Source organism: Lygodium microphyllum, chromosome 1, assembly GCF_053477565.2.
Source record: "Lygodium microphyllum isolate KBCC chromosome 1, Lygodium_microphyllum_v1.1.10, whole genome shotgun sequence".
Lineage (NCBI taxonomy): Eukaryota > Viridiplantae > Streptophyta > Polypodiopsida > Schizaeales > Lygodiaceae > Lygodium > Lygodium microphyllum.
Window position 1 is genome coordinate 129,036,261 of NC_141135.1, and position 144,179 is coordinate 129,180,439.

Below are 144,179 nucleotides of genomic sequence, written 5' to 3' on the forward strand. Positions count from 1 at the left end.
CTGTGGTTTGGGTTGATAGACTCGCTCAGTCTTCATTGGTTTGTGTGTTTGTGTTTCTATGGCCTTTGAATCTAGAGGCTTTTGCGGCCTTAGCCTTTGGATGTGTCATGTGGCCTTGTGTGGTCAAGCTTGAGGGCAGCATTCGATTAGTGCCTTTGGTGTTTTTGGCCTTAGGAATCCATATCTAGGCATTACCCTTGTAATATCCTTGCGCTTGCAATAGGGTCTTGGGGACCCATCCTGGCTTGACTATACGTCAATGTCTATAGTTGCGTCTTGGCCTCCTAGGGCACGAGGTGGGGTTCTTAGCCTTGCAGGGGGGTGTCTACCCCTAGGTGGTGGTTGTTGCCATTTAGGAATCCATGGAAGCTTTGGCTCATGGGCCTTAGCTTTGACTTTAGTGATTTGTTGGTCTTGAGGCTTGGTGGGTTGTGACAAAGCACTACCCCCCTCCTTAGACTGGGCAGCAAGCTTCTCTACTAGTGGCTTTGCAAACTTGGAAGGAGCCATGCAACCCTTGCTGAAAGCTATAACTATGCAGACATTGCACATGGCTAGGTGGATACGCTACGGCTCGTAGTGGAAATTACAACAAGCTTGCTTCTTAAAGGTTTGTCTCCTAACAACAACTCCGTGCCTACATCTTTAGTGTTGGCCCAAACTCTGAAAGGTCCTAACCCCCTAAACTTCATTTTATATTTATGTCCATTGAATGAGTACAGTAGTACTAAGTTGCCCTGTTCAAAATCTTGATGCTTGACATGCTTGTCAAACCTATTTTTGCATCTTGTCTTCTCACATATTAGCGCATGGGTGGCTAGAAGCAGAGTTCTTTCAAGCTCAAGCAAGCGTTTTGTCCATACTTCCTTCCCATCCCATCTCTCTTGAAGGGTTATTCTTAGGCTAGGAACAAACTCCAAGGGTAGAATTTCCTCAGTTCCATAGGTCAACCCATAGTTGTTTTATAAGCCGTGCAATAGGCCCACAAGGCTGCCATCAACTTGTTATCACAGTCACTACATGAAGTAGAGACTACCTTGGTCAAGATGTTCACTAAGATTTTATTTTTGGATTGAACTTGGTTGTTTGCCTGAGGGTAATAAGGCAAAGATTTCCAATGGATGATTAGGAAGGTGGATAGGAGATGAGCTATCACTTCATTGATGAAGTGTGTGCCTTGGTCACTAGCAAGTTCAATGGGGCAGCTAAATCGTGAGATTACTTGCTCCCATAAGAACTTGACAGTGGTCCTAGCGTCGTCTTTTCTCGTAGCTCATGCTTCTACCCAATTCTTTAGATAATCAAGGCAACAATGATGTAATTAGCTTGTGAATACTGTGCCGCAAGACTAATGGGTTCGATGAAGTCAATCCCCCATTTCTCAAAGGGTTGTCATGCAATGATTGGGGTTAGCTCCATGTGATCCATGAATAGGGACCTTAGTCCATTGGCACTCATCACATTGCTTTACAAACCGTGCTATATCTTGGAAAAGAGTGGGCCACCATAGCTAGGATTGTAGCACTTTGCAGGTTGTCATGTCTCCATTGAAGTGTCCTCTTGTGATTCCGCCATGTGCCTCTATGAGTACGTCATGCATTTGATGCTCACACATGCATCTACGGAGAAACCCATCTTGCCCCAACCTATAGAGTTGTTCTTCTATCACAACTAATAGGGTAGGATCTTTAGGATGAGTTGCCTAAGTTGGACCTTTTCTATTGGTCGTTTAGATAGTCCGTGCTCAAGCACTTGGACTATGTCATCTTCCCAATACGGTATCATGTTGGCTTTAAACAAATCCTTTTCACTGGATAAGTTGAATAGATGTGCTTCTGGCAGTTCCTCTACAATGCCTTGTCCAGCAGCTTCTCTTATGGAGATGCGAGACATATGGTCAGGCATGTAGTGTTGCTTCCCTTTACATACCACCACAGTGAAGTCAAATCCTAAAAGCAGAAGTAGCCATTGGGCAATGTGTCCTATAGCACAAGGTTTATTAACAAGATATAGCAAGGCTTGATGGTTAACAAAGAAGGTAAAAGGCATAGCCAAAAGATAATGCCAAAATTTCTTTATAGCAAATACCATGGCCAAACCCTCTCTCTCTATTGTTGATTAATTCATTTCGGTCTCAGTGAGTTGTCTGCAGCAAAGCTCACTAGGTAATCTAGATTGTGTTCACCAGGCTTGCACAACATAGCTTCTACAATGAATTTTGAAGCACCAATGTGCACATGGAATGTGAGTGTCCAATTTGGGGCTCGTAGAATTGATGCAATGGTCATATCCTTTTTCAGTTCCTCATATGCACGTTGGCATTCCTCGATCCATTCGAATATAATCAACAGCTTATATGGAGGTCTAACAATCAATACGTAGTTTAGCACAAACTATCGATAATACCCTATATGGCCTAAGAAGTACTAAATGCCTTTGTAATCACTTTGGGATGGAAGATCGACAATGACTCTGACCTTCAAGAAGTCTGTGGAAATGTCGTTCTCCAACACTACGTGCCCTAGGATGCATTCGTGCTTTACCCAAAATTGGCACTTCAAGGGGTTCAACGAAAGACGATGTAGTTAATACCGTTCAAAGACCACTCAAAGTTTTTCTAAGTGTTCCCTCCAAGTAGAGTGAACACACAAGTCATCTACGAAGACCTCTAACTCCTTCCTAAGCATGTCTTTGAATATAGTGCACATAAGTCGTTGGAAGGTAGTTGGTGCATTAGTCAACCCAAAAGGCATAACTATGTAGTTAAAGACACCCCACTCAGTGGCAAATGCGATCTTATGCCTATGATTAGGATGCACTTACACATAATTGTATCCAAATAAGCTATTCAAAAAGTTGTAGGCCTCTTTTCCAACCACTCTCTCGAGCATGTGCTCAATGTATGGCAATAGATAGTTATATCTCTTTGTAGCAACATTTACCTTCTTATAATTGACGGACACTCTAATCTTTCCATTCTTCTTCAATGCGATAACTATGGAAAAAACCCAATCAATGTGCTCAATTTCATAGATGAATCATGTTGTCATTAGCTTGTCAATTTCTTCCTTGATGGCACGGGCGTGCCTTGGACTCATGGGATGCGTTGATCGATGTTGCGTCAGGTGTCATGGGTATGTTGTGAGTCACTACACTCGAGTCTACCCCTCTCAGCTTTTCTAAGGACCAAGAAAATACATCTATATACTCTCATAAGAGAGCAATGAGACTTGCTTCCTCTTCCTCAGTAAAGTCATCGGCTATAAAGACAGGTCGGGTTGTCTCCCCTTCCCTGGTGGCTAAATTAACCTCCTTGACCTTGGCGAGCCCTTCGATTGGTTCACTTGCTTGCCCTTGTCATTTGGCTTCCAGCAAGATCACTACCCTATCTCCTTTTTTGAATTTCATGAATCGCTTTGGTAGGTCTTATATTCTTTTATGCTCTTGTGCCTATCAACTTCCATCGTTCCTCCCTTAGCCGTCGGTGCCTTAGGTGGATGGGTAGGTCCCCCTTGGTGCAACTAAACTTGAAAGGTCAAGGAATCTCATGATCACTATCTGAGCTAACTTCCAACTCAAAATCAAACTCTTTGTCTTCACTAGAAGAGGGAGTCTCTCTTGGTAGTCATAGCTCAGAAGGTGAGTCCATTCTCAACAATGGTGCGTCACCTAATTGTTGGGCTAGGTCTACCTGCTCATAGTCAATTGCGCATATGTGCTCCAACTAGATTCAATCACAATCCATGTGCATGACTCCTCTCTCTATTCTAAAGGCATTCTGCTTGCGTGGTCTGGAGTCAACTCATATATTTTTTATTACACATCCCCCAGTGTCATATTCTATAGTGTCTATTTTCCCTTCCCTCTCATCACTAAAGGAACACAAGTCTTTATATTCATTATCAAAGCTATCTTTTTCCAACTGCTCATCATCCCCCAAGACTTGATACATCTGTTCTTGTTGGTCGGGAACTAAGGCCCAATCTTGCATCAAATTTAAATCATGCACCTTGGACCATCGCCACTTAGGCTCATCCAAGAGATCTTGCAGTGGCTTGAGATTCGTTGTTGGATTGCCAACCAACTTGTCAATTAGATATCCTAGGATCTCAAGGAGTTCTCATCTATTGTTTGGGACTGGGAATGTGACAAGGTTGGGTCTTCCACATAGGCTTCCAACCACAATGCAAACTGGTACTCACGGTGTGTCCTTGGGCTTGCCAATCGACTTGATGGCTTGTTCATACTCCTCATTGTCAGAGAACGGCAAGTTGATGGTAGCAAAAACATGCATCTAGTCTTGCTCGTCCTCATGACACGTGATATACTTTGTTAAGGGCCCATAGGATTTCCTTAATTTGGCCACCATCACCCTTCAACATGGTGGAGATGGCATCTAGGTCAACCGGCATGGACTTCCAAGTGTCCATCTCTACCCTTACAACCTCAGTTTGATTACCTAGAAAGATGAGACCATTGCCCTAGACTTCTATGACCCTTGCATTGTGTATCTAGGGTTGGCCTAGCAAGATGTCGTAGTAGACTCCCTTCATGACTATAAAGTCAACCAAGAATTGGACTCCTGCGATCTTCACTGGCCAATTCTTTAACACGCCGAATGGTTTCACCTTCATTTGGTTAGCCAGTGTAAAGTTGAACCTAGCAGTCTCAACTAGTGGGTTACCCCAAGTTTGGAGTATTGCATCGCTTAGCGCGCGCGTGCGCACACACACACACACACACACACACACACACACACACACACACACACACACACACACACACACACACACACACACACACACACACACACACACACACACACACACACACACACACACACACACACACACACACACACACACACACACATGCACGCACGCACGCACACACACACATGCACACACTTGAGACCTAAAATGGCCCTCAATATAGCGGTTCTCTCATTCTCTAAGCTCACTATCAGACCTCACACGACCAACCCCCATTGTTTTGCAGAGCCATAAGCGACCACACACACACACACACACATTTGAAACCTAAAATGGCCCTCAATATAGCGGTTCTCTCATTCTCTAAGCTCACTATTAGACCTCACACGACCAACCCCCATTGTTCTGCAGCCATAAGCGACCACTCTTGACACTAAAACACTACATTTGTAGTCCACTACCTACTGATTACCTCTCCCGAACTCCAAGTTGGAGTGCCTAATATAAATGTGTCTAGTACACCACACATACTAACATAGGCTCCTCCCTGGATGAGTGTCGTGACCTCTAATATACAATTATACTACAGTAGTTAGGGATTTGACATGCTAGCCCTCATCTTGTTTCAAAAATCATTGCACTTAATCCACTCTTCCTCACATCAGTCTATCAATTGGCTCATCATGAGCACCACTGGACGATGCATAGTGCCCATGATATCTGCTCTTAGCCTGCTTGTACCTGGATGGCTTGGATGTATCTCACACACTAGATCAAGGAAAGACAATTGTGTGTGCAAAAGAATGATTGAATGCTTGATGTACCTAGATGGCTTGGATGTACCTCACACACTCAATCAAGGAAATACAATTGTATGTGTAAAAGACAATTGCAATGTGATGACGTGTGCAAAAGAATGCTTGAATGCATGATGTGAATGAATTGTGCTCAAGCATCTTTAAAGTGGCACACAAAGTGCATGTGCATCAAATAATATTTTCATTTTTCAATGAGTTTTATATATACATTGAGGTGTTGTTCCACAAATCCAAAGGTATTGGGTCTTCCTAACTCATACTACCTTTATGCATAAAAACAGCACAAGAACAACTTACTCATGATATGCATAAGAAATCAATAGTTTTTGCAAGATTTATCAATTTGGTAACTCATTAATTTATTTAGATTACGACAAATGGCACTGGAAGGATCTCCTTGGAAATGTGTAAAGCGCCAAAACAAAAAAAAAAAGGTGTGTTTCGATTATGTACTTGAAATTGAGACTTTTGATTCAAAAGGAGATGAATAAGAAGGTTTAACACCCTTTTGAACCATCCTTGTGCTACCAAAATGCCTCCTTTGAGTATAAAAGCCTTACTCTTTGTGAATTTTGAAGTTGTATATGGAATGTTTTTGTAGATTCTAAAACTTTATGGTACTCTTAGTATTCCCCTAATTATTAGTATTTTGAATTTTAAGTATTTTTTAATTTTTTATACTTTCACCTATTTATCCATAGAAAATCATGAAAATAGTTAAAAATTTTAAAGCGCCAAAAAGTAAACTTTAACCTTCATTTTTCTCCCTCTAAAATATTTTTTCATTTCATTGTAATTTGTTGTGAAATTTAACACACATATGGAGAGCGCTTCCACACCATAAACACGTATGTTGCCTCATGTGACTTTGTGGAAACCACTGTTGATGCTCTTGTAAGTTGCTATCATTCTTGAAAACCTTCCACATTCTTTAACAATGCATCGCGATTGTTCTTTATCACATTCCATTTATCTCTCACTCTCACTCTCACGCTCCCCTTCCCCCTCTCTCATGAGAATAAACATTTTGTAGGTAGAGAAGGAGAGAGAAATAATAAACGTCTACAAGGAGAGAGAAGCACTAAAATTTCAACATTTTCATTTCTTTGAATTAGTGCATACAAGTGGTATCATTGCATAGCCTATCATGTGGAGGTTCTATTTTAGCCATCACATGTATCAAATAGTAAGTGCACTAAATGCATGGATTGAAAGAAGTCAAGAAACATGGTGCCCTATTTTTTGCTCCTGTTTTCATATTCTACAAGATTAAAATTTAAAATATGCATACCTTTTCCCTATTTGATCCATGTCCCGTTGGTTAGCAGCCCTTCAATCTTGGCCAATTTTTAGGCCTGCTTGACTGCCCACATTGCTTTCCACAAAAATTAAGGTCAATTGACACAAAAATGCATCTTTGCCTTGCAACAATTGTTTATAAGCCTACACACACGCGCACGCGCGCGCGCGCACACACACACACACACAGAATTGACAATGCATACATAACTACCCTACTTTTTGACAACATCAAACCATCAATCTTTCAAACCCCACAATAACAACATCATATAGGATGCGACAAGGTGTAATCAAGCTTGGGATGGATTTGATTGTAGGTGTTTGCAAATGGAGGGGCATCTACACTACACACTTGTAAGAAATATTACAAAAACTCATTATTAATAGCCCAAAAAATAAACTCATCATCAACCATCCCAAAAATAAGGCTCTATACCACATCCATTATGCTACATAATGGATGAAAACACAAATATTCTCTCAACAAAATGACACCTTCATGTGCACCACTGTATCAACTTGTCCACTCCATAAATGACACCACTAAACCATTCTCACATGTGAAGAAACGTTTAAAGGCATCAACCCTCCAAGCAAGTGAAGATACTCATGGTTACATAGCATAACCCCCCCCCCCCCCCCCCCCCCCAAACCTTCTGGAACTCTCTCTCTTTTGAATGCAAGGTTGAAATTTATGCAAAGGCATGTGTGTATATACATGAGAACCAAATAATTAAAGTGAAATTCATGAAGAATTGAGTACTAGACACAGAAATGCAAAGTTTACAAAGATAATAATCCAAGAATTTGTATCAATTAAAAAAGTAATAAGAAATCCTTAAAAATAAGTGTAACTACCATGCAATAGTGATCAAATCCTACTCTCTATAAGATAGCTTTTTGTTTGCCGCAAGAAGCAACTATAAAATTGGGGGGGAAAGTTGATCAAAATGAGGCCTTGTCCATTGAGGAGATCATTCCCCCGAGGTAGCAAAATTAGTTGTAGCATCCCATCCTAGAACTCAAACTAGAACTTGAGTAGACATAGCAAAGCAGCACAACATTCTTTTGCACACATTGTCACAATTGTCTTTCCTTAACTGAGTGTGTGAGAAACATCCAAGCCATCTATATACGAGGGTCATAAAAGGAAGAGTGGAATAAGTACAATGAATGCGAAACCAAATGAGGGCTAGTGGGTCTCGGTGTAGTACAATGGTATATTAGAGGCCACTGCACTCAACTAGAAAGGAGCTTATATTACATATGTGTGGTGTAATAGACACCTTTATATTGGGCATTCCAGCTTTGGAGTTCAAGATAGGTAATTAGGTAGTGGACTAGAAACACATTGTTCTAGTGTCAAGAGTAAACTTCTAGCTTGTCGTTGTTTGCTCATGGCCACAAGGCTGTGGGGGTTGGTTGTGTGAAGTCCAATAGTGAGCTTAGAGACTGAGAGAGCCATTGTTATACCCGTTTTAGGTCCCAACAAGTGGTGCATTTGTCAAGAGTCCTTTAGGATTCCCAATAAGGGTCTAATTCTTAGTTCTACAGTGTATGCATATTCATTCAAAAGTGGAGAGGGAATTTCTTAGGAAATAATAAGAAAGAAGGCTGGAAATATCTTGTATCTCATGAGAGGAGCATTGTTAAGCAAGCAGTGATCGAGAACAAGCCTCACTCACTACCCGATATAATGAGACGTTAAGGAGTGCCGATCAAGGCGTTGAATTTGTTGACGTACAATAATTGACAATACACTCTGGGTAGAGCATCGAGCACAAACATCAAAACTGTTGCAAATAAATCTCATACCTTGCCAATGGTTAATAACAAGTAGAAATCTTGTGTCTTCGAGCTGGAAAATCCAACCTGATAAGTCACCTTCGCTTGCGTGTGACCCTCCACTCCCCTCACACAAGATACTAATTTGCATTCAAGGAGGAAGCCATGGCCTAGTCTTCCCACTTCTCCTTATATAGAATCTCCTCTCATAACACATGTTGTGCTTTTGAAACTAAAGCTTTTAGCTTTAAACGTTGCATGCTTTGCAAAAAGCTTAAAAACTTAATATCGTTTGAAATTGAATAGCCTTTAAGGCTTAAGCATAAAGCTTTTGTTTAAAGCTTTTTCGTTCTTTTACCATTTAATGCGTACGTTCATGGAACGGTATGGGAAATAATGATGTCTCCCAAATTTAGTGAAATTCAATCATTAGCATTTCAATTAGTCTGCACTATAATGTGATTGGAAAGGTAATTGATACGAACAAGGCCTTTATTATATTCAATTGCTCATTTAGCTTTCGCGAATATGCTTCTCTTAGAGTCTTCTCCTCCGTTACGTAATCAACGTTTCCTCTCGATCGGCGCATGAACTTCCACTCGTAAGAGACTCAAGGCATCATGCATGTGAATAGGCCAAAGGTGAGGTACTCGTGCTAGTGGGCAAAGTCACGATTTGAGAAGCTCTCTATTTCATATCAAAGTGCATAGTGTCGATGATGAATTACATGATGACCTCTCTTGTAGAAGAGAGCCTCATCAGCCTTTGCACTATCAATTACATGATGACCTCTCTTGTAGAAGAGAGCCTCATGATGACCTCTCTCGTAGAAGAGAGCCTCATCAGCCTTTGCACTATCAATTACATGATGACCTCTCTTGTAGAAGAGAGCCTCATCAGCCTTTGCACTATCTTTTGGTTTCTCAATTGAACCCTTGACTCAAGAATCCTCTTGGAACTGGTAGATTCTCTACCACAAGCAACCTGAATTGAAAGTCCTTCCGTATCCTCATATAGTCATACATGAAATCTATGGTTTCTCAATCACAAAATCTCTCTTCTCTTTCCTTTCCATGAAGTAATTGCCTTGAATATGCCGATTTTGAGCTCCTTTGGTACCACTCCATTTATACGATATATGACAAACTCTGATATGCTTTCATGACCTTTGTCCTCTATGAATGGATTGACAAGTCTTATTGTTGTAGTGTCCAATCATCAGTTTTAAAAATGCCAAATATTCTAACATATACTTCTTTTATCAAAAGCAACCGCCCACAAATGATCCATATGCGATGGCATTGACTTGTTCAATGATAGTCATATTTGTCATATCAATCTTGCAATTTGAATGTCTCTTGAGAATTTTTGAAATGTTCTTTTGCTTGTACCATAGTTGAATAACACATAGACCAAAATCTTCCAACTGAAGTCATCCAAAAACCCCATAACTTCACTAAAGAACATATGACCTTCCTTTGATCCTTGAGCCTTCAAAAATGTTTTCTTTGGTTCGCACATACATTCTTTGATGCAATGCAATGTATCCTATTCAAAAAACATGCTTCAAGAATATACTCAAATGCTCAGTCATATATGTGTTGAGAAGAAATGCAAATTGAATCAATGCTATGCAATCATACAAGCAATGCTCCACTTGTTAACCCCAGCTCGAGATGGAAGAAAAAGAAGTAAAATACGGATGCAATAAAAGAAGCAGAATGGAAAACAAGCAAATATGCAAGGACGGCCTCTAAAATCAAGTTAAAGGCAAAAGCACATTTTTAAGTGACAGGTGCCCCAAAATTATTGTAAAAGAGCGCCAAGCTCCCTTTTCTGCAAATTGTAAAAGGGTAGATGGGCATAGGCTAAAGAAATAGGCCAAGTAGAAGGGACTGGAAAAGAGGGCCTTACCACAATGACAGTCATGTAAAAAAGGGGATGACCGCCCATGGGATTTTAAGGCATGTATATAAAGTTCAAAAAGTGAAAGAGAGCTCATTCTTTGGTGTGTGGCAACAAGAGACTCTTCTTCTCTTCTCATTGCTTGCTTGTGTGTGCTTGAGAGAGGAAGTCTGAGAGTGTGAGGGAGTGAGTGTGTGAGGGTGAGGGATTGAGGAGGTGAAGCTCTCCACCATCTTCTCTCTTTTCTTCTCTTCTGTTCTCTTCTCTTGTCTCCCGCACGACTATGGAGGATGGAGCATGGAAGTGGAGGCTTGAGGATGCTTGAGCTTGCATCAAGAATCACGGAGCTACCGATGTGCTTGAGGGAGGAGGCAACTCATTCGGGCATTGAGGTAAGCTCACTACACCCTGGTAGGATCGAAGGCGCGTCAGCTAGGTGAGAGATAGCCATAGGTGCTCGCTTGAAACACTTGAATGAATAAGCAGTCCATGGGCCTTGCCGGTTGAGTGTGAGCTCCCTCTACATTTTGCTTCCGTTGTTAGGACCAACATATTCAAGCTTGAGCACTTGCATGCCTCAAATCGAGCATTGAAGTAAGGGTTTCATCCCCGAACCGGAGCTTGAGATAGGTAGGAAGTTTTGGGTTTTTTAATATTGACAATAAGTAAGTATTTTGGTTATTTTGGGAGTTTGATGATTAGAATAGTAGGATAAATCATTTCAGTACTTTACTTTTGATTCTTGTTGCATTTAGAGTAGGTTAGGAGTAAGAAGTTGGATTGGAAAAGCGTAGGGTTTGTTGCTGTAAAATAGGCCCAAACGGGGAAAAATCAAGAAAAACAAGGAAAAAAGAGTGCTCAAGGGGATTAAGGTCGATAAGTGAGTGATTAAGAGTGGCAAGTCCTTTGCTAGGAAGGGGTTTAATAGCCATGGAAAAGGATAAAGATGATGGCCATATTTCTTATGTGCCACATTTTTGTGTGTGTGAGCATGGTTTCTTGGTGAGAACAAGGGTGTTTCTTGCAGGTTTTTGAGGGCACGGGCAATGTAGATGCCACCATGAGGCCTACTTTCTTGGTAGATTTGGTGCTATCCATTGGGCTCTTCATTTTTTGGCGATTTTTCCAAGGGGCTACTCATGGATGCTCTCAAGCTTTGCAAGAAGAAAATGAGAAAAATGTATTGCAACCTCAAGAACTTGAAGAGAAGATTAAAAGCTACCACAAATGCCAAGCCTCTCTCAATTTATGCGACTATCAACATTTTTGATAGAAAGAGATGCAACCATACAGTGGTCAAGAAAGCTTATTTGTGTGAGCCTATGAAGTACAAAGAGAAAAATGCCTCTCATGATGAAGAGTATACAAATGCACCAAGATGAGCACTATTGGGAAATAAGTAGAGAGAAAGGTTGTTGTGTGGAGAGAGATGAGAAGTTGAAGGCTTGATGTGGCAATGATAGCAACTACCCTGATTTGCGATAAGCAAGAGGAGGAGGACATGCGAGCATGGATTAGAAACTTTGACTCTCACAAAGCTTCAGAAAGAACTCAGAAAAGATAATCTCTCTCTCATTAGAGATCACAAATCTAGAGAAAGCAAAATCACAGATTTGGAGCAATGTGTGATTGATGTTTAGATGCTCAAATTTGGACAGGTCATAGATGTGGAGGTTTTGGATACCATGAATACCAAGAAGGAAAGGGAAGAACCGAGATTGCAGTTGAAGGCTCTGGAAACTGAAAATGCTATAGAAATTTCTAAGTGGAATAAAAAAAATGACTCTATTTATGTAATTGCAAGAGCCATGAAAGAAAATGCGGCTTGCTTGAGCGTGATTGCGGATATCAAAGAAAGTCTTCTTACCCTTGACTAAGCGATAAAACAAAAGGCAAGCAGTCCTTACCGAGACCTTCTTTGGGAGAAAAATAAGGCAGAGATTGAGCACCTTCACCTTTGTAAAGTGGTGGCAGCTCAAAAGCAACAGATTGATAACTTGAAAGATGATCATGCAGCAATAAAGGAGAGGTGAAAAGTATTTCTATGATAGAGTCCCTTCAAGAACAAGCCATCGAACCTCCCACTCTGTGCCTCTCCTCCTATCTTCTTCCTCTCATTCCCCATATCCCGCACAGACGACAATAGCCACAACTTTCTCATCTCTCTCTCATCCCCTACAAATGCCAAGCCTCTCTTAATTTATGGGACTGTCAACATTTTTGTTAGAAAGAGATGCAACCATATGGTGGTCAAGAAAGCTTATTTGTGTTAGCCTATGAAGTACAAAGAGAAAAATGCTTCTCTCATGATGAAGACTATACAAATGCACCAAAACGAGCACTCTTGGGACATAAGTGAAGAGAAAGGTTGCTGTGTGGAGAGAGATAAGAAGTTAAAGGCTTGATGTGGAAATGATAGTAACTACCCTAATTTGCGATAAGCAAGAGGAGGAGGACATGCGTGCTTGGATCAGAAACTTTGGTTCTCACAAAGCTTCAAAAAGAACTAAGAAAAGATAATCTCTCTCTCATTAGAGATCGCAAATCTAGAGAAAGCAAAATCGCAAATTTGGAGCAATGTGTGATCCATGTTCAAATGCTCAAATTTCGACAGGTCATAGATCTGGAGGTTCTGGATACCATGAATACCAAGAAGGAAGGGGAAGAACTGAGATTGCAGTTGAAGGCTTTGGAAATTGAAAATGCTATATAATTTTCTAAGTGGAATAAAAAATTTATGACTCTATTTATGCAATTGTAAGAGCCATGAAAGAAAATGCGGCTTGCTTGAACGTGATTGCAGATATCAAAGAAAGTCTTCTTGCCCTTGACTAGGCGATGAAACAAAAGGCAAGCAGTCCTTACCGAGACCTTCTTCAGGAGAAAAATAAGGCAGAGATTGAGCACCTTCACCTTTGTAAAGTGGTGGCAGCTCAAAAGCATCAGATTTATAACTTGAAAGATGACCTTGCAGCAATAAAGGAGGAGAGGCAAAAAGTATTTCCATGATAGATTCCCTTCAGGAACAAGCCATTGAACCTCCCACTCCGTGCCTCTCCTCCTATCTTCTTCCTCTCATTCCCCATATCCCGCACAGATGACAATATCCACAACTTTCTCATCTCTCTCTCATCCCCTACAATGGACAACCAAAATCTCTTTAAAGTCTGTTCACATGTTCTTCTCAACTAAGAGCCTTACTCCCTCACACAAGCATCATATAGCTATTAGAATAGTTGTTTTCCTTTTATAAATAAAACCACTCTCCTTTCCTTTTGTACCAAAAACACACAATTTCATCTATCGGGTGGAGCTCTTCAAGTTTGATCTTCTGCGAGGGTATACTACAAGATCGATTTTTTTCGAGGAAATTAATCCATGGTCTTTCCTGTGGATTAGTGGACAATGTGCTTCAAGTTGGTGGTTCACATTTCCTTCTTTGCTAAAGATTGTGGGCAATGTTTGTGTTCTTTTGGATGGTGTTTTGCCTTGTGCTGTTGTGAAGTCAAAGTGAAAGATTTTTTGAAATGTTGGTGTGAAGAAAAACTTCAAAATGAGATTTGAAGTTGAATATGGAAGTGTTAAGAAGTATGGTTGTCTTTGGACTGGGTACTGGCTGAGGTGGTCCAAAGCAAAGTGAAGTGAAGTGAAGAGTTGTAGTTTCTTCATCAACATAAGGTGCTTATTCCAAGGAAAATGTGTCTTTTCAAAGTGTTTGCAAGGATGCTCACAAGATTGGAAGAGGAATGATAATCCCCAAAGTTGTGCAAATATAGGCACAAAAATGTGCTCAACATGGAAACATCTTTTGTGAAATGGCATTTTGCTTTTGTATTCTCTTGGAAAAAGTTCAAATATAAAGTAATATAACAATGTGTAGTCTAAAAGGCTCACATTAAAAAATGTAGAAAGGAAAAGAATGGTCAACACCTTTTGTCTCATGCTAAAATAAAGGGTCTTTAGACCTTAGCCAAGACGTATGCAAATTCAATTTTATATATCAAGAAAAGAAATGGAAGAGGCTTGTCGGGTGATTTGAGGAGGTGGGAGGTTGCGGTGGTTACACCCTCTCTCTTCCTTTATCTTCTCCTCTCACGCTTCCTTTCTCTCTCTCTCATTTTGGCACAACTCTTGCTCTCTTTCCTTTCTTGTGCTTTCTTGCTTTATTTCTTCCATGGAAAAAGGAGAGAGTGAGGATGAAGATGATGGCCATATTTCTTATGTGCCACATTTTTGTGTGTGTGAGCATGGTTTCTTGGTGAGAACAAGGGTGTTTCTGCAGCTTTTTGAGGGCACAGACATTGTAGATGCCACCATGAGGCCTGCTTTCATGGTAGATTTGGTGCTATCCATTGGGCTCTTCATTTTTTGGCGATTTTGCCAAGGGGCTACTCATGGATGCTCTCAAGCTTTGCAAGAAGAAAATGAGAAAAATGTATTCCAGCCTCAAGAACTTGAAGAGAAGATTAAAAGCTACCACAAATGCCAAGCCTCTCTTAATTTATGGGACTGTCAACATTTTTGTTAGAAAGAGATGCAACCATATGGTGGTCAAGAAAGCTTATTTGTGTTATCCTATGAAGTACAAAGAGAAAAATGCTTCTCTCATGATGAAGACTATACAAACGCACCAAAACGAGCACTCTTGGGACATAAGTGAAGAGAAAGGTTGCTGTGTGGAGAGAGATAAGAAGTTAAAGGCTTGATGTGGAAATGATAGTAACTACCCTAATTTGCGATAAGCAAGAGGAGGAGGACATGCGTGCTTGGATCAGAAACTTTGGTTCTCACAAAGCTTCAAAAAGAACTGAGAAAAGATAATCTCTCTCTCATTAGAGATCGCAAATCTAGAGAAAGCAAAATCGCAAATTTGGAGCAATGTGTGATCCATGTTCAAATGCTCAAATTTCGACAGGTCATAGATCTGGAGGTTCTAGATACCATGAATACCAAGAAGGAAGGGGAAGAACTGAGATTGCAATTGAAGGCTTTGGAAATTGAAAATGCTATATAATTTTCTAAGTGGAATAAAAAATTTATGACTCTATTTATGCAATTGTAAGAGCCATGAAAGAAAATGCGGCTTGCTTGCAGATATCAAAGAAAGTCTTCTTGCCCTTGACTAGGCGATGAAACAAAAGGCAAGCAGTCCTTACCGAGACCTTCTTCAGGAGAAAAATAAGGCAGAGATTGAGCACCTTCACCTTTGTAAAGTGGTGGCAGCTCAAAAGCAACAGATTTATAACTTGAAAGATGACCTTGCAGCAATAAAGGAGGAGAGGCAAAAAGTATTTCCATGATAGATTCCCTTCAGGAACAAGCCATTGAACCTCCCACTCCGTGCCTCTCCTCCTATCTTCTTCCTCTCATTCCCCATATCCCGCACAGACGACAATATCCACAACTTTCTCATCTCTCTCTCATCCCCTACAATGGACAACCAAAATCTCTTTAAAGTCTGTTCACATGTTCTTCTCAACTAAGAGCCTTACTCCCTCACACAAGCATCATATAGCTATTAGAATAGTTGTTTTCCTTTTATAAATAAAACCACTCTCCTTTCCTTTTGTACCAAAAACACACAATTTCATCTATCGGGTGGAGCTCTTCAAGTTTGATCTTCTGCGAGGGTATACTACAAGATCGATTTTTTTCGGGGAAATTAATCCATGGTCTTTCCTGTGGATTAGTGGACAATGTGCTTCAAGTTGGTTGTTCACATTTCCTTCTTTGCTAAAGATTGTGGGCAATGTTTGTGTTCTTTTGGATGGTGTTTTGCCTTGTGCTGTTGTGAAGTCAAAGTGAAAGATTTTTTGAAATGTTGGTGTGAAGAAAAACTTCAAAATGAGATTTGAAGTTGAATATGGAAGTGTTAAGAAGTATGGTTGTCTTTGGACTGGGTACTGGCTGAGGTGGTCCAAAGCAAAGTGAAGTGAAGTGAAGAGTTGTAGTTTCTTCATCAACATAAGGTGCTTATTCCAAGGAAAATGTGTCTTTTCAAGGTGTTTGCAAGGATGCTCACAAGATTGGAAGAGGAATGATAATCCCCAAAGTTGTGCAAATATAGGCACAAAAATGTGCTCAACATGGAAACATCTTTTGTGAAATGGCATTTTGCTTTTGTATTCTCTTGGAAAAAGTTCAAATATAAAGTAATATAACAATGTGTAGTCTAAAAGGCTCACATTAAAAAATGTAGAAAGGAAAAGAATGGTCAACACCTTTTGTCTCATGCTAAAATAAAGGGTCTTTAGACCTTAGCCAAGACGTATGCAAATTCAATTTTATATATCAAGAAAAGAAATGGAAGAGGCTTGTCGGGTGATTTGAGGAGGTGGGAGGTTGCGGTGGTTACACCCTCTCTCTTCCTTTATCTTCTCCTCTCACGCTTCCTTTCTCTCTCTCTCATTTTGGCACAACTCTTGCTCTCTTTCCTTTCTTGTGCTTTCTTGCTTTATTTCTTCCATGGAAAAAGGAGAGAGTGAGGATGAAGATGATGGCCATATTTCTTATGTGCCACATTTTTGTGTGTGTGAGCATGGTTTCTTGGTGAGAGCAAGGGTGTTTCTTGCAGGATTTTGAGGGCACGGACATTGTAGATGCCACCATGAGGCCTACTTTCTTGGTAGATTTGGTGTTGTCCATTGGGCTCTAGCCCTCCAAGACCAGAGAAAACACGAGTAAGGGAGGCTGCAAGTACTCTTGCAGACTAAGAATATTAGAAAAGAACCAGCGGAAAACTCTCTTCTTACACAGAAGTTGACTATGAACCATTGCACATAGAAGATCAAGACATATATTACATCCTCACTCTCCCTCACAAAATCAAACATGAAGTAGAAGAGAAGAAAGTGAGAGTTGTGTAGAAGCAAGAGAGAGAGAGAAAAGAATCGTGTTGGGAAAAGTAGTTGTAGGCATCAAATTGAAACCACCTTGAAAGTACCTTCTTCAGATGACCCTTCAAACCCTTTCTTTTCTTTATTATTAAAATGAAAAATACAAATTTTCTTTTATACTAAGGTTCATAGCCTTTTAGGGATAGGCCAAGACCATATTGATAATACATGTCCAACACACTTTGCAATTGTACCACATTTGGTAGAAAATAACATTTTCTAATGGAAAATTTTGCACTAAATTAAGGGTTCATCATTCTCCCACACTAGAGAGGTGAGCTCATGCGAACCAAGATTGGTGAAGACCTGCAACTCTTCATCACTTTGCTTCATCAAAAAGCAAGTCTCTTTGACTTTGAATTCTCCCACACTAATTCTTTAGACTTCACTAGAACATACGAAGGATTTCCCATCCGCCTTTAGTTCACAAGATAACAACTCTCATAACATGGTAAAAATGACTTTGCCAAAATGAAGCTTTCTGCAAGAAAGGCCCCATAAAAAGATTTTCAATGTAGCATACCCTCATTGATGATGTTGTCAATGACATGTCTATTGACCTTCCAGTGTACGCGGAGTTGTGTCAGGAGATTCACATGGGACCATAGGATATTTTATACTTGGAGCATCCACTTTCTCAATTCGTTGACTAATCCCTTATAAGGGTACATAAGATATGCATTTTAAGTGAGATCATTTTTTAGGATTTATATTATCGTGATTTGTATGATTTAAATTGATTATGCTAACATCATTTTTTGTTTGTGCATGTGACCTTTGTGGATACTTAGATCATCAAGATGAGTCGAGAGATGAGTGATGAGGAGTTGCAGGATATCTTCATGCGCATGTCTCCAGATCAGATGGTGAGATTCAGAGACATGGCAGACCAGGAGCTGTCTCGGATATCGTCATGCCACTCTATTAGATCTACTTCAGCACGATCAAATGCTTCAGCTTCGAGCAGACAAGGTCGATGCTCCAAACTTGGGCCAGAGGAAGGGAGTGCTTCAGGGTCAGGGGGATGTTGTAGAGATACAGAGACAGTGAGCCCGTGGTCGGCACGGGATACATGTGCTACTCCTCGCTCTCGTGGCAGTTCCAGAGAGCGTGGCTCAGGTGGTTGCTGTGGAGACACGGACACGATGTCTCCATCTCGTCGTTCTGTTGGAGTTGCGTCACCTCCAAGATTTGTCACACCTATGGGGACGTCTACTCCAATTACTCCAGCTTTTGCTTAGTCGTCCGTAGGTGGCACCCCTATGGGTGCTACACCTATAAATACTACCCTGGTCGGTTCACTAGATGTACAGGGGTCTCCTCGATATGCCCAGGAGCGTGGACGCAGGTGGGAGAGGACCCATCTTAGGCATACCCCAGAGAGGTATGCCTATCTTGTTGATGATAGGTCTGGAGCCATCATCATGAATGATGAGGGGAGGAGGGTGATGGCTCGCATGAGAGAGTTGTGCCAACAAGTTTTTCAGCATAACATCTTAGATCATTGGAAAAACATACCAGAGAAAAGCAAGGACTACATAGTAGCATCCTTGCATGAGGAGTTTCTGGTTCCAGCCACAACAGATAGGTTTTCTACGGGCTGGATGATGAAGTACATGCATGCATATATGGCACACAGACAATCAGACGCATGCAAGGCACTCAAGAGTGGGGCTGCAAAGCTCGAGTGGCTAGATGCAAACGATTGGCATTGACTGAGGGAGGAGGCTACAAATTCTCCAGGACATTGGAGTCAGCACCACGAGGTGGCGAGGGCACAACTAGAGGCCGAAGTGATCCATCATCTTGGAAGTGGTGGCCACAGGACATATCTAGAGGACTTTGTAAGTTTTTCTTTTGTTTTGCTTGCTTATTTTTTTGCAATATCCTTTGTACTAACAATCACGTTTCTAACAGTTAGTATTTTATTTTCTTTGCAGCACTCCATTACAAATCACGATCCGACCGGCCTTGAGACTCGATATGCAGAGAGGCACGGTCTCATTGCATTGATCAACCGATTGGATAGACGCAACGGCCCTGTAAGTCACTCATCTTTCTTGTCTATAGTTATCATGTTTAATTAGAATGCATTATTGTATGGTGGACTGATGTGTAGTTGTTTCTTTTTTTGCAGAGGCCATTCGATGCTCATTTGCAGCAAGATGAGCTTTCGAATGGCGAGGATGTATAGCTCGCCCTTGAATCCCTGGAGCTCACACACCCTTCTTTTTTGGTCGCCTAATCTGTGTACACATTTTCTATGTAGTAGTGATATCTTGCCATGATTGTACCAGTCGCTTTCATTATATGATCATGTATTTATTTCATGTATCAGTGTTATGATTTAAGTACACTTTGTCTTTATTTACACGAGCATTGTACACAGTGCAAAAACTATTTTTTATGGCCCAAATAAAGCACATATTGCCATCTGCCCTGCCACAAAATTTATTTTTTCCCTGTTATCATCGCTATTAGCATCACAAATTTACCTGCATGCATCGTTATTAGCATCGCAAAGCATCATTATTAGCATCGGTATCAATGCGACACTCATACCGACACAAATAGCGACGTTGATAACGATGGTAATACCGACTATTCTATGGTGTTGCCAATAACGACGCTTTTTGCGACGATGGGGGCAAATTTCTTTATTTACATTTTCGTCGCTTTTAACATCGGTATAAGGCGTATATCTTGTAGTGAGAACTTTATGCTGCATGTCCTAATGTGAAAGTGATGATTGGTGATATGCAAGAAGAGCAACACTTCTTTGTTCAGGATAATTTCTCATATGCAGTGATTTGGGACAGCCCTATATTACAAGAGTACGTATGGAAACAAAGGTGCTTGATGATGGTTTTGCTTATGCAAGAGTCAGAAGCAAGGATGGGAAGAAAGCAGTCCAATTTATTACTGTTTGTGTTAATCATTCTAGAAATCATGATACGCTTCGAGAGTCTCCTTTGGCTCCAAATGCAAGGGAATTCAAAGACCTGGATTTTCATTAAGCACTGCTGTAATGCAGGGCTACAGTAGTGTTGTTCAAAGGATGTACTCGCCTCTTGATGGAATGAAGCATGTATTTACTATTGGTTATTCTCAATTTACAACAAATAGTTCATGTTGGTTTAAGCCTATGGAAGCTATGAGCAAGGCTGAATGCATATCTATGAAACGAGCTACTAAGGAACTGAGAGCATTGGGACTATTAGCTGAAAATGAAGGCATTTCATGCATTTTTTATGGACTGAATATTAATGACACTATGGCTAAAATTTCAGCAACTATACATACAGAAAATTAGGCTAAAAACAGAGTGTTGTTAGTATGTTCTTTGGATATGTATGATGTTATAACATTGTTTGCTCTCAACAGGAAGGATTACAATGGGTTGAAGCACTTGTGGAGATAAAGTATAAGACACTTGACAAAAAGGTAAAACCAATTGCTTTGCGACTTCCACCAAAGAGTGAGGGTATGTATGAAAATGTGTCAAGGTAGCTAAGCTTACGGGATTCTAAAGATATAGGTCATTAGTTTACATATGAAGCATTACAAGAATTGAAAGTTGGTGCAGAAGGGTTTCTTTTGCATGTTGAGAGAGACTGTTTTATGAGGATGTTGGCTAGGCATGGAAAGACATTTGCATTTCAGCCAAGTAAAATAGGTTGTGTGGATCCAAATGTTGTCTCTCCTATGGTCATATTTAATGTGCCACATGTACCATGGAACTTGAGGCCTATTCCAGTGCCTAAAGCTTACTTGCCAAAGCTGATGGATTTGCTAAATGAAAAGATTCGCATGAAGATCTTGGAGCCTTCTTTAGCCCCGTACTCAAATCATTGGTTTACTATGCCCAAAAAGAATGGGGCTTTGAGATTTATTCAAGACATGCTACCGGTCAATAAAGTGACCATAAGAAATGTGGGTGCAGGTCCTGTGGTTGATGAATTTGTAGAGGCTTTTGTAGGTAGAGTGATCTATTCTTTGGGTGATCTTTACTCAAGGTATGATCGGTTTCAGCTTGCAACTGAAAGCAGGGATATCACAACCATGAAAGACTCCCTTGGGGTTAGTACGGATGTGTACTCTCCCACAGGGTGCAACAAACTCAGTGGCACACATGACAAATGCTATGAATAGGGTACTCATGGATTTTATACCACAATTGGCTATGCCCTTCTTGGATGATGTTCCAATCAAAGGGTGTGCAGTGGATGAAAAGAATGAAGAGATGGATGCTCATGGATGTAGACAGTTTGTTGCAAACCATATTGTGGATTGTGAGAGGATTTTGACGTGTCTAGAAAAGGTGCATTTAACTCTTTCTTGACAAAAGTCTATCTTTGGAGTTGAAGAGGTTTTGATTGTTAGGCATATGTGTGGGCCTTATGGGCGAAGACCATCACAAGCAAAAATAGATGGGATTGATAGAATGCAAGATGTATGCACGAATGTATCAGAGGTGCATAGATTCTTGGGTGCATGTGTGTTCTATTTGATATGAATTCCTCACTTTGCACATGTAGCCGATGCTCTTTATCAACTTCTAAGGAAAGGTCAAAATTTTCATTGGGAAAGGGAGCATCACAAAACAATGAAGAAATTGAAGCAACTCTTAAAATCTGCTCCTACATTGAGAAAGACTGACTATTCACATGGAAAGCCTATCATTATTACTGTTGATACAAGCCAAATCGGGATTGGATGGGCAATTGGGCAAGATGATGAGGAAGGGCAAAGATATGCAATTCGCTTTGGTGCTAAAGTATTGACTAAATGACAGAGAAGATATCCACAAGTAAAAAGAGAATTATGGGGAATTGTGATAGCCCGTAAATGTGATAAGGAGTATTTTATGGGTGCTCATGTAGTCATTGAGATCGATTGTTTGCCGGTATTGGGTATGATTACTAGTTGTGCTACCCCGGACATTGCTATGCTCCAGTGGATTACATACATTAAATCTTTGAACCCTGAATTTCAGCATATTGCAAGAAGAGATAACCTAGTGGCAGACATGTTATCTCGAGCACGCTATGAGAATGAAGATGGGATGATGGATGAGGGGGAAGAAGATGACTTTCTTGTGGCTGAAAATGATGTTGCAAGAGTGAATTTAGCAATGCAAGGTGTTGCTATAGTATTAATAGAAGCTTGAACAATAAAGCGAAGACACTTTAGATGTTTTGCATCTTGTGTAGAAGTGTTTTTGGAAGACAAATATGTGGGAGAGTGGTTGAGAATTGGTCAATACCTCAGTACATTAACAAAGAGAGATGAATGGTTAGATGAGGAGTTTAAGAAGATCAAGAGAAAAGCCTATGTGTTTTTCTTAAAAGATGGATACTTATGGAAACACGCTAAAAAGAAACAGGGTAATGCAATTGCGAGTTTTGGGTGACAGAACTTCACAAGTAAATGTTATGCAAGAATTTCATGAAAGCTTATGGGCTAGTCATAGAGGTGTTTGGGGTACTTTTGCAAAGATCAAGGAAAGATATTGGTGTCAGGGTATGTATAAGGATGTTGCTCACTTTGTGAAAACATGTATGACATGTCAAATATATTCATCTATGAGACATCGAGATGGATTGCAGCCCACATATCCATTGTCTCTTCATATCTTGTGCTTGTCTGTGAAGACTTGACTAATCAAGTGGAAGGGAAAGCTTTACATACTAAGACAACAAATGCTGTGTGTACTTTTCTCTTAGAAGAGATCTTTTGTCGGTATGGCTGTGTGGGCAAAATTACAGCAGATAGGGGTGAGTTGGATGCAAATGAAGCTCACGATTTCTTTGCACGGTTGGGGATAAAGCTTGCTTTAACTTCAGTCTATAACCCTGAAGGAAATGGCAAAAGTGAAAGAGGTCATCCACCTATTGTAAAGGCATTGTCAAAAACATGTGGAGAGAAGGTAAAAGAGTGGTCACAATTGCTCCCTTATGCTTTGTGGACTAACAGAACAACTCATAGTGCTGTTATAGGATATATGCCTACAAAATTGATGTATGGTCAAAAACCTATCATGCCAATAGAAGAGATAACAGTCACATGGAGTGTGCTACCTTGGGAGGAGGAGTTGAATCGAGAGGAGTTGTTGGCCTTTCTCACTAAACAGTTGGAAAGGAAGTCAGAAGACATAGAGGCAGTACTTGCAAAATTAAGGGCAGCAAGGATATAGAAACAGTTTGACAAAAGACATAGATTGAGACCAAGAACCATACAAGATGGGGATTGGGTATTGGTTTATGATAGCAGTTTAGACAACCAGCATAGTGTCATGCGTAAAGTTTCCAAAAGACGGTTTGGACCCTATGTGGTAAGACATGTATTTGACAATGCTACTTATGCATTAAATGAGCTGGATGGAACAGCCATAAAACTTAACGAATCAACTTCCGATAGCAAGGAGAAGAAGAAGGAGTGATCTGGGAGCCAATGGAGCCATCGGATTTGGGTTCCGAGCAGTAGAGAAGGAGCTATAATTTTGATGCACGTTTTGTTCTATGAAGAAGCTCCACGAGCGATTGGACACATGCAAGGCACTTAAGAGTGGGGCCTCAAATCCCGAGTGGCTTGACGCAGATGACTAGCGCTGACTCAAGGAGGAGGCTATAGATTCTCCAAGATGTTGGAGACAGTAGCGCAAGGTAGCGAGGGTACAACTAGAGGTAGGACTGGTCCATCATCTTGGGAGTGGCAGCTACAGGACTTATTTGGAGGACTTTGTAAGTTTTTTTTTAATTCTCGCTTATTTTATTGCAATATCACTTGTACTGACAATTGTGTTTCTAACAATTGTATTTTTTTTTCTTTGTAGCACTCCATTACAAACCGCGATCCCACCGGCCTAGAGACTCGATATGTAGAGAGATACGGTCTCACTGCGTTGATTGATAGATTGTATACACACGACGGCCCAGTAAGTCACTCATCTTTCTTGTCTGTAGTTGCTAATTTTAATTAAAATGCATTATTGTATGATGGACTGATATGTTGTTGTTTCTTTTTTTACAGAGTTCGTTCCATGCTCCTTTGCAACGGGATGAGCTTTCAGATGGCGAGGATCTATAGCTCGTGCTTGGATCCGTGGAGCACATATCCTCTTCTTATTTGGTCCTGTGATTTATGTACTCGTTTTCTATGTACTATGTTATTATCATTCTTTGTATCTTGCCATGATTCCATGAGTGCTTTCATTAAGCAATATTGTATTTTTTTTATGTATCAGTCTTGTGGATTCAAGTACACTTTGCCTTCATTTTGATGACCATTGTACACTTTAATGTAACCCTTTCATATGGCCCAAATACAGCACATAGTGCTACATATGGTAGGGCAGCTTGCTTCATGCCACATTTTTTTTTCTCTGTGACTATTGCCATTAGCGTCGCAAATTTACCTGCACGCGTCGCTATTATTGTCGCAGTTTGTGTCGCAAACATCGCTATTAGTGACACGATAGCAATAGTTCCATGGAATCGCTAATACCGACGTGTTTAGCAACAACGGGGGTAATTTTTTGGTGAACATTTTCATCACTTTGAATGTCAGTATGAGGCCTGTATCTTGTAGTGTATGCTTTCTATATTTTCAGCATCATTAATATTATCTTTAGGTCTTAGGTATGCGAATGACACATATAATGATAGATACAAATACACTAAGCATGTGTACATACACATAGACATACATACATACATACATACATACTCTCTCCCTCCCTCCCTCCCTCCCTCCCTCTTTCTCTCCAGCTTCCTTCATCAACTTAAGAGAGGGAAAGTGATGCTATGGGGGGATTTTAACAATGATAATACTAATAAAGCATAAAGAGACTCTTGAAAGAGCAGTATAGATTGCCAATAAGTTGAAGTTGATTTGGTAATAGCGCATATTCGCATAGCCTTGAATAAAAGCTTTGTTTTAGCATCCCTAGGCCAGATACAAAGCATGTTCCCTTTTTTGCAAATCAAAAATCTCCATTCTTGCAATACGTTCTTCATGTTTGGTTTTTTTTCTTTGTTAAATTAGTCATTTTTTGTGGCTATTGGGATATATGTTTTATACACAAGATTAAGATGTAACTTGCAATAAGTAGCTTTGATGATGTATAGTTGTTTGAGTGTTTCTAGCTTTGGCCTCCAGTTCTTTCACACGAGCAACTTGCAATTGTGAGTTAGTGCCATTCAAAGCCACTATGGTGAAGGTGTTGTTGAGTAATTGATGCTTCGTTAGAATCATCCTCTTTCTCATCTTCTAGCTCAATCATCTCACCTCCCATCCTCCGTAATGTAGGCCCATATAGCCTCACCTCACTCAAATGTGAATGAGGAGAGAGAAAGAAAAAGTTATTTAAAGTTGAGCCACATGTAGAAGTGTAATAGTGACACCATAACAAGTGAGATTAATAATAAGTAAATGAGAGATATAGTGGGGTTGCTAAGTGAGATTAATGATGGCATATGTAAGAGGATGAAGTATTCATTCTTTAGAATTTTCACATTTTATAAAAACTATTATTTCAAGGTTGGGACTAATATACAAATACCATGTAGGATCAATCCTAGCTTTGAGAGATTCATCAAATATATAGGAACTACATATTAAACTTATAGAAACATTACTACCAGCACTGCAAGATATAGGCCTCATACTGATATTTAAAGCGATGAAAATGTTCACCAAAAAAATTGCCCATGTCGTCTCTAAACACGTTAGTATTAGTGATGCCATAGAACCATCACTATTGGCATTGCTATTTGTGTCGCATTGCGACAAAAATTGCGATGATAATAGTGATGCATGCAAGTAAATTTGTGACATTAATAGCGACGGTATGTGCTGCATGGCAAAAGAAAAAGAATGATAATAACATAGTAAAGGAGGGTGGTATCTCTCAAAAAGGCTAGAGTAGACATCCCCACAGGTGTGATAAATCCCATAGGTGACGCAACTCTAGCAAAACGACGAGACGGAGACACTGTGTTGGTACCTCCACAACAACCATCTGAGCTGCCCTCTCTCGAACCTACACAAGAGTGAGGAGTAGCACCTATATCTCGAGTCAACCACGGGCTCACCGCATCCACGTATTCGCAGCATCCCCCAAAACCACTCCCTTCATCTAGCCCAATTCTGGAGTGTCCACCTCATCTACTAGAAATCGAAGTATCAAAGCATGCCGAAGTAGATCTAATGGAACAGCTTGACGGTGTCTGAGACAGCTCCTGGTCTGCCATATCTCTGAATCGAGCCATCTAATCTAGAGATATATGTGTGAAGATCTCGTGCAGCTCATTGTTGCTCATCCCTTGACCCATTATGCTGTCCAAATATCCACAAATGTCACATGCATAGACAAAAATTGATGTTAGCATGATCAATATAAAGATTCAAGCAAAGTACGGTAATAAAACTTTGAAAAAAAGGATATTACTCAAAATGCATATTCTAGAGTACCCTTATGAGTGATTCATCAATGAATTGAGTAGGTGGATGCTCGAAGTATGACGTAGCCTATGGTTCCATGTCAATCTCTTGACACAACTCCGCATACACTGGAAGGTCGATAGAAAGGTTACCACAAAAGGATGAGCCCACCTCGTTCTCACTTGTCCTCCTATTTTTCCATCATTGTTACCCGATTCTGCCTCCTCTGTATCGTCCAAGCTTTGGGTGGCCTCCACCCCTTGCAATATCGACCCCTCTATTTGCATACTATCCTCGGTCACACTCACATTGCTCCACCTATATTTTGCTTGCACACTTAGGAGTGCAAGCAACGTCTTCAAGTGAGATACTTGACACCCATCATATAATGGTATGGATGCTTCCTCTCTAAGCAGATCATATGTCTCAACATCCATGGGCATCAATGCATCAATCATTGCCTCCATCTCTTAGGCTCCAAGATTGTAGGAAAGTCTGAAATGCTACCTATCTCCCCTGGTATTGATGGTATAGACTGGGTAGTGCCTTCCAAGTGGTGGATTGGCTCAGGTACTCCATCCATCAAACGCCCACGAATTTTTCTAACTGGACCTAATAGGTGCACTCCTCCTTGGGATGAGACGTCACCTTCCTGTAATAAATTGTATTGCCACATCCAATGTTTTTGTATATGATATTCAATTAGTTTGCGAATACAATGCTTGATTGGTATACACTAAGCCTACCATTTGCTCAAAGTCTGAGATCGCTTGCTCAATGATTTTCGATTGAAACTCGCCAAAGCGTCGTACGTGTTCTATAGACAAGCGAGGCTTTCATTTGATTGCTAGCTTGCATTGAGAGCAAGGACACGGGACACGATGATTAAGATATGCCTCGCAATCTTGAACATCACGACTTTCATCGTTTTCTATTTTGTCTACGTTACGACAAACAATTTGTTTTTGTTCTCATTCTCTTTTTCTTTCTTAATTTGTTTGAGAAGGGATTTCTTCTCTTGTAACTCAACAAAATTAACATCAACTAAAGTCTTGGTTTTCTCCCCTCTCCCCTTTTCTTTGTACCTTTCTTTGCACTCTTCGTTTTATGTTGTCTCCCCTTTCTTTTTCTTTCTCTCTCTCTCTCTCTTTTTGTTGCCCCTCTTTGTTTCTCTCCACCCCCTATGTTTTCTCACTTATTCTCCTCTTTCCCTCTCTCCTTCTCTCTCTCTTTTCCCATTTATTTCTTGTCTTTCATGTTCATTCTCTCTCTCTTTCTTGTTCTCTCTTCCTTTTCCTTTCTTCTTCTCCCTCTCTCAGTTCTTATTTTTCTTTCTTTCTTTCTTTTTCTTTGTTGCCCCTCTCTTTGTTTTTCTCCATCCCCTTATGTTTTTCCATTCATTCTCCTCCCTCCCTCCCTCCCTCCCTCTCTCTCTCTCTCTCTCTCTCTCTCTCTCTCTCTCTCTCTCTCTCTCTCTCTCTCTCTCTCTCTCTCTCTCTCTCTCTCTCAATCCATTTCTTTGTTATCTTTCATGTTTATTCTCTCTCTTTCTCGCTCTCTTTTCCTTTTCCTTTATTCTTCTCCTTCTCTCATTTCCTCTCTCTCTCTCTCTCTCTCTCTCTCTCTCTCTCTCTCCATTTCTTTGTTATCTTTCATGTTTATTCTCTCTCTTTCTTGCTCTCTTTTCCTTTTCCTTTCTTCTTCTCCTTCTCTCATTTCCTCTCTCTCTCTCTCTCTCTCTCTCTCTCTCTCTGTGTTGCCTCTCTCTTTGTTTCTGTTGCCAGGCGGCACCTACACAAAGGGATGAGCGCCTTAAATGGTTCTCCTTTGTGTGTACGTTGGCGGGATGAGCGCCTTAAATGGTTCTCCACAAATGCAAGGCACGTTCCTAAGAATTGTCTTAGGCGGAAGGTCGATGGGGATACCTATCATTTTCAGGCGTCGATGCAACTATGAACGTGGGTGGTACCATTTTATCCACATGAGTATTAACGTCTTCGTGAATTAATTATTATATGGAATTCTAAATTAATTGATTTATGTGGCTAGCTGCAATTATTCAGTTGGTTATTATTCTAACATGATTTTTTGAATTTTTGGCAGCAGCTGATGTGTAGAGCAAGGAGAATTGGAAAGGCGCACCACACACAAGCATTCTAAAGATTAATTCCTCAAGAATTTATTTGGCAATTATTGGATTATTGTATTAGATGCACCGCTATTTCTTATCAAACGTGCGTATAGCCTCTATGCAAATATTTATTAGTAAAATAGATTTTTAGAATATATGTCAGAGGCAAACAGAGACCCTAGAACCTCAATGGGCCAATCTAGCCAACAATGACAAAAAGGCCACATTGCGAAAACACATACGTGTTACATTCGGACTGCATCTAGTCAAAGCGAAAATCAACAGATCAAGCTACAACAGTGAGGACTACTAGATATGACAGTCCTGATGATAGATGTGTAACGTGTCCACATGTTTGCTCGTAGGACACGTCTTAGCAGCCCATCCGAAAGAGGGTCTAGAAAGCTCCGCCCGGCACTCCCATGGAATGTTACGGGGTTTGCAATGATCTAGGTCTTTCTGAGTCTGCCACGTAGCGGAAGTATTCCGACCGTTGCCACTTAGGACCAACCTGAATCAGGGTTTTCCTAGTGGTCAAACTCCTAGAACCGCAGCTAGCGTCAAACTACTTTACGCAGAAACGTCAGGGTCGAAGTGAATTCATGTTGCACTTGGTTCAAGGAGAATGGGAAACGAGAGGGATGCAAAGCTCGACCTCTTTGCCCATAAGGCATAGTCCCATTCCATTTCCCTAAAACAGCATAAATTGGGATTCTAGTAACCTAAACTCTAGGTCAGCGTCCTTGCTGTTCATTTCCTTCGAGAAGAGCTCCTTGCTGTCCATTTTGTTTGAGAAAAATTCCCAGCCAACCGGGACCACCCATCCATAGGACCGACCCATGGCCACATCCATCGCACTTTCCTCAGGGTTGTTTTAGTTGTCTAATTACCTACCATGTTTAGTTGGACACGCATAAAACAGCTTCCTTAATTAGCCAGTTAGACACCGGTTCCTTCATGTAATCTTAGCAGTTGACATAGAAAAACAGTGTCAAACAAGTTCCTTTTCAACAAGTTATCTTATTATCTTTGGAGTACATCCATATAATCCAGCCCATAGGCTAATTCATAATCTGCCTGAAGGCGATTAATCCATAATCTGCCTGAAGGCTATCCAGCAATCCATAGGGATTACTAATCCAAGATTCCGCCCATAGACTAGTATGCGGGCCTCGAGATCCAAGCCCGAGTCACGTCGACCTCTTGTGCAGGGCCTCGAAGGCAAGGGATTTACAGCCAGATCCCCCCTAGCACCCAAGCGTCTTCCTGCTCCAAGTAGCGCCCAACAGAGAGACCTCTCGCGGCAGGTTTGGTCCACGTTCTCGGCGCGGGGCTAACAATCCCCTTGGTTAGGGTCACGCAGACAGTCGAGGGTAACTGATGCTGCCTCTCCCTTCAGGCCTTCAACCTGAAGCATTAATTATCTTTCCATCTTTAGTTCCTTGAGCAAACAATGCAAACGATGCTCCTAAACTGTTACAAGCACAATCAATCCAATGGTCGTTTATTTGACCAACTACTAAGGAGGAAATCCTTCTCTCCGAATGCATCCAGCATTCGATTCGGGATCAATTGCAACTTGGCAAGATCCCCAAGGGTTTGTTTATTCACCCTTTTGTCCTTGGGTTAGGGCCATACCCTGTTAACCCAACTTAACCAACACCTTAGATTTCATAAATTAATTTAACAGTAAATCCTGGCGACCATGTCGCTCTAACTTGATCGATCCTTTTCTTCCAAGCAAATACCTAACTTCCCTTAACTTGGCAAATCAGCCCAAGAAAGGTGATGTAGCAGGAGGTGACTACTCATCCTCTTTCAAGTTAGACTTGTGCTAGAACCTGCCAACCTCATTCCAAGGAATGGAAAATCTATCTTGTGATTAAACCACAAGGCCATGCGACGTTGCAACTTGTTGCACAAGTGTCGCACCTAATTCATGGGATCATTTCACCCATTGAACAATGTTTCCTAGTCAAGGAATTTTGTTTAGACAAGATATAGGGTTTAGGGTGTCTTCTTACCCAACCCAACCCTAATTGTACTAGTCCGACAACGTTCGACGCTAGGGTTTCCAAACTCAATCCGAGTTTAATATTAGGTCGATCGATCCTTAGGGTAGAAACCCTAGATCGTTGTTTGCATGGGAGTCCAATTGACCCAAACATTCCGTGAATGTGGGCAGGGTCTTTGGGTTTGAGGGCTTCGACTTGGCATCCAAGTATGATACTAGGCTGCATTTCTGACGTGCCAAGCCCTAGCTAGTACTTGAGGTGTTTATCGTATCGACTAGTTATGCCTATATGAAACCCTAACGGTTATAATATCACAAGTGATTTGGGTAAATTGACCTACTTGTCTTGTGACAAGGGCGATCCTTTCCTAGAGATGCTAAACTAGTTTGCAAGACATCACAATACATGTAAACATGCGATTCATTACTTCTACGCACCAAAAGGTTTGCAATAACCCTAACTTTTCTTGCTAAAGTCATTATGCATGATAATTTGGAGAGTAACTTACATAGGACCTACTAGGTTTTACATCAAGGAATTATGCCTACAATCTTTTGTCTAAGCCATTGAATTTCATGCTTTGATATGATATGCGATCATTTCTAATTGCAACTTTGATGAATGAAACTTATGCATGACGAATATGTAACATGCAACCCTTTTCTAGATACAACATCGTTAATGATGTTCATGCAAGACAATTATGTACCATGCAACCTTAATCCATTCCACAAGTGTCCTTGCATGCAACATGCAATGTCCATTGTTTCATTTTCGTGCCGTGTAACAATCATTAACAATTCTTTCCATGCAAGTCATAACAAGGAGGTTATTGACTAAATGCGAGATACGCTTGTTCTTTCACAACCAATCAAGGATGCACTTAACAATTTCAACTTCTAACTCTAAGCAATATGCGCTTAGGCTTGTTACCTTCGAAGTGCACGAAAAAGAAACATGCATCTAAGCTCCTAAGATAGACAAATAGTTTATGTTCGCAACTTTTGGAAATGCAAACAATCCAATTTTCATGACATGCACCAACCCTTGTCCATCGTTCAAAGAGATAATCTATCAAATGCACTTTTATCACTACCACATGAATTAACGATAAGCGTAAAATGCATTCTCCCTATGGAATTCAGCATGCTTAAAGCATTTCTTTATGTGGAAATAAATTCATGGAACCTGGGCTTGAGGGCTCGTGGAAATGTCCACATGTATGTTTGGGGAAGAACCTCCCGCGGGTACGCCTTGCGTCTTCTTGGGAGCCATCATTGATGACTTGAATTCTGCGAATTCCTCCTAGCTTTGGCAAAACAGCCTCCAAGCCCGCATGCTTTCTCTCTTGCACAAGAATTTCCCTTTTATAGGGTGTGGATATTAAGATCGGGAATTAGACGCGTGCACAAGGCTTAAGAGGATCTCCTTTAGAAGCTTCGAAGAAGCTTCTAGGAAGCTTCTGCTTCCCAAGACCACGTGGATAAAGGCCAATGATTGGGAAAGGAGATTTCGATGATGAAGGGGGGGGTAGTGATCGATGGCGATGGTGGCGGGAGTATGAGTAGCAGCCGGCGCTATAGGCGGGCTATGGCGCAGTAGGGCGGTGGATTTTGACGTGGTGGTAGTCACGGCAGCCTCTTTTTCTTCTCTCTGATCCTCCCCAGCACAGCAGCCTCCTCACTTCACCCCCTTCCTTTATCCACAGGGGGGGTTTCATATAGCCTAAGGGGGGGAGATGGTGGCCACCACGTGGCTGGTGCATGCCTCCCCCCTCATACACCACACTCCACCACTATGCCTCCTTCTCCCACTCCCTCTCCTCCAGCCATGCATCAATGGGGGAAGGGATAATTAGTAAAAAAAAAATTGCCCAAATTTTCATTACTATCCAATTGCCCCTTCAAAAAGGGTGTTCCCCCGCGATTTTGCGGTCTTAAACCTTGGCCTCAATTGCACAATGCAGATGGCCTCATTGTTGCGCGTGCGGGGTAAGGATTTAGTTGCCAATATTTAGTCGATGCTGGAGATGATTTTGCATAGTTTTTTCGCAGCGTGCGGTGATCAAAGCTCCTTAATATTTCGAGCATAAATATTACATTCTCTCCCCCTTGGAGGAATCGAGATGTCCTCATCTCGAGAAGAACTGGGGGTATTGTTGGTTAAGAGTACTTTCATCCATCCAAGTGGCATCTTCCTCAAGATAATCTTTCCACTGGATGAGACATTCTCTCAAGGTTCTGGATCTCAATTGTCTCTCCCTAACATCTAAGATCCTGTCAGGCCGTAGCTCAAGGACTCCTTGGCTAGGCATTACAACTTGTTGGTCATCAAGTATATGGCTAGGATTAGGTACATACTTCTTCAGTAGACTGATGTGGAATACATTATGAACCTTTAGGTTCTCAAGCAGTTGTAGTCTATAAGCGTTAGGCCCTAAGCACTTGAGAATCTTGTAGGGTCCACAATACCTTGGACTAAGCTTCTTGCATTCTCCTAAGGATAGGGAACTCTTCTTTGGGCGTACGCGAATGAAGACCATGTCTCCTTCGCGAAGGTTCTATCTTGACGTTTCATATCCGCATATGCCTTCTGCCTATCCTTGGCGGCTTGGATGTCCTGTCTTATTGACTTCATTTGGTTGTCCATATCTTCCAGCATCTGCCTTGAAGCTTCAACTCTTAGGGTTGGATTTGAGAATTTTAAAGGACTTCGACAGTCGTGCCCATACAATGCTTGAAAATGAGTCATCTGAATGCTTTGTTGATAAGAAGCATTGTAGGCAAACTCAACCAATGGCAAGTATTGAATCCACCTTTTTGGTTCATAGCAGCAATGTGCCCTTAGCATATCCTCAATGACTTGGTTGACTCACTCTGTTTGACCATCGATTTGGGGATGGTAAGCTGTACTAAAACAGAGTTGAGTCCCAATGGCTTCGAAGATAGCTCTCCAAAAGTGTGATGTGAAGAGAGAATCATGATCACTAATGATTCTTCTGGGTAAACCATGCAGTTTGAATATCTCCTTGATGAACAACCTTGCAATGTCTGTTTCATTTGGGGAATGTCAAGTGGTTGAAACTTTCCTGGCATTTTGACATGTTCGGCCTTAATACGTTGACAAGACAAACACTCAGTGACATATTTGAGAACGTCACCTTTAAGCCTCTCCCAATAGTAGCTCTTTCTGACTGCATTGAGGGTCTTGGCATAGCCAAGATGTCCTGAGAAAGGGGAGTCATGAGCTTCCCAAAGTATCTTCCGCCTAAGTGACTGGCTTGCCGGTATGCATAATCTCGTTCTATAGTAGACAAGTCCACTATTGATAGAGAATTCTTGGTACTTAGCCTGTAGCTTCGGGTCTTGATCCTTGATAGGGATCTCCCTTAGCATCTTCTGATAGGTTGGATCATGGCATGCCTCTTCTATGGCTAGCTCAAGTATCGGGTTGTTTGGCATGGATACCTTGGTGGCTAGAGATCTAGCTATTGATGGATCCTGCAAGATTAGAGAATTTAGGAATACCTTGCGACTAAGTGCATCGGCAACTACATTCTCCTTTCCAGGCCGGTATTTGATTTCAAAATCATACCCCTCCAGCACTTCAATCCATCGACGTTGCCTCATGTTGAGCTTATTTTGGGTAAAGATCCATTTGAGACTTTTATGATCCATCACTAGGGTAAACTTGTTACCCAGCAGGTAGTGTCTCCAAAGCTTTCGAGCATGGATGACAGCTAACAGCTCTAGATCATGGGTAGCATAATTATTCTCATGGCTCTTCAATTTCCTTGAAGAGTATGCTACAGGGTGACCTTCTTGCATAAGCACACATCCTAAGGCAAGTGTGCTAGCATCAGTTACTACTTCGAACTCCTTACTGAGGTCGGGAAATCTGAGGATAGGGGCTGATACCAAACTTTGCTTTAGTTTATCAAAGCTAGATTGTTCGGCAGTTAACCATGCAATCAATGTTTGCTTCTTCAGTAGATCCGTCAGAGGTGCTACGATCAAAGCATAGTTTTTGATAAAGACCCTGTACCATCCTGTCAATCCAAGATGAATCCCAGATATTCAATCTGACGTTTAAAGAATGCATACTTCCTCATCTTGGCATAAAGCTTGTGTGCCCTCATTGTCTCAAGGACAATCCGAAGCTGGGGTTCATGATCTTCTTCCTGTTTGGAGTAGACTAAGGTATCGTCGAAGAAGATGAGTATGAAGTCATCAAGATATGGCCTAAAGATATCCTACATTAACCTATTGAAGGTGGCAGGTGCATTTGTCAGCCCAAATGACATGACTAGGAACTCAAAGTGTCCATATCTTGTGTTGAAAGCCGTCTTTGGGATATCTTCTTCCTTGATCCTTATCTGATAGTATCCAAACCTGAGATCAATCTTGGAGAAGATCTTCGCACCTTGAAGATGGTCAAAAGTTCATCTATTCTTGGAATAGGGTACTTATTTTTAATGGTTGATTGATTCAACCCTCTGTAATCAATACACAGCCGAAGAGTTCCGTCTTTCTTTTTCTGGAACAGCACTGGAGCTCCCCATGGTGAGCTGCTAGGATGGATGTAGCCCTGATCTAACAGTTGCTTGAGTTGCTCCTTTAGCTCAATTGCTTCTGGGATGGACATTCTATATGGCCTCTTTGCAATTGGTGCAGCTCTTGGCACTAGCTTGATCTCATGATTAACTTCCCTTTGAGACGGAAGTTCTGTCAGCTCTTCAGAAAGTACATTTGCATAACCCTTTAGCCATGAAGGTTCTTCACTAGACTCTTGATTCTAATCTAGCTTATTGAGCTTAATCAAATAGACAAGAAGTCCCTTTCTAACTCCCTTTATTATCCAAGATGCTTTGGCCAATTGAATTTTCGGCTTCCCAGCCTCTCCTTGAGTTGTGACCAAAGCACTTTACTTCTTTATCAATATAGACAGTCAATACAATCATTGATTTTAAAAAAAGTCTTATTCCATTCAAATGGGCATAGCCCTTTCGAGTACAATCATTCTTGGGGAGATGGAACAAGCTGATACATTAATTCGAGGAGAATAAGATGTTGTTGCATTCAACTACAGGAACTGTGTAATAGTATGGATTGGGATCATGGATTTTCAGGAATGGATAAGTCATTGAAAGATTAGGGTATCTTTTCCTTTGATATCCGTTCTTCTCATGACATCCCAACACCTTGATCTTGTCAACAAGGATTATCCGAGTCACTTCCTCGTACACATACTTGTTCTGCTTAACCCTTCGACCTCCGACATGTATGGTCACGTTTGCATGAGCCTCAACAAAGATGAACAGCTTCACGATCTGTAAGTCCTCCATCCACTTGATTCTCTTCAAGTTGGTTCGAAGGTATGCAAGTCGGTGGGCAGCTATGTAATAGATCCCTGAAATACCCATCTACCTCTGTTCTGTGTATAGGGGTGATTGGTTATAGATGTGGTCTAAGATATTCATCCTATCGAGCCTTCGTCGATATTCCAAGGCATGCATCGCAGTCATAAACATGACCTGGAACACCAAGAATCTGTTCCATGCTTCATGACTCTGCAAGACAGCATTGATAAGTAAGAAAATGTTCTTAACAGCAACATTTGCTTTACTTCTTCTTATTAAGTTTTTTTGAAAGCATTAGTTCCTTGTTGGTTCACTCTGATACCAACTGTAACGTGTCCACTTGTTTGCTCGTAGGACACGTCTTAGCAACCCATCGGAAAGAGGGTCTAGAAAGCTCCGCTCGGCACTCCCATGGAATGTTACGGGTTTGCGATCTAGGTCTTTCTGAGTCTGCCACGTAGCGGAAGTATTCCGACCGCTCCCACTTAGGACCGACCTAAATCAGGGTTTTTCTGGTGGTCAAACTCCTAGAACGGCAACTAGCGTCGAGCCCCAGATGAACTACTTTACACAGAAACATCAGGGTTGAAGCGGATTCATGCTGCACTTGGTTCAAGGAGAATGGGAAATGCGAGGGATGCAAAGCTCGACCTCTCTAGCCATAATGCATAGTCCGATTGCATAAATCGGGATTCTAGTAACCTAAACTCTAGGCCAACGCCCTTGATGTCCATTTCCTTCGAGAAGAACTCCTTGTTGTCCATTTCATTTGAGAAAAGTTTTCGGCCAACCGGGACCACCCATCCATAGGACCGACCCATGGCCACATCCACCGCACTTTCCTCTTAGGGTTGTTTTAGTTGTCTAATTACCTACCACATTTAGTTGGACACACATAAAATAGCTTCCTTAATTAGCCAGTTAGACATCGGTTCCTTCACGTAATCTTAGCACTTGACATAGAAAAACAGTGTCAAACAAGTTTCTTTTCAACAGGTTATCTTATTATCTTCGGAATACATCCATATAATCAAGCCCGTAGGCTAATCCATAATCCGCCCGAAGGCAATCCATAATCCATCCGAAGGCTATCCAGCAATCCACAGGGATTACTAATCCAAGATTCTTCCTGTAGACTAGTATGCGGGCCTCGAGATCCAATCCTGAGTCCCGTCGGCCTCTTATGCAGGGCTCGAAAGGCAAGGGATTTACGGCCACAGCCCCCCCTGGCACCCAAGTGTCTCCTACTCCAAGTAGTACCCAACGAAGAGACCTCTCGCAGCGGGTTTGGTCCATGTTCCCGACGCGGCTAACAACCCCCTTGGCTAGGGTCAGGTAGACAATCGAGGGTAACTGATGCTGCCTCTCCCTTCAGGCCTTCAACCTGAAGCATTAATTATCTTTCCATCTTTAGTTCCTTGAGCAAACAATAAAAACGATGCTCCTAAACTGTTACAAGCACAATCAATCCAATAGTCGTTTATTTGACCAACTGCTAAGGAGGAAATCCTTCTCTCCGAATGCATCCAGCATTCGATTCGGGATCAATTGCGACTTGGCAAGATCCCCAAGGTTTGTTTGTTCACCCTTTTGTCCTTGGGTTAGGCCCATACCCTGTTAACCCAACTTAACCAACACCGTTTCATAAATTAAATTAATAGTAAATCCTGGCAACCATGTTGCTCTAACTTGATTGATCCTTTTCTTCCAAGCAAATACCTAACTTCCCTTAACTTGGCAAATCAGCCCCCAAGAAAGGTGATGTAGCAGGAGGATGACTACTCATCCTCTTGCAAATTAGACTTGCGCTAGAACCTGCCAACCTCATTCTAAGGAATGGCAAATCTATCTTGTGATTAAACCACAAGGCCCTGCAACGTTGCAACTTGTTGCACAAGTGTCGCACCTAATTCATGGGATCATTTCACCCATTGAACGGCGTTTCTTGGTCAAGGAATTTTGTTTAGACAAGATGCAGGGTTTAGGGTGTCTTCTTACCCAATCCAACCCTAATTGTACTAGTCCAACAATGTTCAGTCCTAGGGTTTCCAAACTCAATCCGAGTTTAACATTAGGCATGTCGATCCTTAGGGTAGAAACCCTAGATCGTTGTTTGCATGGGAGTCCAATTGACCCAAACATTCCGTGAATGTGGGCAGGACCTTTGGGTTTGAGGACTTCGACTTGGCATCCAAGTATGATACTAGGCTGCATTTCTGATGTGCCAAGACCTAGCTAGTACTTGAGGTGTTTATCATGTCGACTAGTTATGCCTATACGAAACCCTAACGGTTATAATATCACAAGTGATTTGGGTAAATATATAAGTAGTTCAATAACTAGTGAGCTACCTAGATAAATATGCCATATTAATTGGATAGGTGGGCTATAACTCATGTTTAGATATAAAGCATCACTATGGACTTATGCATGTACCAACTATGCTAGTGATGTAAATGTGAAAATGGGCATTTAGACATATGAAAGTCAGCTCATGTTAAGCTTGATATCTCAACACTTCCACACGCTCAACTCCATGACCTATTCTCCAAATGCAGGCATTTAAAGCATGGCATGAGAGAGCCAGAAAAGTTATGTACTAGCTGTCTATCAGTATTTCAGACTCTATGATTGTGCATATTCAGGATGCAAGTACGCCAAAGGAGGCATGGGATACTCTGTCAAAAATGTATAGCACAAATACGCAAGCCAGGAAAATGCAGCTCAAGCAAGAGTTGCACAATGTGCAAAGAGAAAATATGAGCATCAATGACTACCACATGAAGGTGAAGAAGATTGCAGATGCACTTGCTTCCATTGGGTCGCCAGTGGAAGATGATGATTTAGTTTCTATGACCTTGAATGGTCTAGTAAAGGATTATGCACAGTTCCAAACATCCATTTCCGTCCGTGAAAGATTTCTTGATTTTGAGGAGTTGATTGCTCTTCTAATTTATGAGGAGCAGAGAAATGGTGGTGCATCTTCTTCAGGAGAAACTTCAAAAGAAGCTGTCTTCTACTCAAATGTTGGAAGAGGTAGAGGCAGAGATAGAGGAGGCCGATCAGGAGGCCGTGGTAAAAATCAGAATATGCAGCAAACTCAAGAAAACCAGTCCTATGGAGAAGGATATGGTAACTCTAGAGGCAGGGGGAGCCAAAGAGGTCGTGGTGGATGGCAAAAAGGCCAAAATGCAAACAGTAATGTTGAATGCTACTACTATGGTAAAATGGGTCATATGGCTAAAGACTTCTATAAAAAGCAGAATGACATCATGAATGGAAAACTGCAACAAGGGAATTATGCATCTTCTAGTAGACAGGGTGATGACAGAAATGAGCATTTGTTTATGGTGCAGCACATGAATAATTCTGTGACAAGTGCAGAAGAAAGTAACGATGTATGGTATGTTGACTCAAGTGCATCAAACCACATGACAGGTCATGTAGAATGGATGGAGGATGCAAGGAAAATGGAAAAACCAGGATTTGTGGAGACTGGTGATGATATTGCACATCCTATTGTGCAGATTGGAAAAATTCCTTTGTCTATGCAGGATGGGAAAAAGAAATACCTGTCCGATGTATTTCATGTCCCGAATATCACCAAGAATTTGGTTTCTGTTGGTCAAATTGTTGAGCAGGGCTTGCAGGTCAGATTTAATCCTCACAGATGCTTTGTTGAGGATATGAAAAATAAAGGTCTCTTGATAGCAAAAGGAAAGAAGAAGGGCAGAATGTTTACATTGGATGCAGACATGCCTGAATTGAGTGCAGCAATGTTTGCACATGGGACTGGTGTAGTTGCAGATATTGATATCTAGCATAAACGCATTGGTCATGTTAATGTATAGGGACTTAAATCAATGCAGGCCCAAAATATTGTTGCAGGATTGCCTAAATTCAAGGTTGCAAAAATGCATAAGGTATGTGAAGCATGTCAGTTTGGAAAACAGGCAAGGAAACCATTTCCTAGACATGTTCAAGAGAGTAAGAAGCCATTGGAATTAATCCACTCTGATGTGTGGACTACTAAAGCTGCATCTCTTGGAGGCTGTCATTATTTTGTCACTTTTATTGATGACTATAGCAAAAAAGTTTGGGTGTATTTTATGAAAAAGAAAAGTGAAGTTTTTGGGTATTTCAAAACTCTTAAAGCTATGATTGAAAAAGAAACAGGCCTGTAAATAAAATGCCCAAGGTCAGATGGAGGGGGAGAGTACCTCTCAAATGAGTTTGCAAGGTTCCTGCAAGAGCATGGCATAAAGCAGCAATATTCATGCAGTCATACCCCACAACAAAATGGAATTACAAAAAGGAAAAACATGCATATTGGAGAGATATCTCGTGCCATGCTCAACGAAAAGGACTTGCCAGATTTTTACTGGGCTGAAGCAATTGCTACAGCAGTCTACATAATGAACATGACTCCCACTGCAGCAATACATGGCATGACTCCAGGGGAGAGATATACTGGTAGGAAACCAGATATTTCTCATTTGAAAATTTTTGGTTGCATTGCCTATGTTCATGTGCCAGATGAGTTGAGATCCAAGTTGGATCGAAAAGCTGAGAAGTGCATCTTTATTGGTTACTCTTTGTAGCAAAAAGGGTATAGATACTATAACCCTTCTACTCGTAAGTTTACAGTGAGCAGAGATGTTGTTTTTGATGAGACGAGTAGCTGGTATAAACCAGTAAATGTGATTGATAATGTAGATGCACAAAATGGTAATGCTACATAGAATTCACAGTAGCAGTCACAAGATATTAGTGGACCTGGAGCGTCCTCTAGCAATGGTTCACATTCTTCGCCATGGACAGGCAGATTGAGATCAGAAGAATCTTCTCAAAGCAATGCAGATAGTGGTATGCAGGTATCACGAAAAGGAAAAGAGAAGGTAGATCAGCCCATGTTTGATGTGAATGCAGGCCACTCTTATGTGGATGGTGAATCCAATGGCTCAGAACAGAGCATTGATGATGAGTTGGGTATTCCTTCTATTGTTACACCTGGAGTAAGGAAGACCAGGGATGTTTTGAGAGCACCTGGGAGTGAACCTACTTTGCGCAGGTCTACCAGAGTTAGGTATCCTGTGGATAGGCTGAAATATGATGGATTTACAGCCATTCACTATAAATATATGGTCAAAGTGATACAGAAACCAGAACCCACTTCTTTTGAGCAAGCCATGGGAAAAGAAAAATGGGAGAAAGCCATGGATGCCTTGGAAGCAAATGCTACATGGGAATTGGTACCTTTGCCTAAAGGTAAGAATGCAATTGGCTGTAAGTGGGTTTATAAGGTGAAGCACAATGCAGATGGTTCTGTGAATAGATACAAGGCAAGATTAGTAGTCAAGGGGTATGCACAAACATATGGCATTGATTATGAAGAAACATTCAGTCCGATTGCAAGGATGGCAACCGTAAGAGCAGTCATTGCTATGGCTGCATCAAAGGAATGGTCTTTACATCAGATGGATGTAAAGAATGCCTTCTTGCATGGTGATTTACAAGAAGAGGTCTATATGGAGCAGCCACCAGGTTATGTGCATGCTGTTCATCCTGAGTTTGTTTGCAGGTTGAAGAAAGCCTTGTATGGCTTGAAGCAAGCACCTAGAGCATGGTCTGACAAGATAGGACAGTATCTTGTCACTATTGGCTTTCAGATTTCCAAGGCAGATTTTTCACTTTATGTGAGAAAAACAGAGAAAGGTATTATGCTACTTGTCATTTATGTTGATGATTTGATTATGACAGGTGACAATGATGAAGATATCCTTCATGTGAAAATGCTATTGAAGCAAAAATTTGAGATGAAGGATTTGGGAGAGCTGCATTATTTCTTGGGCATTGAGGTGATTAGATCACCAAGTGGGATATGGCTCTTGCAGAGGCAATATGGATTGGATATGCTGCCCAAAAATGGGATGACAAGCTGTAAGCCTATTTCAGTTCCTTTGGAGGAGAATGTGAAGCTGAGCGCAGATGCAGGTGAGCTTCTAGAAGACCCTACTAGATACAGACGCATAGTAGGAAGTTTGATTTATATGACTATTACCAGGCCAGATTTGAGCTATGCTGTTGGATTGGCAAGTCAGTTTATGCAGGCTCCAAGGAAACCGCATTTGGATGCAGCTAGACGCATAGTTAGGTATGTGAAGTCCACATTGCAGTATGGACTATTTTATGAGACTGGGGTTCAGATACAGTTGCATGGATACACTGATGCTGATTGGGCTGGTAGTATTTCTGATAGACGATCCACCAGTGGATATGTGTTCTCTTTTGGGAGTGTTGCAGTCACTTGGAGCAACAAGAAACAGCCTACAATTGCCTTGTCAAGCACAGAGGCGGAGTACAAGGGTGCAGCAATGGCTGCATGTGAGGTAGCTTGGTTGCATAAGCTACTTTATGATATGCATCAACCTACAGATGGGCCAGTTGTCATTTATTGTGACAACATGAGTATTATACACTTGGCAAATAACCCAGTCTATCATGCTAGAACAAAGCACATTGAGGTGCATTATCACTATGTGCGGGAGAGGGTTTTACTAGGTCTTATTGATCTAGTTTATGTCAGCACAGAGGATCAGGTAGCTGACATATTCACGAAGGCATTGGGCGCAGAGAAGCTGCGCAAGTTCAGAGACCTGCTTGGTGTGCAGGAATTGGGATTGAGCTCGAGGGGGAGTGTTGAGATATCAAGCTCCACTCGTGATATGCCAGGGTGACCGTTGTGCATTTATGTCACCGACTTGTCAGTTTTGCAGATGCGGTTGGTACACCACCCATGAATAGTAGCTAGATGACAGCTATCCTTATCTACTCTAGTTCGTGGCTCAGTTAGTATGCCACCTTAGTTAGTTGAGTTTGGTTTGAGACCCATATATAGGGTTCTTCTATTTCTATGTACGAGAGTTCTTTTGGCTTACACAATTAAGAAGAGGAAAACTGTTTTCAGCCTCCACCTTTGTGTGTATTTCCCCCATTGTGCAAGTAAGAAAGCTACAAGTGAGACTCCTTCCTTCTCTCCCACAATCCTGACAAAATTTACATCTAATGCAACCATTTTCTCACCCATGGATTTCTCTCAATGCACATGACCAATACCTTCCTTAAAATAGGTTGGCTTGATTGATTTCACGACATTCTCTATATGTACACAATGACAAGCAACATAACCATCATATCTCAACCTCTACACAAGATACCTTGTTGTTAGTTGACCTGCACACATTTGGAGCATTGTATAGTCCCTTTATGTCAGGTTTGGCTCTCCTCACACCAAGCGTAGAAATAATCGGAATTAAAAACTCCTTATTCAAGACCAAGCCATCAGACTCACCATCTACATGTGATTGATGTATAGAAATGTCTAGCATACCAAGAAACTCAACCACTTCCTTTTTCCCCTTTCATGGCACATCTTTTTCACTTGTGGGAATGTTATGAAGGGAGGTGAGCCCTGAAGTGGAAGCATGAGTGGGAGCAAGAGCTATGGTGGAAGGAGTAGGAGCAAGAGAGAGAGAGAGAGACAATGTGGAAACTCCAATAGTCACAATGTGTGATTGGCCTTCCCTTTATTCAAATGTCATTGAAAGAATAAAGAATGACGTGACAGTGTTAGGCGCTTGCTGCATGGAGTGTGCAGGCATAGGTACTGTCAGTGTAGTAATATATGGGCGGGTAGGTAGAGGTGCCTTTACCCCCAACAACCTCCCACTTAAAGGCGAATTTGCCTTAGTGAGGAGTGAAAAGAAAAAAAGAAAAGATAGTACAACATGTACATAGATACAACAGGATGAGGAAAGATGTCATCTCATCCAACACCCATTAACCTCCTAAGGAAGGCAAAGCACTCTCTGTAAACAAGCTTTTCTAAGCAAGTCTGCAATATTCTGGTCATTTGAGATCTTGACAAGGTCAACAAACCTATCCTCAATGGCCTCATGAATGAAGTGATACCTCACCTCAGTGTGTTTTGTCTTCGCATGGAAGACCAGATTCTTGGCTAACTGGATAGCACTCATAGAATTTGAATGTAGTGTAGGGATAGCATTGACAATACCAAGGTCATCAACCAAACGATTCAACCAAGTGGCCTCCTTGCAAGCCTCATATGTGCTGCATCATACTCAGCCTCTATAGTAGAAAGGGCTTTGCATTTTTGCACCCTGGACATCCATGAAACATCACCTCTAGCAAAAGTGAACACATAGCCAGAAGTGGACTTTCCACTATCTACATGTCCTACATAGTCAGAGTCAATGTATCCCATGACTCTTGTATCTTGGCTACCATAATATATGCGCATATCAGTAGTGCCCTTCACGTACCTCATGATACCCTTCATGGCATTCCAATGCCTCTTGCCAGGTGTAGCCATATAACATGTCACAATGCCAACTGCAAATGCAATATTTGGATAGGTGGCTATCATGGCATACATAAGATTGCCCACTACGGATGCATAGGGAATCTTGGCCATCTCAGCCCTTTGCTCATCTATCTACAGGCAATCGGCCTGTGATACCTTCACATGAGAAGGCAATGGATAGCCAATAGGCTTCACATAATCCTGCATACAAAAGTGCTCAAGGACTTTATGGATATACTTCTTCTATAATATATAGAGTAGTCCCTGAGACATGTCATGCGTAATGTGCATACCAAGTATATGAGAGGCATGTCCTAGATGTTACATCTCAAAGATCTTCTTGAGCTGAGCCTTAAGAGCATCTAGCTCATCACGAGCTTTCCCTGCTAAAAGCATGTCATCCAAATAGAGTTCCAAAATCAGTAATGAACCATCACGGGCTTTCTTCGTGTTGTACAAGCGTGGATCCATAGCACTACGATTGTAGCCATGTGGCTATATGAATGCATCAAATTTGTGGTACCATTCCCTAGGTTCCTACTTCAAGCCATAAAGACTCTTCCTCAATTTGCATACTAGGTGTTCCCAGCTAGGCTCTGCAAAGCCCTTAGGCCGCTCCATGTATATCTCATCATGCAAGTCCCCATATAAGAAAGCTGTCTTGACATCCAACTGATACAAGTTGGGCAGCCAAAGCCAAGACTAAGTGTAGGGTGGTCATGTTAACCATAGGAGAGAATAACACTCATCAAAGTCAACACCATGCTTTCGCTTAAAACCCTTACAAATCTGGCATTGTGTCCAAGGGTACATTTCAACTTGTACACCCACTTGCAAGGCAAAGCCCTCTTGCCACTAGGCAAGAAAAAAAAATCCCATGTATGATTCTTATGCCAACGAGTCAATCTCAGACTGCATAGCCCTCTCCTAGGAGTGATTGTCACCCTTGCGCATAGCCTCATCATAGGTGAGAGGCTCTCCTGCATCTATAGCCAATACATAATTTATGGAGGGCTCATACCGGTCAGGAGGTCATCTATCTCTAGTAGAATGCCTCAATGCAAGCTGTGCTACCTATCCACCATCCTATCTAACATCCAAGCCATGAGGATCGGCTGATGGGTGCAAGTTGTGCGGGAGCAGGGGGCACTTCATGAAAGATAACTCTGTGTATCTCAACAACTTTCTTAGACTGCATATGCATTTTGTCCTCATGGAACACAACATCATGGCTATGGATCACTTTTCATGCATGTGGATCCCAAAGATGATATCCCATCTCATCAGCGTCTCCATAGCCAAGGAAAATGTATTTCACACTTTTAGGATCTAGCTTATTCCGTTTGTCCTTGGGCACATGGTGGAAGGCCTCACATCCAAAGACATGCAAATGAGCATATGAGGGAGGCTTTCTTGTCCATACCTCTTCCATAACCTGGAAATCAATACCACTACAAGGTGACCTGTTAATGAGATGCACAGCAATAGAGACTGCCTCAACCCAAAAATGCTGTGGTAAGCCTGCTTGCCTAAGCATACTGTGAACCCTCTCTTGGATAGTCCTGTTCATACGCTTAGCCATACCATTCTAGAGAGGGGTGTAAGGGGCGGTCAACTGATGCTTAATACCCCGCTCGTCACAAAACTTCTCAAAGGCACATGAGATATACTCAACCCTCTTATCGGTCCTTAGATATTTTAGCTTATGCCCAAAATAATTCTCGACAGGAGCAAGCCAACGCTGAAAGACGGCCAAGACATTAGATTTCTGTTTTACGGGATAGCCCAAACCTTACGTGAATAATCATCAATAAATGTGACAAAGTACTTTGCACCCCCTAATGACTGATAGGGCATGGGTCCACATACATTTGAATGCATAAGAGCCAAAGGCTCACCCATGTGTGGGATACAAGACTTTTTATGTGAATTTCTAGTTTGTTTGCTATATAAACAATGATCACACAACTCAAAATGTGAGTAATCAAAAGGTGAAATATACTGCAAAGCACTCAACATTTTCAATTCCTTAAGTGACATATGCCCAAGATGAGCATGCCAGAGAGATAAATGTGGGATACAACCCACTAACAAAACATGATCAATAGTACCAGATATAGCTAAGGGGTAGAGGCTACCAGACTTGGCACCTCTTGTAAGAACAAGCCAACCACGAGTTATCTTCCATGCAGAATCACCAAAGCATATATGATAACCTACATCATCAAGATGCCCAACAGACATAAGGATTTTAGTTAGTGCAGGTACATGGCGTACATTATGCAGAACAAAAGTGCTACCAGAGGGAAACTGTAGAGTGACATTACCAATGCCAACAATAGCAAGAGACCAATCATCACCGAAGCGCACAATACTAGATACATTGCGATAGGTATGAAACCACGCACAGTAGGGGGTCACATGAAAATATGCACCCAAATCCAAGAGCCAACGTTGTGCATGCATAGACTGAGCCTCTCAGTTAGTTGAGAGGCATCTCATGAAGAGGATGCTAAGATGTAGTCACTATTGGACTCCTTAGGCTACATGACATTTATCTCCTCAATCCTTACATTGGACTTTGCAGGCATAATGATATGATCATTGGATTTCTCATGCATTTTTTCTTTACCCTTTTCTTTGCACTTGTCATTGCACATCTTATGGCACTGCGGCCGTATGTGTCTTGATTTCCCACAATAATAGCATGTAAGATCAGAATTACGTCCACGGGACTTGTTGCATCCACGTGACTTAGACTAGGACTTCTGAGAGTCCTTCCCATGATGATCATTATCTTACTTGCCACTTCTGTCACCTCTAACGGATAAAGCATGTGAACTGTAGGAAGAATCATCATTTTTCTTGCTAATTTCTTTAGTCAAAAGAGCGCTCTCTACATCTTTAAATTTCAGCCCATCAAGTTTTTGGTATAGATAATAGTGCAAAATACATCCCAAGACTCAGGTAAAGTGCCAACAAGAAGAAACAAGGGATGCAAATTATCCTGAAACTCAATATCCTATTGAAGCAGATTCTTCATGATAGAATGAAACTGGCTAAAGTGAGTAGATAATGGGGTCCCCTCTTTGATGCGGAGATCCATCAACTATTTAAGTCAATACATCTGCAAAGTAGAGCTTTGCTCTACATAAAGTTATTGAATCTTTCCCCATAGATTCCATGCACTCTGATATTCCTCTTCAACAATATTATTGTGGACCTCTTTAGAGAGATAAAATGACAGTGGACTTGCATAGTGCATCTAAATCAGCCCAATCATCATCATCCATGTTATTCAATTTAATACCTTTGTTTCTTAGTGGCTTAATTTGCAATTTTTGCACCAAAACTTGCCATATTTGAGACTTCCAGCAGCCATAGTTGGTGCCATCCAACTTGGCAACGTTAAACAAAGCCATATCTTTGAGATGACCAGTCATAATGAGTCAAACAAAGGCATACCATGTAGAAAATAGCATGCTATAATTAGTAGTAAATATGCCAAAACAAGCTAAAATAAGAGAATTTGCTAAAATGACCAACTATCCACCAAATAGTACCAAAATACATCAAAATAACATGATTAAGCTTAGTGCATAAAAATAGCTTGTTTTGTAATAAGTCATAGCAGTGAGAAAAAGAGGCAAGCAATGAGCTAACAGTGATCCAAAGTCAAGTATAATCGCTAGGTCAAAATCTTGCATGAAGCAGACATGTAACAAACACTGTAGTAGTCAAGAACCATGAGCCAAACACCCAAATGTGTCAGAGCAATCGATGTCAGTCGAAGGATACAAGCCATGGCATAAAGAACTCAGAGAGTAAGCCAAGCTAGGTGTATGCCTAATTGATAGGACTTGACAAGGTTGGTGTATGCTTAAAGAGAAGACGGATCAAATTAGCCCAAAAGCATCCAATGCAAACAAGTATCTATCAAGAGCATAGACATGTAAGAGATCCCAATCTCATCTACTCAAGAAGCTCAATTGCATAACTCACAAGCTCTGCAATATCTAGAGATAGCATGAAGCTCCCATTGGCAGAAAGATCAATGTCAATAGAGCAACCAAGATCAAAGATATCATGTGAATACATGAGGCATAATGGATCCAAGACCGTATATCAACAGAGCATCTAGAGCAAGGAATCAATCAAGCATCACCTATAACATCCAGTACATCATGTAATAGTCAATGCCAAATCTCTGACAACCCAAATAAGTATCCAAGAGCTCCAAAGTATGCAAATGAAAGCCCAACTAAAGCTCCAAGTGGCAATCAAACACAAACAATGTAAGAAGCTTAGCACTCAAATCGAATCCAAAATTGAAGCTTAGCACTCAAATCGAATCCAAGAGTGGAAGGATCAATGCCAAGCATCAAAACTAAGTGTATAAGTGCTTGTAGAGCTGCCTAATGAAGAAGATATGCTGTAGGAGATGAAAAACATGAGTTGTGCTAAAAAAAGGGCTTGTTTCACACAACATGATGTTGCACCAACAAGGTGAGGCTATGGGGGGTTGCTCCAACTTGCTTGAGAAGGCTCAAAGAGTGCCCAAGAAGAATGCAACCGATAGGAAGCTCAAACGGAGTGGCTATGGCTGCCAACAAAGAGATGATTACTGTAGGTATTCGAATGGAAGCTAAGAGTGTATTGGAGCTCACAAAGAAGAAGGCTTTGATACTAGTTGAAGGGAGGTGAGCCCTGAAGTGGAAGCATGAGTGGGAGGAAGAGCTATGGTAGAAGGAGAGCAAGAGCAAGAGAGAGAGACACACACAATGTGGACACTCCAATAGTCACAATGTGTGACTGTGCTTGCATTGTTAGTGTAGTAATACACGGACAGATAGGCAAAGGAACCTTTACCCCCAATATGTTAGCTATAAGCAACCACCTCTCCATGGTCTCTCAATAAATCTACTAGAATAAGACTATCTTAGTCCACTCAATATCTGTGATTGTGGACCTGTATTTTGCAACTACCTTTTCGTTTACATTAGCTAGAATGACATATTTCTTAGAAACATTACTAACTACTCATCTCATCAAATACTACATCTCTACTTACCTGTAACATATATTCGCTTTGATCATAACACCTATAACCCTTTTGCTCAAGGAAATAGCCCAATGTACAACCACTTTTTAGCTTTCGAATCCAACTTCTTCATCAACTCATTAGGCACATGTAAACATGCAATGTATCCAAATTCTTTAATATGTAATAAATCTAGCTTTTTGTCAATAAACTTCTTCCTTGTCATCATATTATGTATTACAATAGTTATTATCTTGTTCACAATATACACAACTATAGAGATAATTTTAGCGATGCATGTCCTTTTTAGCCATTGATGCATGTGAAATTTTTGAAATGTGCATGTTCTTCACAACAACACTATTTTTATGTAGAATATACGTGCATGTAAGATATCTCCGAATTCCATGTTATTTCACAAAACTATTGAATTTATAGGAGAAGTACTCTCCCCCTCCATCCAACCTCATATACTTAATTTGCACACATGTTTTCTTAACTAGATTCTTAGAATCCTGAATGTGAGGGAACACCTTACTCCTCTCCTTCATGAAATACACACATATGTGCCTTGTATGGTCATCAAGCAAAGTTAAATAACACTCAATCCACTGATGCATTATTTGTAGGGCCCCACACATCAAAGTGTATAATATCAAGTATATACTTGCTTCCATGTTTATCATGCAAAAATGCATGCTTTGTTTGATCTCCAAATTAACATACTTCCCAAATTTTTTGCATGTCATCCAATCTAAACTTAGGTAACCCTATCACAACTTCTTGTGACTATATATTCTTCAAACACTATGCTTACATATGGCCAATATCTTTATGCAAAATTTTAATATCAACCACAACTTTTGTACCCTATGCAAACACAACAGCTTTAATCTCTCACATTAATCTTCAAGGTAAACATTCTATCCATATGCTTGCCTTTTGTAGTTTTCTTACATTTTACTTACAATCCTTGCTGAATCATTTGCCCAATAGAAACAAATTCTTTGTAACATTAGGCACATGCAACATATCACTTTGTCATTTTAGACAGCATTCTTATTAACTCCCCGTTGAATTGCTCGTTGAGACCATTACATTGAGGATAGTATGGTGAAGCAAATCTTTTTGTTATTTTCATTTTATCACAAAGATAGTCTATTAATTCTCCCTTAAAACCTAGTCCTCTATCTGACAAAATCTCTAAAGGTGTTCCAAATTTACAGCATATATCTTCATAGATAAATTTTCCCACATCTATGGCTCTGATGTTTTTTACAGCCTTAGCTTCTGCCCATCGAGAAAGATAATCAACTGCTCTCAAAATATATATTTTTCCTCGTGAAGTATGTGGTAATGGACCAATTGCATCAATTTTCCATTTTTCAAAAATGTCATATGCAAGAATTATTTTTGTTATTTCTGGTTTTAATATTCTCTTACTCGTTCTTTGACATTCATGACAGGATTTGCACCAATGATTAACATCTTTTTGAACACTTGGCCACATATATCCTTCAGTTAAAATATTTTGTAAAGTTATTTTGTAAGAATAATGTCCCCCACATGCCCCCTCATGATTTGTTTCTAGAATGTGATATATTTCTTCTTTCCAGGGCACTCTTTTTAAAATTAAATCCACTCCTTTAACATAAAGGACATCGTTCACCATTTTATATCTTCCAACTCTTCTTAAAAACCCATACTTTTTGTTTTTTTGAATACTGGTAGGTACTTTCCCTGTTAACAAAAATTCTTCTTCCAAGTCTAGAGCTTCTCTTCCCCTATAAAGAGGAAGATCTGCTTTCATTACAAATACTTGACAAATTGCTAATTGGGCTGCATTGTGAGCTTTCTGATTTTCTTCCTTGGAAATATGTTTCAAACTCCAGGCTTCAAATTGTTTTAAATCTCTTCGAATTCTCTTACACAACCTTTTCAATTTGGGATTTTTGATCTGCCAAACTCCGAGTATTTGCTTTACTAATAGTAAAGCATCACCTCTAATTCTCAACCTTCGAATTCCCATTCTTCGACAAAGCATAATGGCTACTTGTAAGGTTGCATACTCAGCTTCGTTGTTACTTGTTGCCTCAAGTTTAACTGTTTCTTTTTTTATTAATTTTCCTTGAGGATCATAAACTACTTCTTCTTTTTCTCCAAATTTTCCTTTTAGTAAAAAAGAGCTTCCTCTATAGGTTAAAAGGTCTGCTATTGTAGCCCTAGTTGAGTCCTTAACCTGGAATTTATATTGAAATTCTTCTAGTTCAACAATCCATTTCACAACTCTTCTTGATAAGTTTGAGTTATTCACCAACTGTGGTAATAGTGTATAGCTTGTTAAAATAGTAAAGGATTTTGGTAGTAAATATCTCCTAAACTTTCTACAAGCAAATATTACACTTAACATTACCAGTTCTATTTCTCTATATGTTTTTTCTATTTGCAACTTCACTCGACTTGCGAAATAGATAGGTCTCATATATCTAGAATTCCTTCCTTGTTGCATTAGAATTGCTCCAATAGCATCTTCCCCTACTGAAGGATTCACAAAAAATTCATTTTTCCAATCAAGTGCTTGAACTGATAATGCATGACTCACAGTTTCCTTCACCTGTTGAAACGCTTCTTCAGCCTCTTTAGTCCACTCTAAAGGATCCTTCTTGGCTACCTAAGGGATACAGTAATTGAGATGCCAAAGGAATGAATCTTGATAGATATCTTACCTTACGAATGAATGTCATAAGTTCTTTAGTATCTACAGGTGATACTAAGGTTACTAGGGCTTCTACTTTTTCAGGATCAGGTTCTATTCCATTTTCTGAAACTACATGACCAAGAAGTTTCACTTTTGGTTGGGCTATTTTGCATTTTTTTGGATTTAGCTGACAACCGTAACTATCCAATCTTTCAAATACTTTTCCAAGTTTTTCACAATGTTCTAATCTTGTACTATGAACACAAATATCATAGATGAAATCTCTAACAAACTTCCCTAGGTAAGGGGCTAACACTCTATTTATCCTCCATTGATACGAGGCTGGTCCATTACTAAGTCCAAAAGGTAAAACTCTATAGCAAAAACAACCCCATGGTATTATAAAAGTCGTTTTCTTTTGATCTTTAGGAGCGATGGGTAATTGAAAATATCCAGAATATCCATCACAAACACTATACCTTTCAAAACCTGCAGCTGAATCTAAGATTTCTTCTACGAATGGAAGTAGATAATGATCCATTTTTGTGACCGCATTTAGAGGCTTATAATTAACACAAATTTTCCATCCTCCCATTTTCTTTGATGCTATACCCATTCTGAATCTTCTACAAAATAAATAAATCCTACTTGCAACAATTTATCTACTTCTTCTTTCAAGACTGATATTTGTTTTGAAGTCAGGGGTTTTAACTTTTGACATACTGGCTTGGCATCTTCTTTCAATTCTATTTTTAGCCCTTCCCCTTTCATTCCTCTGATTTCTAAGTATGAAGTTGCAAAAAGGTTGCGATATTTATTTATGAGTGAATGATATTTTTTTATTTCTCCATCTGTCAAGTCTTGACTTAACATTTTTTCCAGAAACTCTCTTTTTTTTGTTGAAACTTGAGGTAGTTCCATTACTTTTTCTAATTCCTCTAGTTTCCCTTCTTCATCATCTTTAAAAAAACCCATCTTTTTTATTTCCTTTGGTTTTAACATTTATGATTTGGACCTTTTGTGAATGTTCTTCCTCTGAAGTTGATTCTTCATCCTTTAACAGGAACAAAAGTCCTTTTTCTTTAGAAGGAAGATTTAAATTAGGACTTTTTTTGTTTCTTGATAACCTTGAAACTATTGATGATTCTATTTGAGTTATTGACTTCACTCTATTTCCTAGGGATATTTCCTTCTTATTTTTATTAATTTTTTCAATTATTATAGATGCAAATTCAGGATCTGAATCGCTTTCTGAACTTCCCTCCTCAGTTTCATCTTCTTCTTCTGTACTATCACTTTCCTCTTCTTCTTCCTCGCTAGTATCCTCATTCACTAATTCCTTTCTCGAGGCCATATCAAACTTCCTTGCTACTCCTCTAAGGTCATAAATTGTTAGAGTTCCTTTTCCCCAATCTTGTATCGCTCCTGCTTTCCTAAGCCAGGGTCTACCCAGGATAAGCGGAAATGCTCCTAATCCTGCTGGCATAGCATGACAAGTAATTTTCATAGCAACTCCATAAACCTTGACTTCAAGATTTTGAATTATTCCAATGCATTTCACTTTAGCATCATTTGCAAGCCTAATTCAAAAACCGGATCCTACCACTATTGGAAGTCCAAACTGTTCTACACATGCTTGGGTAATCACACTGACTTGTGCTCCTCCATCTATGTATGCCTCTCCTATATTTTGATTTTTGTACCAAGCATCAACTACAGGACAAATATCCGGTAACTCCTCTACACTCAAAACTCTTACAGTACCTTTTTTCTTTCTCTCCCTTTTGGATTTACTAATCTCTTCCATTGTCCTCTCATCCTAGGGCACAAGTCCATCAAGTGAGCAAAAGATATATCAGCTTTCCTACCCATCATATCTTTCTTCAGATCATAGTCACTTTCTCCTTCTCCCAAAGGAATATTAGTAGCATGATAATGTTTTCTAGGCGCTCTCGATCTATTTTCTTCTTTCTTCTCTTTCTTCTCTCCTCTCTTTGTTTTTCTCCCTCTTTCCTCACTAGCCTTACTAGTTTCAGGTTCATCTCTCTCACCATCTCTTCTTCTTTTAATTGTAGGCATAACATCAATAGTTTTAGTTTCTTTTCTTTTATTTTCTAAAAGAATACAATTTATGGCACTTTTTCCTTTCTCCTCTTCATTTAACTTAGATTCTTGAGAAGTAGAATCATTTTTTATTTCTATCCCAAAATCATTCTGTCTGTTTGGCAAATTTTGAGGTAAAGGATACATATCCCCTCTTGCTCTAGGTAGATATGGATAGTTTGTACTTATATGACCTATCTCTCCACATGAATAACAAGTTACCATTGGTCTACAAAAATATCCTCTACCATTTTCTCCTCTTCCACCTCTCAAATTTTCTTGATTAGATTGTCCCATTAGTCCTCCATTGCCTCTTCCTAAGGATCGAACTCTCAAAGCTCCTAACCTCATGTTTTGCATTTGTCCAGATAATTGATCTTCAACTTCTGGTGCTAGTTGAGCATTTTGTCGTGCTAAAACTTAATAATTCTGTTCGTCCCTTTGCCAAGTTTGGTCTCTATTGTCAATAAGTGTTCTAAATGACTCTCTTTTTTTAATTTTCTCGAGAGCAAGCCTCACTCACAAGTCGATAACGAGATGTTAAGGAGTGCCGATTGGGTAATTGACTTTGTCGGATGCACAACACAACTTAAAAAAATTCAAATATTCGACAATACACCACGAACCACACACGAAACAAGATAACTCACAAAGCAAGTATCAAAATTTCTACAACAAACCAAGTGAACTATATTCTCATACCTTAACAGCCTTGAGCCGATTCTTGACACCACAAAGTATAACTTCTTCCACTTCGAAAATAGCATGTCCAATAGTATCCTCTCGCATGCGACCCTCCTCTCACATCTCTCACAAGATGACAAGAAGATTCTAAGGGAAGGGCCCCTATCTCTCTACTCTCCTCTCCTTTTATAGTTTTTTACATCTTCACTTACGTTGAATATGCTTTTGCTTTTCAAAGAGCTTTGAGCTTTCCATGCCTTAAGCTTTCACATCGTTTAAGCTTTCTATAAGCTTTTAAACCTTTAACATTCATTGCTGCCCTGCGTTTCGTAAATGCAACTACCTTGCCTCGTCCTTTGCAAAGCTTTGTTCTCTTCCCCTTCTTCTTCAACTCTGATGTTGTCTCTGTCTCGCTTTTCCATTCCTTCTCTGCTACACGGACTTCTTGTCTTTTGCGTTGTCCTCCTCGTCTGCTTCTTCGTTCTCGCGCTTCATTATCACCTTCACCCTCTACGTCGTATTGCAGTGCTTCGACTTTGTCGTCTTCAACTTCTCCCTCCCGTCTTCTTTCAGCTCCTTCGCCGTCGGCTTGGTGCGTTCAGCATTGCTTTCTTTTCCCCTTCCACTGCAGGTCGGTCCCTCCTCTTTCTTCCACTCGTCGATTTCTGTGTCTGTCTTCTTTCCGTTGTCACTTCCTTTGGCTTCGGCTTTGTCATAGCCTTCGAGTCTTCCTTTATCTTGACTCCTTCTCTCTGTCTTCTGCATTGCCATCTCCGCTTCCTTCCAATTCTTTGTCGTCGATGCTCCATCACCCAAGCTCATCAACTTTGCCTTCTTATTCTTCACCTTTGCTGCGCCCTCTGTCTCCTCAGCACATTGTCCTTCTCTCGTCGTTGTTGCTTCGGTCCATCTTCAGCATTGTTCTCCACTTTGGCTCTCTTCTTCGATTTCCTTCATCTTCAACTGCATCACCTGCATCTGACCCTTTACAGTAGTAGCTTCATCACTCCGTTTTCTTGTCCTTCATGCGCTTTATTCCATCTACATCATATTCGATGGTGAGGCTTCGGCTTCATTTTTTTATTTTGATCATGTCCTTTCGCTTCGTCATTCATCTTCTTCGATGTCCCTTAGCTTTATCACCTATTCGAGCCGCGAGAGAAAGGGGAGGAGCAATGAGTCATCCCTCTTAGCACCTTGTCCTTCATCATCTGCAGACCTCTTCTTTCCCTGTCCTAGCTTCTACGTCACTTCCTTCCTCCCCTTCATAATAAGCTCTTCTTTATAGCTGGGATCCATCACCTACAAAATCCACAAAGGTTCCATCTCCAAGAAACGCAAATGTCATAGCGACTGGCAAGTAGTGAATAGTCAGACGAAGAGGCTCCCGCATCTTAGGAGGATGGATAACCACTTCCTATGCATGTACACCTCCCAGACTGCAATCAAGCACATGAAAAGAAAGCAAAGTGGCCAATGCAGCCATGTTGGCCGCATCTATCAAATTGCCGCCATTATCGAGTATACAAATATCAATTCGTAAATACCAAACTGCTTTTCCTGCAAGCACACATAGTGACTCCATATCAACTGCCTAGCTTTCCCTCAAGACATGATCAATAATTCCTCCAAGCTCCATAGCACTTTCTCTAGCTCGTCCAGTTTCAAAAGCAGGATCAGCCATGGGTGAAAACTCTATGTACACACTAAGAATGCCCTCATTTGGATGGTCTGGGTAGGATTTCACCAATTGACCACTCACCACACACATAACATGAGCCTCCCTCAATTTGATGTGCAGGCTCCACACGTCGAAGGCTCGTCGCCCATCGATGCCAAAATTCTCATACAGATCAGAAACTATCTGTCTGGAAAAAAACTCCTAAAAGGCCGGGTAAAGAATGGATCGTCAAAAGAATCCTAATCAGAGATGAGAGTATTTCTGCTTCCAAATCCAAATCCTGTAAAAGGATCATGAGATCCTAGTTGCCGTCTGTTTCCATTCATATTCTGCATCTTCAAATCTAGAGGAATACCAAAAGAGGGCCGATAACCTGCAACCTGTCCATATTTTGACATGGTTCTTATTAACCATCTCCTGCTTGAATGTAGAATTCTCTCTTAGATCAGAGGTTCAAGCTTATGTTGACTTCTCTCCTGATTCTTCAATGTTTGGGTTTTTCCCATATGTACATGGTTTTTTATGCAATGTGCCCTAGCAACTAAATATGCTCTTTAAAATAGAACTTTGTGCCCAATCAAAACACGATTCGAAAAATTATGCAATGTCGGATCCATGATATGCACAAAATCAATCCATGCTACACACAAAATAATGTATGCATTGAAGAATTGTGCCTAGCCTATCTAGATGTGATCATGCATCATGCAAGATGCAAACAAAATTCCTTAATTAATTAAATCTTAATTCTCACCTCTCAACTCTCTTCAAAAAGATATGATATACTCTACTCCACCCATCCAAAATCTCACAATCACTCTAGAAAATTATGGTCCTCAAGATGTTGACCGAATATAAACAACCCTTCTCACAATTGATGGCGTCCTTCACGACCCTCCAACTCTCCAAACCACCTTACACTCTCAATTAGAGGTTCCTAACATTGTGATGAACATCCTAAATGGTGTGTGCAAGAAATGTGTGTGCTCAATGACATGTGCTCTCTCATGTACGCGTGCATCTAAGATTTACTGCATATAGTTGCAGCGGACCTCATGCCGTGCTAGTGCTCAATGATGGTGCAAATCGTGCATAATCCCAACCCATGGCATGGAAGTTTTTTATAAGAACAAGAGACGACCCCCGAGTGGAGTGCATCAACTAGTGCAACGTGAAGTGCTCGTGAACCCATTATCCCCGTGATGTGCAAAAGTCTTGACAAAAAAACATACCGAGCTCCTCAATGTTCAATAGCTATTAACAAACACAAGCTTCATCCTGTTCAAAAAAATACCAAGCTCGACCAAGGCTATCAAGTTTCACACTCAACAAATTAAACAAAATGACAGAAACAAATCCTATGCTAGTCAAACACAAGAAATCCAATTACAAAATAACAAAACAAACTGTCACGCAAACAACTAAGCTAGCAGAAATCAAACCTAACTACAATTTGACTAGGGCTTTTCAGTTTTCAGAAAAACACTTGACATATTTAGCCCTCCCCCTAGTCTGCAAACATTCATGTGCAGCAGTTACTTTCATAAGACGATGCCGCATCTATCATCCATTCAGTTTCCTCATTCTTTTGTTGAAATTGTCATTCTGAGCACTCCTCTATTTGTATTGTCATTAACCTTCATATGTACTTCTTTAATCTATATACATTTATCCTTTGCTTATGTGCCTTCCCATCCAAATTTTCTAACACATAAGTTCCATTTTTAAAAACTTCAGAAACCATGAATGGTCCTTCCCACTTTGTTTGGAATTTCTTTCGAAAAGTATGATCCAATTTACTATTGTATCTCAAAACTAAATCCCCTTTTTTTATATTTTTATTTTTTATATTTTTATTAATCTCTTGTAAAAAAAATTCTTGACTTTTCTCATATTGATCACACACTTCCTGTCTGTTTAATTGTGCTTCTTGTAATTGTATCAACCTTTTTGTGAAATATTTTTTTTCCTCTCCTTCAGTCAACTTTTCAAACATCCTTAAAGCTGGTATTTCTACCTCTATAGTAGTGAGGCTTCTTTTCCATAAACCAGTTTAAAGGGAGAATGGCCTGTACTTTCTTTTCTTGCTAATCGATAAGCCCACAAAGCACTTGGCAATTCAATATCCCATGTTTGGGAACGATCCTTTGTCATTTTAGACAGCATTCTTATTAACTCCCCGTTGAATCGCTCATTGAGACCATTACATTGAGGATAGTATGGTGAAGCAAATCTTTTTGTTATTTTCATTTTATCACAAAGATAGTCTATTGATTCTCCCTTAAAACCGGGTCCTCTATTTGACAAAATCTCTAAAGGTGTTCCAAATTTACAACATATATCTTCATAGATAAATTTTCCCACATCTATGGCTCTGATGTTTTTTACAGCCTTATCTTCTGCCCATCGAGAAAGATAATCAACTGCTCTCAAAATATATATTTTTCCTCGTGAAGTATGTGGTAATGGACCAATTGCATCAATTTCCCATTTTTCAAAAATGTCATATGCAGGAATTGTTTTTCTTGTTTCTGGTTTTAATATTCTCTTACTCATTCTTTAACATTCATGACAGAATTTGCACCAATGATTAACATCTTTTTGAACACTTGGTCACATATATCCTTCAGTTAAAATATTTTGTAAAGTTATTTTGTAAGAATAATGTCCCCCACATGCCCCCTCATGATTTGTTTCTAGAATGTGATATATTTCTTCTTTCCAGGGCACTCTTCTTAAAATTAAATCCACTCCTTTAGCATAAAGGACATCGTTCACCATTTTATATCTTCCAACTCTTCTTAAAAACCCATACTTTTTGTTTTTTTGAATACTGGTAGGTACTTTCCCTGTTAACAAAAATTCTTCTTCCAAGTCTAAAGCTTCTCTTCCCCTATAAAGAGGAAGATCTGCTTTCATTACAAATACTTGACAAATTGCTAATCGGGATGCATTGTGAGCTTTCTGATTTTCTTCCTTGGAAATATGTTTCAAACTCCAAGCTTCAAACTGTTTTAAATCTCTTCGAATTCTCTTACACAACCTTTTCAATTTGGGATTTTTGATCTGCCAAACTCCGAGTATTTGCTTTACTAATAGTAAAGCATCACCTCTAATTCTCAACCTTCGAATTCCCATTCTTCGACAAAGCATAATGGCTGCTTGTAAGGTTGCATACTCAGCTTCGTTGTTACTTGTTGCCTCAAGTTTAACTGTTTCTTTTTTTATTAATTTTCCTTGAGGATCATAAACTACTATTCCTCCTGAAGATGCTTGGTGTGCCTTACGATATGATCCATCAAAAATGAGTTTTCTATTTCTGGTTTTTCTTCTTCTTTTTCTCCAAATTTTCCTTTTAGTAAAAAAGAGCTTCCTCTATAGGTTAAAATGTCTGCTATTGTAGCCCTAGTTGAGTCCTCAACCTGGAATTTATATTGAAATTCTTCTAGTTCAACAATCCATTTCACAACTCTTCTTGATAAGTTTGAGTTATTCACCAACTGTGGTAATAGTGCATAGCTTGTTAAAATAGTAAAGGATTTTGGTAGTAAATATCTCCTAAACTTTCTACAAGCAAATATTACACTTAACATTACCAGTTCTATTTCTCTATATGTTTTTTCTATTTGCAACTTCACTCGACTTGCGAAATAGATAGGTCTCATATATCTAGAATTCCTTCCTTGTTGCATTAGAATTGCTCCAATAGCATCTTCCCCTACTGAAGGATTCACAAAAAATTCATTTTCCCAATCAGGTGCTTGAACTGGTGATGCATGACTCACAGTTTCCTTCACCTGTTGAAACGCTTCTTCAGCCTCTTTAGTCCACTCTAAAGGATCCTTCTTGGTTACCATCTATAAGGGATACAGTAATTGAGATGCCAAAGGAATGAATCTTGATAGATATCTTACCTTACGAATGAATGTCATAAGCTCTTTAGTATCTGCAAGTGATACTAAGGTTACTAGGGCTTCTACTTTTTCAGGATCAGGTTCTATTCCATTTTTTGAAACTACATGACCAAGAACTTTTACTTTTGGTTGGGCTATTTTGCATTTTTTTGGATTTAGCTGACAACCGTAACTATCCAATCTTTTAAATACTTCCACAAGTTTTTCACAATGTTCTAATCTTGTACTATGAACACTCTATTTATCCTCCCTTGATATGAGGCTGGTCCATTACTAAGTCCAAAAGGTAAAGTTCTATAGCAAAAACAACCCCATGGTGTTATAAAATTCCTTTTCTTTTGATCTTCAGGAGCAATGGGTAATTGAAAATATCCAGAATATCCATCACAAACACTATACCTTTCAAAACCTGCAACTGAATCTAAGATTTCTTCTACGAATGGAAGCAGATAATGATCCCTTTTTGTGATGGCATTTAGAGGCTTATAATTAACACAAATTCTCCAACCTCCCGTTTTCTTTGATGCTATAACTATTGTGCTTACCCATTCTAAATCTTCTACAAAATAAATAAATCGTGCTTGCAACAATTTATCTACTTCTTCTTTCAAGACTGATATTTGCTTTGAAGTCAGGGGTTTTAACTTTTGACATACTGGCTTGGCATCTTCTTTCAATTCTATTTTTAGCCCTTCCCCTTTCATTCCTCTGATTTCTAAGTATGAAGTTGCAAAAAGGTTGGGATATTTATTTATGAGTGAATGATATTGCTTTCTTTCTGCATCTGTCAAATCTGGACTTAACATTTTTTCCAGAAACTCTCTTTTTTTTGTTGAAACTTGAGGTAGTTCCATAACTTTTTCTAATTCCTCTAGTTTCCCTTCTTCATCATCTTTAAAAAACCCATCTTTTTTATTTCCTTTGGTTTTAACATTTATGATTTGGACCTTTTGTGAGTGTTCTTCTTCTGAAGTTGATTCTTCATCCTTTAACAAGAACAAAAGTCCTTTTTCTTTAGAAGAAAGATTTAAATTAGGACTTTTTTTGTTTCTTGATACCCTTGAAACTATTGATGATTCTATATGAGTTATTGACTTCACTCTATTTCCTAGGGATATTTCCTTCTTCTTTTTATTAATTTTTTCAATTATTATAGATGCAAATTCAGGATCTGAATCACTTTCTGAACTTCCCTCCTTAGTTTCATCTTCTTCTTCTGTACTATCACTTTCTTCTTCTTCTTCCTCGCTAGTATCCTCATTCACTTATTCCTTTCTCGAGGCCATATCAAACTTCTTTGCTACTCCTTTACCGTCATAAATTGTTAGAGTTCCTTTTTCCCAATCTTGTATCGCTCCTACTTTCCTAAGCCAGGGTCTACCCAGGATAAGCGGAAATGCTCCTAATCCTGCTGGCATAACATGACAAGTAATTTTCATAGCAACTCCATAAACCTTGACTTCAAGATTTTGAATTATTCCAATGCATTTCACTTTAGCATGATTTGCAAGCCTAATTCGAAAATTGGATCCTACCACTATTGGAAGTACAAACTGTTCTACACATGCTTGGGTAATCACACTGACTTGTGCTCCTCCATCTATGTATGCCTCTCCTATATTTTGATTTTTGTACCAAGCATCAACTAAGGACAAATATTCGGTAACTCCTCTACACTCAAAACTCTTACAATACCTTTTTTCTTTCTCTCCCTTTTGGATTTACTAATCTCTTCCATTGTCCTCTCATCCTAGCGCACAAGTCCATCAAGTGATCAAAAGATATATCAGCTTTCCTACCCATCATATCTTTCTTTAGATCATAGTCACTTTCTCCTTCTCTCAAAGGAATATCAGTAGCATGATAATGTTTTCTAGGCGCTCTCGATCTATTTTCTTCTTTCTTCTCTTTCTTCTCTCCTCTCTTTGTTTTTCTCCCTCTTTCCTCACCAGCCTTACTAGTTTCAGGTTCATCTCTCTCACCATCTCTTCTTCTTTTAATTGTAGGCATAACATCAATAGTTTTAGTTTCTTTTTTTTTTATTTTCTAAAAGAATACAATTTATGGCACTTTTTCCTTTCTCCTCTTCATTTAACTTAGATTCTTGAGAAGTAGAATCATTTTTTATTTCTATCCCAAAATCATTCTATTTGTTAGGCAAATTTTGAGGTAAAGGATACATATCCCCTCTTGCTCTAGGTGGATATGGATAGTTTGTACTTATATGACCTATCTCTCCACATGAATAACAAGTTACCATTGGTCTACGAAAATATCCTCTACCATTTCCTCCTCTTCCACCTCTCAAATTTTCTTGATTAGATTGTCCCATTAGTCGTCCATTGCCTCTTCCTAAGGATCGACCTCTCAAAGCTCCTAACCTCATATTTTGCATTTGTCCAGATAATTGATCTTCAACTTCTGGTGCTAGTTGGAAATTTTGTCTTGCTAAAACTTGATAATTCTGTTCTTCCCTTTGCCAAGTTTGGTCTCTATTGTTAATAGGTGTTCTAAATGACTCTCTTTTTTTAATTTTCTCGAGAGCAAGCCTCACTCACAAGCCGATAATGAGATGTTAAGGAGTGTCGATTGGGTAATTGACTTTGTCGGATGCACAACACAACTTAAAAAAATTCAAATATTCAACAATACACCATGAACCACACACGAAACAAGATAACTCGTAAAGAAAGTATCAAAATTTCTACAACAAACCAAGTGAACTATATTCTCATACCTTAACAGCCTTGATCCGATGCTTGACACCACAAAGTCTAACTTCTTCCACTTCGAAAATAGCATGTCCAATAGTATCCTCTCGCATGCGACCCTCCTCTCGCATCTCTCACAAGATGACAAGAAGATTCTAAGGGAAGGGCCCCTATCTCTCTACTCTCCTCTCCTTTTATAGTTTTTTACATCTTCACTTACGTTGAATATGCTTTTGCTTTTCAAAGAGCTTTGAGATTTCCATGCCTTAAGCTTTCACATCGTTTAAGCTTTCTATAAGCTTTTAAACCTTTAACATTCATTGCTGCCCTGCGTTTCGTAAACGCAACTACCTTGCCTTGTCCTTTGCAAAGCTTTGTTCTCTTCCCCTTCTCCTTCAACTCTGATGTTGTCTCTGTCTCGCTTTTCCATTCCTTCTCTGCTACACGGACTTCTTGTCTTTTGCGTTGTCCTCCTCCTCTGCTTCTTCGTTCTCGTGCTTCATTATCACCTTCACCCTTTGCGTCGTATTGCAGTGCTTCGACTTTGTCGTCTTCGACTTTGTCGCCTTCGACTTCTCCCTCCCGTCTTCTTTCAGCTCCTTCATCGTCGGCTTGGTGCGTTCAACATTGCTTTGTTTTCCCCTTCCACTACAGGTCGGTCCCTTCGACTTCGGCTCCTTCCTCTTTCTTCCACTTGTCGATTTCTGTGTCTTTGTCTTCTTTCCGTTGTCACTCCCTTTGGCTTTGGCTTTGTCATAGCCTTCGAGTCTTCCTTTATCTTGACTCCTTCTCTCTGTCTTCTGCATTGCCATCTCCGCTTCCTTCCAATTCTTTGTCGTCGATGCTTCATCACCCAAGCTCATCAACTTTGCCTTCTTATTCTCTAGCTTTGTTGCACCCTCTGTCTCCTCAGCACATTGTCCTTCTCTCGCCGTTGTTGCTTTGGTCCATCTTCAGCATCGTTGTCCATTTTGGCTCTCTTCTTCGATTTCCTTCATCTTCAACTGCGTCACCTGCATCCGGCCCTTTACAGTAGTAGCTTCATCACTCCATCTTCTTGTCCTTCATGCGCTTTGTTCCATCTCCATCATGTTCGCTGTTGAGGCTTCAGCTTCGTTTTTTTATTTTGATCCTGTCCTTTCGCTTTGTCATTCATCTTCTTCGACATCCCTTAGCTTTATCACCTATTCGAGCCGCGAGAGAAAGGGGAGAAGCAATGAGTCATCCCTCTTAACACCTTGTCCTTCATTGTTTGCAGAACTCTTCTTTCCCTGTCCCAGCTTCTACATCACTTCCTTTCTCCCCTTCATAATAAGCTCTTCTTTATAGCTGGGATCCATCACCTACAAAATCCACAAAGGTTCCATCTCCAAGAAACGCAAATGTCATAGCGACTGGCAAGTAGTGAACAGTCAGACGAAGAGGCTCCCGCATCTTTGGAGAATGGATAACCACTTCCTGTGCATCTACACCTCCCAGACTGCAATCAGGCACACGAAAAGAAAACAAAGCAGCCAATGCAGCCATGTTGGCCGCATCTATCAAATTTCCGCCATTATGGAGTATACAAATATCGATTCGTAAAGACCAAATTGCTTTTCCTGCAAGCACACATAGTGACTCCGTATCAACTGCCCAGCTTTCCCTCAAGACACGATCAATAATTCCTCCAAGCTCCACAACACTTTCTCTAGGTCGTCCAGTTTCAAAAGCAGGATCAGCCATGGGCGAAAACTCTGTGTACACACTAAGAATGCCCTCATTTGGACGATCTGGGTAGGGTTTCACCAATTGACCACTCACCACACACATAACACGAGTCTGACCGAGTTGCACCTCAACTGTACCATCCTCCCTCCATTTGATGTGCAGGCTCCGCAAGTCGAAGGTTGGTTGCTCATCGATGCCAAAATTCTCATACAGATCAGAAACTGTGTGTCTGGAAAAAAACTCCCAAAAAGATTGGATCATCAAAAGAATCATGATCAAAGATGAGAGTATTTCTGCTTCCAAATCCAAATCCTGTAAAGGATCATGAGATCCTAGCTGCCATCTGTTTCTGTTCATATTCTGCATCTTCAAATCTGGAGGAATACCAAAAGAGGGCCGATAACCTGCAACCTGTCCATATTTTGACATGGTTCTTATTAACCATCTCCTGCTTGAATTTAGAATTCTCTCTTAGATTAGAGGTTCAAGCTTATGTTGAGTTCTCTCCTGATTCTTCAAAATTTGGGTTTTTCCCATATGTACATGGTTTTTTATGCAATGTGCCCTAGCAACTAAATATGCTCTTTAAAATAGAACTTCATGCCCAATCAAAACATGATTCGAAAAATTATGCAATGTCGGATCCATGATATGCACAAAATCAATCCATGCTACACACAAAATAATGTATCCATTGAAGAATTGTGCCTAGCCTATCTAGATGTGATCGTGCATCATGCAAGATGCAAACAAAATTCCTTAATTAATTAAATCTTAATTCTCACCTCTCAACTCGCTTCAAAAAGATATGATATACTCTACTCCACCCATCCGAAATCTCACAACCACTCTAGAAATTTATGGTCCTCAAGATGTTGACCGAATATGAACAACCCTTCTCACAATTGATGGCGTCCTTCACGACCCTCCAACTCTCCCAACCACCTTACACTCTCAACCAGAGGTTCCTAACATTGTGATGAACATCCCAAATGGTGTGTGCAAGAAATGTGTGTGCTTAATGACAGGTGCTCTCTCATGTGTGCGTGCATCTAAGATTTACTGCATATAGTTGCAGCGAGCCTCATGCCGTGCTAGTGCTCAATGATGGTGCAAATCGTGCATAATCCCAACCCATGGCATGGAAGTTTTTTATAAGAACAAGAGACGACCCCCGAGTGGAGTGCATCAACTAGTGCAACGTGAAGTGCTCGTGAACCCATTATCCTCGTGATGTGCAAAAGTCTTGACAAAAAAACATACCGAGCTCCTCAATGTTCAATAGCTATTAACAAACACAAGCTTCATCCTGTTCAAAAAAATACCAAGCTCGACCAAGGCTATCAAGTTTCACACTCAACAAATTAAACAAAATGACAGAAACAAATCCTATGCTAGTCAAACACAAGAAATCCAATTACAAAATAACAAAACAAACTGTCACGCAAACAACTAAGCTAGCAGAAATCAAACCTAACTACAATTTGACTAGGGCTTTTCAGTTTTAGAAAAACACTTGACAATGCTATGCATTGTTGATTACCTCGGAGACTCCCATACTCGCAGCCTTACAGTCAACCCTACCTTGTGAATAGGCCACCGAAATTCTTTGGAAAGGGATCCCCATTGGCCCTCCCAGCACCTAATGACTCTAAGCCGGCCATCCCTAGGATGGAGATAAACCCTACAAGCATCCCTAGACCACCTAGACTATACGTAACCCATCCACCGAGTGATACTATCTATAACTCTCCAGAACAACTTAGAGCCAAATTCTTTGATCTACTGTCTTGAAACAGATTTGCATAGCCTGCAGTCCTAAATTTTTCCTACTCTATACACCAAACAAAACTTCTCTGTTCCAAGAAGCCCAAACTTGCAAATGGGAAGACACTTTCTTTGATTTTAGATTATCATTTCAGCATACCACCAGTAGATACATTTCAGCATATCTTGCATTGATGAAGAGTTATGGGAGCCTTGAACTTTATGAACTCTGCTTCATCATTTTCTTGGCTACAAATCCTTCCAAATTTCCACTAACTTGAGTTCGTGCATTCAACACTTGACAATAATACACATTCCCTACTACATACCCACTTTCAGATGTAGAGATCCTTTACTGCCATTCTTCTCTCCTCCTATACTGGAAGCCTCACACAAACAACTAATACATATCACTCTCAACACGATGAAGAACAACCCTTTGTTGTTTTTCACTCATATCCATATATTAAAATAGATCTACATACTCTGCCCCATGCAGCAGTAGAAGAAAACAATACAAAAGGAAGACTCTTATTACCATCATATGAAAACTGAGAACTCGAATCAACCCATTGACTTCAATAGCCTTGCCAACATGCTTCACGGCTCTGATAACTTCAATTTCAAGGCCTCTTTCTTCTAAAAACTTGTTCCTCTTCTTTTGAACTTCAGATTTCTCCCTTCTTCTTTAGACTACAAGATTCTTCTCTCCATCCCTCTCTCTCTCTCTCTCTCTCTCTCTCTCTCTCTCTCTCTCTCTCTCTCTCTCTCTCTCTCTCTCTCTCTCTCTCTCTCTCTCTCTCTCTCTCTCTCTCTCTCTCTCTCTCTCTCTCTGTGTGTGAGATATGCTGATTCTCTTGTTGTCAAATCCCTTCTCCCCTTCTCTTCTTTTAAAAAAAAATCCTTCACATTTTTCTTTTTTCCCTATTTTACTAAGCTGCCCCTGGCTTTCCCTTAGTTGCTAGATGGCAAACATGCCCCTTGCCACGTAAAATTCCACTTGGGGACTCAAAATCAGAAGCGATAACACATTTTCTTCTCTTCCTATATGAGGTTTCTGTCGCAAAACTAAAATATCACAACAACGTATCGAACATGCATGGTACCACTTGGGATTTCCATTTATCAACTCGTCTCCCGCTATGGATAGGTGTTAGAAAGACAAAAAAAAAGATATTTGTATGTGTTACCGCACTTGACTCCACGCAACATCATGTCCTCGGTCGGTCATTTTCACCCACCTTGATTAGCCACCCCCTAGTTTGGAGTAGAAAGTGTGAACAAACCTTTATTAAAAGCTTTGAAACATCTGACGAAGACAAATACCTTTTTTTGAAAATCAGCCTCATAGAACATTTCACATTATTCGTAGGAGAAGAATGAGTATCATGGCATGTAGCTTGGAAAAAGTAGTTATGGCAAGCCAATGGAGAAGAAGAGATGAATGTAATTTAAGCGGTACTCAACACAGTCTAAGTGGGGGGGGAGAGAGAGAGAGAGAGAGAGAGAGAGAGAGAGAGAGAGAGAGAGAGAGAGAGAGAGAGAGTTTTCAATGTGTATGTGTTAGGAATATAAGCTCAATATTATGAGATTTAAAAACCTTGATTTTTGGATGTGAATATATATGTGCCAATGGGAAGTAGAATCCAAGGTTTAACTCATACACCCACAATATTCAATCCCCACTTAAACCATTAGGCTACAACCCCATTGGTAGAAAACATTTACCTTTACAACGGACACTGGAAAAAGCCTAATCAAATCTATGCATTGGTAGGCACATTCACTAGGTTAAGTTTTCCTTATATTTTAACATTTACTTGAGATATCTCCCCACTATACGGTCCCATCAAGCATGCGATCACTAGATTTATGCATAGATGCATAATTAATCAACACTGAAGCACCTCCAATCCACACCCCATCTCTTATGCACACACATGAGACCAAAAATTTTGGGATATATATGGGCTGTGGATTGTGACCGATCAAAGGGTCATGTAAGTTGTAATCCACTTTGAACCCTCTCTAACTCAAAAGCTTAGGGTCATGGGAAGAAGGGACTCTGCTTTGTACCCCTTCCATAGACACTTACGATATATTTGATTTAGAAGGAAACCAAGCTCCTCACAGTGGATAAAGATTTTTGAGAAAGATTCAATAATGTCTTAAAAAGTCAAGGTTCTAGGACCAAATCACCTAGAACATAGGCTATTGTTGTGCTAAGGGTAATATGAGCCCCAGAAATTTTCCTTCTTGGAATGCTATTAGGGTACTTAAAATCTAGTGTGTTATGACGAGTCTTAGAATGTTACTAGGATTTGAATGTAAGTATAACTTCTATGCAAGTCTAGCATACATGTAAGTTTGTAGCGGTATGTAGGTATAACATGTGTGTAAGTACAATTAGGCCTATAGATCCTTGGTTTAATTGGCATATAGCCTTGATAATAATTCTCCTTATTTAGTTAATTAAGGGAGGATAATAATTGGCAAAGTTAATTATATCCTCCCTTGACTTTAAAGAAAGTTCACATCACAATCTTCAAAGGAAAACCTTTTGTTAAATACATTACATATCAAATGGATGAAGCACATGAGAGAGAGAGGTAGAGAGGGGGAGAGTGAGAGAACTCAGGAGCATGCTTAGCATTTAACATAGAGAAAGATAAAGAGAGATAATATTGGCCATTTAGTTTTTGGTGAAATGTTTTTTAAAAATAAATAGTGAGGCTTGGGAGCATCCTATGTGTGCCACTTAGGTTTGGATTTAGGTTCTTAAATCACTCAATTATAATGTGGTATAGATCATACGGCACTCATGTAGCTTTTTATGCTACACATGCATACAAAGCTATTCTACTCTATAATTAACTTTGCAAAGTGATCTAGCCACTTGTGTCTTCTGTTTTGTAGCTATGCCACATCAAGCAAGAAACATTGGAGTCATATGTACTTGTTAGCATTGAGCAAGAAGAAGGACCAAGCAATAAGTGGAAACATCATGTTTGTGAGCTATTAATTAGATTTTGTTTTTATTTATTAAGACAATATGCACTTTAGAGGAGGGGAAAAGGCATTGCCCTATCCTTATAAATCTGAAAGAGAATTGTGCCACCATTGTATGGCACTCATGTAGCTTTGCACATTGCACATTTGTATAATAATTTATTTTCCATTTTCTTTTGTAATTGATCTAAGTTTTGATACATATTGTTTGTAGCAACACCATGCATACTAAAACTAGTTTGTTTGCCGAACTGCACTTTGGTTGACATCATTATGAAGCTCACGAGGCTATGCCTCGTTCACTTCACATCTTGTTAACAAAGATTGCACACTTGCTTCCCTTTGTTCACAAAAAAAAAACCCAAATAATACACTTTGTGCTGCATGATAAATGATGCATTCTACTCATAATAATATGTTTTCTTAAGCTACTTGAAGTTATGACATAAATCCTTGGATACTAAAGGAAGGTTTTCTTTGAGTCAAATGATTCATATGTTTATATATTCATTTATGTAAAACCTTCACTCAATACATCATTTATTATCATTGTATTACCCCTCATTGTTCATCGTGCTTTGTGCAAAAAAGTAGCATTGTGCAGCTACAACATGTGTATTTCATTGTACTTCGAATTATCATCCAAGTTAGCATTGAATATAGTATTGCATTCTAAAATGGAAGGCTACTTGAGAGAGGAGAGATTGAAGACACAATTGAAGAGAGTTACTTATAGTTTTTAGACTATTTCCTTTTGCTCTAAAACATTGAATCTATAACACTTGTGCCACATAAGGATGCACTTTGCATGTGTATGCTACAATACCTTGTGTACATGCATGAGTGTGGTTTATATGTGTTTTGTATGTGTGTGCATGCACATGTGAGCACATATGTGCATACATTCACATGTGTGTCTGAATGTGTTTGGAGATGAGAAGTGCTCATGCATAGGTATGGTTATGGATTTTTTTATGTGTATCACATGCATACGCATTTCTGTGCATCATAAAAGAAGTGTCATGAAATGTATAATATGCATCATTTTGAAAAATATATAGTCAACTTTGATATAATTTTGATTGTGTGTGATACATTAAACACAATTGCATATCTTAAAGTTAAATCATACTCCTAAATAATATTTCAAAGAACAATCTATAATCAATGGAATGTTATGAATACATAGCATAAAAAATGTATTGCTCATGTGCGAGTGTTCTTGGGTGTGCATCTTAAATGATGGTGGAGAGAGAGAGAGAGAGAGAGAGAGAGAGAGAGAGAGAGAGAGAGAGAGAGAGAGAGAGAGAGAGAGAGAGAGAGAGAGAGAGAGAGAGAGAGATGGTGTAATTATAACAGTGATGAAGAGAGAGAGAGATATATATATACATATATAATTTGATGCAACTATAGCTTGTGGGGAAAGAGAGTACTTTGTGTATATTTTTGCATTTTTTTCAAATTTCAAATATGCAAAGTTGGCATGCTATTCATAATCATATGAAAGCCATGTAGGAGATATCAAGTTCAGGAGATCTCTCCATGCAATGTGTGCTTATATGAGTTCAATTTATGTGTGTCTCTTTGCTCTTTGTATCAAGACACTTATACAACTCAAAGCACCAAATTTGGAGGTGAGCATACAGAAGGCCAAGATGTTGGTATACAAAGGCCACCCATATCGACATATGAAGGTCATACTTAGGTTGAAGGGGCTTTGGTAGTGTATTTTGTGGTGGATGTTTAGGTACTCATATTGTAACATTATTTAAGATCCTTGCTTAGTGGTTTTTTTTTTGGCGAGGGGGGGGGGGGGGGGGGCACTACTTAAGATCTTCCTAAGTTGATTATAGAACATGTGTGTGTGTGTGTGTGGTATAAGAGCTTGTCGGTGTGCCGGTGTAGGTGTACTAGCAATTGAGGCCACCAAGGGCCTAGTCAACGCATGCCATGGAGATGAACGGGGTATTGAGGCTTGGGAACTTGGCCACAATAGTGAGGTTTGACATAGAGCCCGAGGTTTGGAGGTGTTGTTGGCCTTGGAGATGAAGTGAAGTCCCCACCTTACCCACCTACAACTTATGAAACATTAGTGGGTAGAGCATCTCTCTGTCTCTCTCCACCCACCTGCTATGATAGGGCCAATGTGAGCAATCGAATGGCCTCTCTCTTCCCCCCTCTCTATCTCTCTTCACTTCCCCCTTTGATAGGGCCAATGGCCTTCCTTCAAGTGTAGGCAAATGGGAAGCCTAAATGGGGGACATGCAAATGGTTAATAGGTGGCATAATAGTGGTCAAGTGCCCAATGGCATGGACAATCAAGTTGGCTAGAAGGCCTGGAGGTGTAGGCATGTAGGCAATGGTGGGAAAGAGGGTGGCACAGAGGGCACCAAGAGAACATGTAGCCTTAACAATGGGCACATGGATTAGAGAAGATTCCTTGCAGGTCTCGATCATGCCTCGTGCTTGGTGATGGCATGCTCCCTCTCCTTCACTTAGGCTTTGAGCATCTTGATGTGATGTTTCTCTACTCCATTCATATTTGGATCTATACACAAATCATGGCATTGGCAAATTCTTTGATGTTGTTTTAAGTCCATGGATTTAATGTAAATGAAAGCACCGTAAGTTGAAGAAAAGCTTATCAATCAAAGGTTTACTTCCTCCCCTTCAATCAAAACTTTGAAACTTTGAACTCCTCCACCTCATATGCTTAATAGAGAACAATGCTGCGGTCACCTCCATCCTCCTCCTCTTGTAGCATTTCACTATGTAACCCTCTAGCCTTTGAAAAAGAAGGTTTGATTTTGATCCAACCTTAGGACCCTTTTAGGGTCTCATACAATCTATAGATAGGTGAACCCGCAACGCAAGCAAGCTGTTGCGCTGCATGAGAGAGCACAAGCACTCTTTAAACGTAGAGAGAACCACCACTCATTGAATGAAAAATTTAATATAGTTTGTTTATAATAACATAAGAATAGATTTATTAGATATTACAGCTTTGGAGTGTGTTCTATATGTGCCACATAGGTTAGGTACATTGCTCAATTATATGTAGAATAGATTGAGCCAATAAATTTGCAAATATGATCTTATGTGGTTGATAAGTACCTATAGTTCTTTGGAATTTGTTTAGAGATTTAAGAATTATCATAAATAGTTCAAGTACCATTGCACCTAAACCTAGGTCTTCTCTAGTCATTTACAAAGTAAAACCAAATCTCAAAGTTTCAACACCTCCATCTTTCATGTACATGACAATCCATCCCCCCTAAAAAACTCTTGAATAGGTAAACCAAGCAAGTGTAGTTTTGTTAGCACTGACAATTAGGGAATATGCTAGTATAGTGGTGTGGTGACAAGGTGATTCTTTTTTGAAAAATTACTCCCAGTTAACTCTAGTTAAGTAGCTTACTTTTATCCTAAACAATGCCATGTTTAGTTAGCTAACTAAATAGAGGCCCTAATCAATTGGTATCCTTTTCTATAAAGAAGCTATTAATTAACTAGGCAGCCCATGCATTGTTATTGGGTTTTTTTCTATTGAATGCTAATAACAAAAGGTCAATGGTCCTATTCTCACATGTGTACTCTTGATATAGTTAATTTTAGGGTGAGTTCAGATTGCACGACTAAACAAAGCGGTTTTGCTCCTGTCTAAGTGCTTATCTCTTCCTGTTAAACAATAGCCAATCACTCACTGCAACTCTCGTTCTTGGCTATGTAGCCTCTTAGTGGCCTACATGGGAAGAAATGAGTGGGTATTACACAACAACTTAGTTCTTTAGCACAATTTCCTTGTTTGAAATGTAAATTTGTTGGTTATTGTTGTGGCATTTGAATCAACCCATATCTAGAGCCACTACGTAATATACAATGTGTGTGAAATATTTCTAATTGAACCATACATGAATCCTTCTCATTGTGTATTGAGGAAGTTGTTGACAGTAGGAAACACAAATTTTCTTCATGCCCTTGCAAAAATATAATTAAATCCATGTATTATTGAAAATGAAAGTTTCCTTCACATACCATTTGAAAAGGCTTTTCTAAACTTTTTAAATTAAAAAAATGCGATAAATAAATGATTGATCCGGGTTTATGTTGGCTTTTCTAAACTTGAGCTGGCTCTACAATGAAGTGAACTTGTCTTTTTTGGACCATACTATGTAATGTGATGAGCCCTTACCAAAGGCTACTCGTATCATTTCATAAGCCTAGGCTAACCATGCGAATGAGATAAATGACAACTGGTCCATCCCCGAGATTGAATTCAGCGAGAGCACAGGCATAAACCCTTGAGGTTGTAACTTGTTGGGTTTTCTAGGCTTGAGTCGGCTCTATGATGAAGCGAACGTGTCTTTTCCGGACCGTAATATGGAATGTGGTGAGCCCTACCAAAGGCTAACCATATCATTTCATGAGCCCAACTACCAACTAAAGGCTAACCATGCAAAAGGGTGTATGATGTCCGTTGTTTTGATAAAGGCATCCTGATTGATCTTCATCCATAGAAGAAATGCTTAGCAAGAGCCTCGTTTTTGCATCAGCCAGCAGAATCGGAGTCCGTATTACAAACTAACAATGGGCAGTCCAGCACTACCCGAGGACTAACAATTTATCAGCCATCATCAACCAGCAGCCATAGACAGAGGCGCAGAGCCATGGCAGGCCTCACCAGTTTCTGCCAGCTACCCACCAGGTCCGACTGCATACACAGATTTTGCGCGGCCCCTTCATCAACCCAGGCGCCTACCCCAAGGGGCATGTGGATAGTCTGCAGCAGATTGAAGAGCCCGGCAAAAGTCAGGTTACCTCCCCTCCTATCCGCAGAGGAGCTTCAATCCAAGTTCGGAGGCCCTTTCCTCGAGTTCAGGAGCATAGGGGACCTCACCGTGGCGGAAATGAAGCTCAATAGCGGCGGCGCGGCTCGCGTGCTGCTTGAACAGGCGCGTGTTACGTCCTTCAAGCACTGCATGTGGCATGGAGGAGTGGAGGAGCTGCTCTACACCGACGTCGTCACGCAGGATGGTGACAACGACCGGTTCCTGGTTACAGGAGGGATCTCACCTTTATTCTGCCATCAACAGCAGCCCCAAAGCTCTCTGTTTGCTCAGGGGAGTTGGCGCCTTGAGTCGGTGAATGTAGACCCTGACAATTACATCCAGGTCTTGTTTAGCAATGCAGGAGTCCTGTTATTGTAGAATAGACCACCTAATCACAAGAGTTCTTTTGTGGCACACCTTCATACTCGGGTCATGGCTTGATTGAGGACTCTGCTATTAACCTTGCAGCTGTGGATGAATGTTTCAGATGGCTCACATCTCTCACACAGTTCATGCATGGCTTTTTATATGTATGCGTGATTGTGAAGTGCTATGCCACAGGATGATCAACTTAGTACACTTTCGATTAGCAGAATGCTTATTCATTTGTGTCTTGTGCAGTGGTCACAGTATTTATTCAAGATAGGCGTCCCCTTTCTGGCCATCTGCAGCTTCTTAGACATAGATATATAGTAGTATACCACAGTTTTGGCCCCATTGTCTTTGTTTCTGCCAAAATTTCAAACGAGCATTCAATTCAACCATGTGAGGTTGCATCTGGCCTGAATAGCATAAGAATGGTGATGAGGCTGTCATAGAAAAGGGAAGATCGTAATAACCAAAGAGTTCGAGGAAGAATGAGACTAGCATGGCTGTGGGAATCCTCTCATTTGACAAATAGCTCAGTTTGCTAACAGTTAGAGAAGAAATTGTCTGTATTTTCGGCTATCTTTTTGCAAGTGAAGATGAATGAATGAATCTGCAGTATATTTTTGAGGTGAAACTACCAGTGTCATATGCTTCAACATGACAAAACAAAAAAAGGTTACCTATGTCTAATTGCCTATTTGGTGGTTTATACTGATGGTTGATACTGCTTGTGCAGGTTACTCTCGGATGCCCTGGTCAAAGTGCTGTCACTGAAGATGCTGGTCATTATCTACAAAGTGTTATCTCGATTTCAAAACAGGCATTGGCTTCTGCAATTGTTATCACAAACAGTGGACAGACACCAATCACCTTCACTGGCTCCATATCCACTCAATTAAGTGTCAGCAAGGTAGGAGCAATAAATGCATTTGGTCTTGATGGCTGCAGGTTTTATAGCCCAAGTGAGGCAGCAAGACCCATTCAAGTAGAAGACATCTCCTTGATAGGAAAGATGAACAGTTTTTTGTGGCCAAAGAATGGAAATCTGAAGGCTGAGAAACTCAATAGCATCCCTGATGATGGAAAAGTGATGAACTCAACAGAGGATCAAACAAATTGGTTCATCCAAAGAGGTCTTTTGACACCTTTCAAGACAATATTGCACCGGATTTATGCTAACCCTCCAAAGTCAACCCGGATATCTGATGAGGTTTATTCTCACACTCATTACATCTGCCTGAAAGCTGATTTCATAGTTTAGTTTCTATTGCGGTAAAGTATCAGGTTTGTTCTCACACTCAAGAGTTAAATCTTGCTGAAAAGCAGTTCTTCTGGTGGTGTGTGTGTCATATTGGGATCAGTAAAAGAATGGAGATGCTACTTTCAGGGGTTGGGGCTGTTACAATTTCTTTCTGAGATGATTTTCAATGGGTGAATTACTAAATGTGGTGGTGATTGAACTTGTTTAGGAAGACAGAAATGGCAATCTTAGGCTGCTGATTTTGTAATAGATGATTCAACCTCCTTAGTGCTTTGATTCTCTTGCAGCCAACCTTGTGCAGTGTGGTTGCAGTCTTCTCATGTATCACAGTAGCAAGTTAGAAAGGGTGCAACAGACGCTCTTACTAGGAGTAAGTAGAGCAATCAAACTCTTGCTTTAGAAAGGGGTGGATCATGTGCTTGAGTGTTACATCCTTGGACATCTGGGTGGGTATTAGTAGCATTGTTGGCCTGTAGGTAAATGCATCGTGATAGTGTGGATTGGTGTTATGGGACGCTAGTCCTTGCCTCATAGTCATGGCCTAGAGTGTTGCTAGTTCCTAGGCTCAACGGTGAGCTTGTTTGGCTCTATGGTTGGGAGGTGAGTTTGATGTCTAGTCTCTTCATGTTCGTGGATATAGCTTGTGTTGAGTCATGCGTGCAAGTTGGATCCTAGGTGGACGACAAGGTGAACTTATTGTTCTGATCAAGGAAGTCTCCTAGCCAAAGGACACTAGTCAATGTATTCCACTTGAACCCGAATTGGTTCTCGACCATAGGACCAAATGATCCTGTTGGACCATTTATTCGTAGTATTTGATCAATGGAAGAACTGCTTGGTAGATGAGGTTACTTGGGACTCGGTACGTTCATTGAAGAGTCATTTTTCCCACTTCATTCTTCAGGATATTGTTGAGGATAGCAATCATTCATAAGGGGGAAAATGTTACATCCTTGGACATCTAGAAGGGTGCTAGTAGCCTTGGTCACAATGATCATGAAGTGACTTAGTGTGAATGCACTAAGGACACTTCAAGATTTAGGGTAGTGGAGTTCTATTTATAGGATTCAAGGCCCTACTGTGCACATCATTGTGTGATCACCACTCTTGGACTTTTGACCCATAGGCCATCGTGTTTGTACATTGGAATGGTGTGATTTGGTGGTATGGGATGCTAATCCTTGGGATGTGGTTATCACTTGTAGTGTTGCTCAATCCCAAGCTCAAGGGTGAGCTTGTTTGGCTCTATGGATGGGAGTTGAGTTTGATGTCTAGTCCCTTTATATTCGTGGATAGACCTTGTGTCTTGTATGCAGGCTGGATCCTAGGAGGATGTTTTATTGGGGCTGAAAATGTTTGGGCTGATAGTGTATTTGTGGCTGATGCATGTTGTGGCATTTTCTAAGGTTTTTCAACCATTGGGCACTATGGATACCTGAGGCAAATTTTTTTTACAAGTTGATAAGCATAGCTCTGTGCTATGATATACACAGGGACTGTCAAGATTGTGGGAGAGAAGGAAGGAGTCTCACTTGCAGCTTTCTTGCTTGCACAATGGGGGAATACACACAAGGGTGGAGGTTGAAAACAGTTTTTCTCTTCTTAGTTGTGTAAGCCAAAAAGAACTCAAGTACAAAAGAAATAGAAGAACCCTATATATGGGTTTCAAACCAAACTCAACTAACTAAGGTGGCATACTAACTGAGCCACGAACTAGAGTAGATAAGGACAGCTGTCATCTAGCTATTATTCATGAGCGGTGTACCAACCGCATTTGCACAACTGACAAGTCGGTGACATAAATGCACAATGGTCACCCTGGCATATCACGAGTGGAGCTCGATATCTCAACACTCTCCCTCGAGCTCAATCCCAATTTCTGCACACCAAGTAGGTCTCTGAACTTGCGCAGCTTCTCTGCGCCCAATGCCTTCGTGAATATGTCAGCTACCTGATCCTCTGTGTTGACATAAACTAGATCAATAAGACCTAGTAAAACCCTCTCCCGCACATAGTGATAATGCACCTCAATGTGCTTTGTTCTAGCATGATAGACTGGGTTATTTGCCAAGTGTATACTACTCATGTTGTCACAATAAATGACAACTGGCCCATCTGTAGACTGATGCATATTATAAAGTAGCTTATGCAACCAAGCTACCTCACATGCAGCCATTGCTGTACCCCTGTACTTAGCCTCTGTGCTCGACAAGGCAATTGTAGGTTGTTTCTTGCTGCTCCAAGTGACTGCAGCACTCCCAAAAGAGAACACATATCCACTGGTAGATCGTCTATCAGAAATACTACCAGCCCAATCAGCATCAGTGTATCCATGCAACTGTATTTGAATCCCAGTCTCATAAAACAGTCCATACTGCAATGTGGACTTCACATACCTGAGTATGCGTCTAGCCGCATCCAAATGCGGTTTCCTTGGAGCCTGCATAAATTGACTTATCAATCCAACAACATAGCTCAAATTTGGCCTGGTAATAGTCATATAAATCAAACTTCCTACTATGTGTCTGTACATAGTAGGGTTTTCCAGAAGTTCACCTGCATTTACGCCAGCTTCACATTCTGCTCCAAAGGAACTGAAATAGGCTTACAGCCTGTCATTCCATATTTGGACAGCATGTCCAATCCATACTGCCTCTGCAAGAGCTGTATCCCACTTGGTGATCTAATCATCTCAATGCCGAAGAAATAATGCAGCTCTCCCAAATCCTTCATCTCAAACTTTTGCTTCAATAGCTTTTTCACATGAAGGATATCTTCATCACTGTCACCTGTCATAATCAAATCATCAACATAAATGACAAGTAGCATAATACCTTTCTCTGTTTTTCTCACATAAAGTGAGAAATCTGCCTTGGAAATCTGAAAACCAATAGTGACAAGATACTGTCCTATCTTGTCAGACCATGCTCTAGGTGCTTGCTTCAAGCCATACAATGCTTTCTTCAATCTGCAAACAAACTCAGGATGAACAGCATGCACATAACCTGGTGGCTGCTCCATATATACCTCTTCTTGCAAATCACCATGCAAGAATGCATTCTTTATATCCATCTGATGCAAAGACCATTCCTTTGATGCAGCCATAGTAATGACTGCTCTTACGGTTGCCATCCTTGCAACCGGACTGAATATTTCTTCATAATCAATGCCATATGTTTGTGCATATCCCTTGACTACTAATCTTGCCTTGTATCTATTCACAGAACCATCTGTATTGTGTTTCACCTTATAAAGCCACTTACAACCAATTGCATTCTTATCTTTAGGCAAAGGTACCAATTCCCATGTAGCATTTGCTTTCAAGGCATCCATTTCTTCATCCATGGCTTTCTCCCATTTTTCTTTTTCCATGGCTTGCTCAAAGGAAGTGGATTCTGGTTCCTATATCACTTTGACCATATATGCATAGTGAATGGTTGTAAATCCATCATATTTCAGCCTATCCACAGGATACCTAGCTCTGGTAGACCTGCGCAAAGTAGGTTCACTCCCAGATGCTCTCAAAACATCCCTGGTCTTCCTTACTCCAGGTGTAATAATAGAAGGAATACCCAACTCATCATCAATGCTCTGTTCTGAGTCACTGGATTCACTATCCACATAAGAGTGACCTGCATTCACATCAAACATGGGCTGATCTACCTTTTCTTTTCCTTTTCGTGATACCTGTATACCACTATTTGCACTGCCTTGAGAAGATTCTCCTGATCTCAATCTGCCTGTCCATGGCGAAGAATGTGAACCACTGCTAGAGGACGCTCTAGGTCCACTAATATCTTGTGACTGCTGCTGAGAATTCTATGCAACATTACCATTTTGTGCATCTACATTATCAATCACATTTACTGGTTTATATCAGCTACTCATCTCATAAAAAACATGTCTGCTCACTGTAAACTTACGAGTAGAAGGGTTATAGCATCTATATTCTTTTTGCTGCAGAGAATAACCAATAAGGATGCACTTCTCAGCTTTTGGATCCAACTTGGATCTCAACTCATCTGACACATGAACATAGGCAATGCAGCAAAAAATTTTCAAATGAGAAATATCTGGTTTCCTACCAGTATACCTCTCCTCTGGAGTCATGCCATGTATTGCTGCAGTGGGAGTCCTGTTCATTATGTAGACTGCTGTAGCAACTGCCTCAGCCCAATAAAAATCAGGCAAGTCTTTTTCGTTGAGCATGGCACGAGATACCTCTCCAATATGCCTGTTTTTTCTTTCTGCAATTCCATTTTGTTGTGGGGTACGACTACATGAATATTGCTGCTTTATGCCATGCTCTTGCAGGAACCTTGCAAACTCATTTGAGAGGTACTCTCCCCCTCCATCTGACCTTAGGCATTTTATTTGCAGGCCTGTTTCTTTTTCAACCATAGCTTTAAGAGTTTTAAAAGCTCAAAAACTTCACTTTTCTTTTTTATAAAATACACCCAAACTTTTCTGCTATAGTCATCAATAAAAGTGACAAAATAATGACAGCCTCCAAGAGATGCAGCTTTAGTAGTCCACACATCAGAGTTGATTAATTCCAATGGCTTCTTACTCTCTTGAATATTTCTAGGAAATGGTTTCCTTGCCTGTTTTCCAAACTGACAGGCTTCACATATCTTATGCATTTCTGCAACGTAGAATTTTGGAAATCCTGCAACAATATTTTGGGCATGTATTGATTTAAGTCGCTGTACATTAACATGACTAATGCGTTTATTCCAGATATCAATATCTGCAACTACACCGGTCCCATGTGCAAACATTGTTGCACTCAATTCAGGCATGTCTGCATCCAACGTAAACATTCTGCCCTTCTTATTTCCTTTTGCTATCAAGCGACCTTTATTTTTCATATCCTTAACAAAGCATCCATGAGGATTAAATCTGACCTGCAAGCCCTGCTCAACCATTTGACCAACAGAAACCAGATTCTTGGTGATATTCGGGACATGAAATACATCGGACATGTATTTCTTTTTCCCATCCTGCATAGACAAAGGAATTTTTCCAATCTGCAGAATAGGATGTGCAGTATCATCACCAGTCTCCACAAATCCTAGTTTTTCCATTTTCCTTGCATCCTCCATCCATTCTGCATGACCTGTCATGTGGTTTGATGCACCTGAGTCAACATACCATACATCGTTGCTTTCTTCTGCACTTGTCACAGAATTATTCATGTGTTGCACCATAAACAAATGCTCATTTTTGTCATCACCCTGTCTACTAGAAGATGCATAATTCCCTTGTTGCAATTTTCCATTCATGATGTCATTCTACTTTTTATAGCAGTCTTTAGCCATATGACCCATTTTACCAGAGTAGTAGCATTCAACATTACTGTTTGCATTTTGGCCTCTTTGCCATCCACCACGACCTCTTTGGCTCCCCTTGCCTCTAGAGTTATCACGTCCTCCTCCATAGGACTGGTTTTCTTGAGTTTGCTGCATATTCTGATTTCTACCACGGCCTCCAGATCGGCCTCCTCTACCTCTGCCTCTATCTCTTCCAGCATTTGAGTAGAAGACAACTTCTTTTGAAGTTCCTCCTGAAGAAGATGCACCACTATTTCTCTGCTCCTCAGAAATTAGAAGAGCAATCAACTCCTCAAAATCAGGAAATCTTTCACGGACGGAAATGGATGTTCGGAACTGTGCATAATCCTTTCCTAGACCATTCAAGGTCACAGAAACTAAATTATCATCTTCCACTGGCAACCCAATGGAAGCAAGTGCATCTGCAATCTTCTTCACCTTCATGTGGTAGTCATTGATGCTTATATTTTCTCTTTGCACATTATGCAACTCTTGCTTGAGCTGCATTTTCCTGGCTTGTGTATTTGTGCTATACATTTTTGACAAAGTATCCCATGCCTCCTTTGGCGTACTTGCATCTTGAATATGCGCAATCATAGAGTCTGAAATGCTGATAGACAGCCAGTACATAACTTTCTTGGCTCTCTCATGCCATGCTTTAAATGCCTGTATTTGCTATTGATTGGGAACATCAGGAAGAACTGGTTCTTCTTCATTTCCTGCAACAAATTCCCAATATCCTTTTCCCATAAGGAAATTCGTTATTCTAAACTTCCATGCTTGGAAGTTGTTCTTGTCAAGCTTTTCAGTGACAATCTGTGACAGAGAATCAGACGCCATTACAGAACACTGCAAAAAATTCTGTCACTGCAAAGAATATAGCTTCAGCCTCACAAGGGCAAATCTGCAAAACTGACGAAAGCGGTATTTCACCACACAGTCACTTCCTAGTGACGATTTTGCATCAACAGGCAACAAGGATGATTCTGTAACTCCCAATGTCTCTGCGCACAGGCATACGATGCAATTTCTACAGTAATTTTTCACCGACTGTAGAATAGTGGCCGCACAGCATAAAACAGGGCCTTTTCCTGAGTGCGTGCAGAAAACTTCCGCCTCCAAAACAAGCCCCGAAATGGCCTCAAATAAAAAAAACAGGGTCACTTAGGGCTAAAGCCCTATCCCGCAGCATATACTGCCCTCTTGCTTCACCGCGAAGGGCGTCTCAACCTGAGACAATGCACTCTTATACTTTCCGGCTGTGCTACCTGCAGAAACTTGCTCCCAAAACAGAAAAATTGAAGCAACACTGATCCTCTTACCAGAACACCCCGAACTTGGCTTGCTTTCTTGAGCTCCTTACCACGAACAAGGCTCTGATACCATGTCAAGATTGTGAGAGAGAAGGAAGGAGTCTCACTTGTAGCTTTCTTGCTTGCACAATGGGGGAATACACACAAGGGTGGAGGCTGAAAACAGTTTTCCTCTTCTTAGTTGTGTAAGCCAAAAAGAACTCAAGTACAAAAGAAATAGAAGAACCCTATATATGGGTTTCAAACCAAACTCAACTAACTAAGGTGGCATACTAACTGAGCCACGAACTAGAGTAGATAAGGATAGCTGTCATCTAGCTATTATTCATGAGCGGTGTACCAACCGCATCTGCAACTGACAAGTCGGTGACATAAATGCACAACGGTCACCCTGGCATATCACGAGTGGAGCTCAATATCTCAACAGGGACAACCTCAAATATTTGCGTCAATATAAAAGCATAGGTTTAGTTGGTGATTGTAGATGAAGAGACCTATTATGAAGAGCATATGTGGTCTTGTTGTGTGTTACAATGGCAAGTGAGTCAAAGTATGACTAGACACATTTGCAAAATGTTTTAGAACCAGTTTTTGCAAAAGATTAATTACTATTTTGAAGAGACACTAACATTGGTAGCTCCTCTTATGTTGACTACCTTCACACTAAGGGTCTTCGCCCAAGGTAGAAATGCATAAATTAGAGCATAGAGCTGTATGTTTGGGAAAAACTTGAGTATGTGACTCCATCTGTGTGTCACTCGCTTGACTTTTGCCTATACTAGTCTTAGGCTCCACACTTCTACACTTGTAGTTTGGAATTTTGGTGTGGAGACCTTGAACGTTGGTGTTGTTGTTCTTGGTATGGATGGGAGGCTACCACTGTTCCGTCTTCACTATAGTGACAGTTGTATCTTGTATGGGAAGGAAAGAAATTGTTAGGCTGGTCCGAGCAAGGTGTTAAAACTATCAGAATGACACAATGCAAAAGCGAAGAACGAGATCAATGAGTACAGAGAAAATAATCTATATGAGGTGCCAAAATGACCTCTTAACACCTTCTCTTAGATCATATGTGATCAGCAACGAGAAAGATAGGAAACAAGATGCATCTTGGATATTTCAGTAGTATACATGCCATTGGATACACCTCGGTTAATTGTACCATCAATCCAAATGTCAATGAAGTGATGTATCACCAATTTGCTAAAGAGAGGGAGACACTAAGTTTTTGTACAGTGGAGTTAGACAAGTTGCCAACAAGCTCACCTCATCACATATGTGGATTCATTTCTTGAAAATTAGCACGTCTAATGGTATCCTCATGTAAAGCATGCACAAAAAGCATAAAGCATAAACAAACATGAACTTGGATGTAACAGACCATCCAAGGGTTCTGAACATGAGCCCTCTCTACAATAGGAATTTACTTAAGATAGGGAGATGTTGACTAAGTTTTTGTACAGCAGAGTTAGGGTGAACTTATGTTGACCATAAGGTCTAGAGTTTGACCCCTACATTCCGTATTGTGATGTAGAAGAATAAAAGTTGAGAATTGACTTGGGTCAGTAGATTAGCATTTCACATGGGCTATGCATAAATATGAAAGAGAGACTCCCAAGTTTTTTCCACATGTTTACTTTCCTTACCCTATTTGGCCATGCACATTGCATTTGTTGTGTCCCCACATTGCCTTGCTCTCAGACCATATTAATGGGACACTCCAAATTATGTTATGTTAATGGGGCATCCGAATTATATATTGATGATAACTGTGAAGATGATAACCTCTGAAGGAATTTACATATAGAACCAATATAATTGAGATGAGTGGCAAAGACATCAAAGAGGAGGGAAGCAGACAAAGAGTTACAAGAAAGAGAGGGAAAATGATGAATAGAAATGAGCCTCTAGGTGCTGCATGCGCTAGGTTGAAACAACTTTGACCAACCTTGTAGCTAGTAAATTCAGCCTTCCTTGTAATTGAAACACATTAGTAGAGCATGATAGGATCAGCTTACAACCTTCACAATGGACATGTGGATGACAACTATATAAGCTTAGAACCTTGATACCATATCAATACCTTGGAAAGCAATGGGGCACACAATTATTGAGGAGATTTAAAAGGTGCACTCGCACAGCCTTGTGCAAGATAGAATAATGAGCATCGAAGGAACTTGCACTAGCTCATATGAAAAGCATGTACAAGAGGATGCCTTTATTGTTGGGTGTAAAGTCCCTTCGCTTTCGTGTAAAGTTATACGAGTGTGAACAGACGCTTATTTGTACCCTAACATAGAAATACATTCTTTATTCTTTGTGTACTGTCACAATTTGGTACACTCATCTTAGCATTCACTCTCTCTCACTCTAAACACTACTGCTCCACTTTTGATTTGCACTCCCATTGCATACTCTTCCCTTTAAATTGGTATCAAAGCTGCGCCTAAGGTGTGCGCACTTCCTGAAGGTTGTGCATGTCATATTCAACTTGTCTGCACGAAGAAACGTCAGCTTCAAGCTAGGTTGAGTGTTCACGACAGCTTCAAGTAAAACCAGCCTTCCTCCTCGGATAGGGTGGTAATAACCCGATTAAGCACTATTTAGAGCAATTAACATGAAATGCACACTTTACCATATAATCTTGGACATTGGACAACCTGTTGGCCCCAAAACTGGTGCCCCTTTTGGTATTTATTTAACTTAATTGAAGAAGAAGTTGATGTACAATGGAATTCTCCCAATCCCTTTAGGTATTCCAACTTTCCTTGCTGTCCAAAATGACTAGCAAGTCTTCAATCTAATTTGCCCCTTGATTCAGACAGTCAATTGGTCTTCACCTGCTTTGATGGAGATGGAAAATGCCCCAAATTCATTGCTTTTGCTAGTCCCTCTACTTGAATTTGACTAAAAACTGCTTTAGCCTTGCTGAATCCAAGTCTTGGAGCTTTCAATTTCTGGCACGCTTCTCGAGGTTGTTGCTAAACCCTAATTTTTATTGATGCAGATTAGGGTTTAGAGCAGAGAAATTTGAAATTTCTCAGTCTCTAGTGATCTTAATGTTGTAATCTTCGGAGCAAGGCTATCGAAAGGTTGGGAGATGAGAGAGAATGCTGAGAAGAGAGAAAATTCAAACTTTCTTTGCGAAGAACTGAAAAAAATCTGTCATTTACTGCTGTTGCCCTGTCTCAATAGCTTGTAGATGCAAAGAAACTAAAGAGAATCAATCATTTACTGTTGCTGTTGCCTTGTCTCAACAGCCTATAGATACTGTCACTTGCTTTTTATTGGTCTTCTCCTACCCTTGGCTACCTCAGAAGATCCTCCAATGGTTGTAAATCAGGGCAGCAGCATCTTCTCTCTCTCTTTTGTAGGTTGAATACACTAAAAATGCTTCTCTCCAGCCTCTAAGACGTTTTTCAATCTTGCATGGGCATTTTTGATAAGTGATAGCCTTTCCAAATGGTTTTTCCAGTATTATCCATAATTAAATATTAAATATTAAATTTTAAATATTAAAAATTAATCTAATATTTATTTTGGTGCCTTGAAAAATAATATGACATGCCAATAATTAAATTGGCTAGGCAACTTCCATTCTTGAGTGTATATGTGCCATCTTTGACCATCAGATTGGCATTAGGTACCATTAAACACCACTTCTCTAATGTCACCAACTGACACTTATGGCCAAATGAATGACCTAGGCCAACAATTAGCACCAAATATCACCAAGTACCTATGCGGCATAACTTATAACAACTTTTGTCTTTGACATCCCATGATTTCCTCGGGTCTCGAGCTTGTAAATTTACTCTAACCCTAGTTACACCTCACATGTGCAACATTTACTTAACTATGTGGTTAAAAATTAATCCATATGTTAAGTAAGGTTTCTAAAATACATGTCCTCATGACATCTGGCACATATGTGTGTTGGATAGGCATGTGGCATGTCAAAAATCCTAAATCTGTGCATCCATTTCGAACAGGAGAGGGTAGGTGACAGTTCCGAGGTTAATTACATATTGAAGAGGATGGGCTATCAAGGATGATAATATTGAACGGCCTGCCGATAGTTCGGAGGTTAATTTCATATTGAAGTGGAATGCCCTTTCGCAACACAATAAGGTGGGTTTACAGATGATAATTACATATTGAAGAGGACAGGTTATCAAGGATAGCATGATAGATTGTGGGGATGGTGGCTACGTGGATGGGGTTCATTTATATATGCAAGAATTGATCTATTGAGGTGATTAAGGCAAAATGTATGTGCATCATAGGTTTTATTTGTGTTGATGTTGTACTATGATGATCTTTATCATAGAGAAATTAGAGGCAAAGGTTAAAGACAAAGGCAGTGCATATGATGACATGGCAAATAGCATGACATTGATGTTCACATGGATGTTGAGGTTCATGTGTCGACGATGACCAATTATGATGCATTGATGCTGATGATGATGGTGAAGTACTGATGGGCCGATGGATGGAGCGCTAGTGTGGCTTTATGCTGCGATGACAGGGTGGATGATAGGTTGTTGTGGTAGATGGGGCAGGTAGGGATTATCATCATTGGCTGCTAGTGCCACTATGAAGGTTAGCAATTGGCTAGGTAATAGGGCATTGGGATGTAGGTGGTGTGTTGATGCTGATCAGTTGACGAGGCTGTCATTCGTGGACGACAGGATGGCTGTGTTGAATATTGGACTAGAGACTCTCAGCAAGTTCAACATCAGGATCGCCAAGCGGTAGGCCAAGCCTTGCGGACTGACCTTTATCCTCTCTTCCTCGACCCTCAAAACTGCACGCGCACGCGCGCACACACACACACACACACACACACACACACACACACACACACACAGAGAATGTGAGAAAGAATGGACACCAAGAGAAAATGTAACTGAATTGCCCCTTGATTGAACATTATACATATGTTAATATAGGGATAATGCACCCTTTCACACCACAATAAGGTGGGTTTACATTGTGGAATATGGAATGCCCTTTTAGCCCTTAACACATCTATACATGCCCCGGTTCATGTGTGGAAGCACAATTAAGATTTTTTAAAAATTTCGTGCTGAAATTTGGGGCTTTTCCTAGATTGATGTTGTTCATGCATAACATGATACATTGGCTCTGAAAAATTTGGGGCTTTTCATGTATCCATGAAATTTTGTTTAGCTGAGCTGAATTTATTGACATTGGTGCACATTTGGACCTCAGAAATTGGGGCTTTTACAAAATTTTGTGAAATCTTGCTAAATTTTCTTGTTTTATGCTCTTGAGAACATGTATTGATGCAATTGGGGCAGATTGGTTTGTATAATTTTGGGGCTTTTGTTGAAATTTGTAAATTTTGGCAAAATTGATGTGTGGAATGCATTTAGGGAACATTGCTGAAGGAATCTGGTTGATGTAAGCAGTGTAATTTGAGCCTTTTATCTCCCGCTTGTGAGATTTTGGAGAAATTGCAAAGAATTCTTGGGTATTTTTTGTGTATTAAAAGTCAATTTGGACACATATGTATGTAGTATACATGTTAGGCAGCTCCTATTGAGTTGATGTATTGCTGAATATTCATGGTATAGCAGTTTTAGAGATCTTTTGCAGATCTAGGATTATTGCATATGTAATTTTTGGTGACATTGCTGAAGTGGGAGTCACTTGGCAGTGATGTATGCATTTAATGTATGCTGCAATTTTAGTTATATTGCCGAAAAAAGCTTTAAGAGTCGGATATTGGTGGCCGTCCATTTTCCAAGATGCATTCGAGTATGTTAAGAGATGCGACACTTGTCAATGACATGACAGTAGGGAGAATAGGAAGTAACCACTTACTCCAATTATGGCTATACTTCCATTTGAGAAGTGATGCATAGATTTTGTGGGTCCTATTACCCTATCGTCTTCTACACAAAATAGATATATCATAGTGGCGACTGACTAGAGAGGGGTTCACACGCACTCTCTTTTGTAAGGCATATAATATACTTGGTATTTGGGCACTGTTTGTAATATAGTGACACTAAATCTTGTTCTTATTTCCTAGAATTTTGGGCTGAAATTAGCCGAATATTCAGCCTGTTATATGCTGTCATAAATTAGAGCATTGGTACTTCGCATTTTGCTGACAGATGGCTACTAATGCTTTTAGCAGCAATGACACTAAATCCCTCCTTGAAATCAAGAGGTTTGATGGCACTGGCTTTGATCTATGGAAGGACAGGATGCAAGGCATTTTGTTTCTCAAAGACTATGATGACGCTCTCTTGGAAACTAAGCTTGTAGCTATGGCAGATGAGGATTGGGCCAGACTCAACAAGAAGGCCATTGCATACATTAAAATGGTTGTATCTGATGATGTACTTATAGACATTAAGCATCTTGATACAGCTTACGCTATATGGAAAAAGTTAATGGATACTTATGAAAATACAACTTGAGTAAATCAAGTGCATCTCATGTGCAAGCTTGTGAACATGGAGTTGGATGAGTCTAAGCCAACACCTGAGCATTTGAGTACTTTCATAGGGATTTTGTTGTAGGACTTTGGTTTGCAGCCCTTCAATGATAAGTTTAAAGCTGTTTTCTTGCTGATGGCTTTACTTGATAGTTGGGAGGCTTTGGTTGTTTCACTTAGTGACAACACTGCTTTAACCTTTGATGGTGTTAGAGGCTCTATCCTAAATGAGGAGATTAGAAGAAAGTTCAATGTAGAAAGCAATGGCCCAGCCTATCATCTTAGAGGTAGGTCAGAGAAGAGGGATAATGCAGCAAATAAAGGTAAAAGTAGAAGTAAAAGCAAGGACAAACAGCAGGACGTTACTTGCTATCAATGTGGACGTAAAGGGCATAAAAAGCATGAGTGCCGGTATTACAAGAAAGAGCAAGAAAGAAAGAAACAACAGGAAAAGAAAAAGAAGGACGACAAGAAAGATGATGACAGCTCTCTCTAAAAAAAAGTTGCACAGGCAAATGTTGTATCTAGTGTGGTCATTGAAGAGCTCTCTGACACTGGAGAGATACTTGTTGCAGCCTCATGTAATGTAGACACTATGGCAGCAATAGGAGATATGCACATTACCAAAAAAGAAGTAATTGATACCTTACTTTTAGCTCATGATGGGCTGTCCCAATCATGGATAGTGGACAATGGTGCCTTTTTTCATGTTACTCCCTCCTTGGAGTTATTTTTTGAATACACTACAAGTTGCCTAGGGAAGGTTTACTCGGGCAATAACTATGCATGTGAGATAGAGGGTGTAGGTACCATTCTCTTGGTTCTTGAAAACAGCCAAGAGCTGATTTTACAAGATGTCTGGTGTGTACTTGGCATAAAGAAAAGTCTACTGTCGGTTAGGCAGCTTGATACAAGAGGGTATTTTACTATCTTTCGTGGTGGATCTTGGAAGGTTCATAAGGGCTCTATGCTGATTGTTAAAGGCAGCAAAAAGGGGACTTTGTATTATTTGCATTGTAAAGCATTACCTGACAAGTTCTTGGTTGTGGCTGAAGTTCATTCACAGATGGAACTTTGGCACAAAAGACTTGGCCATATGAGCCAAAAGGGTCTTTAGATTCTCTCCGCTTTAGGGAGACTTGATGTAAAAGGCTCTAATCTCGAATTTTGTAATGATTGCATATATGAAAGACACGTGAAGTCTCCTTATTACTCTGGTGTCGTTAAGAAGTCCAATGCTCTTGATTTAGGACACTCTGATGTGTATAGTATGCCTGTTATTTCATATGGGGGTGCACGATACTTTGTCACTTTTATTGATGATTTCAATAGGAAGTCATGGGTGTATGTGCTAAAGAGCAAAAAGGAAGTGTTGGATAGCTTTAAAAGGTTTCATGCTTTTGTTCCCACACAGAAAGGACTTAAGTTAAAAGCTATAAGAATGGATAATGGGATTGAGTATGTTTCTAATGAGTTCAAAAAGTTTTGTGAAATGCATGGCATTAAAAGGGAGTCGCCAACTCCTCATAATCTTACATCAAATGACGTGGCTAAACGATATAAATGCACACTTTGTGAGAGAGTAAGATGCATGTTGTCCATAGCTAATGTCCCATAGCAGTTTTGGGGAGAGGCCCTTAAAATTGCAGTTCATGTATGCAATTGCTCTCCAAATCGTGCATTGGAAAATGGCATTCCCAAAGAGGTTTGGTTTGGCAAACTTGCTTCATATGACCATTTGCATGTCTTTGGTTGTGATGTCTTTGTGCATGTACTTGTAGAACAGAGGACCAAACTAGACATGAAATCCATTAAAGGCATCTTCATGGGATATGTAGATGAGGGAGAGATGGGTTATAGAGTTTGGCTTCCTCAGGGTAAGAAGATTGTATGCAGCCGATATGTAGTATTTAATGAGGCAAAGTTGTTGAAACATGCTACATAAGGTGACCTTGACAAAAAGGTCAAAATTTAGCATGAACAACCAGCCATTCAACAACCATTAGCTGAATATTCTGTTCCTTTTGATGTTGAAAATGAGCAGCAACCCATTGTGCTATAGCCAGAAGATAATGGATAGCAAATAGATGCACATGATGGAATAGAACAGCAAGAAAAACATGCTGAAAATAGGTTACAGCAGCATGAAAATGCTGAATATCAGCAACATGGTGATAATGTGCATGTACTTGAGGATGTAGGCCCATTGCCCGACAATATAGATCATTGGGTATGAAGGTCTACACGTGTTAGAGGGCAGCCACAGAGGTTTCAGCCATTTTTGGATTGCATTTTGTTGATTGATGAGGGTGAGCCTCTGACATTTAGAGAGGCATAGTCATGTGAAAATAAGATAAAGTGCAAGCTTGCTATGTAGGAAGAGATGAAGTCTCTGTATGCAAATATCACTTGGGAGCTTGTATCTTTGCCCAAGGATCGGAAAGCTATCCCTAATAAATGGGTTTACAAAGTAAAATGTAATGATGGGAAGCCCAAGTACAAGGCACAGTTGATTGCTAAGGGCTATACACAGAAGGAAGGCATAGACTTTCAGGAGGTCTTCTCACTAGTGATGAAGATGACAATGCTTCGTGTTTTGTTTGCCCTCATTGCACCCTTGGATTTAGAGTTGGATCAAATGGATGTGAAGACTGTTTTTTTTCATGGTGATTTGGATGAAGAGCTGTACATGAAATAGTCATTCCAAGGAAAGAGCATTTAGTTTGTAAGCTGAAATGTAGCTTATATGGGTTGAAACAAGTCCCTAGACAATGGTACAAATTTGGTACCTTCATGCTCAACCATGAATTGAAACGCAGTCATGCAGATCATTGCTTATACACTAAAAAGACTGATGATGGAAGTCTTGGTCCTATATGTGGATGACATGTTGATTGTAGGAAAGCGTAAAAGTACTTTGAATGCTCTTAAAAGGTAGCTAAGTTCAACCTTCTCTATGAAAGATTCGGGGGCAACTAAACACATTTTGGGCGTGCGCATTAAAAGAGATAGAGGGCAGCACTTGTTGTTTCTCTCACAAGACAAGTATAATAGCAAAGTACTTGACATGTTTCATATGGCTAATGCTAAGTTTCTTGGTGTGCCTTTACTGCCACATACAAAGCTTAGCAAAGCTGATTGCCCAAAAGATGATGCAGTTGCTAGTGCTATGAAGGGCATACCTTATGCATTAGCTTGTGGATCTTTGATGTATGCTATGGTTGCAACTCGCCCTGACATTGCTCATGCAGTGGGTGTTGTTAGTAGATTCATGTCTAACCTTGGTAAGCCACATCGGGAAGTAATGAAATGTATCTTCATATACTTAAAAGGTACACAAGAGAAGTGTATATGCTATGAAAAGGGTATACTAAAGTTGCAAGGGTTCTGTGATTCGGACATGGCAGGAGATCTTGACACTAGGAAATCGATTAGTGGGTATGTCATTACTTTGGCTAGTGGGACAGTAGGCTATCTCTTAGTGTCCAAGGTTATAGAAAATTGTGGCACTGAGTACTACAGAGTGAATATATTTCAGCCATAGAAGCTTTTAAGGAAGCTATTTGGCTTGGCCGTCTGGTCAAGGATTTTGGTCTTTCTTTACGTACTTCAATGCTTGGTTGTGATAGCTGTAGTGCAGTATGTTTGGCTTGTTGGGAATAAAGGCTCACCATGCCTTTTAGGGTGTTCGGGTGTGCATGCACCCTTACACTTGTACTTTATATATATTATCAAAACCTAAAGTGGTACATCCTTAGGTCGTGCTCTCACTCTTTCGGCTCACTCTCTCTACTGTGAACTTTGTACTAATCCTGATCTGCACTCTTATCTCAATCCTTGCATATCTGCCATCAAACGGGTATTAGAGCCGGCAAGAGATAGCTCAGGTGTGCGCGACGCGTCTGAAGACAATGAACAAGCGTGAGCAGGTCGGGCAGGTCGACGTGTCCAAGTAGGCTCAACTGGTGAGCAGCACACAAGCTACAACGACCAAGTGTTGTGATAGTTGGCAGGCAACAGAGCCGACAGGACTGGGCACAGTCAGCAAACGATGGAGGAGCTGTGGTAGGTCAATGCTTTTGAGACAGGAAGAGCGGCAGTTAGGTGGACAGGCGTAAGGTGAACAGGACGGCGGCACAGTTGGTCAACGCCATCACGGCATTGATTTGACAGGCAATCTTCGTCATTTTTAAAAAATTTCTTATAATTTTTTTCTTCTTCCACTCCAAGGTGTTCGGGTGCACAAGCACAATGTGCAATCTTGGTCTAAAAATTTGGGGCTTTTCTCGGATTTGGAGACTATGATACAAAACAGGACAATCTGACCGAGAAATTGCAAAATCAGTGCACATTTGCCTAAGAAATTTTGGGGCTTTTCACATTTTAGTGAAATTTTTTCAATTTTACTAAAATTTGTGTATACTGGACTCAAGAAAATTGGGGGTTTTGCAGAATTTCATCAATTTGTGCAAGAATTGCTTAGTATATGCACTTGGGTACATGTATTGATGCAATTTGGACGAATTTCCTTTTGAAAATTTTGGGCTTTTGACCAAAATTGTCAAATCTATGCCCGTGAATGCTTTTGGAGTAGAAATTTGCAATTTTGGGGACTTCACATGTAATTGGTACCTTGGCCTCTAAATGTGGCCGTAATTGCTTGTGGAGTGCAGTAGCAAACACTCTCTAATTTTGAAAATCAATTTGCAGATCTGAAATTTCTGCAATTTTTTTATTTTCACTGCTGGTTGGTACTTGTAGTGTACCATGGTCACTTGTGTGATATTTGGGGTTGCATTTGGTGATTTTAAGTTAATTTAGTGCTGCAAATTATGGCTGGAAACAGTGACAGTAGCAACCTTTTGCACATCAAGAAGCTCGAGGGTGCACATAATTTTGCAATATGGCAAAAACAGTGCTATGATGTCTTGGTGCAGAAGAAACAGGTGAAGCCCATCAAAGCGAAGGGAATAAAACTAGTAGATATGGAACAAGAAGAGTGGGATGATTTGGATGAAGATTGCACGCCCTACCATTGAGCTATCTGTGTTAGACAACTTGCTCTTTAACATTAAGAAGTTGAATTCAACATATGCAATGTGGCAAAGACTTGAAGAATTGTATGCTCAGAAAAGTGCAGCTAGCAAGGTTTATTAGCTGAAAAAGTTGATGGACTTTCGCATGAAGGAAGGTACATCCATGTTTGTACATTTGAACGAGTTCAACTCAATTTTCAGTCAGCTAATTGCTTTTCAAAGTTACTTTCTTGCTATGCACTTTGCTTGAAAGTTGGGACAGCCTTGAGTAACTCAAATGCTCAATTGTTATATTCTGATATGGAGAGTTCTTTGTTGATAGAACTCAAGAAGCAAAATAATTCAGCAAACAAGTCTTCTAATGCATTGCACACTAGGGGCAAATTTCAGCAAAAGGGCAGTTCTAAAAATAGAGCACGTAGCAAGTCTCGTGGCAAAAATGTGGAGCGTCATCATTGTGGCAAGAAAGGACACCACAAACAGGATTGTTTTCAATTGAAAAAAGAGAAATGCAAAAGCAAAAACACTGAAGACAACAAGACTGAGAAAAAGGATAGCCAACTTGCAAAGAAGAGCAGTGTGAAGATAGAAGAGATAATGCAGTCACTCATGAGAATGACAGTGATGAGGATGTACTTTTTGCTTCTTTGAGTGCACATGCATTGATTGCAGATTTTGAGGATGACATGCATACTTGGATACTTGATTTAGGTGCATCTTTTCATGTTACACCACATCATGAGTGGTTTTTTGACTACAATGGTGGAGCATGTATTGTTGTCCACTTGGGGGGGATAACTATTATATAAAATTGCAGACATTGGCAATGTAAAATTGGAATTTCAGGATGGCTCGATATTTATGTTGCATAATGTGAGGCATGTATCTCAACTTAAGAAGAGCTTGATAAGCATAGGGCAGCTAGATAATGAAGGCTATCACACCACCTTTGGGGATAGCAAATGGAAAATTTATAAGGGCTCTCACATTGTTGCCAAGGGCTCCAAAAGTGATACTTTACATGTATCTAGCGTGTGTGACTATGTAGTCACCATAACTGAGCAGCCAAGTGTTTCTTTGTGGCATAGCCGGTTGGGACACATGAGTCAAACTTGAATGAAAGTGTTTTCTTGCTTGGGTTATTTACCGTCTTTGAGATATGCTGATTTTGAACAGTGTGATCATTGTATTTATGGTAAGTATGCTCAAACGTCACATAAAAAATCTCTTTCTCTAAAGTCTTTACCCTTAGAGTTGGTACGTTTAGATGTATGTTAGATGCTAGGGTTATCTCTAGGGGAAAAGAAGTATTTCATTACTTTTGTTGATGATGCCACACGCAAAGTATTGGTTTATCTAATCCATCGTAAAGGCGAGGCCTTGGATAAATTTTAAAAATTCTTGGCACTTGTTGAAAATGAGAGCATCAAGACATTAAAGTGTCTTCACTGAGTCTCTCAAGAAGCGTGGTTGGGCAAGCCACCTTTGTATGCTCACTTAAGAGTGTTTGGCTACGAGGCATTTGTGCACATTCGTAGAATGCAAGAAACTTGAGCTTAAGTCTTGTAAATGTATTTTCCTAGGATATTGTGATGAAGGTGAAATGGGGTATCGATTATGGGATCTTGAGAAACGAAAAGTAGTATGCAGCAATAATGTTATCTTCTGGGAAGATTGCATGCATAAACAACCTAAAAAGACAAAGGAGGTCAGAAGGGTTGTATTCTAGGAGGATGTACCGATAGGACAGCAAAGGATGCCTGCTAGACAGCAGCAAATACCTGCTGTAAATGCCCTTGAAAATGCAGGGGATAATATTGAAAATGATTAACAAGATATTGCCCATGATGTACCATAAATTTAGCAAGAACAGATGCCTTTGGAACAACCAGAACTAGCTGTACAGCATGCTGAACCTGCAGAAGAGCAAGCTGTTAATGCAGATTTGCAGGTTGAACAACAGCAAATCTTGACCATTGGATTTGTAGATCGACTAGAGTGCAAGACAGTCAGATAGGTTTGTTTCTGTTGTCAATTATGTGGTTGATTATGTCATATTGACAGATTGGGGTGAACCGTCATGCTTCTAGGAAGCAATGGATAGAAAAGACAGCAAGAAATGGCATAAGGCTATGCTGTTAGAGATAGAATCTCTCATGAAAAATGGCACTTGGGATTTCGTGCATTTGCCTAAAGGGTAGAAAGTGCTACCATGCAAATGGGTTTACAAAATGAAAGTCACTTCTGGTTCTTTGCCAAAGTACAAGGCATGATTGGTTGCTAAAGGGTACAAGCAAGAACATGGAATTGAGTTTGATGAAATCTTTTCTCTTGTAGTCAAAATGACTCTTTGCGAACCATTGGGCTTGGTTGTATTTTAAGATATGAAACTCATACGGATGGATGTCAAGACAGCCTTCTTACATGGTGATCTGTATGAGGAGATCTATATGAAGCAACTTGAGGGTTTTGTTGCAAGGGGGAAAGAGCACATGGTGTGTAAACTCAACAAGAGTTTGTATGGGCTGAAATAGGTACCACGTGAATGGTATCATAAATTTGATACATTTACGCCATCTCAGGGATTCCATCGCTCTCAAGTTGATCATTGCTTACACACTAAGAAGGTAGCAGATGGTAACCTTATTCTCTTAGTTTTGTATGTTGATGACATGTTGATTGTTGGTAGGGATGTTCATGCCTTGGACTCCTTGAAGCAAAGCTTACACAATAGCTTTGATATGAAGAATCTTGGTGAGGCTAATCACATACTTGGCATGCGTATACTTAGGGACAAATCGAAGGGTCTTCTCTATCTATCACAACAGGAGTATGTTACTAAGGTTTTGTAGTGTTTCAATATGCAGGGGGGGAAAGCCATTGGTGTACAATTGCCTCCATATGCAAAACTTAATGTAGATAACAACCCTACATTGAATGATGGAAAGGTTGAGATGGCCAATATTTGTTATGCTTCAGCTGTTGCTAGCTTGATGTATGCTATGGTTGCTACGTGTCTTGACATTGCATTTGTGGTGGGAGTGGTTAGTAGGTACATGGTGTATCTTGGTAAAAAGCATTGGGAAGCAGTGAAGGGTATCATGAGATACCGTAAGGGCACAAAGAATTTGTGTATCTACTTTGGGAAGCAAAAGTCATTCGTTGTTTGCTTCATGGATGTAGACTATGCTGGTCATCCTGATCGCAGGATGTCTATTTCAAGATATGTGTTCATGTTCATAGGAGAAGTAATCTCTTGGATATCTAGGCTGCAAAAGTGTGTTGTATTGTCTACTACAGAGGTAGAGTATGTAGTTGCCACATTGAGGTATACAAAAAGGCTTTATTGCTTTTATGTCTGGTGAGAGAGCTTGACATTATAGAGGTTTCTATCCTCCATTGTAATAGTCAGAGTGCTATCATGCTAGCACGGAATCTTGTCTTTCATGCAAAGACAAAGCACATATAGGTCAAGTATCATTTTATTAAGGATGTACTTGAAATCAAGAGCATTGAGCTTGTCAAGATACATACAGATGATAACCCTGTAGACCTTTTTACGAAGGGTTTTCCGGCAAAGCGATTTGCTCATTGCCACCAGATGATGGGGGTTGGATAGTATATGTGTATTTCAGCTTTGTACATACATAGACTTAGTTGATTATTTCCTCTATCTTCAAGCATATTGCCTTTAGGTTGGAGGTTATTGGGAATAAAGGTTTACCGTGCCTTTTATGGTATTCGGGTGTGCACGCGTCCTTACACTTGTACTTCATACATATTATCAAAACCTAAAGTGGTACATCTTATCATTATATCAAAAAAAACTTTGAGTGTCATGCTCTCACTCTTTCGGCTCACTCTTTGTACTCTGAACTCTGCACTAAACCTAATCTGCACTCTATCTCGATCCTTGCACATCTGCCATCATGGCTAAGAATGCTATGTTCCATGCATGTACCAAACACATAGATGTTTGGTACCACTTTATTCGATAGGTCTTGGATGATGGTCTTGTCACATTGACTAAGATCAAAACCCAAGATAACCTTGTAGATGTTCTCATTAAGAGTCTTGCAAAGGCTCAACATGAGCATTGTATCCGATTACTGGTGTCAGAGTGCAGCGATGCGGAAGCGTGGGACCAAGACTGAGAGAGAGAGTGAACACAGAGAGAAGAGAGAGAGAGAAAGAGACAGTGGAAGATGAAGATCTGTTGTATAAGGTATGCTGTATACAAAGATATGCAGATATGTACACGGGCGCAGTGCGTGTGACTGCGTGTCTCCACCTCGATAATGCCACCTGCTGTTCACCTCGAAGTACGCTGCAATCTGCACGATCTCCTGCTGGAATTTACAATCACAAGTGAGAAATAATGTGCTGGCTGCCGGCTATAAATAGCCTGGGAAAATGCGATAAAATATGACAAGTCGGCTGCATTAAATGCAGCCGACTGGTACAGATCTGCCCGACCTGCACCAGACTGCCACGTGCAGCTGACGTGGCACTGGTGACGTGGCTGCCTGCTCCGCACTGTCCAGCTGCCCCTGCTCTGCACTGTTCAGGTGATGACAATTGCTAACACCCCCTCTGAGAGCCTGGATGGGGCATAAGGCTGAGGGAGCTGGCATGTCTCCGAAGTAGAGCCTGGGGAAGCGCCTTTGTAAACAAATTTGCAAGATTGGCCTCCGTCTTGCAGTACTCCACAGCTATGGTCTCATCTAGAAGTTTCTCCCTGATGAAGTGATACTGGATCTCTATGTGCTTCGTCCGGGCATGGAAAACAGGATTCCGGGCCAAGGCAATGCAACTCTCATTGTCGCGTCGCAGAAAAGTAGGACAAGTTTGGGGGCAGCCAAGCTCCTCCAACAATCTCCGAAGCCACACAACCTCACATGTGGTGGAAGATGCGGCCCGATACTCCGCCTCAGTAGAAGAAATGGCTACCGTGGGCTGCTTCTTGCTACTCCATGAGATAACACTTGCACCCAAGGTAAAACAGTAGCCTGTAGTAGACCGCCTGTGGTCCACATCGCCAGCCCAATCTGAGTCACTCCAACCTGCAAGTACAAGATCTGAACCACCTGGGCCTGCGGGATAATGAATCCCTAAGTTAGAGGTCCCCCTCAAATACTGAAGGATCCTCTGAGCAGCCTACCAATGCACCTTCTGAGGTTCACTCATGAACCCCGCCAAGAGACCTACAGCAAAACAAAGATCAACACGAATGTTGAGGATCCAAATCAATGATCCAATCAACTGACGGTAGCGGGAAGCATCCGCCAAGGGAGAATCGGAATGGGAAGTGGCCTTCGAGTGCGGATCCATAGGAGTAGAAATGGTCTGATAATCCTCCATCACAAAAGAAACCAAGAGCTCCTGTACATATCTCTGTTGAGAGATGAAAATCCCCCTCTGAGATTGATAAATCTTATGGCCTAAGAAGAAGTGGAGTAGACCCAAGTCCGTCATCTCGAACGCCTGATGTAAAGCTGCCTTCGTCTCTTTGATCTTCTGTGCATGATCACCTGTGACAATCAAATTGTCAACATACAACAAAAAAAGCACAGCCTCAGAAGTGTGTACATAAAGCTGCAGATCGGCCTTGGAGCGCCGATATTCCAACTGTGACTGAAGGAACGAGTCAATCTTCTCGTTCCATGCACGCGGAGCCTGCTTTAGGCCATACAAGGCCTTTTTTAACCTGTAGACTTGCCCATCGGAAGATCCAAAGCCAGGAGGCTGCTCTACATAGATTTCCTCCTTCAAATCACCATTGAGGAAGGCCAACTTCACATCCAACTGGTAGACAGGCCATCTCCTATGGCTAGCCAAGGCAAGAATAGCTCGAATAGTCGCCATACGAGTGGGGGCAAAAGTATCATGACAGTCAATCCTTGGGCGTTGTGCAAAACCTTTAGCAACAAGGCGAGCCTTGTGCTTGTCCAAAGAACCATTGCTAAGGTACTTGGTCTTGAAGACCCATTTGACGCCAATCACCTTCTTATGAGAGGGGCGAGGCACGAGATACTAAGTGCCATTCCTCTCAATAGCCTCCAACTCGGCTTCCATAGCTTTCTTCCATGGTGCGGACTGTAAAGCCTCCTTCACGGAGGTGGGTTCTCGATCTTGCATAACACGGGTCATTAAACAATAGTTAGAGCAAACAAGCTCCGTAGAATGTGCATGGTGCCGCCGCTACCGCCGCGGACCATCCTGCGGTCCCCACTCCTCAGGGACCCCCTCGATCCTTGAATCTCGGAGTGTGTCACGGGCCCAATGAGGAGGAGGTTGGATCTCTCCTCGTCGCTCTCCATCAACTGAAGACTCTGGGATAGTGATCGCCATGTCTTCGGAGAAAATCGGCTTCCCCGCATTTTGAACCTGCATCTGAAGTTGTCTAAGCTTGTTGATGGCTCCCGCAACGAAGAAGACTTGTTCACGGACAAGGTCCGCATCTGCACCTCCAAAGAAACCCTCTTCATAAGGGTCATCCGGTTATACATCTGGTCAAGCTCCAGCCATATCTCCCGAGCCACCGTCAAGTGCTCGATGTGGGCTATCACGGATGTAGTACAAGACAGAAAAAGAAAAGAACGAATCCGGGCATTTAGTTTGTCCCAGTGAGACTGGGCCTTGGCCAACTCCGCACGAGCATCGGAAGAGAGTTTGGACTCATCTCTTGTCGAGGGCCGGTCGATCTCCTCCTGTACAAGCTCCCCCAAATCGTAAGACTCAAGGATGGCCAACATCATCATGCACCAGATGCGGTAATTGTCGCCATCGAGCTTTTGATCTGAGGGAAGAGCCGGTAAGACAGGCACCTTCCGATCCATGATCGTCTGGAACTCCAAGTCAATCTCTGTAGACATCTTCACCTGCAATGCCTGCACAAACGCAAAAGCAGCCCCCTCTGACTGTGAAAACGCAGCTTGCTAGGGCTCTTTCTTCTGCGTCCCGAACCTTCTTCAACCGCCGGAGGCGATGAAAAAGTAAAACCTGCATTTGAAAGCTGAAAAACACAGCCTTCCTCCTCTTCAAACAGCAGCAAACAGCAGCAGTTTTACCAACTGGACTCCTTTCCCGCGCGCCCACGCTCGCTTCAGCCTTGTTCTGATGCGCAGCCCTCCCGCTCGCCCTTGAATGCTGGAAACGCAGCCTTGTGTCGCGATGGAATCTCCTCTTCAGGCAGGTTCTTCACTCAGTCAATCCTTCTTCACTGCTCTGATACCATGTCATAGTGCAGCGATGCGGAAGTGTGGGACCAAGACAGAGAGAGAGAGAGAGAGAGAGAGAGAGAGAGAGAGAGAGAGTGAGGCAGGGGATGAGAGAGAGAGAGAGAGAGAGAGAGAGAGAGAGAAAGGACAGATAGATTGAAGGGCAGACCTGTGCAGCCCTAAACAGTACTGCTGTTCTCAGTTCTGGTCAGATCTGCGTGCATTACAGACTTGATCTTCAGTCCTCGGTCTGTTCTGGCTTTCAAATCCCTTGCAGTAAGATCGAAAAGCACACAGATGTGCAGGTTTCTGACACAACAGACAGAGATCTATGGTTCAGCTGATGTGCGACCTCAGCAGTGAGACAGGCACACAGATTGAGTTCAGCGAGAGAGAGAGAGAGAGAGAGAGAGAGAGAGAGAGAGAGATGGTGTGAGGACGCGATGGTAGCGAGCGATGTCGGTCGATGGCGCCCTGTTGTCTGCGTGCCCCATCGCGCCGTCTGACTGCCCGACGCCTGACTGCCCGTCGCGCCCCGTCGTCGTCTGACTGCCCGTCGCGTCCTGTCGTCTGCGCGCCCTGTCGCCTGAGCGGCCCGTTCTCTGCGCGCCCAGTCGCCTGACTGCCCCGATGCCTGCGCGCCCCCTCGTCCATGAGCCAGGGTGCCCCGTTGCCATGTCGCCCAGTCCTGTCCCTGCCCTCGCCTGACCTGCGCACCCTGACAGTGCGCACCGTTGACGCCTGGAGCTTGTCCGCCTGTCCCGTCCCTGTTTGCCTGTGCCTGTCGGACCCGGCTTGCCTGACGACCGCCCATCTGCGCTGCCTGTGCTCGTTTCCTCTGCGTCAGTGTGGCTGTGGCCCCGTCGACGCCTGCGAGATCTGCCCTCGCCAGTCAGCCACCGTGGTGGTTGCCCCAGACTTTTAACGCCTGCAACCTGTTCGTGTGACGTCCTGAGGGTCGTCCTCCACCGTCTGCAAACCCAGCTTACAGGGGTACCGATTTCCAACTCAGCCGATAGTGATCTGCATTGTGCGTCAGTCCTCCTTCGAGATCAACTCGTCATACACGATGGCTGGTTTGGATCTGGATTTCATAGACCAAACGGTGGCAGCGCTTGGCCCGGATTCTGATGCTGAGGAACCGGAGGATATGGTTCCGTGCCCTGAAGAGCTGCCCCCGGGTCCTGACATCCAGCCTACAGGTAAACGTACCAAGCATACCTCGGAAGAGATAGGTGTTATTCAGGATCGTTCCTATGCGCAGGTTGCTTCGGATTCTGTGGCCTCTCAAGAGGTGGACTGGGAGCATCTGCTGGAATTTGCCAACACTCTGCTTGGCGAATATGTTCAACATAATCAGGAAGCCTTCTCTGACTCTGCACCTGAAGATGTTCTCGAAGCTACCATCGACCCCAAAACTGTCCTACGCTCCTTTTTGGTGTTCTATGATCGAGCTGTAATACTCTTCTTCACTGGTCGAATCCCGTTGCTTTCCCGTATTCGCCAATGGCTGCAGAGTTTGCTACAAGGGGAATGTGTTGAAGAGATTTTTGTTGGGTCCCGAGGTTTTTTTGAGGTCCTCTTGAAAACGGAGACGTACCGTGCTGCTCTCCTGTCTAAACTGCCTTTGTTTTTTGATCGCCGGTTGGTTCATGTGGTTCCATGGCGCCCGATGGCCGATTTTTAGCGCCTCTTGCAATGTAAATGCCCTGTATGTGTAGAAGTGGAAAATTGTCCGGTTGTTTATTGGCCGCTATTGAAGGATGCTATGGCCGCTGTGGGCATGGTTCTGGTCCCTCCCAGTCTCAGGGATGTGAAGCGCAACCGCTTGTGCATGTTATGGGATACTGCAAGGAAACGCCCTGCTTGGTTACGCCTCAATTGCTTTGGCATGCATCCGTTACACTTTCGTTTGAAATGGGGCAATTTTGCAGGCCATTGCTTTTCCTGTGGACAGTTGGGGCACTTTATGGCCGAATGCCCAGAGCAGCAACACATTTCAGATGCGGGCCATGTTGCTTTGCCCATGGAAGATATGGTGTGTGATGCTCCGTCGCTGGATACTATCCACCCGCCCCAAGTTCTGGCCAAAGGTAAACAATAGGTTTCGGGTCTGGATTCCCGTGCCATTGATTGGGTTGAAGTCCGTGCAAAAAAAGGCAACAGGATTGTTGCTGGCATGGAACGTACTGTGCCTACTACCTCACAAGATTCCGTGCGTACATATATGCGCAGGAAGGAAATGTTGTCTCCCGAGCGCTCTGCTCCTGCTATGGTTTCCTCAGCCCCTCGTCCTCAGCCTGCCAAGAAAATGTATTCGGATCGTCTAAAGGATCCACCTGCAAAGCTGGCTTTTGATACCAGAGGCAACGTCATTACCCCGTGGGACCGTCGTTATCCCCGTTCCAACCCCAAGCAAGCAGATATGCCGTCTACTTCCAAATCTGGTCCTCAGAACTCTTTTGCGGTGTTGGCGGATTTCTTGGATGAGGGAGTCTTGGACATTCTCGTCGACAAAGTCAAATCGAGGCAAGCTGTACCTCGTACCTGATTGTGTTTTGCATACACATGAAAATAGCCACGTGGAATGTGCGAGGAATTTGTTCTCGACACAAGCAACATGCCATGTGGACTGCATTGTATGAGAATCAGTGGGATGTCGTGTGCGCTGTGGAGCACAAGAGTCACAGTGACGCCGGAAAAGTTGTGGATTGCCATGGCTTTCGTTTGTTCTATGCAGGAACACAGGCCATGCATTATTCGGGTGTGCTCATGATTGTACATGCCAAATATCAGCCTGTTCTTATTAAAAATGATGTTCATGGCCGCTTTTTGGTGGTTGAAATTTTACTCGAAGGGGAAATCTTATGGTTACTTGGCCTCTATGCTCCGAATGATTCGTTATCTCGCCGGGAGCTTTGGCAGACTTTGCAGACTTCCTTGTCACTTGGCAGACGGGGCTTCTTCATGGGGGATTTCAATATGTGTGTTGATTCTTCCCAGTCCACATCGGGGCACTCTGTAATGGATGCGCCGGAAAGTCGTAGGTGGCATGAGTTGGCTCTTGCTGTTCTTAAGCAAGATCTCTGGTCCTGGCTACACCCGTCTTCTACAGGCTTTACTTTCCATTCGGCCTAGTATGCAACAACATGGTCGCGGTTGGACCGTATATATATCATGCAGAATGATGATTTTCTGCTTGAGATGCTTGAAATAAAAGTGCTGCAGCAATATGCCTTGTCGGACCATTTTCCTCTGCAGTTCGAGTTGCTTGCACAACCCATTGCACCTTTCAAGCAATTTCTGGAGAGACTCTCTTTGCGTTTCAACTCGTCCTACTTGAAGCATGCAAATTTTCAGGAATATATGCAGCAATTGCTTGACAGATTCTTCTTGGACTTTTCCTCTCAGGGCACTGCGGCATTTGAAAGATTGCTCTCTAATGTGCAGCGGGTTGCTCGGTAGTATGGGATCTATCATGCCTCTCTTTGTCGGCGCCGTCGACAGGCCGCGGAGGGCCTGCTGGTTTTGGTTCGCTCCCTGCTGGTGGACACTCCGGATGATGCATTTTTGCTTGCACTGGCCATGCGGGTGGCCGATCTTATTAAAGACTTTCAGTTAAAATCGTATCAGCAGGCCAAATTGCAACATCTGACAGAGACTTTGCAAGATAGTGCATGTCAGACCCATAAGTTCTTTCGAGCTCTCCATGCCTCTTCTGCTCGAGAGAATATGACCAGACTCGAGGATGTAGAAGGCCACCTTATCCTGGATCCACAGACTATTGTGCATACGTGCAGGAATTATTTCCGTGACCTTCTCGGTTCCGCTTCTCCACCTTCAGCCCAAACTACTCAGGCCCGTTCGGTTTTTTATGACTTGGTCCGCAATCAGCTTCCGCAGGACATGCAAGCTACTATGGAGTCAGATATTGGTGAGGCAGAGGTTATGGACGTCTTGTTACACTTGCCCAAAGATAAAAGTCCGGGCTGGGATGGTCTTACCAATGAGTTCTTTGAAGCTTTCGCTACCTAACTGGCGAAACCATTACAGGCTTTGTTTCAGCAGGTGTGGGAAACGGGGATCATGCCTCCCTCATGGAAACAAGGAATTATTAAACTGCTTCCAAAAGTGCCTTCGCCATCTAAGTTGACACAGTGGCGCCCAATTTCTTTGATGGGTTCCATGTACAAAATCTTTTCCAAAGTAATGGCGAATCGGCTCCATAAGCATCTCCCTGCCCTTATGCACCCTCTCTAGTATGGTTTCATTAAGGGCCGAAATATTCTACACAATGTTTTGAATGCCCAATTGGCCATTGATTATGCCAGGCATTCTAATCAGGAGGTAGTACTGATTCAACTGGACCTGGAAAAGGCTTTTGACTATCTGGACTGGTCTTTCGTTGCTGAACTTATGTCTGCTATGGGCTTTGGTGCTCGGATGTCTCGTCTGATCTACACCATTAGTGCTGTGGCCTCTTCGCGAGTCATGCTGAACGGAGGTGTTACTGAGCCATTTGTCCTTGCCCGTTCTGTCAGATTGGGGTGCCCTTTGAGCCCTTTATTCTTTGCCCTTCCGACACATCCAGCTCTTTCCATGTTATCACATATGGCCGCCTCTTCTCAGTTGGCCAGACTGTCGCTTCCTACAGGACAGCACTTCATTAGCCAATCCCTGGCGGATGATACCTTTATGATTTTGCGTGCGGACAAGGATAACCTTTGAAAAGCATTGGATGTTTGGGGTCTCTTTGGTCAGGCGTCAGGCCTTCGTATCAATGCGCTCAAATCAGCCATTCTAAGCTGCACGGAGTCGGATTTGCAGTCCTTGGACTGGCAGGGTCTGGTTGTTCCTCGTGGCTCCATTGTCCGGCATCTTGGCTACCCTTTGGGTGTTGATGTTCCTCCAAAGCAGCTTCTGCAGTGGATTTCTCAGAAAATGGTGGCTAAGTTTATGTATTGGAAGTCTCAGGCCTGGCCCTTTCATGTTCGCCTCAAAGTAGCCCAGATAATTATGTTGCCCATGCTCACATATTTCTTGCCATTGTTGCCCTGGACTACTACGACTCTGAATGCTCTTACTCAGTCTATTCGCTTCATGCTATGGAAGGACTCGTTGGATGCAGGTATTTCCTGGATCTCGTGGTCGCATGTGTGTACCCCCAAACGCATGGGTGGCGGAGCTATTTTAGATGCCCCATCCGTGGGTCGCTATAGCCCGTTATTTCCTTGAGGGCCATGGGCTTCTGCATGGCAATACCCAAATCCGGAGTTCTTGGTGGCATATTCTTAATGCTGATTCGCGGTTCTCCAGTTCTTCTTCATCGCTGCTTACTCATTTGGTATGTTCCTGGAAACACGTCCTTCAAAAGGCTCAGTGGCATCCCACGGAGGATCGCTTGGCTACTAACTCTTTTCAATTGGAATTACTGGCAGTCTCGCGTTTACTTTCGTGGGAAGGTAAACATGAGCTTAGACCACAATTCAACCGGATGGCACGTTTGGGCTTGTCTTCGGTTGCGGATGCCACCCTTGCCAGTCGCAATGTGCTTATATCGTTTCGTACAGCTAGGCGGCTTTTCAGGATCCCTCGTGGATATAGGCCTTTATGGGAACAGCTTTTGACGATGCTCCAGAGCAGACAACCCTTTCCTGCTCTTGCTTCGGATCATCCCTGGCAGGATTGGGACCTACAAGGCCGGCTGAATTTGAGCAAAGCTCCTGCTAACTAAGTGTATCATCTTCTGATTAAAGATCATCAATGGCTAGTTACTAAAGCAAATACTTTATGGGGATTGCGTAAATCCCGGTCATGGTGGAGGGCAACTGTGATGGAGGGCTGGTTGAACAAGACACCCTTTACATATAAAGTCTTTCTTTGGCGAGTGATGATTGGGGGTCTTCCGCTTGCTTCGGCTCTTTCCAAGCGACGAATCACCAATGGCACCTGTTTCTTTTGCACCACTACTATGGAATCCGCCCGCCACCGATTTATTTCTTGCCCCGTCGCTAAGAAAGTCTGGTTATTTTTGTCAGCTGTTTGGCGAGGGGTGGTTGGTATCACCCTGCGCCCCTTTGATTGGGTTTTTGGCCAGCCCAAATACCCTACTCCCGCACAGCCACATATGAAGCTCATGTATCACTTTCTTCGATACTGGGGCTGTTGGCATAACTGGACTATTCGGAATGCTTTTCTGTTTGACTCCGCCTCTAATGTTCAGCGGCATATTGTGAGGCTTAAGGGCCTCTTGTATTGGCAGTTAGCTCTTCTCCATCGTTCTGATTTGCTCTCTACGGAGGACTTCCGTCCCTGGCATATGGCAATTTCCTCTGCATCCTTGCCATGAAATTGTAACTTGTAGTTCTTAGAACCTCTTCACATGATGGCTTGGATTGTCGTTATGTATCTTGTAATCAAGTAATCTTGTATTTTTTTCGTAATTAATACAATTACCTTTTACGAAAAAAAAAAGAGAGAGAGAGAGTGGAAGATGATCTGCTGTATAAGGTATGCTGTATACAAAGATATGTAGATATGTACACGGGCGCAGTGCGCGTGACTGCGTGTCTCCACCTTGATGATGCCACCTGCTGTTCACCTCGAAGTACGCTGCAATCTGCACGATCTCCTGCTGGAATCTGCAATCACAAGTGAGAAATAATGTGCTGGCTGCAGGCTATGAATAGCCTCGGAAAATGCGATAAAATATGACAGGTCGGCTGCATTAAATGTAGCCGACTGTTACAGATCTGTCGGACCTGCACCAGACTGCCACGTGGCAGCTGACGTGGCACTGGTGACGTGGCTGCCTGCTCCGCACTGTCCAGCTGCCCCTGCTCCGCACTGTCCAGGGGATGACAATCGCTAACAAGTGGGAGTTGGTTAGCTGAAAGGCACCACTTTGGGCCTTTACGTGGGAGGTTGTTGGATGTAAAGTCTCTTTGTCTCCATGTAAAGTTATATGGGTGTGAACACACCCTTATTTGTACCCTAACATATGAATGCGTTCTTCATTCTTTGTGTGCCGTCAAAATCTGGTACACTCATCTTGGCATTCACACTCTCTCACTCTAAACACTACTGCTCCACTTCTGACTCGCACTCCTATTGCGCACTCTTCCCTTCATTTATGTGGTAAATGCTGGACCATAACTCCATGGAACCCTTTATAGTGTCCACTGTCCAGTTGTCTCAAGGTTGAAATGGCATGGAGCAAAGGTTGTATCCCCACCAAAGGCTAGGATACTTCAATGTATGCGGATGCAGACTCTTAACTTCCTGGAGTGGAGATGCCCTAGAAGCTCTAGGTTCTTACATTCAAGTGGGTAAGTCTGATATCTAACTAGCATTTGATTCTTTTTTACGATAACTCAGCTATATGTGCTACTAATGCCAGAGAAGTCTGGTTCAAATGAAGTACCAACAGTTTGCTTGTGGGTGAGTGTAGATGTGTAAAGGGGTTAACGATATTTTCTATGATTTATTGAAGTTTGTAATGCCCAAATTTAAAGCAATGGGCACAATATTTTCTATGATTAATTGAAGTTTCTAATGTTCAAATGTGAAGCAACAAGTGTCTGATCGCCTTTATTATTGTCAGCAATCATGGTGTTAACTAATGCTCTTGGACTTAACATGCAGGGCTTAAGAAGGTCATTGTTGTTCTCCCATGAGGGGTTTCAGGAGATTGTATTGGATAACCCAGAATCTGATATGCAAGAAAGTGAAGGAGGTTCTTTCGTGTCTATTAGCGCTGGTTCACTTCTTTCTCCTATTATGCTCAAGCCTGGTGAATTTTGGAGAGGTGTTCAAATTTTGGTGCCTGACTCCTAGGAACTACTCACTTATGTCTGATGTGATCAAAGAAGTCTTACCCTACAAGTTGGGCTGCTGATGTGACTTCCCAAAGGTAGTATGTGCAGAACCTGCGACTTTATTTTCTGTCACTGGCAGTTTTGTACCTCTTTGCTTGCATGAAAGTAGTTTGCAGTCATGCAGAGCTTGAAAGTTTTTGTGTTTGGTTACAGTTTACCTTTGTCGTAATGAGAGCTGGGCATGGCGATTTGTTTTCACATGAAATGGAGGACTGTCTAAACAGCTCGACTTGCTGGAGTACCTGCTTGGGGAAACAGCTTGCGCCGCACCCCTAGCTCAGGCATAAATGTACATGCGAATGCAGAATTGAAGAAAGGATCTAGGGGTTTCATCTGGTTCATCTATGTTTGCAGTGATTTAACCAACTGTATGATAGCAGGCTAGGGCTTAGGGTCAGAACATATAGATGGCATTGGGGGGCGGGGGGACTATGAAAGAAGTGGTGAAGGGGGACCAATTGGAGTACGTGTTCTTAACACTCAGGGATCCTTGGTCCCTTAAGTTTGGAAATGCCTTGTGAGATTGTAACTGCATTTGTTACAGATATTAGCATGCACAAACAGAACTTTAATGTGAGACCATGCTAACAAATCTTGTGAAACATCTTGGAGATGAAGCAAAAAACCTTAATAACAATAATAAAAAAACACTCTAGAGTGACGCCCAACCAACATAATAAAGGTCCAACAACACCATACCCTTTGTGACTAAGGCTGACTAACATAACAAATCTCCAACAACTTAAAACTGTGGTAGGTAGCTATTTACTCCATGTGATGGATTCTTAGTTGGTATATCAAGGCTAGGGTGAAAAGTCACAAGGGCATTTTCCAAAAGTATTTTCCAATTGGGTCTATTGATTGGTACTTAGAACTCTATAGCTGCTCAATCACACTGATCTTTTATGGCTCTTATGAGATCTATAGTCATATGATCTCCACTTTATATATTGTTTACAAGGGGCTTAATAAATGTTTTATGATGTCCCGTTCATGTACTATCTATAAGGAGCTTTAGTTATAAGTTGATACTATTGTATTTAACTTAGCTTTGCTAACAAAATATGGGGCTTTATGTGGTGCTGAAAGGTACAGGAAAGATGGTAAAAACATCTCTACAAGTCTATGGAGTTATTATTTATTATCTTATACATCAATTATTATGTCACTTAAAAGTAGAATTATCTTTGACAAATGTAGCTTCTCTTTCTTAAGAAGTGTATGCACATGTGCATGCATGTCCACACATTTGCACACTTGCATACATGCATGTGTGCATGTCCACCCACCCTTTGGTCCCCAACCTCCCTTCTCTTTCTCATGGTTAAACTGAATAGAAGTTAGAGTTAGTAAAGTTATCATAGCCTTCTCCTAAAAAGCATAGATAAACCTGGGTTCAGTCCATTTATACTTCAAATGGTGAAATTTTCAAAGGATGGTTGTTAGTGCTATTAGTAGATGACCTACTATGATTAAATGGACTTATTAACAACTAAAATAATCTAGTTGGCTCAATGACATGATTAAATTGACTTACTGAGAATAATCTAGTTGGATTAGATTCCAAAAGGTGAAATTTGTAAAAGGGTAGTTGATAGTACCATAAGTTGCCAATCTACATTGATTAAATTGGCTTATTGAGTTATAGCTAGAGTTATCTAGTTGGCTCAACTACTTTGGGTTAAATGTTTCAAATATAGATTTCTTTAAAGCAAACATCAATTTTTGTTTCGGTTGTAGGATTAAGCTCCTCATAAAGTTATTAAGATAAATAAAAAGATTGGTGAATTATGACAACCTAAAACGTTTGTGATTTTTTTATTTGGACGTGTTGGAAAATTTGAGTTGACCTCATAAAAAATAGGATGTGTATGATAGCTAGACTCAAATCCTACCTACCTAGAAAGGCTAAGGGTAAGTGTCTAAAATGTAATAACATTTATTTTTATCAATAAAAGTTCTTACCTCTACTTACTGTTTAGAAAACTATATTCTATATTGAAATTTACTAAGTCTAGGTTTTGCTAGGGCTAATTAGCAACTATTGTTATTGTGGACAATGGTAACAAGTGTTTAGAGATGATAACACATGTAGTTCCACAAATGCAACCCAGGTAATGAGAGAAAATGGAACTTTCATTTGAGACCACACTAATAAACCTTGTGAAACATCTTAAAACATTGATACCATTAATAAAGAAACACTACATGAGTGTGACACCCAACCAATATAATAAGAATCTAACAACTCCATACTATTGGTGGCTAAGGGTGAACCAACATAACAAAGCTTCAACATCTTCATACCATGATAGGTAGCTATTCACTCTATGCAATGAACTCTTAGTAGTTATATTGAGGAGGCCAAGGTGAAATCGCAAGGGAATTTTTGCAAAATTTGTAATAGTATTTTCCACTTAGGTTTTGTTGAATGGTAGTAAAAACTCTATAGCTATTCAAGCACATTCAACTTTTATGGCTCATATGAGATTTATAGTCATATGATCTCTATTACATTTATTATTTACAAGGGGGTTCAAAAATATCATGTGGTGTTGAGTTCATTTATTGTTTATAAGGGGTTTCAACTATAAGTTGATACTATTGCATCTAACCTGGATTTTAATTGTATATGGGGCTTTGCTCCAAGTGATGCTTTAAGATAGAGGAAAGTTTGTTAAAACATCTGTAAAGTTATATATCGTAAATTATTTATGCTCTTACACATTTTATGCCACTTAGAAATAGAATAACTCTTCTCATTTGTAAAAGTGCCTCCTACTTCACAAATCTAATGAGAGCCCTTTGGCTTACATGCCTATTTGGAATTAAAAATTTGATGCAAGTTTCTCTCTTTGAAAAATGTAGCCTCTCTTTATTAGGAACAAGCGTGCATTGGTGCACGCACACACACACACACACACACACACAAACGTTCTATAATCAACTTAGGAAGATCTTAAGTAGTGCGCCCCCCTCCCCCCCCCCCCCCCCCCCCCCCCCAACCACCACCACCACTCCACCATCATTTAAGATGCACACCCAAGAACACTCGCACATGAGCAATACATTTTTTATGCTGTGTATTCATAACATTCCATTGATTATAGATTGTTCTTTGAAATATTATTTAGGAGTATGATTTAACTTAAAGATATGCAATTGTGTTTAATGTATCACACATAATCAAATTTATACCAAAGTTGACTAGATGTTTTTCAAAATGATGCATATTATACATTTCATGACACTCCTTTTATGATGCACACAAATGCGTATGCATGTGATACACATACATACATTGAAAAAATCCATAACCATACCTATGCGTGAGCACTTCTCATCTCCAAACACATTCAGACACACATGTGAATGTATGCACATATGTGCTCACATGTGCATGCACACACATACAAAACACATATAAACCACACTCATGCATGTGCACAATGTATTGTAGCATACACATGCAAAGTGCATCCTTATGTGGCACAAGTGTTATAGATTCAATGTTTTTGAGCAAAAGGAAATAGTCTAAAAACTATAAGTAACTCTCTTCAATTATGTCTTCAATCTCTCCTCTCTCAAGTAGCCTTCCATTTTAGAATGCAATACTATATTCAATGCTAACTTGGATGATAATTCGAAGTACAATGAAATACACATGTTGTAGTTGCACAATGCTACTTTTTTGCACAAAGCACGGTGAACAATGAGGGGTAATACAATGATAATAAATGATGTATTGAGTGAAGGTTTTACAGAAATGAATATATAAACATATGAATCATTTGACTCAAAGAAAACCTTCCTTTAGTATCCAAGGATTTATGTCATAACTTCAACAAGTAGCTTAAGAAAACATATTATTATGAGTAGAGTGCATCATTTATCATGCAGCACAAAGTGTATTATTTGGGTTTTTTTTTTGTGAACAAAGGGAAGCAATTGTGCAATTTTTGTTAACAAAATGTGAAGCTCACGAGGCATAGCCTCGTGAGCTTCGTAATGATGCCAACCAAAGTGAAGTTCGGCAAACCAACTGGTTTTATTATGCATGGTGTTGCTACAAACAATATGTGTCAAAACTTAGATCAGTTACAAAAGAAAATGGAAAATAAATTATTATACAAATGTGCAATGTGCAAAGCTACATGAGTGCCATAAAATGGTGGCACAATTCTCTTTGAGATTTATAAGGATGGGGCAATGCCTTTTCCCCTCCTCTAAAGTGCATATTGTCTTAATAAATAAAAACAAAATCTAATTAATAGCTCACAAACATGATGTTTCCACTCATTGCTTGCTTTTTCTTCTTGCTCAATGCTAACAAGTACATATGACTCCAATGTTTCTTGCTTGATGTGGTATAGCTACAAAACAAAAGACACAAGTGGCTAGATCACTTGGCAAAGTTAATTATAGAGTAGAATAGCTTTGTATGCATGTGTAGCATAAAAAGCTACATGAGTGCCGTATGATCTATACCACATTATAATTGAGTGATTTAAGAACCTAAATCCAAACCTAAGTGGCACACATAGGATGCTCCCAAGCCTCACTATTTATTTTTAAAAAACATTTCACCAAAAACTAAATGGCCAATATTAGCTCTCTTTATCTTTCTCTATATCAAATGCTAAGCATGCTCCTGAGTTCTCTCACTCTCCCCCTCTCTACCTCTCTCTCTCATGTGCTTCATCCATTTGATATGTAATGTATTTAACAAAAGGTTTTCCTTGGAAGATTGCGATGTGAACTTTCTTTAAAGTCAAGGGAGGAAAGTCTCAATGTCAGTAGTCTTTGCAATCAGGGTAAGTCTTTATATATTCTTTGAATCATATCTCTCTCTTTCTATATGTGTAATCAATGGGGTTATTTTGCAAATTATATTGAGAGAGAGAGAGAGAGAGAGAGAGAGAGAGAGAGAGAGAGAGAGAGAGAGAGAGAGAGAGAGAGAGAGAGAGAGAGAGAGAGAGAGAGAGAGAGAGAGAGAGAGGAGGCAACTCTCGAGGAGGTGTAGGAAGCACAACTCTCTCTCTCTCTCTCTCTCTCTCTCTCTCTCTCTCTCTCTCTCTCTCTCTCTCTCTCTCTCTCTCTCTCTCTCTCTCTCTCTCTCCCCCCCCTTCACACACACACACATGCACGCACGCAGAACGGATTATTTCAGGCCCATTTCAGGTCCTCATGCAAGTGCCCGATGTTGATCTCCCTCATAACCTTGCTAGCATATGTTCCATTGATCTACCTTATTATATTTGTGCATTTCATGGTACAAAACTCATGTTTTCCTTATTTTTAATTAAACTGATGAATGAATGTTTGTGTATGCCTTGTTTGTTCATTGTAGGGAGATGAGGAAGAGACTAAACATCATTAATGCAATCTTCCCCACTAGGATTTATGCATTTGTGGTTGAGAGGTGGACTTGGATGAAAGGAAAAATGCATAAAGATTCTTAATAGACATGCTAGTGGTTTCTGACTTTGTGGAAGGGATCTACATAGGAGAGCCATCTACATAGTTAGTACCAAAATTGTAGGGCCTACATAGGAGAGCCATCTCTATTATCAGATCATGGCCATTTGTGGTTGAGAGGTGGAAGGGATCTACATAGGAGAGCCATCTACATGACGAGGTTGTGGTATGCGTGGAATGCATTTTGAGTCTCTTTGCAAGTTTAAATGTGTATTCAATAAGGTTGGTTAAAATAATGTCCAATGGCCATGATCTGATAATAGAGATGAATGGGATAAATACTATGGCACAACAATAGATAGGACACATAATTGGTGTCTATCTTTGCTGAAATAGGGTTGACAACGAAAGAACACATTGGAGTAACCTCATTAGGGTTGACAATCAAAGAAATATTTTTATATTTCCAAGAGACATGCTATTCCAAACTATTGTGCTTACCTAAAGGATGTATAATGTGTAGATTCTTAGTTGCTCTTGCAACTAACACAATGGAGTGCATTAGTTTTGAATATGAAAACTATCACAAGTTTCAATTTGTGTGCTCCAATTGAAAGATACATCATGTGTAAGTTGCTAATAGCTCTTGCAAATGTAGAATACAATGCCTCAAGGTTCAAATGTCAACATATCATATGTTTGATACAAATAGACATTGAATATGATCATAGAGTTTTGCATCAAAGTTTACCTTAGGGTTTAGAAACATAATTATTACATGTTTCAAGTTGCATGTTGAAGTATGTGCATAATATATCGACCCCCCCCCCCTCTCCCCCCCCTCCCCCGCCCCCCACCCCTAATTAGCATATTTGATATACTTCTTTGATAAGAGAGATTAAGGTTGGTGTGTTTGTGTAAATAGGTTTCCATTATGCTTTTGTTTGAGCCTTATAATTATGGAGTAATTATAGCTTAGGTTTTCTATTGATTATGCAACTTGAAGCATTTAAAACTTTAGCCTCTAAATTCTACCTCTAGTAGAGAAGATGCTTGATTATTGCTTTGATAATACAAATTTTTGGAAGTGATTTTTCTTTTCTCATGTTGTTGGTACACATGTGATACACATTGAATATATTTTGACAACCCATTCGCAAGTTTGAAGACGATGCCTTCAACTAAGTCTAAGCAAAAAGATGATCAATCATGGTATGCCACTCCTAACCACCATCTTAACATCCTACTTTGGAAGATTGCCACCAAATGACTACATGGTTAATCATGGTAAGCCCCTCCTAGCCGACACTTTAATCTTCTACTTCAAAAAATTGTCACCAACAAATGACTCCTTAGTAGAGACAAGCTCAGTAGGTTTGAAGTCACTAATGCATGCTAGCCAATGTGTAGATAGCCCGAAAGAATTTTACCACCCATCTCTTTTAGAATTGTAGGGATGCTAGATTGCTTTGGAATATATTATAGAAAATGGACTTGTCATTTTGTGAGTTTTTTGTGGGTTATAAGGCTAAGAATGTGATAAGAATCAAATTATATGATGGGATCATGCGATAAATATTATAAAAACTACTAAGATAATAAGATAATTTTAGATCTATTTATTTGTAGATTTTCATTGTCCATTTACGGCATAATTATGACTTGTTACATGTAAGCATTACGTGTGACACTAGTTACATTATACTTGTAGATAGATGGTAGGAAAAAATATGTTTAGTGTTTTAGGGAGTGGATTATTAGGTAAAATTAGGTAAATTAATATTTGCAAAAATTATCGAGTATAAATAATATTTAGGTGAATCTATATAATAAGGGTAATGTATAATAATATATATTTAGATGATATTATTATTAGCTTATCTATGAATTACAAGTTTAAGTTTCTTTAATGATAATTTTATCTAGATTTAAGATATCCTTTTATTAAAATAAGTTTTTTTTATAGAATGCTTTGCTATTTTTTTCATATGGTTCAAGCTTTCTTTGCAAAAGCAATAGGATATCATACAAAATAAGAAAATAATGCAAAAAATTAGTTTTGTTGTTTCTCCCTCATACGGAATTGGAATTCAAAGCTTTCAGAGTTATTTTAGGGGTTTTGACACAATCTAAATGCGATGGTGACAGAACATCATGATTTGACACACAAATTTTCTACATCAACTACATCAAGCTATAGAAAACCTCTTAATTTATAACACTCTATGTTGAAGCTAGGCATATGATACGAATGTAAATAGCTATATGATCAATATTCCACAATATAGGATAGCAAATCATGGCTTTTGTCATGGAGGAGGTGGAGCTCTATCATGTCCTATCTCTTATTCTTTTTAAAGTTATTGACTTATTCAAAATTTTTATGTTTTATAATGTTGCATATATTTAATATTTAGGATGCTAGACTCACCACGTGGTCTCTTTGCAATAACAATATCAAAACTTGGCTACACTCCAAGTTTAGATCATCTAACATTTTATGAAGGTGAGTACTATAGCACAATCAAGATCTATAAGAAGACAGACTGTTACAAAAAAAATCTATAATTAGGCACAAAAGTTATGATTATGTAAGAAGCTGGGAAGAATAAGGATTTAGTGTGTAAATAATAATGATGCCGTGTACACTGACATTGGTATAAAAGAAGAGGACATGTGATTTTTCCCATCTTTTGACACATTAATACATTACTGTCCTTCTTCTCATTACCTTGCTCTCAACTTCAATGGCTTCTTTATCTTTCATGTTTGTCTCTCTCCTATTCTAGTCTTTCTCTCTCCTCATCACTCTCCTTCTCTCACTTCTGCACTTCTTCTCTATCTTATGTAGTCTTCTCTCTCCTCTTTCTCCTCTCCAGTTCACATCTTGACAAGTGGTATCAAAGCATTGGTCTTTGATCCATTTTCCCTTCTATTTTAGTCCAACTTTACAAAAGCATAATTATTGACATAATTATTGACAAATCTTTACAAAAGCATAATTGGAAATATTTAAATCATATTCCTTCTAAACTCTTTAATACAAATGAAGCTAAGTTATGTTCTACTGATGGTTTTCAACTTTTTTGGGTACATTAAGACTTGATACTATTACATTTATATTTGATTCTCAAGTTATGCCTCTAGAAAAATAGAATTGGCTACGATGCAAGTGGACATACAATTAGTTGAACAACCTTGCCATAGGTATATTGCTCAAATATTTGAGAAATTTCACATTGTTGAAATTAAAAGACACCTAATAACCCTTCCTTCTCTTGCAAAAAGTTACTAATCTTCTACTATACTTAATAGAAGCTTTTGCAAGAGGGACACATGGCATGCATGGAGACCCTCTCGCAAAAGTTCCTACTGCCACCATGTAGCATTATGACTGTGCCCACACCAATGTGGCACCCATGACAAATTCTCACCACATGCTTGCCATGCTACTACCACATGGCATCATGACAGTGCCCACCACACCTTCACACCCACGGCAAACTCTCACTACACACTCATCCATGCAAACTTCCAACATGTGCCTCCTAGAGCAAACTCCCACCACACTATATACATATGTTTAGATATGTATACATTAAATTAAAATACATGTTAATATGTTTTAAATATACATATTATTAAAATTTATGTGTTACACATAGATATATAATAATATGTATGTATGTGTTACATATAAACATACATATTATATGTGTGTTATTCATATAATTATAATAATAATAAATGATAATAATAAATATATTTAAAAATATATTAATATGTATATTATAAAGATATATAATTTTATTATATATGTATTATAAACTATGTATATACATTATATATGTAATTATTATATATTAAAATATATACATTAATATAAACACATATATATGTTACAATATATGTTAATACATTTTAAGTATACATATTATGTGTGTGTATATGATGCATATAATTATTAAAATATACATATTATATATATATATATATATATATATATATATATATATATATATATATATATATATATATAACATTATTAAGCATTTTTTAGTAAACTAAAAACCCCTAGTGAAACATTAGATAGGTAAGATTTTTAAAGCTTAGTTCTTTGCATGATTGGTTGAGTTGTTGTTTTTTAAAGCTAAAAATTTTAATGTTTGTTTAGAGTAAAATTTGTTTTTGTCATTATATTTGATTTGTTGAGCTTGAGAACTTGATAGTCTTAGTTGAGATTGGTTTTTTCTTGAATAGATTGGAGTAGGACTTTTTGGTTGTAGGCGCTAGACATCCTGAATTAGATATATTTTATTGCCAAGATCTTTACATATCAGGAGGATTATGGATTCACGAGAACATCATGTTGCACTTGTTGAATGTACTGCAATCAAGGGTCATCTCCTATGTATTTTCAATTACTTCCATGCCATGGGTTGGTTTGATGCACTTATTACACCATCATTGAGCATTAGCATGATATGATGCCCATTGCAGCTATATATAGTAAATTTAGAAGCATGCGCACTTGAGAGAGCACTTTCATTGTGCACGCACAATTCTTTGCATACACAAGAGTTGGGATGTTCATCACTAAATTAGGAATTTTTGGATGATTGGGAAAGATGGTTGGGTGAGTTTGAGTGTCATGAAGGATGCCTTCAATTGTGAGATGGGTTGTTTGTTTGGTCAAGATCATGAGAAGCACTATTTTTTCCAAAGGGTTTGTGAGATTTGGGTGGGTGGAGTTGAGTGGAACATTTTGTCCTTTTGCTGAGAGATGAGAGGTGAGATTAAGGATCAAAATGTAACCAAGGAATTGTGTTTGCATTTTGCATGATGCATATGCACTTGTAACTAGTGCATCCATCTTTTCGCATGTGGCATTGCTTGAATAATTGCGTGATATGGATCCAACCTTTCATTTCTTCTCTAATCATGTGTGATAGAGCACATAGTTCAATTTCAAAGCATATTTTTACTAGGACACATGGCATGGTTTCAAAGCATTTACGTATGAGAAAGTATCAGTTTTTGAAGACTCAAAGGAGGCTTAAAAGTTACTATTCTTGTTGTACTTTGAAGTATTAGAATGATGGACACCTTTCTTACACACATTTTTTTACATATTTCACTCCTAAAGACAAGCGAGATATGGGGAGATGGTTTGACAAGCACGTCAAGCAACACAATTTCACACAGGGTGACTTGGTACTATTGTACTCGGTCAAGGGACATAAGCAGAAATGAAGTTTAGGGGATTAGGATCCTTTTGAGTTCGCACCATAAGCTAGACCGGTAATGTAGAACTTGAAACCTTAGAAGGTGAGGGCATATGCTTCTTTAATGGCAGTCGCATCAAGAAGTACTACCCCCCCACACATCCACTTCACGAACCCTATATACTAGAAGCCCCTGTCAATGTACGAGTAGCCACCATTACGGAGGTTGAAGATGAGGATGAGGAAGCCGTAGCTCTAGCTTACTTGCACATGACCATTATAGCAAGCCAACAAACACGCCATTAATGCATTGATTGATGAGGGCACTGACTTTAACGTCTTGACTTATGATCATTGGACTCAAATCGGCAAACCACAATTATAGGCCACTAACGCCAAACTCAGCCCATTTGGTGGATGCACATTTGAACTTCTAGAAAAGTGCAAAGTTGTAATATCTATTGAGTTTGAGAGCTTGCCCATGGTCTTTTATGCGTTGCTAAATGCGAAAGATGCAGGCACGGAATCATTGTTATCAGGATGAATCTTTAAGAAGCAGACTCACTGTAATGTTAACTACCAGTCACATTGTCTTTACTTGGCCATCGGCAATGCACAAATCATCACAACCTTCAACAAGGGCTGTGTAATCCCATCACAGTCTACAAAGCCACTAGTAGAGAAAACCACCATCAAGCCTCAAAAGGGGGGCCGTGATTCATCACACCCCACCAAACCTTAACACCACCAAAAGGCTGACCACATAGCTAAAACCCCTGAACACCAATTCAAATGGGTACGGAAACATTTAAGACCACCACCTAGGAGCACCCAACCATGAACTCGCAAGGCTAGGAACCTTCCCTTGAAACCTAGGAGGCCCAAAAGAAGCTATAGGCCTCAACAAATGGTCAAGCTATGATGGGTCCCCAAGACCTTATTGCAAGTGCAAGGTTATTACGACGGTAATAACCTTATTGCAAGTGCAAGGTTATTATGAGGGTAATATCCAAATCTGGGTATTATGAGGTTAATACCTAGATTTGGGTACCTAAAGCCCCGATGGCCAAACATACTGCCCAAATGCTGCCCTCAAGCTTAACCACACGAAGCATCAAGATGAATCAAACATCAATGCCACAAAAGCCCCTAGGCTGCAAGGCCTATTGCCCTTCCAAAACCTAAACCCATTGCAACTCAACAAGTCTATCAACCCAAACCGCAACCTGCTACTCCTAAATCGCCTCAACCTTGCCCTGGTCTAGCACCCCAAGCATTTGGGCGCACTCCACCCACTTCATGGGCCGTCCCTAGTGCACCAATGCTAGAACCACAACTAGAGCTACACCCGATAGGTGCACGACTATCTAGTCCCACCAAACCTCACCCACCTGCCTGCCTTAGGCCCTCTTACCAGTGAAGATTCATTCTAACCATGGCCACCGACTTAGTTGATTATACATGCAAAAATTTGGTTGCTTGCCTCAGATGCTTGGATGACACATTTACCATGCTTGCTAAGAGCTATGATCAATTGGACTTAGATCTTTTAGACGAGCCTTTAGCAAAATGGAAGTGCACATGCTATCTTGCTCATGGGAGGAATCCGAATTTGTTTTGTCAAAACTGCCGAGGTAGCCGAGAAACTCATTGCCATCAAGCTCTCCATTGAACAAGCATGCAAACAACGCCTAATCGCATCTTATGTCAAGAGCAAAGTCCATGGACCAAGAAATTGAGAAGTTGAAGCAACTCACTGCCAACAATTCCTCTTTCATATGCAAATGGTATCCTCTTCGACTCCAATGGGAACAAGAAGGCTGCCAAATCATGACCAATGCTGAATAGTGACGTGCCATTAAGACCTCTAAGTATGATCCCACTTATGTAGCTCCCACCTCTTTTAGGGTATTGGCCATCACTCACAATCAATCATTGGAAGATAATGTCATGATCCACCCTTACTTAGATCAAGTCCTTACTAAAGAAGAGTTACACATTGCTACAGGATCAATAACAGGATCGAATCTTGTAATCTTATCACTGATGTCCTAACCTATAGTACACACATAGGCACCATACCTAACAATATGGACCGCCATGCTCAGTTGGAATATAACCCACAATTCTATGCCTAGCTTTTGCAAGGTCATGTCCCACCCATAGGCGCTTAAATGTCCTTAGCCCTTTGCTCTCCAATCCTAGGAAGGATTCAAATCATTCCCGAGGGAGGGAGGGGTAAGGTGGAAAGGAAACAAGCATAAAAAGGGGTAAGGTGGAAAGGAAACAAGGATAAAAAGAAAACTGCAAAAGAAGAAAACGAACAGGCCTTAAGCCTCAATCAATGTTGAAATGACAAGACTTAGAATGTGGGAAAAATTATCATGGATATTTTTTGAATCGTGTGTGGATTGCTTGAAGCAAAAATTTTACTCTAAACTTAATAATTTCACATTCTCAAGAGCTTTCATGCACATTTTATCTACCTCTTTGTGGAAGTTGACTCAAGAGAACTAATGGTGGGCCATGATATATGACAGGAACCTAAAATGGGTGGGCAAGATAAAGGTAGCAAGCTCTTGTTCACGAAGGAAGAATAAGCAAAGTAGGCTTGACGGTAGAAACGAGGGGTTATATCCAATTCACGTTCAAGCACACCCTAAACCTAGAAGATGCCATCATGGAAGAGCCACCCATAAAACAACTTGTGGACCAGTGCAGCTTACAGAAGTACGTAGAAAAGGTCGGGAAATTATAGTAAGTGTGTAGAATTTCTGAGGAGTTTCAATATCGAAAGAAACTATGGCACGGTGACGATAAGAAAAGGGGAAGAAGCCACCCAAGTAGAGGTGGAATTGAGACCCTTCAATGGTGAAGGCCATGGGAGAGATGCCCAAAGAGGGATGTGTATAGCATGCTAGGGATGAGCAAGGCTGACGTGCGCACAATGGATGAGATAAGCTTGGTGGACATCCCAAATCTTGAAATCAAACTGCAGGCAAAGATGGTTCATACCCTCTTCTCTAGTCAAAGATACAATGCCCTTATGAATAGAATCAGGGTACCATTGTTGGAAAGCATTGCAAGCTAGATCCCTAGATGAGGTGGATTGGAACACCTTCAAAAGCTCAGCACAGCAAAAGCCTCGACCACAAGCACAACAACAGCAGGAGGGGAGTCCCCGGCCCCCACACAGCAAGGTCAACCCGGAAAACATCCTCCTCCAAGGCATCCACAATCAAGTTCTCGATGGAGGACAGCCATCATCTAGAAGGCCTTAAAGGACACAGAAGGAGGTGAAGAGAAAGTAGGGGAGACCCCTGACTGATTGCTGCACCCCGAGAAGGAGCAGTCCAGCGAGAGGACTATAAGTGATAGGGAAGAGCAAGAGACACAATTTGCTGGCCAAAGAGAGCCCAAGGCGCCAAAGAAGAGAACCCCATCAAAGCCACATAAGGAAATAAAAGAAACAATGACAAAGGAGGAGCGGGCCGAGCTGAAGAGGGCCCAAAGAGAGTCCAAGAGGGCCGAAGAAGAGAGAAAAAGAAAAGCAAAGCAAGAGGCGAAAGAGTTGAGGAGAAAGGAAGATGAAGACATAGCAGAGGCCATGCACAGGTCAGTGGAGGAGACTTTGGTATGGAAGAGCTAGCCACCATGAGCCCCCGGAGGGAAGGAGAGCCAAGTAGCAGTGCCAGGGCCTAAAAAATTAAAGCATTCTTGATAGGATCAGGCAAGGGAAAGGCCCCAATAATGCACCCCCTCCCATCAATCTTCACATCCCACACCACGACCTCCTCGACTACCCAAGAAATTGCAGCTACCATGGACACTAGCAAGTTAATGTCCATGATGCAAATTTTTTTTGTAACAAAGATGTAGGAGATAGCTCCAGATTCAAGAGTAAGGGTCCCCACTACAGGAGCTTAAAGACAGCCGACCGTAGTCGATGTCGAGTTGAGGCACGATCCCAAGAAGCAAAAGCTAGAGGCCTCCATGACTACAACATCCCCCATGACGTCCATGGCCATAACATACAATGAGTATGTCAAAGAGCTCCTAGCACAGATAGAAAAGGCCAAGGAGGAGAAGAGAGTGGCAAAGCCAAGCTAGAGATTGAAAGAGAAGCCTCAGCAGTTGGAAGCAACCCGCCAGGAAGCAAAGCATCAATGAGAAATTTGAGAGCTAAAAGAGCAGCTTGAAGAAAAGGAAGGAGAAGTGGGAAGCAAGGTGGTCCGAGAAGAAACAAAACCTCATGAACATGCAACAACTTAATGAGGAGCTAGCAAAGTGTTGAGATGTTTATAATCATGCCTACTTCAATCTCTTTGGATGGAGCAATGAGGGCTCATGACAAGAATCCCATAAGCACTGTAGGAGGATGTGCTGCCAAACTTTCCTATAAAGCATTGTACTTGCTTCCTTTTTCAATAAAATGATAGTACTCTTTTCTTTCCAGTAAAGTGTCTGTGTCTTCATGAGTTTCGTCTTCATCTTTCAACCTCCATAGCTTCCGCATTGCCATGTCCTAGATCCATGTTTCAACATGGTATCTGTAATATTTCCACGTAAAAAAATATTACTAGACCGACTTCCCGCATACCGAGTGAAACCCGTGCAAAGATTATCTTCACTGCCGACAGCTAATCTATATCCGCACGCGAGAGATGGAGAACTCCGTCTTGGAAAAATAAGGCCGGGGATTCAAACCCACGTAGCCACAGGGAAACATCCTCTTGGGAGGAGGATAATGTCAAAATAAATTCCAATTTTTTTTACTATTTCTTCTCCTCCAGCCGATGCACAGCTGGAGGAGAGGGAGTGTGGGGAAATGGGCTAGTAGGGCTGCATTTGGAAGGGAGGAGGGGAGAGAGCAATGCATAGTAACACGTGGGGGGAGGTTCCCTCTCCCCCCTGGACTATAAAAACACCCCCTTAGGGGGGGTTAACGAGGTGTTGAAGAAGAGAGAGGCTGCGATAAGCTGCATAAGGATGTCGTGGGAGAGGAGGCAGAGCTGAGGACAGTCGTGAGAGAGGAGAAGGAGGCTGTGTAAGCCGTCGGAGACCATCGTGAGAGAGGAGGAGGATGCTGAGAAGCTGCGTGGCCGTTGAGAAGCTGCAGAAGAGCTGCCGCCTGTGACTGAGGCCGCTGTTGCCATCGTCGAAATGCCGCTAGCGGTGGCTGAATTCGCTGCCGCCATCCCACTTGATGGCCGCCATCAACGCCTTCCAGCTCATCGATGTCCACATAGCCATTATTCCCCTCTTTCCACGTGGCCCTGCACACCCCAGAAGCTTCTTAGAAGCTTTTAAGGGGGCTTCTCTAAGCCCCCCTTCCCATTGGATCCACCACAAGCCCATTTCCTAGCCCAGGTTTAAAGCCCCTTCCCATTAGTTCCTCAATAAGCCCATCCCGGGCTTTGAAGAGGAGAGGGGGAAGCCTATAAGGGCCTTCCCACCAATCACTCAATAAGCCCTTTCCGGGACTTTCAAGGAGAGGAAGCTACAAAGCCCTTCCCACCAATCATCCCTAGTTCGGGATTTGAAAAGAAGAGGAGAAAGCCTATAAACTCCCTTCTCACTAGATCCCCCAATAAGCCCATCCTTACCCCGGGTCTTTGTGGAAAAGAAGAGGGGCTTCCTTAGACCCCCTACCTACTGGATTCCACATAAGTCCGTTCCTACCCCTTTTTCCCCGGGATTTTTAAGAAAAGAAGAAGAAGTTCATAGGCCTCCGTTTCCGCAAGGCCTTCATAAGATCCCTTCACAAAATCCCTCTTTTCCCGAAAGAAAGAAGGCCCAAGCTCCGAACCCTAAGGCCTTCCAAAGCCAAATTCCGCAAGTCGGTACTTCTGTCAAGGAGCCATACCTCAAAGGGAATTGCGCATACGAGGGAGGCGGCCAAAGATCATAAGGCTGCGAACCAAGGCAAGTAGTTCAAACGAAGGCAAACCAGAAGCCGAAATCAAGATGGCCCCTAAAAAGTCACAAGGCGCACCTGTAGGAGGATCATCTCCTAATATTCAGGTGGATATTTCACCGAGCCCACAAGTCTAGGTTTTCTTCCTATTTTTTATTTACGTAGAAGTATTGCAATTATGCATGGTTATTTCATGGAATTAGGATGCACTTATGCTTGTCAAAATCCACCTAGCTAAATGCGATTGAAATAAATTAGCTAGTTGAAATTTACTTAAAGTAATTCACGATACGAAGTGATCATTTGAATTTTCAATGGAATGAACGAAAAAGAACATAAGGTGTCTATGCATTTTAGTACCTTATTAGCAAGTTGGCTTTTGGGCATTGCAAAGTGACGAGCCTAGAATAACTAATGACTAGCATTACAAAGTCAAAATTATGGTAGTACACCTTTGATTATGCATGGAAAGATTAAATCGCAAGTCGCATTTTTAGACAAATCTTCTTCGTAATGATTCGTTAAGGAAGTCGTTATCAACCGTAGGAAATTGCAACATGGAAAATATTCTAAGGGCTGCATGAAGTAGGTTAACTCTAGCTTCAATTGGCATAATTTTCATTTAACTGTGTAGTAGTTAGGAAAGGTTGCATAATGCACAATCATCGCACGATAATTCCATTCAGAGATATTAGTTAGGGAAAGGCTGCATGGTTCATTTAAGCATAAAATCTTAAATCTTAGTGGCATGAATCGTGAATGCATGTCCTAGTAGGATCAATGGAAGCTATGCCGAAATTTAACATGCACTTTGGTCTTAACAAGAAAAGTTAGGGTTTGTGAATCTAATCATACGTAGAGGCAATGAATCGTGTGCTTACGAGAATTATCGTAATGCAACTAGTTTTCCCCCTTTTAGATCAAGACAACATCTTTAGGAATGGTCCGTCCTTGTCGTAAGACAAGTAAATTGGATTACCCAAAACACCTAAACCACAAAGGATTCACATACGATGGTTAAATCGATACAATATACTCCAAGTGCTAACTAGGGATGATTAGCACGTTAAGGATTGACCTAGTTTCGCACTTGTTGCCAAGTCGAAACCCTCATATCCAGGGGTCCTGCCCACATTCACGGAATGTAGGGACAATTGGACGTACTTGCAAGAAACGATCTAGGGTTTCTACCCTAAGGATCACTCGTTCAAAAGATGAAACTCGGATTGAGTTGGAACCCCTAGGACCGAACATTGTCGGCCTAATGCAATTGGGAATGGGTTGGATATGAAGACACCCTAAACCTTGCTTCTTATCTAATCATGATTCCATGGCTAGAAGACGCCATTCGATGGGTGAAATGATCCCATGGAATAGATGCGACACTTGTGCAACAAGTTGCAACGTCGCATGGTCTCGTGGGTTGATCACAAGAGAATGACCAATTCCTCGGAATGAGGTTGGCAGATTTTTGCGCAAGTTTAACTTGCAAGAGGATGAGTAGTCATCCTGTTATATCACATTTCTTGGGAAAAATTGCCAAGATAAGGGGATTAGGTATTTTATTGGAAGCAAAGGACCAAATTAATAATTAGGAGCGACATGGTCGCCATGATTTACTGTTAATAAAACCTAAGATATTGGTTAAGTTGGATTAATAGGGTACGGCCTTAACCCAAGGACAAAAGGGAGAACAGACAAACCCTTGTGGATCTTGCCAACTTGCAATTTGATCCCGGATCGAATGCTGGTTGCATTCGGAGAGAAGGATTCACTCCTTAGTAGTTGGCCAAATAACGACCACTGGAAATGATTGTGCTTGTAATAGTTTAAAGAGCATTGTTTGCTTCGTTTGCTCAAGGAACTAAAGGATGAAAAGATATCTAATGCTTTAGGTTGAAGACCCTAACTAAGGGGGTTGTTAGCCGCGCCGGGAAGGTGGACCGAACCCGCCGTGTGAGGTCTCTCCGTTGAGCATTACTTGGAGCAGGAGGACGCTTGGGTGCCAGGGGGGACTCTGGCTGTAAATCCCTTGCCTTCCGAGCCCTACACAAGAGGCCAATGTGACTCGAGATTGGATCTTGAGGCCCGCATACTAGTCTACGGGCGGAATCTTGGATTAGTAGTCCCTATGGATTGCTGGATAGCCTTTGGGCGGATTATGGATAAGCCTGCGGGCTGGACTTATGAATGTATTCCAAAGATAAATATGATAACCTATTGAAAAGGAACTTGTTTGACACTACTTTTTTATGTCAAGTGCTAAGATTACGTGAAGGAATTGGTGTCTAACGGGGGCTAATTAAGGAAGCTGCTTGATGCATGTCCAACTAAATGTGGTAGGTAATTAGACAACTAAAGCAACCTTGAGAAAAGTGCAGTGGATGTGGCCATGGGTCTGTCCTACGGATGGGTGATCCCAGTTGGCCGGGAACTTTTCTCAATCATAATGGATAGCAAAGAGATCTTCTCAAAGGAAATGAATAGCAAGGGCGCTGACCTAGAGTCTAGGTTATAATGATCCCAATTTATGCTGTTTTAGGGGAACGGAATGGGACTATGCCTTATGGTAGAGAGGTCAAGCCTTGCATCCCTCTTGTTTCCCATTCTCCTTGAACCAAGTGGAGCGTGAATCCGCTTCAGCCCTGGCGTTTCTCCGTAAAGTAGTTTGCTCGAGGTTCGACGCTAGTTGCCGTTTAGGAAATGACCATTAGAGAAAACCTTGATTCAAGTCGGTCCTAAGTGGGAACGGCTAGAATACTTCTACTACGTGGCAGACGTGGAAAGTCCTAGATCGCAAACCCCGTAACATTCCATGGGAGTGTCAGGCGAAGCTTTCTAGACCTCCTTTTTGATGGACTGCTAAGATGTGTCTTGAAGCAAACAGGTGGACACGTTACAGTATCAGAGCCCAATCAGGTATGGCCTAGCTCAGCTCAACTCATGACTTCATTTCTAGCTCCATTCTTACTCCTTTCAACTCAGGTCCAGCTCATGAGTGTATCTCTTCACTCCAGCTCCTCGATCTCTCCATCCAAGAAATATTTTCACAAGCTCTCTTCTGTGAAAACTTTTTTCTACTCCTAGCTCAGCTCCTTGTTGCATCACAACCCACCCGACATTGTTGAACCATAGCTCCAGCATTTTAGAAATTCACTATCATGTTCTTTGAACAGGTGCAACATGTTCGTACCGTCTTTGCACCTCATGCGTGCTCTAATCTAGGCCATCACCATGGGGCTTTGAAAGCCCATGAGATAGGCTTTCTACCCATGTAAAATTTTTGGGAAATGATCAAGTCTATAATGCACATTGAATAGAAAACTAGGGCAGCACAGAAACCCTAATGAAGACTCCATAGCCTATTGAGCTAAAGCTCATGTATTTCTTCATTTTCTCTCTCTCATGCCACTTAAACCAAGGCAAGGGCACTCTGATTTGAAGTCCCAGCATCAAATCAAGGAGGAGAAGATTTGGATTTGGAAGATCTTGAAGTTTTTGGAAGACCCAAGAAGATGCAAGGATAGTGTCTATTGACACTCATTCAGTTACTTTTGCCACTTATGTTCTTTGATACAATCAACTCATTTGCTGATTTGATATGAGAATTTTGGGGCTGATTTGTTGCTGCTCTAGCCATCCAACATGGGAAAGACTCTCCAGCAGCTCGCTTCAAAGGAGTTGAGTTTCACACTTGACAAACCCACATCAAACTCATCTTGATGAAGAAGGGCCTATGGGCCATTACTAATGGACAATAAAAGAAGCCTTGGGATGTAACTCTTGTAGTTACTCGGCAAAAAAATGATGAAAAAGCACAGGCCATCATCAAATTGGAGTTGAATGATAGCTACATCCATAATGTAGATGCTTGTGACACGTCCCATGACACTTGGGATAGATTAGATACATTGTTTGGTGCACATTCCAAGCCCTCAAAGTATGGTTTACTGATTGAATTCTTTTGACTTGATATGAAGCCTAATACATCCCTGGCATCTCATCTAAACTACATGGAAAGTCTCCTAACCCAACTTGTAGGGATAAATCTCAAAATGGATTAAGATATTTATATTGGTGTTTTGCTAAAAAGTTTGCCTTTTGATTATGATAATGTTTCAACCACCTTAATCAACATGTCAAACCCTAAATTGACTGACATTAAAGCTTCTTTTCCAGAGGAGAAAAAGAATATAAAGTCAAAGGAAGAACCAAGCACCTCTAAAGATGATCAAATGATGTATGTCAGTAACATGAATAAAGGAAGAAAGGACCAACTATTTTGGGACTTCTACAAAAGGACCTGACACACTGAAAAGTTCTATCATGCCAGGAAGAGGTCCCAAAAGGCCTATCTAGTTTGTTGTTAAAGAAGAAGAAGACCATGGAGCAAAAGAAGAAGAAGAAGAAGAAGAAGACCACTAGGAGAAGGGCAAACCTCATCAGTCCTTCTATTCTGATAGACTTTTTTAGTCTTGTATTTCCTAGCCCTAATGCTTCTGACATAAGCTTGCAAACTCCTCATGTAACCTTGTACTACAACCTTTGTACCCTTTTTGAGGCCCTTGTTATAGCCTCTCAATGTCCACCATGTCTTCGGTATCCACACTTAGCCTTTTCTGCGACAACCTCTAGTGTTTACCAAGTTTGTGGTGTGCCCACACTTTGAGTGGTTGCTTACTAAAGCCTCTACACACTTTGTACTTCTGGTTTTGATTGAGGAGGGGTGTTGAGATGTTTGCAATCACACCTACTTCAGTCTCTTTAGATGGAGTAGTGAGGGCTCAGGACAAGAATCCCATAAACACAGTAGGAAGATGTGCTACCTAGACTTTCCTATAAAGCATTGTACTTGCTTCATTTTTCAATAAAATGATAGTACTATTTTCTTTCCAGTAAAGTGTGTGTGTCATTTTTCACACACAAGATTGTGTTTATGAGTCCAAGTCTCAATCTTGGAACCTAATTCACTCGTGTGACAGTAGGTCTTGTCTTTGTTTATAGCTTCATGAGTTTGGTCTTTATCTTTCAACCTCCATAGCTTCCGCATTGCCATGTCCTAGATCCATGTTTCAACACAAAGTTGGCTGAAGAGCTACAAGGAATACGAATACGAAAAACATCTTGGAGGCTATGAAGGAGCTAGAGGCCATAGTAGAAGAGAGGGCATGAAGATATCAAAAAGAAATAAAAGACTTGAAAAACAGGACTGCCCTAGAGTTGGAGGAACAAGTGAGGCTGGAAAGGGAAATCAAATGCTTGGAGAAAGAGAAGGAAGAAGCCATCAAAGAAGTAACCTAAGGGCTACATGAGGAGCTAAAGAACCTAGAACAGGAGGTGGAGGAGATAAAAACCATGGCCAAATCTGAAAGACAATGGAGGGCAGAAAGAAAACCAAGAAACCCACACGCAAAAGAATGAAGATTTGTCCAAAAGGCTATCAAAAACCTCCATGCAGCTCTCAGTGGAACAACAAGCCCCCAGGAGATAGTCAAGGAGTAGCTGAACCACCAAAACAAGGAAAAAACACACATGCTAGAAGTATGGAATGAACAACACTAGGTGGTAATGATGCTATCTCAAAGTATGGACAAGAGCAAGGAGGAGTTGAAAGAGGAAGCCAAACAGTGGAAGGAGCATGACTTGAATGGGTGCAAGAACTTGCCGAGCGCTCTTCCATAACAAAATCCGAGCGGGTGTTGGCACATGCCAATGTTGAAGCCGTAGAAGCAAGTTCAGAGGCGCAACGGCAAACCTTCTTAAGCACAGTGCTCCATGTAACACAAGTGGACAGTGAGGATTCTATGGAGAGGATGAGAAGGAAGTTAGAATTGGCCCACCAGAGTCCTAAAGTACAGCCTGCAAGAGCATGCTCTCCCAACTAGCATCGGCTTAACGAAAAAAGAACAATGCCAGTATTTAAGGCAAGCATATCTCTCCACCACTGATGAGCTAAAGGAGCTAGGTTTTGAAGAGCAAGAGTAGCCGCATCCACCCCCAGCTCCGACCCAACAGGAGCAACTGCCAGAGGAAGGACTAGACTTCAAGCAAGAGCTAGGAGAAGAGCAGTAGGTCCCCTGAGAGCTTAGCCCACCATTGCCAGATATACCCCTCAAAGAGAGAGGCAAAATCTCCAATGGAGTGGAAAGACTGGGAAGAGTGAGATTGATGATGCTTGAGGTCTTCAAATCCACTAAGGTTTCCACAAATTTCCCCTCCTTGATGATTTGATGGGAAAGTGTTTGCTCAGGTCAAAGTGATAGAAGCTTTGTTTGAGGGGCACGAAAGAGAAAATGATGTAAAGATGAAGCTTTTGAGAAGTTGGCTATTGCTGCCAACTCTAGAGTTTCTAGGCAGCCCTGGTTTTTCCTTCTATGTGGGTTGTAGACTTGATCATTTCCCAAGATTTTTTATGGAAATGAAGCTTGGTGGATAGGCTACCAAAGCCCCATGGTGGCATGTTGAATCGCGGTCTGCATGCAACATGCCAGCAATATGAACAATAGTGGGTGCTATTCCGAACAGCACAGCAAATTTCGTCAATGTTGTAGCATATAGTGGCCAATGTTGCACTCTTAGATGCCAAGGAGGAGCGCCCTGAGTAGAGAAGGAGATCCACAGAAGAAATTGTGGGCTGATATGGCCTGTAGAGTAAGATATAGAAGCTCTGAGTGATGTGGTTCTTGTCTGGCTATGGCTGCCAAATAGTTACTATGGGGTTCAAGTGAAATTGGAGTCATACACTCACACTGAGCTAGACTGAGATGAAGAGGAGCTGAGAGGAGTGAAAGGAGAGTTGGGCCATGCTCAATTGAGCTTTGATACCATGTCAAAAGACGTGGGATCTAGAAATGGCAGATGCTATGGTGGATGGAAGATGAAGATTGAGATCATGATTACATAGACAAAAACTTGACCTGTTACACAAGTGAATTAGGTTCCAGGATGGAAGCTTGGACTCATAAACACAACCTTATGTATAATACTGACAATGATCAAGACACTAATTGAAATGGCAAAGCATCATGATAAATTCATCATATATGAAAAGTGGTAGTCAAGTACCGTGCTTTATAGTTGCTAAATAGGTAGGAGTTTCCCTTTCTATGCTTATGGGATTTAGTCTACCTACATGTCCTAAGCCCAGAACTGCCTCATACAAAGAGGCTACAATAGGTGTGATTGCAAATATCTCAACACTACCCTCGCATGCAGCACGGAGTGGATTACAATAGGGGAGGAGCATGGTAGGTATGACTTTCCCAAGATCTACAAAGCCAATGTAGAGAACACCGAGGAGTGCCTAACCTTGAAGGTAGGAGACATCTGTTCTTCAATCACATGCTTTCTCAATGATTTCTCATCCTGTCAAGACCCCGCTTTCATCACAACTTGTAATTATCTTAGGACTATTAGTTTCTACTGAAGCAAAAGCCAGCCCTACCGAGGAGGTCCACCTACCTCCACTCTTTTTTTATTTCAACCTAGGAATAGATAGTTGTGCCATAGCCCAAGCTAACGATGAGAGCTACGTTGTTACCCTCTTTTTGTATGAAGGTACTCACACGAAGACATGAATGATAGCCGATTTATGAGATGTGGACATCCCTTTTTGTCAACCACACCTTTGAACATCAGGGCTAATCTCAAGAGCTAGATGCAAAGCTGTGCCTTTTTTAGCAAATCCCTTAAGCCACCCCATGATGCATCATCAAAAGAGAACCAATGTACAACCTAAGAGCACCCCTGTATCTATGATTTCGATTGTGTTTATCTATTAAAAAAAAGAGGGGACAAGAGGAAAAGAAAAAGAAAAATGAAATAAAACAAAAAGAAAAGAAAATAAGAAACAACAAAAAAAGAAAGAAAAGGAAAAGACTAAGTTCTTGAAATCATTTGAGTGTCACAATCACTACACCTAGGATTTTTTACCGAGCCCCATCCCTCACTTCACGCTTAGGGCACCTCAAGGGAAAGACTTCCAAACTTGTCTCCCTAAGCCGCACACCGCACCTATGACAATGCATGAACTGAATCCTCAAGTGTGGGACAACACTGCAGGCTTGCTTGAGGTTACCTAGCTCCTAGTTCCACTAGCAAGACCACAATGCACCACACGAAAAGGTAGACACTCCCCCTAGGTGGCGCACTTCCTTTTTTTCAGAAACAAACAAAGTTGGTAAACCACCAATCTCGGAGACCCGTCATCTACTCCAACCATTCTTGGCCTCCACCACCTCAACATTTTTTATCAGCTTCTATCAAACGACTAATCCTTGTGAGGCCCCAGCATCATCAACTCACCAACCACCCTTCAAATCACCAAGCCCTCATCAATGTAGACATACAAGTGCCATGGGACTAACACTCATCTAGGAGGGGGTAATGTTAACCCCAGTTTGAGATGGAGAAAAATAAGTCCCAAGAAAACTCCAAATGTGGACACAAAGGAAGAAGGTAGAAGGGAAATGGCCAAAAGTGCCAGGGCAGCCTTAAAAGCTACGTCGAAGGCAAAATCGTATTCTTAAATGCAAGGCGCCCATAAAACTTTTGAAAAAAAAAGTTCCATGCTCCCTCTTGTGCAAATTGTAAAGGTAAACATGCGTAGGTATAAAGAGAAAGGGCAACTAGAAGGGAATGGGAAAAGAGGACCTTGCCACAATGGCCGGTTATGTGAAAAAAAGATGGGCGTCCAAAGGGATAAGGGTTTTGTATATAAACTCAAAAAGTGAATGAAAAGCTCATTCCTTGGTGTGTGGCAAAGTAGACTCATCTTCTTCTCTCCTTCTTGCTTGCTTGTGTGTGCTTGAGAGAGGGAGTGTGAGAGTGTGAGGGAGTGAATGTGTAAGGGTGAGGGATCAAGGAGAAGATGCTCTCCATTATCTCCTCTCTCCTTCTCTTCTCTTCTTTTCTCTTCTCTTACACACTGCTATGGAGGATGGAGCTTGAAGGTGGAGGCTTGAGGTTTCTTGAGCTCGCATCACAAATCGTGGAGCTACTGGTGTGCCTGAAGGAGGAGGGTCCTCAATTGGGCATCAAGGTGATCTCACTACACTCATAGAGAGGGATAGTGCATCGGCTATGTGAGAGGTAACCATTAGTGCTCGGCTTGAAATGCTTGAACAATAATCTGTGGGTCTTGGTGGTAGAGAATGAGCTTCCAACAAGTATGGAAGAGTTGACAGAGATGTAAGTTCCGCCACCATCGCAAGTCCACACCTTATTACCCTAGACCCAATGACCAAGTCAAAGTTACCAATCACATCCTCTACTTGATCATGAGACAATAACAATTACTACACATCACCGTGATTGGGACGATTGACTTATAGAGGCCCTCTGGGAGTATAGAACCTCCCATAAGGCTACCACAAGACAGACCCCTTTTCAACTAGTGTATGGTACAGAAGACGTCTTTCTTGTTGAATTGGAGTTACCCTCTTTGCACGTGGCTATCAAAGAATGATTGGGAGATGACGAGTCCTTGCAGCGCCATCTCTTGCACTTGGAATGTCTGGATGAGAGTCGCAGGATGACCCTACAATGTATGGGAGCCACACAAGCTCACATAAAGGCTTATCATGATAACTTCATCAAGCAGGAGTTCAAAGAAAGTGATTTAGTCCTTGCTTATGATCCAAGTTTCGGCAGGTTTCTAGGAAAGCTTCAATAGTGATGGATGGATCCCTATAGGGTACTTGATGTCAACCCTAATGGCTCTGTCCAAGTGCAAATAGTCGATCTTCGAAAGATCCTTTCATGATTAATGGCTATCGCCACAAGAAGTATTGTTAGGGTAAAAGACCCTTGGGCCTGCCCGTGTACACTGATCGCCCATATTCTTTATTCATATAAATGAGATAGTGCAATAAGGTTGTCATATCACTTTTGGACTGCACCTACATAGTGTGTGCTCTTCTCTCCTTCATCTTCCTCTTCTCCTTCTCCACTACCATTGCATCCCCTTCAACTGGTATCAAAGCTTTGGATCAAAGCTTGATCGTGGAGCTTGGCCCGCATTACTTCAGCCTGGATTGAAGACCTAGAGCTTGGAGCTTCAATGCTAGCCATGGCTTCTTCCCCCTGAGGTAAGATTTTGTCTCCCGCCTCTTCTCGGCCCTCATAGGCTCTTTGTAGGTGTTCCTTGGCTTCATTGGGCACCTTGTATGCCCCCATTTTCCCCCTTATCCTCAGGATAACTAGCATGTCCCATAGTAGCATCTCACATTTTTTTTTGTGCATGTTCAAAATCTGGCTCAAAAATCCAAAATTTTCCCATATCTCGAGCATACGGAACCTGATTTAGGCAAGGTAAGAGTCGAACTTGGGATTTGGGCATGCTTCGGATACAATGGCAATGTCAGATCTTCCAAATTTTGATCATAGAATATTTTAGCAATAGATTTGAGTTGATTTACAGCAAGAAAATGTCATGCTCTTAGCTTATGCGATGCTCCCGAGGCTTGGTATTTGATGGCCAGATGCTTTGGGGATGTTTGCCTAATGTTTTGAGATGCTTTTGGGGCTGAATTTTCTCAACCATTGAATATTTTACACAGTCCACAGGTAGCCCAAAATAGGGCAACCCCCTATCATTACATTTTATGCTTATGCTACATGGTCATTTGATGACCGATTATGCCCGGTTTGTGCCTATACATATGGGAATGTATGCCTATGTTTTGTCTATTGATTTGAGCTTGGTTTGAGCACTGATTTGCTCGGTTTACAGAGGTTACTTGCTGCTGGGAATATTCATGGCTGAAGCTATTTATGCTACAGTTGGGTTATGTCTATTGGTCACGGGGTGCTTCCGGCTATTTGAGGTTATATACTAATGTATTTGGCTGATGCCACATGGTTATTTTTGCTCTCGAAATGCTTTTGAGCAAGAATTAGAGCTCATGGTTCATTGTCACTTTTTTATTTGCAGCTGGCATTCCACTTATGACTGCTTATGCCTAGGCTACCCATGTGGGTTTATGTCTTGGTGGATGCTTCTAGGTTCTCGACTACAGTATGGCAGATGTTTGGGCTTGACAAGACTTGCATTTGAGGACTTCTGTGGAGTAGTTCGACATTGATTTGGATTTTTCCGTTACAACCTTCGATGCTACTTGGCCTTATGCTCCGATGTTATGGATCCCTGGATGTTTGGTATTGAGCAAAGTTACTTCATTGTCTTGGCAAAGTTTTATTGAGCTTTGTATGCTCATTGGTGCTTGGATTTATTGCGGGTTATTTTGGTCGAGTGGACTTTACGATGCTTGGGCTGCAATTATGGCTTTCTTCCTCCTTTGTTGTCTAGCTTCTATGCTAGTTGGGCTACTGTTGCCTGTCGATGTTAGAGAGCATGTGCTATGTATGCTTACCCGTCTATACACATGGTCTATTGTTGTATACCTTATAGAGCCACTTATTTGGATGTTGTTGTACAGATATTTTGGCTTCTCCTAGAGCTTGATTCTTGTAGGATGCTTTGCCACTTGTCAGTCTTTACTTGACTTGGATGTTCCTAGGTGGCATAATGTACTGCAGAGCTATGCGTATGCATATGGTTATGGGTTGATTTCATGGCTAAATACTGTATGCCATTATGATAGATTTCTTATGCCTTACTGTATTGTGGTTGGTTATGTCATGCAGTTGTCTATGACTCTTCTTCATGTGGGAGCTTTTTCATCCTTGGTTGATGCCTTTATGTCCTACCATCCGTTGAGGTTTCGTGAGCCTTTGCAACATGCTTCTACCACTGACGTACTTGTAGATGATTGACTTCATGAGTAGGTTCCCTCCGTTGGGACAACCCTTGACTCTTTGAGCTTCATGGATGCTATGGATAGCCCTATTCATGATGACTTGGATTCCTTGTCATCTTCTACAGGTTCTTCAGTTACATATGTTGTATGCTTCCATTGTGGAAATCTTGGGCATGTTAAAAGAAAATGTTTTAGACGGATTAGAGAGCAATAGAGACTGATATAGACTCAACATGAGTAGAGAGTCAGTGATGCAACATGTGTTACCACTCTTTCTAGTGGTGAGGTACATGCAATTACCCATGATGATGTAGTTGAGCATGTCCTCTTGTCATCTTGTTTCCCTACAACTTACTTGCTCAATGATCAGGCCTATGCCTTTGATTGGCTTTTGGACTCTATGGCATCTTGTCATGTTACCCCTTATAGAGCATGGTTCTTTTCTTATAGGGAGGTTGACGGATGTATTGATTTGGGCTTTGAGCAAACTTATGCTATTGTTGGTACATGGGACATACACCTAGCTTTGCCTAATGGGACTTCTCTTATGCTCAGGGATATTTTACATGTCCCATGCTCAGTAAGAGCTTGATTTCTGTAAGTCAATTGCATGATGCCGATTACTTTGTTTCTCTTTAGGATAGATCATGGAAGATCTGTCGTGGTTGCTTGGTTTTGGCTAGAGATTCTAGATCTGGTTCTCATTACCCAGTGCATGTCTCTCATATGGGAGATTCTATGGTTGCAGTTATATGGATACCACATGCATTTTTATGGCATTATTGCCTAGGCCATATGCACCACAGAGAGATGGAGATCTTGTCTCGTTCAAACTCATTGTTGCCTCCTTTGTCACATGCAGATATTGATGCTTGCCATGATTGTACTTATGGTCCTTGTAGAGCCCCTTTGGCTCATGGCAATCGTGAGAGGCATGATCCTCTAGATCTTGTCCATTGTGCAGTATATGGACCTATGCCTTCCCAGTCACTTGGTGGAGCATTGTACTTTATGACCTTTGTGGATCATGCTACCCATCGTGTTTGGGATTTTCCCTTGGTACGGATGGAGGATGCCGATGTTATGCTTCACAGGTTTATGGATTCTGCTAGTTGTAGGCCTAGGTGCTTGCAAATGGATTATGAGAGTCATGTTATCTCTCCCAGCTTTTAGTCCTATTGTCAGCAATTTTGCATTGATTTCCTATGCCCATCGTATTACGGGATTGCTCATGGCATGTGCCTGACTCTACAAGCAAAGGTTGCTTCTATGCTTACCACAGCTTGGTTATCTTATGGCTTTTGGGTTGAGGCCCTTATGACGGTAGTCTACTTGCTTAATAGGACATCGTGTCTGACTTTGGATGGTATTACACCACACGAGGCATGAGACCATCCTATGATTACTTGAGGATGTTTGGCTGCCACACATTTGTATGTATGCCAGATATGCCTATGTCACACAGATGTATCCTCCTTGGTTATGGAGATGGTGACTTTTAGGCTTAGAGGTTATGGGATTTGGATGCCTAGCTATCTTTTATGAGACATAGACATCTCTCAAGCCTCTTGATGCGCATTCAGTGAGCTTTATGGTTGATGCTACAGTCGTATGTCAGTCTTCTGCTTCGCAGAGACTGCATACTATCTTGAGACCCCGTCTAAGATGCTGGCTCTTCTTCTATGATTGACTTTGGAGAGTCTATGTGCTCTCAGTTGTCTCCTATGCACCACGTTGATGCTATGTGCTACTCTGATGCTTATGCATTACAGCCTTGCACTCATGAGTTGTGCTTGTTTCATGAGAAGCATTCTTGGATTGCTCCGCTGTATGGAGCTGCGGGATCACTTATCTTCTGGATGTCATAGACTCGAGGATGCTTGAATCTTCTTTCACAGAGGTTCCCACTTATTGCATAGCTTTCTTTCCGATTGGGTGTTGGGTGAGATGTCATGATTCCTCACCTTGTCTCTTTTTCTTTTTCTTTGTTTTTTGACTCTTTGGCCCATTGGCCTTTGAGTGGGAGGTTGTTGGGGTAAAAGGCCCTTCGGCTTGCCCATGTACACTAACTGCCCATATTCTTTATTCATATATATGAGATAGTGCAATAAGGCTATCATATCAGTTTTGGATAGCACCTACATTATGTGTGCTCTTCTCTCCCGCATCTTCCTCTTCTCCTTTTCTACTGCCATTGCATCCCCTTCAAGTATCACCCTCCCTAGGGATCCTGACAATTACCACTGATAGCTCCCTCCGTCGGTTGCTAAAGCTTTACCTATTGCTCCTAATAGTTGTGAAAAACACAGATCTAGAGCATGGCTATGGTGGCTTGTAGACATATACTGAACTCATGATGACATTGACAAGGATTGAAGACCACCTGTTACACAAGTGAATTAGGTTCCAAGATGGAAGCTTGGACTCATAAAGTCCTTCTTGTGTAAGGAGTCAATGACACAGATACTTGACAAAAAGAGACAAGTACTATTGCATTGTAAGTGACAGTCAAGTAGATCATTTATATAGAGCAGCATGGTAGCACTTTTCATACACTGTGCCTATGGGATCTACCTCTCTTCTAGAATAAATTGCATCTTCCTAGCCTAGCTGTTCCATATAAAGGGGCATACATAGGGTGTGATTGGCAAATTCTCAACACCCCTCCTCAATCACAACCATAAAAAACACTAAGTGTACAGAGGCTGTCATGAGTAGAACCTTTCTAAGTGTGGGCATGCCACAAACAAGTGAAGCATCCAGAGGCGGTCACAAAAAAGGCTAAGTGTGGGTAGTGTCCAAACATAGTAGACATCCAGGGGCTGTTACAAGGGCTCATTAAGTATGTAGAGGCTATTATGTATAGGCTACATGAGGAGTTTACAAAGATTATGAAAGGAACATTAAGGCATGTACACTACTTTTAAAATAGAAAATGAGAGACAAGGACCGATAGGCCCTTGTGGTCTTTTTCAGCATATGCTTTCTCTTTGTTAGCATGGAAAATCTTCTTGTCTTTCATCTTTGGTTCTTCTTCTTCATCTTTGAATGATGTGGTCTTTTGGTCTTCATGGTTGATCTTCTTCATGCCCTTCTTCTCTTCTTCATGGTCTTTTTGGTCTTCTTTTTTATGGTGGACTTTGCTTGTACTGATCTTTATGTTCATGTCTATGTCCCCCTAAAGCAAATACATATCATTATTTATCATATTGATAGAGTTTCTAGAGCACCTTGAAGGTCTTTAGATAAGATCGTTGATTGCTCTTTGGTGTAGGCAGCTCCAACATTACCTGCAAGTGATGTAAACAAGACTTTTATGTACTGCAAGTAAGCTACAAGAGTAATGTTGCTTTGCATCCACATTAAGATCTTCTTGTTTGTCATTGTCATGACCAAGGATCAGCAGTAAATAATCTCCAAAATTCTTAGATTTTATCACTAAAAGAAAATATTACAGTGTGACACAAGTAATGATAGTGTGAAAACACACTACGTAAAGACTATGTCTGAGTTGATGTCGAACTTGAATCTTCTTAGTTTGGGGTTGTCAATCTTTCTTTAATATTTCCATGTCTTTCCCCTCCTTGATTTGATGTTGGCAGTGGGTTGCTCCAGGTGGCAGGAGAGAGAAAATGATGAGATTTTTGAGCTTTAGTGAAGTTTGGCTATGGCTTCCTGGATTAGGGTTTTGACCCATGCCTGGTTTTTTGCAGATATCAGGAGCTATACTTGATCATTTTTTATTTTTTTAAAATTGAAATGGAGCTTATCTAATGCTCTATCAAGCCCCTATGCTAATCATCTAGGTTGCTGCTTCTGCTGATTTGTGACGCACAGAGCTAGAGAACGTGAATGGGTGCAGTTTTAACAATGATCACAAATTTTCGTAATATCAGGCTGGTTGAGCAGTAATATTGGTGTTTGATGTGCCATAAAGAATCCTTATGAGTTAGGAAAGAAGTCCATAGAAGAAAGTACAAAGAGATATGACTTCTATTGAGAGATCTAGGAGCTCCAAGGTGGGTATGTCCTCTAGGTCACAGTTGCAAGCTATGGCAGCGACTGAGAATTTCGACAATGCTGAGCTTATGGTTGCCTGATTTTAGTGATTGAGGTGACAAGAAGAAGCTCTGGAAGTAGAGGAACACTTTTCCAGAAGAAATCTCCATGAGATTTGACGTATGGAGTGAGATATAAGAGACTCAAGTTGTCAGGGTGTTGCTGGCTATGGCTACCAAGGAAGCTTAAGTAAAGGAAGAGTTGAGATGAAGTCATGGGCTAGAACTGAGCTGAACAGAGTTGAAAAGGGACTGAAAGAGAGCACAGAAGAGCTAAGCCGAGCTGAGCCATGCCCGACTGGGTTCTAATACCATGTGAAAAACACGGATCTAGAGCATGGCTATGGCAACTTGTAGACATAGACTGAACTCATGATGACATTGAAAAGGATTGAAGACCAACTGTTACACAAGTGAATTAGGTTCCAAGATGGAAGCTTGGACTCATAAAGACATTCTTGTGTAAGGAGACATGACACAGATACTTGACAGAAAGAGACAATTACTATTATCGTATTTTTGTAAGTGATAGTCAAGTACATCATTTATATAGAGCAACATGGTAGCACTTTCCATACACTGTGCCTATGGGATTTGTCTCTCTTCCTAGAATAAATTGCATCTTCCTAGCCTAGTTGTTCCATACAAAGGGGCATACATAGGGTTTGATTGGCAGATTCTCAACAATAGTCCTCTTGCTTATCCTGATGAGGTGGCTTCATTCTTCTAGCCTCTCCCAGCCACCTTCCACCCCTCCTTTGCTTCCTTTCTATCTAATCTAGTAGAGGTGGTGCAAATACTTATGATACATGGTGTTCCTACCATTCTCCTCTTATATATATATATAATGGGAGAAAAGGACTTCAGTCCTCGTCATACCAACCTATTATTCGAGAAAAGGTGGAAACACTTGTGGGAATAGGGAAAAAGAAAAAAAAAGAAAATCAAAATTGTTATGGGAGAAAATGAAGAAATTCCTTGTCATAACAGGCCTCGTTCTAGGAAAAGGTGGCAAAAGCCCTTGGATAGGAAGTTGGCTGTGGAAAATGTGGTAATAACCCACAGTTCAGGATAGCCGACTCGCTAGCAAAACTTTTCCCAAAGTCATTCTAAACCTGCCTCCCTTGGTGCGTTGAATCCTGCAACCCCATCAATGCTTTTGACTCCTACATGAGACAATTTTTCCAATCTGCAATCCAAATACCGGACTTGTTAGCTACCTCCCTGGGTATGCCTCTTCATCAATTAATCCAAGTGGGCATCATCAACCAAACAAATTCTATCTTCATCGACAACCCTTGAGTGATGTGAGCTTTCATCCTAACCAGATGGGGATCTATGTATTGGCTACCCTCTATAATTAGAAACAAAGCATGAGACAGAGGGTGGGGTGAGTGACCAGACCTTGTCCTTTAAAATTCAACTGAGAGATGGAGTGTTGCACACACGTGGTGGGCCTCTCAATGCACAAGGCACAAATTATTCTTATGCATGACACTATAAGGCTCCCTGGCCTTCCTTCTTGCATTGTATGCCGGCACAGGGTAGGATGCACCATTGCACCATCAAATGTGCACAAAGCATACAACCTTTGCACAAGTGGTAGTGAGGTTTCAATCAATGGGGTGTGAGGAACTCGGTTTCTAAACCAGATGTGAGCTATGGGTCTCAATCATTATTCTTCAAGAGACGTGATTCATGGGGTGAGTGACTAATCTAACATTCCAACATGAGTGATTGTCGAGATTAAGTGATGTATACCTTGCCATCGACAATTCAACAAATGCTTTATCAATAAATCTACCTCCCTAAGTGTTGCTACATGGTCCATACCCCATTGGACAAGTGGGATATGGCAGGTCATGGTCTCTCCCATCAACAACTCCTAACACCTCTCGTGTCAGCAAAAATTCACCTTGACCATCAGCAATTGGGCCAAGTGTTTCTAACCCTACCCCTTTTGTTTACAAGTGTTGGTCCTATTTTAAGTGTGGGGACGTATGTGTATGAGTTGTGATTAAGTG

General features: G+C 41.0%; 1 protein-coding gene and 2 pseudogenes across 2 annotated transcripts; 1 reads left to right on the plus strand and 2 right to left on the minus strand.

Moving 5' to 3' along the window:
- Window positions 1-56,518: 56,518 nt before the first annotated feature.
- Window positions 56,519-63,713, minus strand: LOC148041675 (exosome complex component RRP45A pseudogene; annotated as a pseudogene).
- A 1,152-nt stretch (window positions 63,714-64,865) lies between these two features.
- LOC148041676 (exosome complex component RRP45A pseudogene) lies at window positions 64,866-65,721 on the minus strand (annotated as a pseudogene).
- An 8,821-nt stretch (window positions 65,722-74,542) lies between these two features.
- LOC148041677 (protein NDH-DEPENDENT CYCLIC ELECTRON FLOW 5-like) lies at window positions 74,543-110,756 on the plus strand. 2 transcript variants are annotated; one of them, XM_087681190.1, is made up of 4 exons: window positions 74,543-75,209; window positions 76,003-76,476; window positions 109,546-109,813; window positions 109,932-110,756. In XM_087681190.1, exons 1-3 carry the CDS (start codon window positions 74,736-74,738, stop codon window positions 109,735-109,737), a joined length of 1,140 nt encoding a protein of 379 aa, XP_087537316.1. In that variant the 5' UTR covers window positions 74,543-74,735; the 3' UTR covers window positions 109,738-109,813; window positions 109,932-110,756. The 2 variants fall into 2 exon arrangements, with proteins under 2 accessions (XP_087537316.1, XP_087537307.1); XM_087681181.1 differs by having other exon boundaries at window positions 74,545-75,239; window positions 109,932-110,750.
- Window positions 110,757-144,179: the final 33,423 nt, after the last annotated feature.

Coding starts and splice junctions, on each gene's coding strand:
- LOC148041677 (XM_087681181.1), top strand. CDS start 74,736: ATGGCAGGCCTCACCAGTTTCTGCCAGCTACCCACCAGGTCCGACTGC. Junction 75,240..76,002: donor ACCCTGACAATTACATCCAG/GTCTTGTTTAGC, acceptor CTGCTTGTGCAG/GTTACTCTCGGATGCCCTGG. Junction 76,477..109,545: donor CAACCCGGATATCTGATGAG/GTTTATTCTCAC, acceptor CTTAACATGCAG/GGCTTAAGAAGGTCATTGTT.